The 143,221-nt window shown below is 35.1% G+C and overlaps 14 protein-coding genes and 8 pseudogenes across 18 annotated transcripts in view; 14 read left to right on the forward strand and 8 right to left on the reverse strand.

The window, feature by feature from the left end:
* Positions 1–1,052: 1,052 nt before the first annotated feature.
* On the forward strand, positions 1,053–5,280 carry LOC143574350 (protein ABIL1-like). Its single transcript, XM_077058995.1, has 9 exons — positions 1,053–1,386; positions 2,205–2,287; positions 2,739–2,889; positions 3,002–3,101; positions 3,595–3,687; positions 3,761–3,842; positions 3,987–4,039; positions 4,111–4,217; positions 4,869–5,280. The coding sequence occupies exons 1-9, from the start codon at positions 1,303–1,305 to the stop codon at positions 5,022–5,024; spliced, it is 909 nt and encodes a 302-aa protein (XP_076915110.1). The 5' UTR covers positions 1,053–1,302; the 3' UTR covers positions 5,025–5,280.
* A 1,847-nt stretch (positions 5,281–7,127) lies between these two features.
* LOC143574331 (UDP-D-xylose:L-fucose alpha-1,3-D-xylosyltransferase MGP4-like) lies at positions 7,128–10,425 on the forward strand. Of its 3 annotated transcripts, none has more exons than XM_077058980.1 (5): positions 7,128–7,665; positions 9,343–9,504; positions 9,600–9,815; positions 9,905–10,156; positions 10,305–10,425. In XM_077058980.1, the coding sequence occupies exons 1-4, from the start codon at positions 7,153–7,155 to the stop codon at positions 10,112–10,114; spliced, it is 1,101 nt and encodes a 366-aa protein (XP_076915095.1). In that variant the 5' UTR covers positions 7,128–7,152; the 3' UTR covers positions 10,115–10,156; positions 10,305–10,425. The 3 variants fall into 3 exon arrangements, with proteins under 3 accessions (XP_076915095.1, XP_076915097.1, XP_076915096.1); XM_077058982.1 differs by having other exon boundaries at positions 10,308–10,415; XM_077058981.1 differs by lacking the exon at positions 10,305–10,425 and having other exon boundaries at positions 9,905–10,284.
* A 1,690-nt stretch (positions 10,426–12,115) lies between these two features.
* On the reverse strand, positions 12,116–14,716 carry LOC143574351 (reticulon-like protein B5). Its single transcript, XM_077058996.1, has 5 exons — positions 14,427–14,716; positions 12,951–13,131; positions 12,728–12,869; positions 12,571–12,640; positions 12,116–12,475 (listed from the first exon to the last, which is right to left on the reverse strand). Exons 1-5 carry the CDS (start codon positions 14,650–14,652, stop codon positions 12,306–12,308), a joined length of 789 nt encoding a protein of 262 aa, XP_076915111.1. The 5' UTR covers positions 14,653–14,716; the 3' UTR covers positions 12,116–12,305.
* Positions 14,717–22,400: 7,684 nt separating this feature from the next.
* On the reverse strand, positions 22,401–24,271 carry LOC143574352 (putative methyltransferase At1g29790). The gene has a single exon (XM_077058997.1). The coding sequence runs from the start codon at positions 23,765–23,767 to the stop codon at positions 22,403–22,405; it is 1,365 nt and encodes a 454-aa protein (XP_076915112.1). The 5' UTR covers positions 23,768–24,271; the 3' UTR covers positions 22,401–22,402.
* Positions 24,272–25,485: 1,214 nt separating this feature from the next.
* On the reverse strand, positions 25,486–26,279 carry LOC143574353 (RING-H2 finger protein ATL67 pseudogene; annotated as a pseudogene).
* A 3,316-nt stretch (positions 26,280–29,595) lies between these two features.
* On the reverse strand, positions 29,596–35,798 carry LOC143574354 (desiccation protectant protein Lea14 homolog). Its single transcript, XM_077058998.1, has 2 exons — positions 35,533–35,798; positions 29,596–30,040 (listed from the first exon to the last, which is right to left on the reverse strand). Exons 1-2 carry the CDS (start codon positions 35,736–35,738, stop codon positions 29,791–29,793), a joined length of 456 nt encoding a protein of 151 aa, XP_076915113.1. The 5' UTR covers positions 35,739–35,798; the 3' UTR covers positions 29,596–29,790.
* Positions 35,799–37,988: 2,190 nt separating this feature from the next.
* Positions 37,989–40,233, forward strand: LOC143574342 (uncharacterized). The gene is made up of 2 exons (XM_077058992.1): positions 37,989–38,375; positions 38,424–40,233. Exon 2 carries the CDS (start codon positions 39,139–39,141, stop codon positions 40,231–40,233), a length of 1,095 nt encoding a protein of 364 aa, XP_076915107.1. The 5' UTR covers positions 37,989–38,375; positions 38,424–39,138.
* LOC143574355 (F-box/kelch-repeat protein At1g57790-like) lies at positions 40,188–41,743 on the forward strand. The gene is made up of 2 exons (XM_077058999.1): positions 40,188–41,534; positions 41,657–41,743. Exon 1 carries the CDS (start codon positions 40,389–40,391, stop codon positions 41,397–41,399), a length of 1,011 nt encoding a protein of 336 aa, XP_076915114.1. The 5' UTR covers positions 40,188–40,388; the 3' UTR covers positions 41,400–41,534; positions 41,657–41,743.
* Positions 41,744–43,299: 1,556 nt separating this feature from the next.
* On the forward strand, positions 43,300–50,978 carry LOC143574343 (uncharacterized; annotated as a pseudogene). The gene is made up of 18 exons (XR_013142576.1): positions 43,300–43,473; positions 45,397–45,475; positions 45,696–45,758; positions 45,893–45,958; positions 46,062–46,144; positions 46,272–46,323; positions 46,418–46,489; positions 46,768–46,835; positions 46,918–46,966; positions 47,067–47,151; positions 47,248–47,334; positions 47,533–47,575; positions 47,770–47,804; positions 47,909–48,042; positions 48,125–48,689; positions 49,262–49,694; positions 49,867–49,923; positions 50,176–50,978. The product of XR_013142576.1 is annotated as an uncharacterized LOC143574343 (transcript).
* A 2,311-nt stretch (positions 50,979–53,289) lies between these two features.
* LOC143574344 (F-box/kelch-repeat protein At3g23880-like) lies at positions 53,290–54,473 on the forward strand (annotated as a pseudogene).
* A 7,881-nt stretch (positions 54,474–62,354) lies between these two features.
* LOC143574333 (F-box/kelch-repeat protein At3g06240-like) lies at positions 62,355–63,808 on the forward strand (annotated as a pseudogene).
* A 1,244-nt stretch (positions 63,809–65,052) lies between these two features.
* Positions 65,053–66,352, forward strand: LOC143574332 (F-box/kelch-repeat protein At3g06240-like). Its single transcript, XM_077058983.1, has one exon. The coding sequence runs from the start codon at positions 65,150–65,152 to the stop codon at positions 66,308–66,310; it is 1,161 nt and encodes a 386-aa protein (XP_076915098.1). The 5' UTR covers positions 65,053–65,149; the 3' UTR covers positions 66,311–66,352.
* A 4,878-nt stretch (positions 66,353–71,230) lies between these two features.
* LOC143574345 (F-box/kelch-repeat protein At3g06240-like) lies at positions 71,231–72,495 on the forward strand (annotated as a pseudogene).
* Positions 72,496–73,086: 591 nt separating this feature from the next.
* On the forward strand, positions 73,087–74,128 carry LOC143574346 (F-box/kelch-repeat protein At3g06240-like; annotated as a pseudogene).
* On the forward strand, positions 74,036–79,074 carry LOC143574347 (F-box/kelch-repeat protein At3g23880-like). Its single transcript, XM_077058993.1, has 4 exons — positions 74,036–74,060; positions 76,982–77,552; positions 77,699–77,820; positions 78,445–79,074. Exons 1-4 carry the CDS (start codon positions 74,036–74,038, stop codon positions 79,017–79,019), a joined length of 1,293 nt encoding a protein of 430 aa, XP_076915108.1. The 3' UTR covers positions 79,020–79,074.
* Positions 79,075–80,047: 973 nt separating this feature from the next.
* On the reverse strand, positions 80,048–81,403 carry LOC143574356 (F-box/kelch-repeat protein At3g06240-like; annotated as a pseudogene).
* Positions 81,404–83,390: 1,987 nt separating this feature from the next.
* Positions 83,391–85,965, reverse strand: LOC143574348 (F-box/kelch-repeat protein At3g06240-like; annotated as a pseudogene). Its single transcript, XR_013142577.1, has 2 exons — positions 85,138–85,965; positions 83,391–84,042 (listed from the first exon to the last, which is right to left on the reverse strand). The product of XR_013142577.1 is annotated as an F-box/kelch-repeat protein At3g06240-like (transcript).
* A 2,039-nt stretch (positions 85,966–88,004) lies between these two features.
* LOC143574334 (uncharacterized) lies at positions 88,005–90,530 on the forward strand. The gene is made up of 2 exons (XM_077058984.1): positions 88,005–90,292; positions 90,465–90,530. The coding sequence occupies exon 1, from the start codon at positions 88,059–88,061 to the stop codon at positions 90,282–90,284; it is 2,226 nt and encodes a 741-aa protein (XP_076915099.1). The 5' UTR covers positions 88,005–88,058; the 3' UTR covers positions 90,285–90,292; positions 90,465–90,530.
* Positions 90,531–99,582: 9,052 nt separating this feature from the next.
* Positions 99,583–101,529, reverse strand: LOC143574357 (WRKY transcription factor 22-like). The gene is made up of 3 exons (XM_077059000.1): positions 100,861–101,529; positions 100,404–100,514; positions 99,583–100,006 (listed from the first exon to the last, which is right to left on the reverse strand). Exons 1-3 carry the CDS (start codon positions 101,295–101,297, stop codon positions 99,619–99,621), a joined length of 936 nt encoding a protein of 311 aa, XP_076915115.1. The 5' UTR covers positions 101,298–101,529; the 3' UTR covers positions 99,583–99,618.
* Positions 101,530–113,561: 12,032 nt separating this feature from the next.
* LOC143574335 (exocyst complex component SEC10b-like) lies at positions 113,562–125,148 on the reverse strand. Its single transcript, XM_077058985.1, has 25 exons — positions 124,990–125,148; positions 121,338–121,418; positions 121,000–121,230; positions 120,832–120,906; positions 120,396–120,497; positions 120,230–120,280; positions 120,030–120,135; positions 118,057–118,167; positions 117,670–117,761; positions 117,239–117,404; positions 117,082–117,158; positions 116,877–116,975; positions 116,684–116,774; positions 116,142–116,227; positions 115,888–116,061; positions 115,520–115,573; positions 115,294–115,422; positions 115,112–115,204; positions 114,864–115,010; positions 114,661–114,758; positions 114,499–114,583; positions 114,353–114,411; positions 114,164–114,262; positions 113,977–114,060; positions 113,562–113,874 (listed from the first exon to the last, which is right to left on the reverse strand). The coding sequence occupies exons 2-25, from the start codon at positions 121,416–121,418 to the stop codon at positions 113,799–113,801; spliced, it is 2,466 nt and encodes an 821-aa protein (XP_076915100.1). The 5' UTR covers positions 124,990–125,148; the 3' UTR covers positions 113,562–113,798.
* A 7,885-nt stretch (positions 125,149–133,033) lies between these two features.
* On the forward strand, positions 133,034–138,431 carry LOC143574337 (methylenetetrahydrofolate reductase (NADH) 1-like). The gene is made up of 11 exons (XM_077058986.1): positions 133,034–133,492; positions 134,826–134,886; positions 135,026–135,108; positions 135,232–135,405; positions 135,502–135,675; positions 135,761–135,861; positions 136,233–136,344; positions 136,429–136,509; positions 136,585–136,762; positions 136,843–137,177; positions 138,164–138,431. Exons 1-11 carry the CDS (start codon positions 133,082–133,084, stop codon positions 138,245–138,247), a joined length of 1,794 nt encoding a protein of 597 aa, XP_076915101.1. The 5' UTR covers positions 133,034–133,081; the 3' UTR covers positions 138,248–138,431.
* Positions 138,432–140,759: 2,328 nt separating this feature from the next.
* Positions 140,760–143,221, forward strand: part of LOC143574359 (uncharacterized) — a 4,277-nt gene continuing 1,815 nt past the window's right edge. Inside the window, exons 1-2 of the mRNA XM_077059002.1 lie at positions 140,760–141,001; positions 143,008–143,221. The exon at positions 143,008–143,221 is cut by the window's right edge and continues 51 nt beyond it. Coding sequence (XP_076915117.1) covers positions 140,865–141,001; positions 143,008–143,221 — 351 coding nt within the window. The 5' untranslated portion in view covers positions 140,760–140,864. The remainder of the gene's footprint in view (positions 141,002–143,007) is intronic.

Here is a 143,221-nt window from a genome sequence, read left to right on the forward strand (position 1 = left end):
GTATACTTCAAATGGTCATTTAGTCACTCATTGGTCTAAGTGGAACACCGCCCCCTCCTCCATCAATTCACTAGTGAAATGGGCAATGGCGTAGTTTAGTTGGGGTCAGGGATAGCCCCGCCCCTCTCCGTTTTTTTCTCATTAGTGTAAATGTTTCCTTTTTCGGCTGAAAATTATTATATATAGTGTAAATTTATCCGTTTTTTGACCGAAATATTAAGCTTGACATCCTCTATTTTTATGAGATTGCTTACACATATTGAGTTCAGCCACTTGACGTATATGTTCAAGCTTCACCACTGGAAATGAGGTAATGATCGTCCTCACATGGATCATTCACAGGAGAGGGGGAAATGAACCAATCACATACTTTTTTTTCTTTTTCAATTATTTAAAATATTAAATAATAGAATGGTAAAGAATGATGCAAAATGTGGAGAATGACCCATACCTCAAGTTGAATGACGAGGTTATTGTTGAAGAAAAAGCTGGTTTAATGCATACATATCGAGTGAAGGGGGAATGCGGGTAATGACCCATGCCCTTTAGCCTTATAAGAAATATTTCTTATTACATTATAATAAAATTTGCTTGAGTTTCCTTTTTTTTTTACTTTATAGTTAAAAGTTTTTCAGGATTATTATTATAACATGACATAGATAAATACACTTTAAATTAACGTATTTTTAAATAAGTATGTTTAAAACTTTTAACAATTTATTTAGTAGTAATTTGAAACGTGTCTAATACATATATTTATTTACTTGAATCAAATCAAGCTGGCTCAGTTTAAAACTGAGTCGAGCCCAAACCAAGATTTACAGTTCGGTTTTAAATTCGAGCTCGAGTCTGTCCTGACTCGACTCGTAAAAACCAGTTTATGCGATCTATTTCTGATTACATTTTAATACATTTGAGTTTTTTTTTTTTTGCCTTTTTACTTTATAGTATAAACATGTTCAATAAATATACCTTACAATAACTAACTTTTAAATAAATTAACAGTTTCTCACTTTATCCAACAGTTTATTATACTCCAAAACTTGTCATTTTCACTTGCATCAAACTCCTCCTTCCTTTGCTTCTCTTGATCAATCACCTATTTCTCTCTTCTTCCCATAATAATAATAATAATAATAATAATATTCTCTACACACCAAACCCTAATAAATCACTTCAATTCCAATCCAATCCAATCAATTCAACACCAATTTGATCAAATTTCACATTCACCCATCAAAATTAACCCCAATTCAAATGCTCAATTGTTATTATTATTAACCCCCAAATTTATTTAGGGTTATGGAAGTCGATCAATCGAATCAAGCAATGGCGTTTAATGAGCCCTCAATGGAACCCAGTATCAGCTTCGTTAAATCCCTTCAGGTTAGATCTTAGTTTTTAGCTAATTTATTATTATTATTATTATATATCAGATCTGAGTATTGTTACTGTTTGATTAGTGATTATTGATTAGTGTTGTTTGAATCTGTTGTATGGTGAAAGAGTGAGCTATTTTGACTTTTTGAGTCAAAGTGGTTGGTTTTAAAGTTAGAATTAAATTGCACATGTTAATTATTTGAAGTGAAATTGGAAACTGTATGAATCTGTATGATAATAAGTATAAATAGGATGAATTTGGGTGTTAATTGATTAAAGATTTGTACTAATTTTGCATATGAGATGTGCTATGTTTGACCTGGAATAGTCAAAGACTCAAAGATATGTTGTATTGTAGATCTATGGATGTTAATTGGATTAATGGTGTGATTTTACCGTTTAGTCCTTGCTATTGGTTTTTCGGTTATGATGATTTTGAGACTAAATAATTAGAAAATTAGAATCAGAACTGTTTTTTGCTAAACATTATTTGTTAGTTGTTACATTAAAATCGAAACATTTTTATGAAATTACTTATCTGCCCCCATTGTCATTACATCAATTATGGTTAATATGTTACATCACATATTGCATTTTTTTCATGAGGAAAATTATTAAAAGAGTCTGTTTGGTAATTTTGGATTTATTAAGTGTATCCTATTATTATTATTATTATATAATCAAGAATCAAGATGGATGATTTGACATGTCAACTTTATCCGTTGTTTGCATTGCTAAATTAGGAAACTAGCATAATTTGGTTTTTTGTGTATTTATAATTGTTAAATAATATTTAATTAGTGCTTTGCTATGTTTGTTTTTAGGAACTCAAAAATCTAAGGCCTCAACTTTACTCAGCAGCCGAATATTGTGAAAAATCTTATCTTCATAGCGAACAAAAACAAGTGTAAGTATCATTCAAACACACACACACACACACACACATCATCATCATCATCGTACTCAGTATATCCCACCAATAGCAATGCTATGGTAGGGTCTGAGGAGGGTAAGATGTAGACAGCCTTACCTCTATCCCATAGGGATAGAGAGGCTGCTTCCGGTGAGACCCCCGGCTCGATAGTAGTTTTGAATCAAGCCTTGGACATAAGACACATAACACTCAATCATCGGGACACCGGCTGATTGGTGCATGTGCCCTTGTCTTTCGGCTATCAACGCCACCACATGATGCCTGATTAACCTTCCGCCACTTTTAACGTTATTTTCACGTGATTAGTAAAATAACGTCAAAATTAGTGCAATTTTACTTTTGCCCACCCAAGGGTTCACACATATATACACACACACATGCTTAAGCTATTTCTTATAGAAATTTATGCCCTTTTTATTTGTAGGGTTCTTGATAACCTGAAAGATTATGCTGTACGGGCCCTTGTTAACGTGGTTGACCATCTTGGCACGGTTGCTTACAAGTTGACCGACCTTATAGACCAACAAACTTTAGAAATTTCAACAACAGGGTTACATGTTTCATGTTTACATCAGGTGAATATATATATATATATATATATATATATATATATATATTGTGCTTTTTTTTAATGAAATCTTTTGTTATGACATTATTGATGATTAAAATATTTTTTTTTCTTTTAAGCAACTTCTTACCTGCCAAACATATACGGATAGAGAAGCTCTCAGGCAACAACAATTGCTAGCCAATGTACCACGACATCACAAGCATTACAGTTTGCCTAGTAAGATTATTAATTTATATTTTTGAAGAAACAGGATCAAATACATTTTTTTTAACATGAAAACAGTGAGAACCAATTTGTTGTTATCATTAGGTTTATTTTTATAGGTGTTTGCTGTTATTTTTTGTTTGTATTTGCTAATTTTCGATTATGAGACGTTATAAGTATTTGTTGATTTATATTTTGTTATTATTAGATTTTTTTCTTTTGCTGTTATAAGTATTTGCTCGTATTTGTTTATTTTGTTCTTAATTTTGATTCTTTTGTTGAAAATATTAGGTTTTTTTCTTTGTTATTATAAATTAATGTTTATGTAGATTGGTATTGTAGTTGGCATTGTTTCTTACGTTATCATGTTTTTATAAATTAGTATTATTTCCTGCGTTCTCATGTTAAGATTAAAATGTACATGAACCTTCCCCTATTTTTGAAATAATTAATAACTTTTCTCCTTATAAATAATGAATTTTAATTACCTTTGCAATTAACGTAGATTCCGTGAGCAAAAAGGTCCATTTTAGCCCTCAGATTCAAGCAGGTGCAAGGCAGAGTCATTATCAGTCACGTCCTCGACAACTTGTTTCAGGTATTAAGCACATTTCATTTCAAAATCATCATTTTTCATTATTCATTATTTAACATGTTTATATTTAATTTAGGTACCCCAGCTGCAAATACTCTTTGCTGGCATCTAGCATCGGAAACCAAATCTACTTTGAAAAGGAATTCAAGCTCTATGAGGTTTACATAAACATCTTCGTTTCTTGTTTCTCATTTGTGCATATTTAGTCACTCGTTTTCTCAGTAAGAATAATGTTTAAACTCTAAAGTTCTTGTAAGTTGTAAAAGGGCTTTAAGTGTTGAGAAAGTTCTTATTATTTGCAGCATTGATGATCCCAAAACTTCAAGTTGTGCTACCGCGTCTTCTCATGTATCCAGTATGTTTTCTCTTAACTATGCTCATTATTCAGTTTCATCAAAGTTGTATTATTAATACTTGTACATTCAGATGGAAATAACCGGGTGCAAACAAAATCATCTGAATCTCATCTTCGGGTGCATAAAATGGGTCCCGCTTCAAGCACTGCTATTCAGACACTTGGCATCTCACAACAGGTAATCTCAAATGTTGAATGCAATTTAAACTTTAAACCACATCAAACAACTTTATTACATTAATAATCTTTTTTTAATAAAAAGATCTTTCTACTTTTATGCATTAAAAGTACACTTTGGGTTATCATTTATATGCTCCCTTTTTAGCTGTTTTCGCCGGACCCATTAGAAAGAAAGATAACCTGAATCGACCCATTCATAAAAAATGAACCGAAATTACCACTTGTGCAATTTGCAATAAATAAATATAATATATAAGAAAACATGTTGAACATATAACAGATGAGCCAAATCAGTGTGTACAATACAAGAGACAAAGGAACAGAACCCTTTATAACCCATTTTTTTTAATTTTATAATTTATTATTTTAGATATAATTATAAATTCTCAACAATATTCTAATCATTTTTTACCATATCAATTTAGAAGCGTACGCATTTAAATTCACTTTTTGCTACTACACGTGTCTTTTGACTCTTTGTAAGCCAGTTTTTATTTTCTTTCGTTTAACCCGTTAGAGATGGAATATAACCTAGATCGACCCATTTTAAAATTTGCCACATTTGATTTTTGTTTTGTTGACGCCATAAAAATGATGCAATAAATCACGCATATTGACAAAATGTTTTTATCTAATTTTTTTTTGACAGGATTCTGTGGAGGGTCCGAGGACGGTAATGTCATTTCGGTCATTTGATCATCCTAAGCATGAGATTGCCCAGCCTCCTATACGTAGCAAGAGTGTTTTATCGTCCTTCTTTGTCAAACAAAAGACACCAAAACTAAGGCCCGGTCTGGTTTCATGAACCAGGGAACGTTAAACCTTAAACTTGCGTAAACGATTTCAGCGTGGATACTCCTTATAACCAGAAGGTGTATATTTTCTTGTCCCCTTTTTATGTTGTTTGTGAAATTTGTGTATGTAATATGAGGTGGTCTCACAATCTAATAAAATGCTAGTGGTTAAATCATTCTAATTGTTTAGGCTTTCAAGTTTGTTTGCTTTGTGATTTATATTGCAACTTGTAATATTTTACTAAATTTTAATTTTGAGAAACCACATAAATAAGAGGCATTTAATATACTGTTTAAAGGTTTTATCATTTAAGATGTGTTTGTTAAAAATAATTATCTTATTATTATGAGAGTTAGTTATGCATATACTGTTTAAAGGTTTTATCATTTAAGATGTGTTTGTTAAAAATAATTATCTTATTATTATGAGAGTTAGTTATGCATATGGTTCATATTGTAAGCTTATATCACTACTATTTTCACTATTATCTTTAAAATATAAAATAAATAAGCCCGAACCTGACACGAAAACCTATTTGGGATGAGTATTTGAGTATGTGATTAGTTTTTACCTTTTTTTTCAAAAATATAAAATAAAAAAATTCACGGGTTTTGAACGTGTATGATATGATATCCGTCTTGATTAACTGAATCCATTTATCCATGCCGAAATTGAATATATTGATATACTACATCATAAATAATAATATAATAAATAGTATGTGGAAAGTGTTAGAAACATGATATTAATAAAATTAAAGAATTGTTAAAAATGTAATTATTAGTTGATATTTTTAAGTTGGTTTTTAAGATGAGTTTCAGGTAATGCACATTTAAATGTATAACCTTAAATCACACTAGACCATAAATGGATGCGGCCGATGTCTATGAATTCAATGAGTAACGGGTAACTTCAACTTCCCTAGATCCATGTCATACATCAGAACTGTTAATGAAAGTCTTGGTCCCCAGTAGCCTTTACCCTACCAAAGCACATTTGGATCTAACTCGATACAAGAGTTAGGTCATACCGATTCATCTCTTTGTTCTGTGTCTCGAATCATGGCCACATAGCTTCGATGACCATTTCATTCGGCCTTAGAAGTGTGAATTGTGCCCGACTTCAATCAGTGTTGGTGGGTGAATTGTTCGAACACCCACACATGACATATCTTTATTCTTTTCGAAAACACAACGAACGCTCGCACACTTACAACCATGTAACTGAACACAATTTGTGTAACCACTTACCTAAACGCGTCAAACAAACTGACACGTAGCAACCAAGTTGTAATCGTATTAATCAGGGTAGTGAGTTGCAAACGTATGGGCTAAATAAGCCATAAACAAGTCAACCCAACACGTCTACAACTTCTTTAATTTTTTTTGGACGACAATTTTCTTGTGTGTTAGGTCACCGCACTCTTCAATTTGGAAAGCCCCGTTGACCCACTCTAGTCAGACTATGTTGTTTTAACCGTGATCACGCTGGCTTCTGAGTTTGACTTGGGTGTTTCCCCAGGAAACCATACCATCCGCTAGAGGTGCACAAACCGGTTTAAAACTCAAAACCTGTTTGGGTTAAAACTGGTTCGTTTTGGTCAACAAAAGTCAAATCGGTTTATGATCGGTTTCGGTTCGGGTTTTGACCGGTTTCGGTTCGGTTAACCGGTTTTGATGGAGAAAATTACAAACTGGTTTCAAACCGACGGTTTCAATTAGTTCCAAACCGGTTTCTATATAATCGGTTTCAAACCGGTATGGTTTCGGTTCGATTAACCGGTTTACTTGCCCACCTCTACCGTCGGGTGTCGGCTGCCACTTAACAGCCGTTATACCACCAGAAGAGCATAACTCTTTGATATTACGTACGGTAACATATGGTAGCCTGGTGAGACTAAATCCTGAGCTCGAAATTCGATCCAACGTCTTATTATCACTATTATTATTATTATTATTATTATTATTATTATTATTATTATCACCGACGCAGTACCTGCGTAAAAGTTAGCTCAAGTCACCACTACCTCCCTGTTTCAGATCCAATCACAAATCCGCCATTAACACTCACATCTCACACACAGTCAAGCTTTCATACACTCACTCTTCACTAAACCAATCCACACATCATCCAATCCAATGTCATCATCATCAACACCATCACAACTCCACCAAAGACCACTCCACAAACCCTACACTCCACTCTCACCAAACTCCTCATCCAATAACCTCTCAAAACCCTATTACTTCTCACTAATATTAAACCGCACATCACTCTTCATCTTCCTAACACTAATAATCCTCTTAGGCGTATTCTCCCCATACATTAATAATAATAATAACACGTTTTTCACATCCTCTAGGGTTTCAAACGAAGCCAGATGGAGGCGTTACACGTTACCGGAAGCCGTTAGGTTTGTGGCTAACAATGAGAGTACTGGTACGGTGATTGTGTGTGCGGTCAGTCAGCCGTACTTGCCGTTTTTGAATAACTGGTTGATTAGTATTAAGAGGCAGAAGCATCATGAGAAGGTGCTTGTGATTGCGGAGGATTACGCGACGTTGTTTACGATTAATGGTAGGTGGCCGGGCCATGCCGTGCTGGCTCCGCCTGCGCCGGAAGCTCAGGTTGCGCATAAGTTTGGATCGCAGGTGATGTTTTGTGTTTAGGTGAAATGCAGGAATAGATTGTTAGGGTTTTACGGTTTTATATGTCGTAATTGAGTGAGTTTATGATCCTTTATTGATTATTTGTGAATTGTGTTATGTTCGTTCGTTTAATTAATGAACGGACACGGACGCCGGACGGCTTTAGTTTCATTGGATTTATAAGTTATATGATGCCACTATGCTTATGTTCGTTCGTTTAATTAATGAACGGACACGGACGGCTTTAGTTTCATTGGATTTATAAGTTATATGATGCCACTATGCTTATGTTCGTTCGTTTAATTAATGAACGGACACGGACGACTTTAGTTTCATTGGATTTATAAGTTATATGATGCCACTATGCTTAGATCAATCTGATAGTGTTATTGAAATTGGTTGATTTGCCATTAGTTTTATTGAAATTAGTTCTATTCATAAATCATATGATGCTACTTTTATTAGGTTAGATCTGTCTGATTTAGAAGTTTTTGAGTGAATGTATGATTCTACTATATTGATTATCTGTGAAATTGATGTAGCTAGGGCTGTAATTGAATGAACTGTTCGTGAATTGTTCGCCGGGAAGTTTGTTTATGTCCGTCCGTTTAATAAATGAACGAACATGAACAAGGCTTTTCGTTCGATTATCTAAATGAACGAACACAAACAGAGGCCATGTTCGTTCAAGTGAACTATGAATTATTAGAATTTTACAATTTTAGATGTCAAAGTTTGCTGAGCTATGATCAGTTTCATCTGATTCATAAGTCATATGATGCCATTGTGCTTCGATCTATCTGATTTAAAACTTTTTGAGTGTATGATCTGATAGGATTAAGCACACTCGAACAGTGGGATTAATCATTAACGTCGTTCAGTCAAGGTGACCTACGTCCACAGGCAGGAACTAGGATTATCTTTTGTTTCAGTGATAATCAATTACTAGTACATAGAGATCATTATATACAGACTATAATTAAGGCTAATAAGTTAGTGAACAAGAAAGCATTAAGCGGGCTAGGCCCATTGTAATTTGGCTCACAAGTTTGGCTCTCCAGGTCAGTTTGTTTGTACATTTTTAACAATTTTGATGAATCAGGGTTTGAATATTCGGATAGAAAATTGGCTGAATTAGTAGCACAATTGATGAGTTATTTATTTTTGTTATTGAAATTGGTTAATTTGCCATTAGTTTGATCCAATTCATAAACCATATGATGCCATTATTATTAGCTTAGGTCCATTTGATTTAGAACTTATTGAGTGAGTGTATGATCCAACTTTATTGATTGTTTGTCAAATTGATATAGCTAAGGTTGTAAACGAACCGAACGTTTGGCAGGAAGTTTGTTTATGTTTGTTTGTTTGATAAATGAATGAACACGAACAATCAAACATTCTCGGTTAGCCAAATTAAACAAAACATTGTGTTCATTTGTGTTCGTTCTTTTGTGTTCGTTAACAGTTCACTAGCTGCTCAACTCAATTGACTAATTGATTATTATATTTGCTTTAAGCATATTGACCATTAGTTTGTTCCTGATCTATAATGGTTCAGATTCTGCGCAATGTGTACCATTGGTAGCAACTTCTCTTATACATGTACATGAGTTCGATGATATTATAATAAATTGAACATCTTTGACATAAATTAATGATTTTGGTTCCATTTTGCAGGGATTCTTCAACTTCACTTCCAGAAGACCGCGTCATTTACTTCAAATACTAGAGCTTGGATATAATGTGATGTACAATGATGTTGATATGGTCTGGTTAGCAGATCCATTTCCTTACCTTAAAGGAAACCATGATGTGTACTTCATGGATGACATGCCTGCTGTAAGAATCATCTTTGCTTCTTAGTTTCATGTGCTATATTAATTCTGAATACACGGATCAAAATGGGTTGTAAATCATGTGCTAATTATGACCAGGTGAAACCGCTGGATCACCCTAATGTCCTGCCACCACCAGGTAAAAAAGGGCGGACTTATATTTGCAGCTGTATGATATTTATGCACCCGACACCGGGTGCAAAGTTAGTTATGAAAAAGTGGATTGAAGAGCTTCAAATTCAACCATGGTCAAAAGCAAAGAAAGCTAATGATCAGCCTGCTTTCAACTGGGCATTGAACAAAACAGCAGGGCAGGTATGTGAATCATTGATTCATTCGTGCCACGTTTTCATTAGACTGTTAATTATATGTTAAAAAAGATTAAGAAAAACAATTACTTGCAGGTTGATCTGTACCTGTTACCTCAGGCAGCATTTCCAACCGGTGGATTATACTTCAAGAACCAGACATGGGTAGATGAAACCAAGGGGAAACATGTTATTATTCACAACAATTACATTACCGGTTTTGAAAAGAAGATAAAGCGGTTTAAAGATTACAACCTTTGGTTGGTTGATGAGCACGCATCAGAATCGCCACTTGGTAAATTATAATGAAGTCATGAACCCAAGAAATGAAGTATCTCTTGTCTATAGGTACCAAATGTTCTTTATCATTTTTTTCATTAAAAGTCTGTTAAAGTTCTCATTTTGTAGCATACTCACATGTTTAAAAACCGAACCTACTAAACGATCAAGCATAATAGAATATTAATATATATATTTCCATGATATCTCCTTTCAGTAGACTGAACAAATCTTTGTCGGATAGCCATGGAACTCATGATCGTTTTAGGGAGTTACCTATTGATCAAGAGTTCCACATGCAGAAACATTGAAGTATCGAGTTGATTTCTGCATACTTGTCAGAGAGCATGAAATCTCAGGAATTTAAGCCGTCTATGTTTTGTTGTAGAAATTTATTAATTTTTGAAGTTCATGATTCTCAATCTTTGTTCGCTTTTCTTCTCTCTCCCCTTTTGAATATACTGAAATCGGTACGGGTCAGTTTGGAGTTTGGACTTGCAGTAACTATTTGTAGAAAATATGTCAAAGTTGGTTTTGAACACTTACTGTTGTTTTTTGAGTTGAGTTTCTATAAATAATTAATACATGTGATGGAATTTAAATAACTAAATTGTTAACTTACAATATCGGTAACATGAAATATTGGGCTACTTTCTAGTAGAGATGTTTGGCTCAGAGCAATCTCAAAATGAGCCGAGCTAAGATGAGCTGGCAAAATTTGTAAATGAACCGAGCCGACTGCTCGAGTCATGGCAAGTTAACTTAATGGCTCATTTGTTAGGCGTAAGTAATGCCCAATATGTATTATGTAATGGTTACAAGTTAAACTTTATATTATAACTTAATTATCAATATAAATATTAATTTCAATAAAAACAAGTTTGCGCTTTACAAGTCAAGCTCAAATTTAGATTTCTGTTCGTTGAGCCATTGCTCCAACTAAATGAGTCAACTCGTTTAACTTTTAAGCACCGGCTCCAACTAAATTTGGCTCTCCTCGGCTCGTTCATTATGCAACCCTTAAACTCAGCCATTGCTCGGCTAGGGGTTGAAACATTGGATCACTGTTGTGTCAATGATCACTGTTGTGTTTTGTTTGTAAGAATTGTAAGAATATACAGATCTAAGATTGTCGAACATAAACATTTAACAAGAACAGATTTATGTGTTTTGGTCCATTGGTTACGTATGTGTGTGTGAAGTTTTTTACTTGATAATGTGATAAATTATTATTTTTTTTAAATCTATCTATACGAATAATAAGATAAATATTGATGATGTGTCCTAACCACATTCAATCTTAACTTTAATTTCACTCATATTTTTTAATCTCCATTCTTCTTAATCCATCATGTTATCCATGAGTCATGGGTTTAATTGGTATGACCCGTCAGTCAGTTGTAACTCATATAAAAAAAGTTATTTAATATAGTTTAAATCACAATAGCTTTTACTAACCCATTACATCTAATTTTACTATTGGATATAGAAAGTTTGAACATAATTTTAAAAAAACATATAAACCGTTAAGTTTAAAATCAAACAGTGAATTATTAAATTTATAAACTATTATCATATAATAATTAGTGACTTTTTATAATATATATTTTCAAATTTAGTTAAATAAATAGTATTGAAAACTTCTTTAATATGTTTAGATACGGATAATTGTATGTCATCTTAAAACATTATTTCAATCTTAAAAAAATGTATAATTTAAATATGTAACATTTGAAGTGTGTAATTATATTAAATAATCTATAAATTCAAAAAAAATCCCTAAATTGCGTATGCTTAAATACCTAAATTTCGGTTATTTGACAAATCCCGTATAATACACAGGTTCAAAAGCTAGTAAAGAAAATAAACAAGAAACTACATATATGAACATCATTACATGAAGATATGAATAATCATCCTAATTGTGATAACTGATAAAGAGATGAATAAATTATATCAGATTAGTTATGCACTTTATATGGCTAAATATCAATAGTAGATACTACTTTTGAAAACAAACAAACACTAAGCTCATAATCCATCATTTCACATCTTATATACATATACAACCCACCAAAGCATCTAAACTCTTGAAACAAAACAACCACTAAAATATTTAATATCTTCTAAGAGAATCAACTTGAACCAAATACACAACTAACCTACCAGACAAAACAAACACCAATCTATTCTTGAATGAAACAAAAACTTACTTTTCTCAATCTTTCTTCTTATTTTTCAAGGGCCCTAATGGAATCTTACTCACAACCTTCTCATCAAACACCGCATACTGTTTCTTCAACTCGGTCATCGCTTTCTCAGCAAACGCATCGACCTGATCTTCATACTTCTCGTACAGAACAGGAACCGTGTGCAGAGCCACGAAACCTGTTTCGCCATCAAACAAAAATCACAACTTCAACAAAGTATTGTAAAACAATTTAACATACAAAGAAAACAGTCGAGAAACCGAAAGATCTTACTCATGTAGAACAAAGTCAAGAAGTTGCACCAGCTGCCAACAACAGACAACATCCATAATCCAACGACAACCTGCAAATAATACGCAACTCGTGTCAAGTTATTGTTAATATAGTTCCTCTTTTCTCAGAACCATATTTGTGAAATAATATAACATACAGCTATAAACTTCTTCGGATCTCTCCCGGCCGCAACACCACGTAACATTTGAAGAATGTTATTAATCTCAATCCTTAATGCAGAAGCAAACTGATGAATGGTGCCTTCTGAAATTTTAACTTCTGGTACACGTGGAGGTGACCTGTGGATAGATCAGTTTATAAATATACCTTGATATGGAAAACCAAGATATACTTTGGAAACTGGAAACTGGAAAGCTTACTTGTTTATGATTTTAGAGGCGCTAGACCACACGAACAGAACTGCGAACACAAGGATCAAGATGTGGCAAACCAAAGTAACGAGACGGTACTCGAGCAACTCAAATAACACCCATAATGCAGTTACTCCACCGAGTACACTTGCAGATATTTTCTTGTTCCTCCACAAGAATATATCAGCAGCTGCATGATTAACCAAATATGACAAGAATATATTAATAGAGCAACACAGTATAACAGTCATTCAAACATCAAATTAAATAAAATACTGATGAGTTGTTCTTGTATTACAGTATATAACTGAACATCTAAGAACACCTGTGGTTTATAAGATTCTTTCTCAAAGTAAGTCTCAAAAGCAAAGATAAGAACTTCATCAGATTACTATCTGCTTTGATTTTTACAACATCCAAATTCATAATCCAAAAGGTATTATATATGCCTAGGAGTGCAAACAAGCCAAGCCGCTCGCGAGCTAATTGAGATCGGATCGATAAAAAGCTCGAAATGAGTCAAGCCTGAGCTCGTTTAGTTATTGAGCCCGAGCTCGAGCCTTGTATGGGAAGCTCGTTTAGGCTCGCCCAGCCTTGCGTATTACTACGTTTTACCTCTTTTTGACTTTTGTGTATTAATTTCACACTGTTTCAAGCTTCACCTCATTTAAGGTACCACACGAGCTCGAGCCAAGCTTAACCTCATTTAAAGTTTTTCTCAAAAAATTTAAAAACAATTGAAAACGCATGTAAATTAATTAATAAACAAGAAATGAGCCGAGCCTGAGCTTTAAAAAACAACTCACGAGCCAAACTCAAGCTTTAGAAAAAAGCTCGAAATGAGCTCTCGTAAGTCAAAATGAGCCTAGTTGAGCCCGGTCTCGACTCGTTTTGCACCCCTAGTATTCATAGCTAAATGTCTTGTAGAAGAATCAAAGATATAACCACTACTTAAAGTCACCAATCTAGGAATCCTTCTGCTAATTAACAGAATCATTATTCAATACAAATTACAGAACCAAAATTTCAACCTTCTAAAAGCCCTAATTTCTATAAATATGTATCGTAAAACTAAACAATCAGCTAAATAAAACACAACCAAGCAATCAACTAAGCAAATTTCAAAATTAAACTAGAAACACAAATTAACAGATAATAATAATAATAATAATAATAGGAAAAATTAACGTACAAATGAAATTAATGTGGTAATTGTGAGAATCGAGTAGAGTAATTATATACACAAGTAGAGAGTAATTATGTAATCACATAATTAATTTATTTGTATATATAGTTACTCTGTTTGTTGATTCTCATAATTAGCACGTTAATTTCATTTTATTCACATAATTAGCACGTAAATTTCATTTGTATTTCATTTTATTCTCATAATTAGCACGTTAATTTCATTTGTATTTCATGATCTAAACACATAATAATAATAATAATACTAATAATAATAATAAAAAAACAAATATTCCTTACGTTTTCCACCGCCTAAAACCTGATGAACCGGTTTCTCCCTACCAAACAACCGGTACTTACTCTTCAACTTCTTCACATCATCATCCTCATCAAACTTCATCTTCTTCTCCGATTCAGAATCCGAATCATCCTCACGATCAATCTTATTATCATTATTATTTCTCTCGGTTATGTTTTCAACAACCGGTTCGTGTGTAGTCTCGATCTCATCGCCTTGCTCAGCCATTGTGTTTTACAAATTCGAACTGCAAATGATGATATTATTAATATTAATATTATTACTTGCAGAGTAAGTACTGTAGTCTGTTATGAGTTTGGAAAGAGGTGATGGAGATATATACGTGTCTGAATATTGTGATGTGAATTAAAGATTCTAACACGATACCCTGTGGGGACACACACTCACCACAATATTCTCAAATATAAGTTTTATAAAGCCTTTTAATTTATCAAAGTTTGAAATAAATTCAAAAATATGTATTTTGTAAAATGAAATCGTTTAAATTGGATGAAATTAAGGTATAAATTTTTTTAAAAAAAAATGCAAGCATGCAGGGTCAGTTATATTTATGGTGTGTAAAGTTGGTTCGGTTTAATTATAAAACATTGCTTAACTGTAATTATAACTGAATTGATGAAAAACATGACCCGGTTAATTGTCTTTTTTTCTCATTGTTTAAGTTAAGTTCAGTAAAACTGTCCGGTGCGGTTTCTCTTTCCACTATTCTAGTTAAAAATGGTTTGATTATGGTGTTCCAAGTAGCAGATCCGTCTCCGAGAATTGTTAATTTTTTCTGAGTTGAAGACGAAAAAAAATTGGGTATCAAGTAAAATAAGTTTTTATTGGATTTAAACAATTTAATTTTTAATTAGTTGCTTGGTTACGATTTAGGCTATATAAAAAACTTTTTGTATAAGAATGGGTTATGGTTAAACATGTCTCAAGTGAAACTAAAACCCGCAACCTTTTGGTTGAAAGTCGTACCCCTTTGCCACTAGATTAACCTAATGGTTGTATAATTGAGTTCAAACTTTAAACATTTAATATACAAATTGTTTTTCATAAAAAATATGTAAAATTTAAAAAAAACTCGAGCCTATTGGGGTGTCGGGTCGGGATCCGTCGACGACCCTGCCCTCTTTGAGAGCCAGTCCTGCCAAACAAGGGCTCAGGATAGTAACGCTACCGACCCGTACCAATACTAAAATTTTCGATTCGCGTTTAGTACCAGTAGTTCATGCAAAATTCGGGAAAATACCGGTACATAAAACTCAAACTTGGTATCGGTATCAGTACCAAATTTGCTCATCCCTCATCATACATGGTTTCATTGGGTTTTAGTTAAAGTCGGTTAACGAAGACACATTTAATTTAACAAACCGAATAGTCGGTTAACTTGATTCGCTTAACTATAACCGATTGGTTTTGATGGTTATGGTTAATTTCAGTTATATACTTCAGTTAACAGTTTGACTTTCAGTTATGTTCGGTTTTTTCCGTCCCGTCAACTTGTTATTTATGAGTTATGACCCTTGTAATTCATTAAGAGCTAGATTATTATAAAGTTTATAGCTCAGCTACGACCCACCCTAAAACTTGTTTAGACAAATGGATTACCATGATTATAGTTTGGTTTAAACAAAGCTAAGTGTGTCTAGATTAGATGTATGTCTAGATGTGTCGTTTTGGGTTTATAATATCAACCCGTCGCATGAGACAATTAACTTCTTGAATTTATGAAAAGGCATTTGGTTATTATGCAATAAAAAGTTGTCTTTTAAGGAAAACTTGTGTTTTAAGGATATATATATATATATACTAGACGGGTGCCCGCGTCATGCAGCGGGAAATGCAGACTACGTAATAAGTTTACAGGTGTTTATTATTCGGGTTGAAACCGTAAAACTGTTCATCTTTTGATTTGACGTTTGATTTTTTTTTCTTTAACTTTTGGCCAGTTGTTTTCAACTTTCAAAGGTTCTGTCTTGGTTTTCGACGACAAAAAAAACTGTTACAAAAGGTTTGGCTCACAATTTAATTTAAAACTATTAAAACTAGGCCGAAACACACATACAAAAAGTGTTTTTTTTAACTAAAAAAAAAACTATGACAATATCATACTTAAATTAAAGATAAAAATATGCTCGTTTTAATGGTATAATTTTTTTAAAAAAAATATTAACATATGAAAAAGTTATTAACGTTTAAAATATTTGGGTTAAAAGTGAAAATTAAAATATCATTTAGGTAAAAGATCAAGGGTTATTGTTGTAATTATTCATTAAATTTAATTATAATTGGGGGGTGAATATTGTAACTATATTAAATAAACGTAAGTTTTGTTTTAATGTGAGGTGAGAATGACTATTTTGCCCCACTACATGGTTGTACCATATGCAACATTACATGCAAATTCCTTAAAAAGTAGTGTCTTAATTTGCCCTTCTTTGCTATATTATATATAGTATAGATATATAGGGTAGGGTTAATGTACAAAACAATAATTTTACGAGAAACATAAGAAAAGATCTAGACCCTTGGATCTAGGATCTGACGGTTGAGATTGGTAATTTTTAAAAACCGTATAGTTTCCTATTTATATGGTATAGTTTCTTATTTAGGTGGCTTGCTTTATTTTAAAGCATTCCCACACTTCTCACAAAACAATTGTTTTTTATTTGAACCATCTTCTATATATATATATAATTGATTTCTTTTGAGAACCACTTTGAGTTTTAAGAACTCGAAAGAACTCAACGTAACAATTTTTTTTCCGAATTTTTTTTACACATGTGTAATACGTAAGTGTAAGTGATGTACAAAAAATTACGGTATTTTTTTACACACCGAATCGCCTTTTTACACATGTGTAACTAACGTTTAAACTTGTGTAATTTTCAAAAATACTTATTCTCTCTCATGCTTCATTTTTTAATTAAATTTAATCTCAACCACATATTTCATATCATAAAATTAAATATGTGGTTCAAAATTGAGTTCATAAAATTCTTAAAACTCACCATGGTTATCAAAATAAGCCTACCCTGTATATATATATATATATATATTAAAATATATTAAACGAGCAATACTTGTGGACTAAAAGCCTAAATGGTGGTCGGTTTGATGTTAAAATGATGGCTTTGGAAAAGATCATAATCAAAGTGAATTAAAGGAAAAGTCAAACCAAACTTGTGGGTTGTGGCTAAGTTTTTTAATAGTTAAGTTTTCTTTGTGGCTAAGTTTCTTCATTTAATTTTATTAGAATTGATGTAAGTTTCATATATTAAATAAAAATGATTCAATTACAATAGAGAGGTGGATAAGCGGGTAATAAGTTGCGCCGTCATTCTCTTTTGAATAACAAACACGATTCTACTGAGAACAAAATTATAGTTCTTTGGCGTCGATAATTAAGATACAAAAAGCACAAATGATATGTTGTACCAAAAGTTGATAAATATGATGATAAGTGAAGAAAACAATATCAAGAAAGGTTGCTTTTTAATTCATTCTCTAAAACAAACTATTCTTATCTCTAAATAAATAAATAAATAAAAGAGATAAATGAAACAATTTTAATTTGAACTTCGAATTCCAATACTCCCCCTCAAGCTGGAGTGTGCAGATCCCGAGCACCCAGCTTGTTTAGCAGAATCCGTAATTGTTGTCCACCCAGAGGCTTAGTGAAAATATCAGCAATCTGCTGCTTTGTACCAATATGAAAAGGAGATATATATTTGGATTCAACCCTTTCTTGAACGAAATAACAGTCCATCTTAACATGTTTCGTACGTTCATGGAAAACCAGATTATTAGCAATGTGTTTCGCTGCAAGATTATCACAATACAAAGGAGTAGGATCTGTACAGTAAACTTGAAAATCTTTCAACAACCACCTCACCCATAACACTTCACTTACCGTGCTACCCATGGCTCGGTACTCTGCTTCGGCTGAAGAACGAGAAACGACAGATTGCTTTTTAGTCTTCCATGATACCGGAGCACCTCCCATCATTAACAAATAACCTGTTCGTGACCGACGTGTATAAGGACAACCCAACCAATCAGCGTCACAATAGGCAACTAAGTTCAAATCCCCTTTTCTTGGTAAGAAAATACCCTGACCTGGTATAGACTTTAAGTATCGAAGGATACGAATAGTTGCCTCCATATGCTCTTCCCGTGGATCAGAAACAAATTGACTCAGAATATTAACTGGATAAGCTATATCGGGTCTGGTAGCTTGTAAATATAACAGTCTTCCTATTAACCTTCGATATTGCGAAGCGTCAGTTCTTTCGCTCTCATTACATTGATCAAGCCTTAAATTTTGTTCCATTGGAAACGAACTAGGACGACAACCCATTTGCCCACTGTCTTCAAGAATATCCAAAGCGTATTTTCGTTGACTTAGAACCATACCATCAGATGACCTAGCAACCTCAATACCCAAAAAATACTTTAAAGGACCTAAATCCTTGATACTGAATTGGTCATTTAAATAAGTCTTGGTCTGCTTAATTTTTTTATCATCATTTCCAGCAATAATTACGTCATCCACATAAATTAATATAGCAACGAAAGAGTTATCAGAAGTAAGGGTAAATAAAGAGTGGTCAGCCTTAGACTAATTGTATCCAAACTCAATCAAGGATATAGTAAATTTATGATACCAGTTACGAGAAGCTTGCTTTAGTCCATAAAGTGATTTACGTAACCGACAAACTCTAGTTTCTTCCTTTCTGGAGAATCCTTGAGGAATCTTCATGTATACTTCTTCCTCTAAATCTCCATGTAAAAATGCATTGTTTACATCAAGTTGATGTATCGTCCAGTCCCTCTTTACTGCAACAGTAAGAAGGATTCTTACAGTCACAAGTTTTGCAACAGGAGCAAAGGTTTCATGGAAGTCGACCCCTTCCATTTGAGTAAACCCTTTCGCCACCAGTCGCGCCTTATATCTTTCAACTTCTCCATTTGGTTTATATTTTATTTTATAAACCCACTTTGAATCAATGGCACGCTTTCCATTTGGCAAATTCTCTAAGGTCCATGTTTTTTTTTGTCTCAAGGGCTTCAATTTCCCTTTTCATAGCCTCAACCCACTTCTTATCCTTTACAGCTTGATGAAAATATTTCGGCTCATCGTTGCAAGTGATGGACGCTAAAAAAGCTTTATGTGACTTAGAAAATTTTTTATAAGACAAATAATTAGAGAGAGGATGTACCGTGGAAGAAGATCGATTGTCTGTGGAGCATGAATGGTCAATAGATGGTGGTAGCTTTATGTCAAAGCCTTCAAACCATTTCGGATGAGAAATATTTCTCTCTCCCTTGTGTGTTGAAGGGGTTCAACATTAGTTGAGCTAGAAGCTTGTTCCTTATCCAAAACATCATTGGTTTGCACATGTTCTGGGCCATGAACAGTAGGCATTGGTTCTGGGTTGTGTACAGTTGCTTGCTTATCAAGGCCTATATCATTCAGCTGATGTTCATGGGCTTCGTTGTCTAACCCAACATTTGTTTGTAGTTCATGCTGACCATTAATTGGTTGATCACTCGTTTCCTCAGTATGCCCATTTACAAGTGAAGACCAATAGTCTTCGTCAATAGCAGGTGGTTCAAATATTTCTTGAACACTTGTTCTTAACTTGATTTCTTCAAAGGGAAATTGACCCTCCACAAACCGGACATCACGAGACGTGATAACTTTTCCATTTTCTATGTCATATTTCTTTGACAAGGCGGTAGGCCTCTCCCAACGTAGGGCCTGGCTTCATTGACAAAAGGTGTGTAGGCCTCTCCCAACGTAGGGCCTGGCTTCATTGACAAAAGGTGTGTTCTTATTGTCGTAAACTCCGTGTCGAGCCCCATAAGAAACTCATAAAGTTGTTCCTTTTCCCTGAATTCCTTCATCTTCTTTCCAACATTGTGCATGAGCAGTTTCCACAATTGCAGCGGGGCGGTGGTAAAACGGTTTGGATCTCGTCCCATAAAGACCGTAATTTTGTGTAATATGTGGAAACCGATGATCCGTCTTGGCGCACCATCGTGAGGGATTGTTTGAGCTCGTAGGCGCGGGGAGCGCTCTCTTTCCCATAACGTTCTCTCAGGTCGGACCAAATTTCAAGAGCCGTGTTGGCGTATTTAACGCTCCCTCGAATATCCTTTTCCATCGCCGTGGTCAACCAACCCTTGATCATTGCATCGCAACGTAACCATGGCATGTAGGTGTCGGTGGTTGGATATGGTTTCGGAATAGAACCATCGACAAATCCCATCTTGTTCTTGGCGAATAAGAGATGATGATCTCTTGGCACCAATCGGTGTAGTTCGTGTCGTTGAGAGGATCATTTACTTGCATCTGTCGAGGATAATCGGAAGCATGAATATAGTATGGCGATGTTGGATCGATTGTTTTCTGTCCGTTCTTGCCGCCGCCGGTTTGATCTTTATCTCCGGCCATGTTGTCTTTATTTTAGAGGCTATTATTGAATCTTGAAAAACATGCTCTGTGATACCATGAAGAAAACAATATCAAGAAAGGTTGCTTTTTAATTCATTCTCTTAATTCATATAATGCATGCATACATCGTTTAAATACAAGTAGACAATTAGAATCACAATAGGAAACTAAAACAAACTATTCTTATCTCTAAATAAATAAATAAATAAGATAAATGAAACAATTTGAATTTGAACTTCGAATTCCAATAATAAGGATACATATGTGTAATTCCCTTGATAAGTCAGCTTAAGAATACGATTCTTCTTGATTTGATTGCATTCTTGGCGAGAGCTAACATTTTAACTTTTAAAGAGAACTTAAAAATATATCTATTAAAAGTTCTTTCAACAATAGACTCATATTATATTTGGGAATATTGTCTTTTAAAAATAAAAAAAAAATGAAAATAGAATGAAATAAACTTGTGAATTACCGGGTTTGAAGTTTGAACGTAACTAGAGCATTGATAGCGTTTAAAAGTTTCTACTTCACACCATAAAAACCAATTTAATGTAGTTGTTGACTGTCTAGAAGAGCTTGGGCCACAAGCGACTAGCAACTTCCTAAAAGCCCCTTTCGTTTCTATAGATTTGTCATATAATGGTTTTAAAAATTGGATCTAGGGTTTCTTTTGACGGTCAGAGGCTTAACTAAACTTCCCTATTGGTGGTGATCAGGATTTTCAAACATAAATAATATTAAATTAGATTCTTAATGAGGACAACTGCCTCTCAATCATTGTATGTGGGTACGCCTCTACATATATAGGAGTGTTTTAGGCTAAACAAATCGATTATAGTTAAACTTGGTTTAAACCAAGAGAAGGGTATTAGGGTCGCTAGTCGTGTGACCAATGGATCTAAACATGAGGAGCATAGTTGAATATTAGAAATAGAAGTGTAAACGAGTCCAGCCCGAACACTAAATAGTGTTCAAGTTCGGCTCTTTTATTGCGTGTTGATGTTTTTATTTTGTTATTTAACTTTGTGGAAATTTTTATATTCTAAATTCTAAGATTCCGTTTGAATATAAAAATCACCCCATCAGTAAATATGAGCTAGTTTAATTGACATCGGATAGAAAGTGAAGATTTGGAAGGTTGCAAGGTGTCAAGTTCGACCTCTTGGCGGTTCTACCGTAGTGGGCCTTTGAGCGGTTGGTTTTCCCTGAAACAGAAGATGGTGGGCTTGGGCTATTCAGCGCTATTTGCAATCGCGGCCGTATGGGTCGAATTTTGCCATTGGGTTACCCCGGGTAGCCGGGTTTTATTCGTTGCTCGTTAAATAAAAGTAAACAAGTAAAATAATCAATTGGTCCGGTTTCAAAACATTACAAATAAGTTAACTATATGACATATTAGCATTCGAAAATTAGTTAATCATGTTGGTGCTAGAGAAGCAATTATAATTTGAACTTGTGGACATAATAACAATACTTGTATTACAACTTGACCAAGCCTTGCCACTAAAAAGGCCTAGGGGGCTTTTCCAAAACAGCAGAAAAGAAGACCTCTTTATCATCATCTTTATCAACTTTTGGTACAACAACCCATTTATGCCTTTTGTACCTTAACATTTTAAACCCCTCCAAATAACCATCCAAATCCTCCTTTAAACAGAAAAAACTATCAATCCATAACAACCCTCCTGGCCTAAGTACCCTATCCCAATCATAAAGTACAAAATCCAACAACACATAATCGATCCAACCGTCTAGAAACCGTGTCGTGTGGATCAAATCCAAAGTGTTGTCAAAAAATGGAAGTCGTTGATTTATCGTCAAGTAAATAGGTACAAGTCCCCGAAGCGCAATCATTTCACTAAATGGGGCCCCAAGATTAATAGTAGCGGATAAAATTGTCACGTTATGTTCCCTCATCCTAGCAGCAAAAGTACCCGTCCCCACACTAAAATCCAACCCGATACGTATCTCCCCGGGCTTCAAATCAAGAATGTCGGTGATACGAAAATCAGGAGTCGAGTTTGAAGACGGGTCTGGGTAAACGGGTACGACCCATCTCGGGTTTTCATGATGAGTCAGATTGAAACAATCTGAACATTTGAAAAATCCTTTACCTGTCTTGTTGGCAGCGAGACAGGTAAAGTTTTTGCATTTGTACTGACTCCACCGCACGTTTTTATCATCTGGAAGGCTCCATATTGACTCCGGGAATGGGAGTGGCTTTGTATAAAACCGTGGGGCCCGTGAGAAGCATCTTCTTCTCGGCAAAGGGTCACACCCGTGAACCATTAACCGTTGAGCGAGTTTCCAATCGTCATCGCATATATCACCCACATCATAATTCATATACTCTTCGAGTTCTTGTTTCATTGAAAAACAAGCATGTCCTAGGCTTGTAAACGTCCCGTTTGCTCCCATGAAGTTTTGCTTTCCTAACCTATTCAGTTTTATCCGAATATATTTCCGGATTTCTTCTGTTAAAAAGAAATCCGGAGAGATATGAACCGGTTGTGACAGGTTCGACCCTGTCACAACCTCGGCATCTAGACTAGTAGAGCTTGCAGACTCGATTAGACCCAAAATGTCAGCAAGAAACGAAGCATATCTCAATGCCTCAGGTGACTCTTTTTGGGAATCTCTTATATCCGTTATTTCAAGATCTATCTTCTTGATAACAGTGTCTAATATACTTATCTGACGACGAGTGTTAACATAGAGATTAGCATTATACATGCATTTTGTATCCGAAAAGATAAAAGGCTTCAAAGAGTAGAATTTGAAATAAACAATACATACAAGTGAAAGAACACCCAATATGGATACAAACCTTGGAATTCCTCTTAACAAACTTAACTTCATCTTTCTCATCCCTCGATCACACACGTGAATGCAATAATCATACGACTACCATTCGCGCCTAAATGCTAGTAATCATCAAAACTTAAATTCCACTATACAATTGGAAGCTAAATGGTTAGCTAGAAATCGAGTAGCTTCAATGTTAGATAAAGTGTGACGAATTTAATAAATATGTAACATGTAACTTTTCGTATATTTTCAGATAAGAATCTTTTGATACTTGAATTTGTGCTTAGTTTCAAGATTTGATTTTGATTATTTTATGTATTAGTTTAACAACAAATTGGCATCCAATTCAAGGTTCTTATATTCTATTGGAGTGTTCAAATCTACTCGATATAATATTAAGTTGACAGATGGATCAAGAACAATTAAAAATGTTTTGTAATCACGTGTACCTATATTGTGAAGCTCGAAGCATAAAATGCAGCATAAGTTATGCAAAATTTAAGATGAAAATATCAATGGAGTAATGCTTAAATAAAGGAAACTCTCACCTAATGTAAGAAAAACGTGACAGGATGCAGTGGTGTACCAAAGGGAGTCAACGCCATGAAAGTTTATTTGATTTGTTTTTAACTTTTCATATGAATTAGGGTTCGATAGAGACGAGATAGGTTTTCAGAATACTGGTATCGGTACCAAACCCATACACACGGTATGTACTCGGTATTCAGTATTTTTTCGGTATTTCATGTATTTGGTTCTTACTGTAAAATATAGAGTCTCTCTTGAGTATTAAGTACCGATACCCTATATTAGGTATCAGTATGTGTACCTTGTTTTTCAAATTCAAATTGATACGGTGTCTGTGAATTGATTTTGGTTTTGACATTATAGTTTCTTGATTACCAATAAATATTATACGAATTTTGGTCTCTTAATTACAACTGAACTTGTGAATTTGATACGATTAATAGTGATAGAAAAAAATAAAAAGTGGTATCAAAGCCAGTAACGTCCCAAAATACCGTTACCGAACTAATACATATAGTATAGTATTCAGTAAGTAGTTTTTTCAAATTCAGTATAATGGTTAGGGGTGTGCAAGAAACCGAAAAAATCAAAAAATCCAAACCGAAAAATTCGCATTAAAACAAAAACCAATGTTTTGGTTTGATGTTTTTGTAAAACCGAACCGAAACAAAAACTGACGGTTTAGTTTGATGTTTTTGTAAAAACCGAACTAATGGTTCCGTTTTGGTTTTAAATGTAATAAAAACCGAAAAAACCAAACCGAACTGAATTTCAAAAATTTTGTTTTTATATTTTATATTAAGTAATTTATAAGAATTAATAAATATGTAACTCAAATATTTTTGTTTAAATGTATAATAGTCTATTAATTACAATTACCAAATTATTTATACCTAGGCTAAGTTAATTATTTATTGCAAACTTTTTTTCCGGCTTAAAATTTTCAAGCTTAAATGACGAAAAACGAAAAGAAAACCAAAACCAAAATAACCGAAACGGAACATTTTTAAAAACTCCACAAACCTAAGTTTTGGTTTTTAGCTAAAAACCTCACTAAACCACACAACGCACACCCTTAATACTGTTATCGATATCGATATTTTCGGTATCATGGTGAACGCTTAGGTTCAATCGATAGAACTGAAGATTCAATCAAAACAACAATTCAAAATCTCATAACCTAAAACAATCTTAAATCAACTAATCCAAAACACAATTTCCATATCAAATTACATGATTAACCATAACTATATCCATAACCATAACCATTCGACTCACTCGACCTTCAAACAATCACCTCCTTCGACGGCCATCAGAGTACTGCGAGAGCGGAACAACCTCCGCCAAGGGCGTAGACAACGGCGTGGGAAGTGGCGAGCTTCGACAAACCGGACACGTAGCATTAAGCCTTAACCACGCATCAACACACTTAAGATGAAAACAATGCTTACAATCCGGTAACATCCTCATCATCTCCGCCTCTTTATACTCACACAAACATATAGCACACACCGTACTACTTTCATCATATCCATTATTATTATTATTATTATTATTGTTATCATTATTATTATTATTATTATTATTATTATTATTATTATTATTATTATTATTATTATATAAAAACTTAGGGTACGAGTTGATGACAGCTTCGTCTAGTCCAACGACGCCGTTTTGTGCATCGTCGTCATCGCCATCGTTCGTTTCGTCAACGAATATTATGCTCGGGAGGATAACACCGTTATTGTTATTGTTATGGTTATTGTTAGGGTTATGGTTGCGTTGACGTTGATGACGTAAGCAAATGTAGGAGACGAGAAGTAAGGAGGATAATAAGACGAGGAAGCCTAGGGCAATGGCGATGGCGTAACCGAGGCCGATGTTGGTTAGGTAGATGTGAGTGGTGGTGGTGTTAGTGGTGGTTGGTGGTGATGACATTGGAGTGAGATTGGTGGTTGTTGGTGGTGGTGTCCATTTGGTGGAGTTAGAGAAAGAGGAGGTTGGTGGGATGGTGAGAGGGTGTAATAAATGAATTAAATAGAGGAAGGAAAAAAGGATATTAATGGCGATGGAGAGGTAATGAAGAAGGTTTGAATATGAAAAACCTCAACGCTCCCCCATCGTATTCTCTTTATTTATTACTCTGTATTTGTGTTTAGGTGGACTAGGACACATCATTTGGAATATATATATATATATATGTATATATATATATATAGTTAGTCTCCTTTAAGAACTTCATTTTCATTAAGAACTTTAGGAACCAATGATCACTCATTTTGTTTTAATTTTGAATGTTTTAAAATAAATAAGAAGGATACAATGGTAACTATGAATTTGTTTCTCTCTCCATTTTAGTAATTAGATAATTGCCTATTATTTCTCCTTGGTTAAACTTATTAATCAGGTAATTAATATTTCTTCATATTATCTAACAAAATGACGGAAGAGAACTGATAGGAAAAATACTTGTTTATGAAAATAATTTACTTTATATATAAAGTGTTAACTTAAAAACGAAAAACAAGACTATAGATATTGTTAACATATATGTAAATGACTTTCACTTCTATTTAAATGTTTCTTTAACCTAAACATATGCATTTCTACTCATCTATTTCTTTTTGGTTGATTTTCGTCATATTTTTAAAGCAATCCAAACACCCCAGTTGAATAAAAAACTTGAAACAAAAATTGTAAAAACCATAACGAATGTGAAAACAAACACCGACTAAAAAACTTAATAAAAAGGTAAAGAATGATTAATTTAAATAACTTGAAAGTTAAAACAAATTTCTTTGACTGTTAAAATAATAAATAAAAGTAAAATTAAAATTAAATTTTTTTTAATATAAGTAAACTAAAAACAATTATTGTTTATACATGGAACATTGTTTTACATATGTGTAAAGTTTACTATTTACATATATGTAATTGTTATGCACATGCGTAAATAACTATTTACGTATATGTAAATAAATACAAAAACAACAAAATTAAAGGAAGAATGAAATTTAAAATCATAAAATGTTGAGCAAATGCAATTAAAATTAAAGCTTAAATTAACTATTGGCCTGATGGTTGTGTTATGTAGTTTTAAAACTTTAAACGCGGACATCGGTTATTGCAAAGTTTGGTTAATGATTCTCTTCATGAACATTGTTTATTGTATTAGATTAAAATATAATAACTATTTAATATATTTACTCACTAAACTGCAATGACACTGTGCAACAAATAAATCTAAAATGCAGTGAAGGATTAAGTTTTTTGTTTTAAAAGTGTGTAACCGTGATTTAAGAGAGAGGGTGAGAAATTTAAGGGTTAATTAATAAAATACCACAGTACCCTTCTCTTATATAAATAATTACCTTTTAACTTTAATTTAATTGCTATAATGTCACAATTGTTTTTAACAATTGATGAGATGATCTAAGGGTTAAATGAAGTTCTTAGAGTTCTCATCAAATATATGAGTTCTTAAATGATAATAACCCTATATATATATATATTATTAAAATAATGATGTATATAAAATGTGGCATTTAATGATAGGAAGCTTGGGTTTTTCAGTGAAGATTCGAGTTTGATAATCACTTATCATTTGTGTCATTTTTGGTCAATATTGACAATGAAGAATTTGAGCTATGCCGTTGTCAGTATGGATTCCAAGTCCACCAGGGTTTTTGTCTCACTGTGTGTTACTACAAAGTCCAAAGAGTTTAGAAACCTTACAATTTTCTCTCTCTTAGAAACTATTTCAATCCAGTCATTTTTAAATTTATTTCGTTAGTTGACCCTTATATTTATTCATGTTGTGTTGGATCCACTAAAAATATGATAGCATGTTAATTTCTTGCATATATATATATAGTGTAATGCCCGTAATTTATTTTTTGGGGGGCTAATTGGAGGCGTTAATCAAATTTCATGAGGGGTGATTGGGATTTTCTGGTATAAATAATACTAAAATATAAATTATTCTGGGCAACCGCCCCCAATTTCTAATGCATAGATCCGCCCCTGGTACTAGTGAAATAATAAGAAGGAACCAACAATATTGGGTCATTTACTCTATATATCAGTTTGTTAGTTTTTTTAATGTATGAGAGCACCCAAATGCATGTTTTTAGACTTGTCCATCGCTTAGCAGGAGCTAAGATGGCAACAAACTTTAAACATGCCTCACGTTAGTGAATTTTTTTATTCAAGTGTCGTTTTTGGAGTTGAGAAAAATAAGCAATGAGAGAGGATGGGGAGTTCGGTCTCTAGGGGTTTTTGGGTTCGTTGGAACTTTTATCGAAAAATGTTGAGGTGGGTTCGTGACCTCTGATCCACTACGGATGCTCTAGTTAAGTTCGATTGTATATAGAGAGAGGGGAAAAAAAGACACTTGGAACATATCCCTACCTTTGTACTTGTACTTATACTAATACTACTTATATGATTGAATTTTTTTAAGAATAAGAAAAAGAAAAGAAAGAAAGATGAATAAATGATTATCTTAGTTAAGGGGATTCGAATTTTGAGTTGAACATCTCAATGGTGTCGATTACAAACTAATTAACAAAACCTTCCATGCAATACTCTTTTCTTTCATACTAGTCCTATTAATTAGGTAGCTTTTACTTTTTTCTTTTCGAACGTTTTGTATTTATTTATGTTTTAAGTTACATTCTTTTCGTTTACACACCATCACTGTATGAAACATTCGTAAAAGCTTTCGTATATGATATATGATCTTAAGAAACATAAAAAGTTGTAGTTTGAAGTTGCTACACTAGTTGTTTAAAACTACGGAGTTGTCATAATTGTAATAAGGTATTTGATGATTCAAGTCAGCTTTTCCATGTCAGTTTGTGATCGAGTTTCAAGTAATGAGAATCTCAATGGCTAAAAGTTACCCACATAAGTTAATAAGCAGGGATCCCAGATACACAGTGTAAATGCAAACCCCCCGTGTAATGAGTAATTTGGTATTAAGGTGTGTATGAGACCAACTATATGATCTGGTTTTATCATTTATTATTCTAAACCATTACTACTGACTATATGTCCAAATTAACACAAACATCCATTAACGAGTTTGATTAGGTATAGAAATACATTAAGCTACTTTTGACTTTTGCAAAAAATTAAAAGGAGTTTTGAGAAGTAAGTTCCCCTTACTTCTTAAAAACTCCTTTTCCTCCCTTTAAAAAGTTAAAAATAGTTGCAAAAGTCACATTCATAAAATACCAAACACCTTCCAAACTTATAAAAGTTAATAAGTAGTTTCAATAAGCAATTCCAAAACACCCCCTAAGTTTCGTATCTTAAAGTGTATAAAAGTTGCAATTATCACCATGTGACATACGTGTGAGGTCAACAAGTACGAAACATATGACGTGGTAAAATACAAAATACACATCCAATTAAAAAGTATCTGATAATGAATCTATGCGAATGTACAAATACACATTCTTCAAATTCAATACAAGACTACGGGTTAAAACATACTAGAAATAAATTATATTTGATTATCCCGATCTTATATTTAGTTCTTTTAACTCAATTTAGAAGAAGTCGCTGAGTGAAGGAAGCTTGATCTCACCCTTGCTACTGACCGGTATGCTAATGTCACCGATAAGTGGAAGGTCAACAACTAGGTTGACTTGAAGCTCGTAATCAATGTCCCAATCAACAGCAATGTCCTTCACCAAACTCACTAATACGCTGTGTGGCACCTTAATCTCAACATCTAGCAATGTGTCACCGCTCGCCTTAAGCGAGCCCGGATCTGGGATCTTTCCTGTCGCTATCTCGCTAGTTCAAAATTAACCCAAACTTAGTATTCATGTATGACACTAGAAATAATATTCTCTATAAATTTATAAATATGCTATACATGTTAATTTTTTATCAAAGTATTTTTTTTTTTTAAATGTGAAACGTTAAAATCGAAGCGTGACACATTTTACCATACGTCTAAAACGTCATAAATATTAAATTATACAAAAATGAAATGTAAAAATTACTATTAAAGGTTTTACGATTTAATTTCTTTTGTCACACACCATTTTCTATATACAGTAAAAATGTCAACGGTCAAATAAAAATAAAAAAAAAACATAAATATAATCACTAAAATTAGCATTTACTTGTTGCATAAAAGTTAGGGGTGAGAAAAAACGGTTCGGAACTGTTAGAACCGAGGAACCGGAACCGAACCGGTGCCTCAAAACCGCTAATGTGTGTACCGGTTCGGTTCTCGGTTCTCAGAATTTGTATTAAACGGTTCCTGGTTCGGTTCCGGGTAAAACCGGCGGTTCTAGACTTGGAACCGAAGAACCGGAATATTCAAAACGTTTTAAATAAATTTACCAATCCCATTTTTTATAGAGTAACTTATTAACCATCATCCATTCAAACATTTTTTAGTTCAAATCTTCTTTCTTTACGTTCAAGAACTAGCAATCATGATCAATTTTGATTTAAGCTATCGAGGTAATTTAATATAAAATGATATGATCCTCCATTAATCTATCGTTGCTAATGATTTATTTAACTTCAACACTTAGGTTTTAATAAAAAATATAACGGATGATCATGTTGTAATCTAAATTAGTTTTAACGTGAAAGAAGACATACAATTGTATAAACTTGTTTTACAATTTGCAAAGTTTGCATAACTCATTTGATAAATACATGATCGAACCGGTTCTAGCCAGAACCGATTAGCGAGAACCGGATTTAGCGGTTCTGGAACCGAGCCGGTTTATTATAATAGGTTCCAGTTCCGGTTCTATTTTTCACTAGTTATCGGTTCCGGTTCCGGTTCCGGTTCGATTCTCACTGTTCTAAACCGTTGCACAGCCCTAATAAAAGTTACTCGTTTTATATGAAATCATTAAACAATATTTGGTTAAAAACTTAAAATGGCAAGTTAATAAATATCAATAATGTATTCAAATAAAACCAATGCACTAAAAGTAGCATTTACTTGTCGCATAAAAATTACTCGTTTTATATGAAACCATTAAACATTTGCATTAAACATTTGGTGTAAATAATTTAATTTAATAAATATCAATAAAGCAGTAAATACAATGAATTATGGTGTTACAAAAATATTCTACAATGTAATAATAGTATATAATACCCATTATGACCAGATATTTATTGACAAATGAAACTAACTAATGAATCAAAAACTTTAATTTGTGATAAAAAGTTGAAAAGTCTATGTTGATCCATTAGACACCAAAAATGACTTGATAATTCATAATCCACATAAACTTACCATGTCAACAATAATCCATATACAGATTATGAATGCAAGTTGTCACATTTTAGTTCCAAAATATATATATTATTAAACATTGACCTTGTCAAAACTAGACAAAAGCATACCATAATAGGCATCTTCAAAACGGTTTGGGACTAGGAACCGGAACCGGTTCCTAACCGGTTCCTATATTCAAAACCCCCTTTTAAACCGGTTCCAGGCTCGAACCGGTTAGGGAACCGAACCGGTTCTCCCACCCTCGGACCCCTAACCTATCTAACCGGTTCTTACCGGTTCCTAACCCGGTTCCTGTACCGTAACCGGTTCCAACCGGTTACAGTGTAAATTTTTTTTTTCTTCGTTTTTCGTTTGCGATTTGGATTCTAAACTACGATTCGTATTTGTATAACATGAAAAATAAAAAAAAACAATTAACATAAAAATAAACAATTAACTGATGAAGAAAAGACAACTACTGAAGATGTTTGCCACTGAAGACAACTACTGAATGTTGCCACTGAAGACAACTACTGAAGGTTGCCACTGATGACAACCACTGAAGGTTGCCACTGATGCAAAATATGAACTCATCAGTGGGAACATTCATCAGTTGCAGAGTTTGTTGTCACTAATGCAAAATATGAATCAGTGACACATCAGTTGCAGAGTTTCATCAGTTGGAACATCATCAGTTAAATATGTAACCGTTGTACAATGTAAACTTGTTCATTGGATTTGCAATACAAGTGCATTTAGTTTTTTTTTTCGTTTTTCGTTTGTGATTTGGATTCTAAACTACGATTCGTATTTGTATAGCATGAAAAATAAACAAAACAATTAACATAAAAATAAACAATTAACTGATGAAGAAAAGACAACTACTGAAGATGTTTGCCACTGAAGACAACTACTGAAGGTTGCCACTGAAGACAACTACTGAAGCTTGCCACTGATGACAACTACTGAAGGTTGCCACTGATGAGGAATACTCATCAGTGGGAACATTCATCAGTTGCAGAGTTTGTTGTCACTGATGCAAAATATGAATCAGTGACACATCAGTTGCAGAGTTTCATCAGTTGGAACATCATCAGTTAAATATGTAACCATTGTACAATGTAAACTTGTTCATTGGATTTGTAATACAAGTGCATTTAGTTTTTTTTTTCGTTTTTCGTTTGCGATTTGGATTCTAAACTATGATTCGTATTTGTATAGCATGAAAAATAAACAAAACAATTAACATAAAATCCATTTTATTTACTTTAAGAAGTTCAAAAAAAAAAGGTTACATGTTTTAAAATCTTCAAAAACAAACTAACAAAACATTAAATTATAAATATAAAGTTGTGACATATTATTTCTAGAAAAGCCTTCTTGTTCGTCGTAATTATTGAGCGGCGACTTCTTCCTCGGAATTACTTGTAGAAATGCCTTCTTGTTCGTCGTGCACTCGAACATCAAGTGGTGTTTCATCTTCGAGAGTGGTTACGTGTTGAATACGATCGATTGAGTCCAAGTGATCCTTTAAGCAAATGCACATCTCCACCGACTCCGAATTTAGTCTTGTTCTTCTCACCGATATTACTCTGCCACTAAGAGAAAAAGCGGATTCCGAAGCTACCGTAGAAGCTTGGACGGTTAGTAAATCACGGGCCATGGTGGCAAGAACCGGAAACTCGGTTTCCTTTACCTTCCACCAAGCCAAAACATCAAAAGTGCCATATTCCTCTTCGGATAAACCGGTAGAGTAATCATTTGCACTATACCTTCCTAGTTCGCTTGAAGGGGTGTTACCCCTTTGTTTTTTAGCCGTTACGTTGCGAACGGTGTTCATAAGGCTAATCATGGGATCTCGTACTCTAGTAGCACTTGAACTTGATGAAGACCCCCCCGGCATAGGCATGTGTATGTTTGACCCATATTTATTTAAATAAAAGTCATACATAAATTTAAAATTCAAGTTAAAATCATTTTTTGCCTCTGTTGAAAAGTTTTGGTCAACTTCATGCATATCTAAGGCTGAAAAAATTTCGTCTATCACACATTCAACCCCCGTAACATTTAACATTGGGTTTAAAGCGGCGGCGCAAGTAAAAACCGGTGGCAATTCAAGAAAGTATTTTTTTAATTTAAACTTCATTGGTAATATGATGTTTGAAAACATTGGACTTTTATTTTCAAATTCTTTAAGATTGTTAACGATTAAAAATAACTCCGAAAGAACCAAGGGACTTGTCGGATAATACGTTCCCGATAGTTTCGTAGTTGATGTTTTAAAAACTTCAAGAAAAGTCGATAAGTCATTGATAATTTCCCATTTCTCATTTGAAAAGGGGATTGCCAAATCATTCTCGGTAAGACTAGAATGAAACATTTGTAAAGTTTCTCTTTGTTTCAAAGCACTTTGAAACATTATGCAAGTGGAATTCCATCGATGAGGTACATCCCAATTAGCTCCCAAAGCTTTTCTTCCCGTATCTTTACAAAATTTTCTATATTCCATTTGTCTTTTTTTACTTTTCTTAAAATTTTCATGTATCATTAGTCTAAAATCGTTTATAACCGATGTAACCTCATCCGAAGAAAGTCTGTCTTGCACGATTAAATTAATGATATGTGCAACACACCTTGAGTGAAAAAAATACACCATTGCAAATCGGCGTATATTTTAATTTTAATTTATCAACCGCCGATGTATTATTCGACGCGTTATCAAATGTCATTGAAAATATTTTATTTTCTAGTTTATAAGTTTTTATAACATAATCTAAAATTTCAAACAAATTATCTCCCGTATGTGGATACTCAAAGAGTTCGAAAGCAATGGTGCGTTTCATCATTTCCCACGATGACGGGTCTACCCAATGAGCGGTGACACAAATATAAGATTCGGGTAGACCATGTGGAGCCGACCAAACATCACTAGTTAAGTTTATTCCCGTATTTATATTTTCAAAATATGCAATTAGTACCTCTTTGGCCTTCTTCCACAATTTTAAACAATAACGTTTAAGAGTATGACGACATACGTGAGTGTATTGTGGTTGAAGCGTATCTCGAATCATGGCGGTTAAGCGAGGGTTGTCGAAGTGGCTAAACGGCAAAGCTTCTTGAATCACAAACTTCGCCATACGATCTTGAACTCGATCAATTTGGTATGTAAATATTCCGCCTTCACTATCCATTTGCGTTTGTTGCGAATCGACGTTCTTTTTCAACGCCTTGCAATACGGTTTTTCGATGTGTTTCTTCAAATTTGAATTCGAAAGTGGGTTTAAATAAATCCCACAAAACTTGCACCGAGCCTTCAATGAATGGTCACTCAATTCAACCAAATCCCAATTGCACCAAATCTCTTGATTACGATTATGAGGTACAATACGAACGAAACTTGGTTCGGCGTTGGAACCTTGACCAACCGATGATTGTGAGGCAGCCATAACAACAAATATGAATATAGAAGAAGAGAAAACAAGAGATTAGAGAACTCAAAACGTTGTAATAGCGTTTTTTTGTATTTTTTTGCGTTCGGGTTTGCGTTTTGAGTGTTGTGATGAACCCATGACACCAAATACAGTGGGGTGCTTGGGGGAGCCAAAAAACGGCTATTTTTGACCCCAACGGTCAAAAAACGGCCAAAAAACGATTTCCAACGGCTATATTCGATCCAACGGCTAGAACCGGTTAGGAACCGGTTCCGGATGGTTCGGTTCCAGAACCGGTTCCGGTTCGGTTCCGGTTCCTACCCGCCCCCACTCAGAAATGCAAGAATCGGTCACGGATCATCGGGTTGAATCAGATAGGGTCCGGTTCCTAAAAAAAACGGGTAGGAACCGGTTCGGGTCCGGTTTGGGTCCACCGGTTCGGTTCCAGGAACCGGTTTCGTTGAACATCTCTATACCATAAGTTCATCCAAACTTTACCAAAAGCATATCTAAGTTTTCTATAAAACTAATGCTTTCGGTAAACAATTCAAGTAAAATATTAACGTGTGTGAGCATGATCGATAAACTAAACGAAATGATACATGCCCGAGCTTTTGAGAACGTAACGAATCTCTCCTATTGGAATAGGTGCGCTATAAGGATTTGACACGTTGACCTTAGCGTTGTAGGTGACCGAGCCAAGGGCAATGCTTTTTAGATCAACTTCGGTCACAGTTGCCTCGGGCTTGGCCATGCTAGCCACGGTATCGGACACGAACTGCTTAGCCTGTTCCAACAATCCTGCCATGTTTTAGGTAATGATCACCAAGAGGAATTTTAGAAAGTAAGAAGTTGATTGTTATGCAAGGAGAATGAGAATATGCTTTTGCTACAATATTATGAAGATGCTATATGGTTTTATAGGGGTGGGGAGTGGGGGCCATGATCCGTGGGCTGGGCCTCAAAGAATGGGTCACACGTGAGTCATGAACTAGTTTTACAATAATATTCTATCAGATCCAAACCTTAAATAAAATACTTAAAAATATATACAAACTACAAGAAGTCAACTCATTAATATTTGTCGTTTAGTAAATGAGGTGATCGGGCATAGTGCGGCGGTTAGGTGTTTCCTCTCGGCACTCCCATGTGTTTCCTTCTATAGTCGATATCGGTCCCATGGCGATATATAAATCAGAATATCGGTTCAAAATATCGGTACCGATAATATCAACGATATTGACCTATATTTGACCGAAATTGGACTAATATTTGAACGATATATCACCGATACTCCCGATATCAGTGTTTTAAGTCTTAATTATCAACTTTTAGTGTTCAATGTTAGTGTTTAAGTCTTAATCAATTCTTACTTTGCTACGATTGTTAGTGTTTTGCAATTTGCAAAAGGTTAATTTGTTAATGGTAGGAGACTACACTGAATTATTAGTGTTAAATTGATATATATATATATATATATATATGAATTTACATGATATTAAAATTAACGATATACCACCGATATCTCACTGCGATAACCGATATCTCATATATCTGTCCTAACGCGATATCCGATATTTTTCCGCGTTAACTGCTTAGGACTTTCCTTTCCATTCTATAGGTTGAGAGTTTAAATCCTGCAAGATGTATATAAAAGAAGAGATAAATTGTTTGAGTTCTTTTAAGATGATTAATTTTAAGCTGCAAGCATTAAAAACATTTTAAGTATAACTCAGTCTCACATATAACATGTTTGAATTGTTCACGTATATACAGTTAGAATTAAATATAAACAAAACTAACGAACCTAATAGAATTTGGTTCAGTTAGTAAGATGGTCTGCTCTTCCTAGTGAAGGCGCAGGTTCGATTCTTACTTGGGATCAAGGTGAAGGGGCGAATCCGGGTTTAAATCCCAGGTTCAAACACAACAAGGGGCGATGACTTACAGATCCATCCAGTTCCCGCGCATTAGGAGAGACCACAGTTGAAAAATCGACCTTGGACAAAACCAAGAAAATGTTAGGCTTACACGCAGCCCAATCGTAGACCACCTCCGTTTATCACCTCTAGATTTGTACGATGGTAGTTGCATTTCAAAACGTTTTAAGGAGATGATAATGGAGGAGGTTGATTCACATTTCATGAAATATTTAATAGTTTTAAGAAAATGAGCTTCGGAGTTAGGAGCCTGTGTTTTATGTTCGCTCGCTTAGGAGTTAGGACCCTCAAGATTATTGAGCCGTCCCTAGCTAAGATGAAAACCATAGTAAATGAGCTTGACCCCAAGCTTCATATGGTTTTGATAAGGCTTTTAAGTATTACATAACATACAATTACGTAACAAGAAAAAAAAATATGTTAAGCATACAAATATTATCAATAATATTAAAAGGGTATGTCGGTTTCTACACTATTTGTTTTATTCTAATTCTGTTTTGTTTCGGTTTCTACGTTGCAACATGTTTTTTTTAATTTATGTTTTTATATTCAAACCCGAGCTTTAACGAACTAAACCAATTTTGCCGGAATACGAGGCAACTCTAAGCTCACCCCGCGGCAGTGCGTAGATACATATTACTAGTTTATATATAGCAACTCAAATAAGCAATAGACGAGCTAAGTCTAAAAAAGAGACCCAACTTGTAAAGTAATTCACAAGTCGTACTCTTTTAAAGTAAACAAGTCGAAATTAAACCTAGTTCAAATCAAACATATATTTTGATAATTCATATAATGACATCACTCATATAAACTAATTTTTAAATTTATTAGTTATAGATTACACAGGCCCGGCTCCGAGAAAGCAAGAAATATTTTGGGCCGGAGGCGAAATTTTTTTCGGGCCTTAGTTAAAAAGAAGTATTTTGTTGGTTTAAACAATTAAATATTTACATAGGTTTAATTGGTTATAATTTGGATTGTGTAAAATTTTTTTGTATAAAAAAAGGATTAAAAATGTCTCAAATAAGACTTAAACCTATGACCTTTTGGTTGAGAGTAATATCCTTCTGCCACTAGACCAAGCTAGTTGTCATATAATTAAGTTTAAACACTAAATATACATATTGTTTTTAATAAAAATAAATATAAGTTTTAAAAAAAAAAATCCGGCTAACGGGGTGTCGGGCCCGTGGACTTCGACCACGCCGCCACCCTTATGGGCCGGCCTTGAGATTATACAATCTTTTAATTGTGATTAAGGATTGTCTTTATATACATACAAGGTATCTTCTTCGTTATGAGAAGGACAACCTGCTGACTGCAAGGTATCTTCTTCGTCTCTGTGTTTGGCGACATAAATTGTTGGTGAGTACTTTTTGATATATGTTATCTTTTCTATAAAAATTTGCTTAATTCATTCATAACTTGAATTGTATGTTGGTCAATGTATGACTAATTCTGTGTTTGACCCAACCGGGCAAATTCATGGATGGCTCGATTATGTAAAAAAGTTAATCCGTGGGAAAAAAAATAACCAGTAAACTCGGGAGATAGGTTTTTTTTTTACTAAACTCACTCCAATTTAGTATGTGATTGTATAAAACGAAATATGCAGTGATGGATCTAAAAAGTTTTAGAGAGAGCGTAAAAAAAATTAGACCTAGGGGTATCATAATATTTGCTGTATCCCAATGCATAAAAAAAAACTAAAAATGTATTTTCACACTAGTTTTACACGGAAAAATTGAGGGCTACACTTACCATTGGCTTAGATCTTCCCCTAATCATCCTATTTTCATGTGTTAAGATTCTAAAAAATGTTTTTTTTTTATATAAAAAGGGCCCCAATATTTTTTACAATACGTTTTGGTCCTCCTAAAAAGGTTAAGCCGACCTTGCCGGCATTATGCAAATGCATGCGGATGCAGAAGATGGTAACGTGAGATTACATGTTCTTATTGTTTGTTTTTGTTTTCAAAAAAGTAGCATAGAAGATGAGCCTTTTTCTTTTACGTAATCCTTTCTGAGTTTGAAGCTTATATACCACCAAAGATTGTCCCAAATTTCTTTGTGTTCAGTTTTTGGTCTCTTGTTTAGTCTCTGATTATACAAACATTGTAATGTTTAACTCACTGATCCATTAAAAACAATTTTTAGTTGCGCGTATGTACGTTATGTAGCTTTATTTGAGAGAGTTTCTTGACGGTTTGAAATATTATGACACCAGCAGGAGATTAACTTCAACAGCGAACAAATATATCTAAGATGAATAAGAGCCAAAATTGTTGTAGTACAGTAGGTGATCGGTTGCCTCCCCTATCCGGGAAACATGTGTGGTTGGTTGCACAGATGTTGGAAGCCGATGACATGATCGGGGACCAGGTATTCTATACCGCCCATGACCCACTGTCCCAATATCAGTGTAGAGTTCCTGAGCTGCTCGGGAGACGTATCCGTGGCAGTTTCCATGGCTGGGTGATTCTTTCCAATCATCCGCACAACGTCATGTGGTCTCTTTGGAACCCGCTCACTTATAATCTCATCAGTCTCCCACCATTGGATCTTGAAGATGGAGATATTAGTGAATGTTGTTTGCCGTCCCCTCCTGATGACCCAGGTTCAATTCTTTTGTTAACCATGAAGGGAAAACCTACATTTGTTTCTTGTAGGCTTGATCGCAAAAGACAGGAGTTGAAATGGACGGAAATGTCATATGCTAAACAGCTAAAAGACATAATCGGAGAAGATGGCTTCATAGAATGCCTAACTTGTTGCAATGGTAAAGTATATGCCTTGAATGCAGGCCGTGATTGTGATCAATTTATCATAGAGATTGACACTATGGTTACATCTATAGAAGTAGTGATAAATGTATTGCCATTTGTGAAAATGCCTAGTTACAGTCATGTTGCTGGACCTAATCACTACACGGGTCCCTTTCTGAAAGGAACTTGTTTGACGCTGGTTATCGTTTATCTGTATTATAAATGGGAAGAGCTTTGTTCTATATGTTTGGTCAAACTGGACATGATCCGAAAGTTGTGGGAGGAGATGGAAGACTTTGATGACGCTGCATGTTTCTTTGAACTTGATTGTAGTAGCACTGCCATCGCCTCCAAGTCAGGGGGTGGTTATGTACACATGCTTTACGAAGAGGACAAAGTTATGTACCCATACCATGTAAAAGATAAAACTCTATCCGTATCTTCTATGCCTCATCGTCAAGGTTTACCACCACCAAGGTCACGAACAAGCTATGTCTCGATTTGGCCCATGCCTGAATGCAGGTACATGCTGCTTTTAAGTGAATCTGTGCTTGTTTATAACCATGTTATTAAGAAAGAAAAGCTTTTTATTTAATATCTTAATTTATGGTGTAGGTTGGAAGTTGATCTTAGAAAAATCAATCACAGGTTTGACTCCAAAGAAGAAGATGATAAGGTTGAAGTTGAAGTTAATAGCATGACGAATCAATCACACCTGTTTAATATGCCGTTTCATGTGTTGGAGATGTTATGGAGTTTTGTGTTGAAACGGACTACATAAACTTTCGTGCTACATGCAAGCAACTAACAGCACCAGTGACTCGATGGAGCAATGGGGCATCAATGAGAAGGTTGCGGAGATATTCATTAGTTTCACCATGGTTGATGGTCTTAGACAAGGATCACGGCATTATCACTTTTACCGATCCCATGTTTGGTGATCAGTACTCTGTAAGAACGCCTCCAGAATTGAACGGGGATTTACATATATGGTATTCAATGTATGGCTGGTTGTTGATATCTAAAGATACAGAGAGCATGATTTTGTTTAACCCGTTCACAAGTGATATCCGCAAACTTCCAAATCTAGAAGTTCTTTTCTTCGAAAGCTTTTGTTTCTCAGCACCACCTTCTTCTCCTGATTGTATGGTTGTTGGATTTGGTGGTCCGTGTGTTTTTATCCACTTTGTAGCTCGGGAACCTGCAACTTGGCATAGGTATGATCTAGAATTCGATGGTGATGCTCCATCTGAAAACATCAGTTTCTCAACATCATGCGGCCGAGATCTTTATGCCTTGAATAGGTATGGACAACTTAGTGTTTTTACAGACATTTGTGAAGAAAGTTACTCTTGGTTTGATGTAGATACAGCACCAACCAGTTGTTGCAGATCATTGGCGCAGTACTTCCTAGTCAAACGTGATCAAGATCTATTATTAGTGACACTGGATGAATTTGGAGAATCTGTTGAGTTAAATCGTCATGCTAAAAAATGGGAGAAAATACATGGATTAGGTAAGCATATGATTTATATTTGTGACACAACATGTTTGTGCATGGAAGCCAGGACACCTGTAATGGAGAACAAAATCTACTTTGCAGCGTTACATTCTAAGAATGGGAAGATAGTGTTCTACTCTGTCGAAACTTGCAGGTACCATACATTCAGTGGCAAAAGCATAGTAGAAAGTTTACGTGATTTGTTCGGAACTAAACAGCATCTTAACCCTCATGTGTGGATTGAACCAAGCTATTCCTAGACAACTTCATTACTACCAGATCCGTATTATGTTTGTTTTTCTTTTTGAACTTTATAGGTTATATTTTATAACAAAATATGCTAGTCATATTAGCTATTCTTGGTGTTTCATAAGTCAAGGTATTATAAGTTATAAGTTGATAAATCAGAATAGTATGAGTTATTAACTTTTTATTAACAGTTATAAAAAGCACTAATAAGCAATTCCAAACACCAAATGCAACAGCAATTACCTCTCTTACGGAAGTGAAGAGGTAGTTGAAAAGATATTTATTTTCTAGTAATAAGAAAGTCACATCCATATCTAAAGAATTTTTCCCAAAGTTTGAGATATTATTGTTGGGATTCTCTGTAATCCGATACAAGTAAAACGTTTTAAGGAGATGATAATGGAGGAGGTTGATTCACATTTCATGAAATATTTAATAGTTTTAAGAAAATGGTTTAATTATTTTTTTATATGTTTGTATAATTTTTTTCTTATCTAAAGTAACGAGCCCTAAAATATTCTTATATATTTATTCAATATACTTAAGGGCATATCATTTGTTAAAAAGTTATAACCAATGTTAACATTCATTCATTTCAGGAACCAAACATGTACATTTATGCAAACAATCTATATATGTCCCATTATATAATACATACATTTCTTATTATCAAACTAGGTGACTTACTTGACGGGTTGCGCCAGGCTGATAATGTTTGGGTATTTATATGCCAACGCAAATTCGATTAGCATTGGGTATGTAACCGGAACTAAGCAAAATAAAATTAACTCGTCAACACCCAAATACAACAAATTTTAAAGAAATAAAAAAAAATACACATGTCGAGGCGGAAAACTGATGTGAATATGGTATATTAGCAGCTCTCGTATAGCTTATGGTACGAAAAATAAAATATTTAAAACAACGTATATGCGATCTGTAAAACATGGAGGCCGCGACGCGAATCGACGAGAATTCGATAAGTATTGAATAGGTTCGTTACAGTATAATAAATAAACCCCAATAATAATCTTGACAAATGAACATATTTATAACAAAAACAAATAAAATAATAATAATAATAATAAAAACCAAAAATATATTCAAAGAAAGTCTCCACATGTCAAAAAAATGTTGTCAAAAAACCCGGTGAGACTTAAACTTGCACACTTCTTTTGTCAACTTTTTTTATTAAGCTCTAACAAACATATCAACAACCAACGTATCAAGTTATCACAATTGATAAAGTAACAAAATGATTTACATAAAAATAATAAAACTAAACTAATAAAATACTAAAAAAAAATTGTGACATCAAAGTTTTATTCACAGCCCAGAGGTTGTATATTTTTTGAGTAGGGTTCAGCGTGTCGTACACGGAACCTCTTCAGCTCCTATGTAACACCCTTGGCAAACACAACATCGTTCCACTCTTAGGCTATCCCATATTGGCCATGAACAAGAGAGATCCTCAGTTCATAAGTAATGTCCTGCTTTTTAACATCACCAACGCGTTTTGGACAACCAAAAACAAATCCGTGAGCTCTTCATGGGCAGAGCGGACAATATTGGTGGTGCGAGGGGCCGGAGTGTTACATCCTAGGTCCGAAAGCTCCGTTTTTAGTAATATTGGCTTTGCTATTCAAAAGGGCGTTACAGCGCAACTTGTTGCCCGTTTACCTACCACTTTATTGTAATCGCTTTGCTTAACCAATATACATGATAATTAATTGAAAAAAAAAATGTCAAAGTGATTACCAATTACCATATCTAAGCACTTCCACTTAGAATTGACCGGAAGACCATCAGTCTAATTAACTCCCAAATGTTTTCAAACTTTAACACCTTTTATGGCGGTTGTTCCATATAACCGAATAGCCGATAATAAAAACCGTCATATCCATATATCTGTCTAATGGCAGCTGTAGCGGCGGTTGCAGCTTCTAACAAACGGCGAATAGCGTCGAGTAAACAAACGGCGATGAAGAATATGGAAACGACTATAGACTTAGCTTCAGCTTTTATTTGCACCGGTGATATCGACGATTCCAATGTTTATTCCAAAACCTGCATGAAACTCGGCAGGTTTTATTATTAATCGGTTGCTTAATACTGCATTGGTGTGTATATATATATATACATACATATATACACATCTTATATATAACTTATGTAGTTATGTGAAATGAAATGATAAATGATCACGGTGTTAATTGTTAGCTTTAGATTATAAGTCTGAAATTAATTATGATTGTTTATTGTTGTTGTTGTTGTTGTTGCTGCTGCTGCTGCTGATGATTTAGGGATTTTTAAGGTGGGCAAATAAACTGGTTAACCGAACCGATTAAAAAATCGAACCGGTTTGGAACTGATTGAAACCGTAGCTTTGGAAGCAGTTTGTAATTTTCTTCACCGAAACCAGTTCCAAGCCGGTTAACCGAACCGAAACCAGCCATAACTGGGCAAAAAACTGGTCAGAACCCGAACTGAAACCGATCGTAACCTGGTCAAGAAACCGGTTTCAACCGAACCGAAACCGATCATAAACTGGTTTTGACTTCTGTTGACCAAACGAACCGGTTTCAATCCGAACCGAAACCGATTATAAACCGGGTTTGACTTCTGTTGACCAAACCGAACCGAAACTGATTATAAACCGGTTTTGAATTCTGTTGATCAAACCGAACCGGTTTCAACCCGAACCGAAACCGATCATAAACTGGTTTTGACTTATGTTGACCAAACCAAACTCGTTTTGAGTTTTAAACTGGTTTGTGTACCTCTACTCAACTGTATCTGGGGCTTTAAATTAACATAACTGTTAGGTGGAAAGTTTGTTTATGTTAGTTTGTTTTTAATTAAATGAATGGACACGAACAAGGAGTTTTGTTTGATTAACTAAGTGAATGAACATGAACATAGGCCATGTTTGTTCAATTGTGTTTGCGAACGTTCGATAGGCACCTTTTAATTGGTAATCGGTGGGTTGCCGATTAAGTTTCAGCTAATCGGAAATCGGTCAAAGCTATCAGTGCAAAATTGGTCAAAATTGAGATATTGTTTATAATTTGTGTATATATATATATAATAATAATATATTTGAAGAATTACGTATTCCAATCCGATTAATCATAGTTAATCCCTAGTCGGTATCCCACTGCCCGACTAGCACCTAGCGAGTTCTACAACACTCAATTCGTTAATTTTGTTCATAAAGGTTTTTTTAATACTTTTTAATGACTTTTCTAATGTTATCATATAGATTAAAGCGATGTTATTTAGTATTAACTATAAAGTAACAATATATATGAGTATTATGTGATTAATTTATATGTAACATTAACATATGAATATGAAATCTAAAAGAAAAAGAATTCAAATTTGGTAGCCGGACCGAACTGTCGACGCTGACCATTATGGTTAGCCAAATCAAATAAAACACTGTGTTCACGAACAAGTTCATCTCCCTGATGAACGAATACGAACAAGAAATTCCGTTCAGTTAGGCGTTTGTGAACCGTTCGCTTGTCCAATAAAAACTTAACGAACGAACATGAGCAAAACCTTGTTTGGTTTGGTTTGTTTTGTTTACAGCCCTGTATGTATCTGTTTGCACGTCTTTTGTGGTACCCAACGAGGCTCCAATGTTATACATGTTTGTTATATCATGTTCCACTGATAATATCAAAACACTGATGTATCTTTTGTATTTTGCGTCTCTGTTCTTGGGAAGTTGGAATGGTTTTCATAGAAGTGTATAGAATGGCTATACGTTACAGTTATGTAGCTTGATAAAACCATAATAACTTACTGTGTTACCACTTGCAGTAACTCCTTGATCACAGAGACCATCTAGTTTGATATACACTTTGTGATGTGATTAAATTCTACTGTTGTAAAATGCTGATATCACAGGGATATATGAACGCTAATGATGTCAACCTGTTTTAGAGGAATATATGAAACCCAATGTAACATACTTAAAAGTTCTGCTATTGTGAAATGCAGTAGTATCGATTCGGCTATTGCGATGGATGTACTTCCATCATCATTTCATCTATCCCAGATACTTTTGTTTGTTAAAGAGGTTAGTTGCTGATGTCATGTTTTTTTTCCAAATTATTAGTTTTTTTTTAAATAATAAAGTTTTTTTTTAATTATTAGTTAAATTTCTTATTCTGTATCATTGATTCATCGACAATAGTTTATGTTTGAAGCAAGACATGATTAGGATTTTCATGAAATATTGTTGGATACACTAGTTGTCAAGGTTATTTTATAAACTTCTTAATTTGCTGTAATTGTAGGTTTACAAGCGTAAAACTGAATTGCTGCAACCGTCATTGATGTTGCTCATGCTACCTATCAAGGTACACATTTCCTCAATTCACACACTTTCAATTTTCTGAATCTTGACAATCTGAGATCAAGCTAATTTATGGTATCATGCATGATTATGAATCATATGTTTATGCATCTATTTCTGTATAAATTCTTGCAACAGGCTGCTTGTCAAATTGGCTGGTTTCAAGATGTGGATAAAGCCGGTCTCCTTATGATAGCAAATGAGGTTGATTGAAGTTCTTTCTTGGCCTATTTATATAATTGTCTATATATTTTGCTATGTGATATATTTCAGTGAAGTAGTAACCCTAAATTTTAACGATTTCTAGGTAAGCTACGGGCTCTCCCATTCAGACAAAATGAATATAGAACCAAATAATGCACATTCAAGTGTGTCAAATATTGTCTCAAGGTAATTGTTTTATCACACCCTACATTTCACCCTTGAATGTATATGTATGATGTATTCTTAATATACTTTTAAAATAAATTCAGTTATCTCTCAAGTTCATTTACTTGAATTTATTTTTCACATACAGATACCATCCAACAATGAAAGTTGAGCACATACTTACTTCACTTTATGTCGAGGTAAATATATATTCACCAGTGTCCTCTTTTGTAATAAGGAACAATTATAATGTTTTATTATGTTTTTACACTGTCAAGTTTAATTGATTCACAGGCGGGATATGGAATGTTTTTAGCCGATTTTCACATCTCTCTTGGTACTACAGCTCGTAATCGTCAAAATTTGGTAAGCAAATGCATTTTTGGCATAATTTATGTTTAGGGCGTATACTTTAACTTGCTGACACAAATGGCTAAACTTTAAAAAATCACCAGTTAACCCTGGTGCAACTTTTGAATAGAAAGTTAATACGGTCAAACTTATCGACACATATGTTCAGGATGAAATGTGAATTTGTCATAAATCTTACAGATATACCATTATGTATTACCAATTTGATTTGATTATAATGGTAAATCCTGCAATAAGCAACCTTAAACTCATGATATATCTACTTCATACAGTGGCTCCTAGTAGCTCAACTGGACAACATGGAGACATCTGCCTGTATTACAAGCCAATCGAATGTGGAGTTAAGATTATTTAATAAATACTTTCTTTTGAACAGTTTTATGTTGATCTTATTATCTAACCCTGTACCTTTTTCTTCATAGTTTTCTCATAAATGGATTTGGAGTACCAAACAGGACCAAACTCGACATGGTTTGTGGAGTTCCCACCGAAATTTTGCCAAAAAACTTTACTTTGCGTATTGCATTACTTGGTTATCATGATCATCGATTTTTTGTAATATGCGTGTCAGGGAAAAGGACCACAGCTCCCGTCAAACGTTAATAAAATGACAAATTATGGAGTAAATCTGCTACACGTTTTTGGGTCTTTTGATGGTATGTGTATATTTCTACTTTTTAAACCTGTAAAACATATAATGTTAGTTTTCTTTAAAACTTATATAGTCACTGTTTTTTCTGAATTAAATTCAGGACCATGTATTATTGCCTTAGCTTTTATGAACTCGGTATCATCTCCTGATCCTTCTGAATTGCAAGATTATCTCCGCCCCATATCAGGTAAGTCAAGTAAACTGCAAGATCTTTCATACACTACATTGGCAAAATGGGGCCCATTTGACATGTCATTTTTATCTTTTTTTTTACTCATTTGACTTGAAATATACCTCAAATCAACCCGTTCATAGGAAATAGGACGACTTTGCCACCTCTAAATTAGTGACTGACTTATTTGTGCCTTTTCTTTTCTCTTTTTAGATTGTACTGTATCGTCACGAATTTCGCTTTACTGCCCTGTCAGGTAATTCAATATTGTGTACTAAATTCTACATCTGTTAGCATAATTTAGTCGCTATTTTTCTAGTTTCTCGGTTATATAGAAACTTATATCCAAACGAGAAGGAATATAAAAAATAAAACTTGATATATAATTTTGTTAGCATCTTGTTAATTCTGCAAATTTGATGGATCTATTTTCGTTTATTTAACCGACAGTCAAAATCGTATAAGAACTCCCGTGAAAGGACATCTCAGCATCATCAGGTAAAATATTGGTTTTTCACATATTTATCAAATGTCCTAAAATACCCTTTATTAATGTCACACACCCAAATCAGTATCAACCAGTTCGCTGTTATTTCATATTTGCAGTGCTTTGATTACAACCATTATATTGAAGTCAATTCAACTAAACCTATTTGGGAATGCCCTCTCTGCAACATCCCAGTCTGCAATCAAGATCTACGCCTTGACCAAGATTTTCAAAAGGTAAACAAAACATAAACACACACACTCGCACACGAACACACTCATGTCACATCTTTCATTGATTTTGATTAATTTTGTTTAGATCTTGAATGAGGTGGCGGAGGATGTTCATGATGTAATCATATCAGAAGATGGTTCATGGATGGCTGCTGACACAGAAAGGGATACAGTGAGCCACACAACTGTAACAAAACATGCAGTCTCTTGGTCAAACTCAAGTCAACGTAGGTACAACCGAGAAGGCTCAAAGTACAACTGTGCTCACGCCAACTGCAGGCTCTCTTGGTCAAACTAAAGTCAACACCTTTACAACAAATCAAGCTCAAAGTATGACCAAGATCACAACACCTGCAACTGCAACAAATCCTGCAGTCTCTCTTGGTCAAACTAAAGTCAACACCTTTACAACAAATCAAGCTCAAAGTATGACCAAGTTCAGACCACCTGCAACTGTAACAAAGCCTGCAGTCTCTCTCGGTCAAACTCACGTCAACGGCTTTACAACAAATCAACCACAAAATACAACCAAGTTCACACCACCTGCAACTGTAGCAAAGCCTGCAGTGTCTCCAGGTCAACCTCAAGTCAACGTACGTACAACCACGCAGGCACAAAGTACAACAACCGTTTTTACACCACCTGCAGCTGTAACAAAGCCTGCAGTGTCTCCAGGTCAACCTCAAGTCAAACAGAACTAGAGGGTTTATATAGACCCATAAAAACATAATCCTAAACCAATACAAACTGTTGAATTTGACTTTCAAACAAAAACAACTTTATTCAAAAACTAATAAAACAGATAAACTTAAACTTATTCTCCAAGTAAGCAAAAATACCCCTCGGACTTTTATGATCTCCTCCTTCCACCCCTTGAGATCGGACCGTACCTCCCTATCCAACATTGCTCGTTTTTAACAGCTATACCACACCTCAAGCGGCTCCAAAAATAAGCCAGGTTTCACCAACCGAGCCTCCTAAAGCAAGTGGTGATGAATGCCATCTGGAAGAATGAGGGGTAGTTTAAGAGGCGAGAAGCTTCAGGCTGCTCGACTCCAATACCTTGCACCACCACAACAGCCGGCTCGAGCCAACGAACCTGCAACTGTAACAAAGCCTGCAGTGTCTCCAGGTCAACCTCAAGTCAACGTACGTACAACAACACAGGCACAAAGTACAACAACCGTGTTCACACCACCTGCAGCTGTAACAAAGCCTGCAGTCTCCATGTCAACCTCAAGTCAACGTACATACAACTACGCAGGCACATAGTACAACAACCGTTTTCACACCACCTGCAGCTCTAACAAAGCCTGCAGTGTCTCCAGGTCAACATCAAGTCAACGCACACACAACCACACAGGCACAAAGTACAACAACCGTTTTCACACCACCTGCAGCTGTAACAAAGCCTGCAGTGTCTCTCGGTCAATCTCAAGTCAACGTACGTACAACCACACATGCACAAAATACAGCAACCGTGTTCACAACACCTGCAGCTGTAACGAAGCCTGCAGTGTCTCCAGGTCAACCTCAAGTCAACGGGTGTACAATCACTCAGGCTAAAAGTAGAACCGCGTTCACACCGCATGCATCTTTTGCTCCAGCTTCGAATGAAATCAGAAAAGGAGGCAATCAAGGCAGCTATACCACACCTCACTAATAAAAACAACTTTATTCAAAAACTAATAAAACAGATAAACTTAAACTTATTCTCCAAGTAAGCAAAAATACCCCTCGGACTTTTATGATCTCCTCCTTCCACCCCTTGAGATCGGACCGTACCTCCCTATCCAACATTGCTCGTTTTTAACAGCTATACCACACCTCAAGCGGCTCCAAAAATAAGCCAGGTTTCACCAACCGAGCCTCCTAAAGCAAGTGGTGATGAATGCCATCTGGAAGAATGAGGGGTAGTTTAAGAGGCGAGAAGCTTCAGGCTGCTCGACTCCAATACCTTGCACCACCACAACAGCCGGCTCGAGCCAACGAACCTGCAACTGTAACAAAGCCTGCAGTGTCTCCAGGTCAACCTCAAGTCAACGTACGTACAACAACACAGGCACAAAGTACAACAACCGTGTTCACACCACCTGCAGCTGTAACAAAGCCTGCAGTCTCCATGTCAACCTCAAGTCAACGTACATACAACTACGCAGGCACATAGTACAACAACCGTTTTCACACCACCTGCAGCTCTAACAAAGCCTGCAGTGTCTCCAGGTCAACATCAAGTCAACGCACACACAACCACACAGGCACAAAGTACAACAACCGTTTTCACACCACCTGCAGCTGTAACAAAGCCTGCAGTGTCTCTCGGTCAATCTCAAGTCAACGTACGTACAACCACACATGCACAAAATACAGCAACCGTGTTCACAACACCTGCAGCTGTAACGAAGCCTGCAGTGTCTCCAGGTCAACCTCAAGTCAACGGGTGTACAATCACTCAGGCTAAAAGTAGAACCGCGTTCACACCGCATGCATCTTTTGCTCCAGCTTCGAATGAAATCAGAAAAGGAGGCAATCAAGGCAGCTATACCACACCTCAACCGGCTCCAAAAATAAGCCAGGTGTCGCCATCCGAGCCTCCCAAAGCAAGTGGTGATGCAATGCCATCTGGAAGAATGAGGAGTAGTTTAAGAGGCGAGCAGCTTCAGGCTGCTCGACTCCAATACCTTGCACCACCGCAACAACCTGCTTTAGCTAACGAACCATGGCTCATGCCACCTATACCAAGTCTTCCCATGCCCTTTTTATCGACGAAAACTCCCGCCAATTCTAACAAAAATGTGAAGTTTAAGTAATTCTTGTAAGTGATCTCAGGTGCATAAGTGTTTTGGTCTTTTTTCACAAGTGTGTATGAATACTTGAGACACTGACAACAAGTGTTTTTGGTCTTTATCATGGTATATAATTAGTTGGAATATATGACAAAATCTACTTTTATGTGGTTAGCTTTTGAGTTCCATCTCATGATAGTATTAGTTTGATGGCAGTTGATTATACATGTCTAATGCCTATTGAAGATGCAGAAAACTTTAAAGTTCTTCAACATATGTATGTTGTCAGTTTTCATTTATGTGTTCTCATGATAACTTTAAAGGTCTTAGGATCGATTAACACAACGATTTAATACGTAAATAACAACAATTAACCAAGAAGGCAAGAACGATGTTGTATTATTGATTTTGTATTGAAACGGATGGTTACAAATGATGGTTGTCGGCCCTCTTTGTGGGGCCGAAGGAAACTTATTCCTCTCGTCGCGACGTTTCAACCATTAACTAATTATGCTTTACACCCTAACTTTACTAACTGAAGTTTAATTACTCTTTAATAAGCTAACTAAAGATAGTTTGATATGTATGAATCGATTTTGAAGCCGGGGGTTTCACTTGAAACAACATATTAATCCTAGGGACATGGCTGGTGTAGTAAACATTTTGAAAGAAAAAGCAATTGAATAATAACCAAATTCTATAACTTTTTAGTCTATATCCTCTCTCAGCTTCTTCTAGAAACAATTTTGAAACTTGAGTGGTTTTAGTGGCTTAAATTCATTTAATGTTTTTAATCAACTTGATGAATATGATACATATCAACTCCAAATAATACTTGGTAAATTTCTTTGCATTTGGTATAAACATTAATGATGCTTGTTAATCCTTTTATATGTTTATAGGGATCACTTTTTTCCGCATGCTATAGCATTGATTGATGTTATCTCTTGTAACACCCCCAAAAACTGTGCCAATTTTGACAATTCTGGAAGATGAGGGATCTATTGGTTATTAATGCAAAGTTAAAGTCTAGGGTCTAATATGCAATATTGGAAAAGTTTGGATAAGATGGACCGTCACATACACCTACTTTTTGAGACGGCCCTCTAAAGGCATACTTTAGCTTCAAAACCATAACCAAGCTTGGAATTGGCATACCTTAGCTTCAAAACTTTATAATTGAGTTTGAAACACAATAAATGACCCATTAATTTTAACTAACACATGTTGTGAATCAAGGCCCAAACTCAAACATGAAACACACGATATTTGTAGGTCCTGTGACCGGATCAAACAACAAACAAACTAAGTACTAGTCGTATTGGTTCAACCTCTCAACTAGTTGGCAGAAACAACTAGCTAGGACCGAGATCTCAGATCTTGTGGTGGTGTTATGTAGGCCGAAGGTAGAGGGAGGGAGAGAGAGTTTTTATGAGTTTGTAAGAAAGATAATTTGCAAAAGATTGTTTGATGTATGTGATACACACACCTTATATAGTGTGTATATTATCATACACTCTTTCTTTATAAACGGCCCAATGGGCTCTAAGTACATTAGGCCTCGGGCCCGATACATACATAAGTAAACAAACTAACAACATAAACGAAACTAGATACAAATACGAAAGACTAATACCGAAACAGACCTAACAATATTTGAATTTTGATCTTGTTCAATATTATTATAAAGAACGAAAATCACACAAAATACAATGCATTACACCTCTGTTTATATCATCATAAACTTGTTTCATACTCAGCAATTTCTTATAATACTCAAAATACATAATAAAATATACTTATACTCTATCTCTAACTCTAACAATTATCTCCTAACAATTAATTAGTTATTTTTTTATTTTAATAATAAAGTTCAACATAATTAGTTAACACAAAACGATTACAATAAAGTGACAGACAAACGGGCAACAAGTTGCGTCACAACCCTCTTTTGAATAACAAAGTCAATACTACTAAAAACAAAGCTTTGGGACCTAAGAGCTGAAAATGTTCCGTGTACGACACGTTGAACCATACTTAAAAAATTCACAGCCTCTAGGCTAGAAAACCAAATGTATTAAAAGCAAATGTGAGAAAGACATGTTGATTATCTAAACAAGTTTTCTCGTGTTTAACAAAATTGCCCGATTCAGCCTTCAACGCAGCCTGACCTACAACAAACCCACGGTCCCTGATCTCAACAAGACACTCCTGTAAGATCCACACATGTGTGTTTCCCTCATGCCCACCCGAACACAATAATATCAGCTCGTTGTAAAGTAGATCTACATTCAAGAGGATATGTGAGAATGTTAACAATTATCTGCACACACAGGTCGTAAAGTAGACCTCCCTCCAAGAAAATATTTAACAATTATCTCTTGACATATGAATGTTAACCCTAACCCCATTCATATATTAGGGTTTTGCTTGATAGATCCCACTTTGTTCCTTCCAAACAAACATGTCAAAAACACATGCAAACTCCTCCATCTTCAGCCTCCCTCAAGACATCATCTTCAACATCCTCTCTCGTCTTCCCACCAAATCACTCATTCGATTCCGATGCGTTTGCACTTCATCTCCACCGTTGATCTCACACCCTTCTTTCACCAAACTCCACCTCACCTCCACCGTGGCTGACAACAACCACCGTGCCATCGTCTACTACGAATGTTCCACCGATCACTATCACACCAACGGCTTATACTCCCTCCGGTCACCACTCAACTTTCATGAAACCCTCAAAATCCAAATACCTTTTTACCCACGTAACCATGGCACCAAACGATCTGCTGGATCCAACAAGGGTTTAATCTGCTTGTTCGATTCAAGTTTTCACTCATGCTCCGGTACCTTGCTTCTCTGGAACCCTAGTATCAACAAACACAAGATTCTCGATGGCCCTCATAAAGTTTCTAATCAGTTTTCGCTTTGTGTGTTCGGGTTTGGTTTTGTTTCCGGGACTTGAGTTTAAGGTCGTTGGAATTGTTTATGATTACGGAGTTAGGATGATAAACAATAAGCATACGGAAGGTTGTTTGTGTTGTTCGACGGGTCCGGTTATTGACAAGAATAATATTGTGTTGGTTTATTCACTTAGTACCAACTCATGGGAGGTAAAGGAAGGTGTGAGTGCACCTTGTTATTTGACTAGGGGTTGGTCTACTCCTACATTTGTGAATGGCTTTGTGAACTGGTTGGCTTTTAAAGAAGACGAATCTCGTGTTATCATGGCGTTCGACTTGGACAATGAGCGGTTTCAAGTATATGAGTTACCCAAAGACATTGTTCCGAATTATCGTGAATTAAGTATGAATTCATTTGGGGAGGAGGGCTCTTTATCTTTGTCATTGTCATTGTGTGCTCGTTATTGTGAGCCTGTTGAAAAATGGGATGTTTGGGTGATGGGAGAGTATGGGGGTAGTCGATTCTTGGAAGAAACTTTTTGTGATTACGCATGATTTCTTGTCGCTTCCACCATTGTTGATGAAAAATGAACGGGAAGTTTTGATTGTGACGGATGATGGAAGGCTTAAGTTGTTTGATGCAATCAAGAATGAGATGCAAGATCTCGAGACTCTAGGTAGCAATGATTCTTTTCAAGCTATTAGTTACACTGCTAGTCTAGCTCTGCTTAATGTTTGAAGGCTACCATAAAGGCTATAATTTCTTATCTTTTGTTTGTTTAATTATGTTTGTTACTACTTACTAGTAGTTTGATGGTTGAGGGCAATAATTTCTTAACTTTTTGTTTAATTACACTTGGGTTTTTGGCATTTGGTATGTTACGTAGTTACTTTTAATGGTTATAACATGTTTTGGTTGTTGATATTTGATATGCTTTGTTATAAATAATTTAATATGTAGTTGCGTTATATAAATGGTAAAACACAAATGCTATAGTAAATAAAAAGGTTATTAATTATAAGCAATCCCCAGGGCCGGCCCTACAAATTTAAAGGCCTAAAACTAAATAGTAATCCGAGGCCCTTTTAACCGGAACTTATTGTTACAAAATATGTTCTTTATTTCGTTCGGAAACCAACAATAATAAATTCTTTACATAAGAAATGTAGTCTTACATTAGGACACTTTGTGCTTATAATTAAAATGTCTTTTACTAACATTTATAGAAAGTGAAAAGGTTTATGTTATGGAGTGAGATTAAACAAAAACTTAGAGGGAAATTCTATTTATGTGGGAATAGTTATGTCGTTGATTTTTAGATTTATTCAAATAGGATAATTTAGGATTTAAGATTAAAAAACTAAAATCTTATGAAAAAACTTATGCTTGATTTGAGATTTGAACACAACAAATAAAAATAATGGAGCTAGAAAGAAAGTACTAGAAAGGTTCGGCAAATACTACTGATTAATATCAAATTTCTTCACATTTTAATATATATTTATACATACAAAAGTTCAAACAGGGCCTCTAAAATTGGGTGGCCTCAAGCTGGAGCTTGGGTTTATTCCTCATACAAGCCGGCACTGGCAATCCCAAAGACCTTCATCTATGGTGACTATATAACCATGGTGAATCTGCAACGATATGTATTATATAGACACTCATTAAGCTCAAGTCCACGTCACCATCTCGTTTTTCTCATCTGTTTCTCGAATCTTTGCTTTAATTTATCAGCTGGGTCGACATAATTGGGGTATGTTATTCACACATGTCCCACTATAGCTAGAACTAGAGTTATGTAAGTAGACGACGATCTAACATGCTTACAGTATATAATACGTTTTTTTATGAAAATGAGTCGGGTTTTGTTAATCCCAACGTCATCCCAATTTTAAAAAAAATTGTCTCGTACACAACCCAAAACCTGTCAAGTTTTGGGCATGTATGGTATATATACCATTTAAAAAATAAATCCCGTATACAATATAGACTTAAAATAAGAAGGGTTAGTAGGAACTAAAATATAATCGGATATTTTTCATATCGTATATACTTTAAAGTAAACAAAACAAAAGAAAGTAATGTCAGTTATATAATCACCTTCAATACCGAAATTTTATCATTTGCTACAAAATATATACTATAGCCACCTTCAAATTAAGTAGTTATTACTAGCCAGGTTCATAATTAAATAGATCAAATGTTGTAAGGATCTTAACAGGTATTTGGTATGCAAATTGTGCACCACTTCACATGTTTAAAAACAATTTAACCCCTAGTGGAACCCAGCCTATCTTAAGAAAGCTGCAAAGATTTATATCACTAGGATTAACACTCATAGCAATGATATGACAAAACTTAGGGAAAAGGTCACTATTGCTACAAAATTAGCTCAACGTCATGAAAATCATGTAGATGAACTAAACGCTAAAATTTCCAAGTTAGAAATTGAGTTAACTCAAAGGAAAATTGCCATAGAAAACTTTGAGTTGGCCTCCGAAAAGCTGAACAAACTAATTGGGTTACAAATGGAGTTAAGATTAAAGACTGGTATAGGCTATGATAGTTCTGCTGTACCACCACCGTTTAACAATAACTATACTAGCCTTCCTCACTTTGATTTTAACTCTCCTGCTGAGAAAGAAATTGTCTATGGTATTGGTCATGTACCCATATCAAAGACATTTGTTTCTGCAGCTCCCAAGATTGTATTTTCAGCTAATTCCTCAGTTAATCCTAATAGTGATTCATCTTCTGTAGCAAGTCGTGTAGAAGAAAATGGGTCTATGGAAACAAACATGGGTTATGGAGATAAAAACTTACTTGTTGATTCATTTATTAACAACCCTGTCTGTAATAATATTGTTTCCAAAAACATTTTGAACAATGATGAATCTGATGAGAGTTTTCATGTTGGCACATCTCTTGAAAATGAAAATGATGATTCTATTTCCGATAGTGATTGAAACTATTTTTGATGAAACCATTGTTGATAGAACTGTGCATGAGACGGTTTCTGTGAATACTAACCTACTCAGCTGCTCGTCAAAAGATTGTAAAGTTGAGGAGACTAAAATTAATGAAAATCATTTTGAAAAGGAAAAAAGCAAGTACATCTGGTAAATATGTGCCACCTCATAGAAACAAATTTTTATCAATCTACTAATCAATATTATCAACCTCAACTGTACAATCAATTTGATAATAGCTACTATGGTTATTATTCACAAGATTATGTTAACTCTTTCTATACGAATGTTTTTGATGATCGGAGTTATAGATCTGACAGCTTGTTTGTTCCCGTAGAACCATATCCTTATTCGCCACAACCCATGTATTATCATTTTGATGGTTTCTATAGGGAAGATAAAAGAAAACTTTGTTTTGTGTGTGGTAACGCGTCTCACCTTGCAAGACATTGCAAGAGCTGGCATAAGATGAAAAGAGAAACGAACAATAGGTTTAATCTATTTCGTTCAAGAGCTAAACCAAGCTCAAGAACAAGAAATGACCAACCTGACAGTTCTGCCAGCGAAATGGATGTGAGATCCAGAAATAAAAAGAATGATAAACCTCCTTTTTTGGATAACCAAAAAGGAGAGAGCAAAAAGGAATTCGAAGACTGAAAAGTACAAGGATTTATCAAAAAGAAAGGAGAAAAGAAATCCAAAGATTGAAAAATCTGAAGATGTTGTTTTAAAACCAAGAAGGAGACAGTCTCGAAAATATGTTAAAAACAGGAAACCTGCTCGTGCATGGAATCCTAAAGACTGTTCTTCTGATTCTGACACGTCCCACAACTTCATAAACAACAACGAGAAAAGGACATTTGACAACCTTGCGGTTGACCATACCGAGACAACTAAGTCTCGGAAACCTGTATATAATTAAACTGCTAATGTGTAGGTTCAGCCAAGACGTTATGTAAATAGTATTTGGTATTTGGATAGTGGCTGTACTCGACACATGACATGAGACGAATCCTTGTTGTTTGACATTAAACCGTTCGATGGCGGATACGTTTCTTTTGCTGGAGATATGGGTGAAAATATCACTAAACAGGGTAGAGTGTTAAATGGAGTCCTGGCGTTTGACGACGTCAATCTGGTGGAACAACTGAACCTCAACTTGCTTAGCATCTCTCAAATCTGCACCAAAAGCTTGTCACAATAGAACGGGTCGATACTGATAACGAATATGCAGACCTGTTTACTAAAACTTTTGATCTGCCAGATTTTTGTTTCTCTTTGAGTCACTTGGCATGATCTCTTTTGTACAAAATTAAGTTTTAATTTTGTTGTTGTTGTTTTATTTTTCTTTTTTTATTTTCAAATTATTTTTATTTCATTTTATTTTATTTCATTTTATTTATTTTTTACTTAAAAATTTAGTTTATCTAAGTTCTTTTTAATTTAGCTTAAATTTTTCTTTATTTTAAATTTTAAACTTTTATTTTCAAATTTATTTTTTAAGTTTTAAAATTTGAAACTTTTGTTTTATTTTTATTTTGTTTTTAATTAATTTTCATTTCATTTTATTTCTAAATTAGATTTTTTTTCTTTTATTTTATCTTAATTTCTTTTATCTTTTTGTATATAAAATTTGTAAATATTTTTCAAATATGTCACAATATTAGAGGGAGAAAATGAGTCTTAACTCACCAAAAAGATTTTACTTTTGTTACGAAAATCTAAAATTAAGTCATTTGACCTCCAAAAATATTTTATATATATTTATTTTATTTAAGAAAATCTGAAAAGTCTTAAAAGTATATTTTCTCGTTTAGAGGGAGCTTCGGTTTAGAGGGAGTCGGATAAAATTAAAATATAAGAAAATTTTGAGAAATCGATCCGACCTTTGGAAAATGATAAGAAATTGTCTTAGGTGATCCTAGCACATGAAAATAGTAGATCAAAAGACAACAAGATCATTGCTTGATGTGTAGATAGGCTTAACAAATGAGTAAATATCATAGTGATATAAACTTAATTATCTGCCTTTGCTAGTGGTTACACTCTTATGAAGCGGTAGCCAACTCCAAATAATTCATATCGATGAAGGAAAAAATGTTAATAGTCAGTCATACACGAGCCCGTTAGTGATTGGTCACAAAATGAAAACTTATTTCTTGCTTTAGTTTCGAATATTGAAAAATATCAAAAGTATTGAAAAAGGAAAAAAAAAAAGCAAAACACTCAAAAGGTATTCAAAATCAACAACAAAAATGTTGATAATTTTATCAAACAAAAAGGGGTACATTAGAACCATGTAACGTGGGTCAAACAAGTAAGTCTTAAACACTTTATATGAAGGCATAAGTCAACAAGGCTAGTAAGTCCATGGTTAACCTTTACATATTGTTTGAAAGAAAAGTTTGCAAAAAGTCTATAGAAGCTCAAAATGTTTTGATCAATCATTAGGGGGTCGGAGTCAATTCGGGGTGATACTAATGAACACAAAGTATGCCCGAGGTGTGATGGAGTATGTAACATGTTGGATTAACAGGGGGCCACACAAGTATTGCGCCTAACTATACCTTAACGTATCACGGTGAAATCAAAATACTTGTTAAGTTTATAGTTGACCAACATATCTACAATCGACTTTGGGTTCTTGGCATAATAATATCCAAATAGAAGTGTGATCTAGTACATTATAGACAATATGATTTCATGTTATGATTTTTCTCATCAAAAACAAGTTTCATAAATTTTTGTAAATTAATCAGTATAACTAATATAATATTAATTTTTATATTCATCTTATTTTTAAATTTTAGTTATTTTTAAGGTTTTTATTTCATTTTAATTTACATGCTAAAATTAGTTTAACTTGTATTTCTTTTAATTTTATTTTATCTTATTTAACATTTGATTTTATTTTCTTTGATTCTATTAATTTACTTTCAACTTTTATTTTTAACTTTATTTTTAAATTTTATCTTTACTTCTAACTTATTTGATTTTATCTTATTTTATTTTTATTTCTTAAGTTATTTTACTTTTGTTTTCATCTTTGTAATTATTTTAAAACTTCTTTTAAATTTTGTATAAATTTTATTTTTGTCCAAAAAAATTTCATTTTCTGTTAATTTAAACTTTTAAAAACTTTATTGTACTTTAAACTTATTTTATAATTTTAATTTAATTTTATTTTATTTTATTTTAAAATTTTATTTTAGTTTTTATGTATTTAGTCAAAATGGGTTTTTGTTTACAACAAGGTCCTCATTGCATTGTTTGTTAAGTATTGACCCGATAAAATATATCTTGAAAAGTGTTTGGATGGAGATGATGATGAGTCAGAAGAGAGATGACGAGGAAGAGGATGAGTATGATAGCTATGATGATACTCGTGGTGATGTGGTAGTGGAATTGGTAACGGTGAGTATCGGAAATAAGACGGCTTATGCTGAGCCGTCAAAGGAGGCTGAGAAAACGAGGGAATCGGAGGCTATGGTGAAGGCTGATCAGCTTACCTCTTTACTAAATGTTTGTTTTTTTGCAGGAACCATTCCTTTTGTTCGAGAAAGCCGTGGATGAAAATAATGATGAAAGTGATGATGACATCAATTATTCTTTCGTTCCCGACACACCAGCTAGGGAGAATGTTGAGCCAGCCGTTGATAAACATTTTGTCACTCATGTTGTTGTATCTGCTCAAAGAAACTCAATAAAAGGAACCAAATTCTATAGCGTGAGTAGGATGGGAAGCATGTGAACGAGGTCAAAGTTTCTTCACGACTTCATTGCATGGGAATTCGACAACGAATACGGCGAAGTTATCATACATTGCACTCGCAGTCATGAGCTAGCGTTCTTTGATGAGCTTGAACTAGCAGAACTTGGACTCCGGGACCTCAAGAAGCTAATAGAGTCACCCCTCTGTACAGTCGAAGATGTTCGTCGTGACAACACGGACGCTATCGTTGGAAAGTTCAACAAGTTTGCCAGATTACTTGTTTAAAAACAACCATTTGAAGAAGATCCAGACGATGTATTCGACTATGAGTCCGACTGCGAGTGGTGAGAAGGAAATAAACCAAATACAAAATACTAGAGGGAGATTGTAAGGTCCATTTCATTAGTAGTCTTTCGTATTTGTAACTAGTGTACGTTTACGTTGTTTATTCGCTTACGTTTGTATGTTTGGGCCCGAGGCCTTTGTATTTGGAGCCCATTGGGCATTATTAATGAAAGAGGTGTATGAGTAAACACACACATATATAAGGTGTGTGTGTCTCATACACCAATCTAACCTTTTCACAAACAATATTATCCAAGTATTCCATATTCTCTCTAACTCCCAACTTTTCTCTCTAACCCCTCCCCACCTCTAAGTTTCGGCTCCTTTTATACACACACAAGATCCGAGATCTCGGTCCGACTAGTTGTTTCCGCCAACTAGCTGTGAGGTTGATCCAAGAACGACTAGTACTTAGTTTGTTTTGTTGTTTGATCCGGTTTCGGGACCTACAGTATAGATATTGCAACTTTCAATAACATAGCTTGGAACATTTTAACCAATCTTGGAATCAACAATTTTCTGCTTCAAACTTTATAATTGAGCTTGAACACCATAACCGAACCAATTGAAACAAAGGAAAAAAATGTACATTAGATATATAACCTCACTTAATCGAAACCAACCCATAACCAGCGGTTAACCCGACCATTCGATTTTGGTTATGGTTAATCAATCTTCAATAATCGATCCGACTTTCTACACCAATTATTATTATTATTATTATTATTATTATTATTATTATTATTATTATTATTTTCGTTATAACGACCCAATGGGCTCAAAGTACATCCTCATACCCAAATGTTATTATATAGTGAAACAGGGCCCAATTCGGGCTGTTGAATGTTCCCCAAGATTCCTCTTCTTAAAAATATAGGGTTATGCTTCATGCTAGGGATGGCAATGAAACCCGAACCCGACGGGAAAACCCGAAACCCGACATAAATGGGACGGGTAATACCCGACCCATTAGGGTTTGGGACGAGTTTGGGATTAGTTTTGAAAATTTTCATGGGTTTAGGACGGGTTTGGGATTTGTAATATACCTGATTACCCGGCCCGATTACCCGATAACATTAACCCATTTACCCGATTATAAACCCGACTAACTCAATATAACTTTTTATGTATATTTATTAATATTTACAGTATAGTATATTGTAATATCTTATTAATCATATATTACTATCTTATTAATCAATCATTCTATATTTCTACATGGCAATAAGAAATTTGAACGTAGTGCTTCTGTTCTAATTTCAACAATTTAGTGAACTCCTACAACCTTGAAGCAATATGTAATATGTATATCATAAACAATATACGTAAGTTCCCTAAAGTCAAGTAGTTGTTTTGATGCTTCTAGTTTTTTTGAACATAGGGATATAATGGCTAATAAATGTATATAATCTATTGGTTATATTATGTCAAAACCCGATAAGAAACCCGAAACCCAATGGGTATCCCCGAAACCCGACGGGTAAATACCCGATAAATACCCGACGGGTTTGGGACGGGTTTGAGACGAGCTTTAATAATCGGGTATGAGTTTGGGATTACCTAAACCCGACCCATTGCCAACCCTACTCCATACCACTTTGTTCCTTTCAAACAAACATGTCAAAAACACATGCAGACTCCTCCATCTTCAGCCTCACTAAAGACATCATCTTCAACATCCTCTCTCGTCTTCCCACCAAATCACTCATTCAATTCCGATGCGTCTGCACCTCATCCGCACCGTTGATCTCGCACCCTTACTTCACCAAACTCCACCTCACCTCCACCTTGGCAGACGACCACCGTACCATCATCTGTCAGATTCCAGCTATGAAAGAAACGACTTCTACTCTCTCTTATCTCCACTGATCACCTTCCATGAAACCCGAAAACTCCAATTCCCTTGTAACGGTGTATACCAGGATTTGTGGGGTCTAGTAAGGGTTTAATCTGTATGCTCGATTACTCAACCTCCTATAGGAAGGTTCTCTGGAACCCTAGTATCAACAAATACAAGATTCTGGATGGCCCCCATATTTCTAATTCGTTACTTTCGCGTAACGTGTTGGGGTTTGGTTTTGTTTTGAGGACTTGTGACTTTAAGATCATTTTATTTGTTTGGGATGAAGTGTTTGTTTATTCACTTAGTACCAACTCATGGGAGAAAAAGGAAGGTGTGAGTGCACCTTATTGTTTCACGACCGGCTCTCGGGCGAAAACTACATATGTGAATGGCTTTGTGAACTGGTTGGCTTTTAAAGAGGACAAATCTCGTGTTATCGTGGCTTTCGACTTAGATCATGAGCAGTTTCGAGTTCTTGAATTACCCAAGGATGTTGTTCCAAACTATGATGGCATAAATATAGATTCATTCGGGGAGGAGAACTATCTGTCATTGTCATTGTGTGTTTGGTATCGTGATTATGGTTTTGGAAAATTGAATATTTGGGTGATGGGAGAGTATGGCGTATCGGATTCTTGGAAGAAACTTTTTGTGATTTCGCATAATTTGTTGTCGGGTATACCATTGTTGATGAAAAACGAACGGGAAATTTTGATTTTGAAGAAGGATGGAAAACTTATATTGTTTGATGCAATCAAGAATGGAAAACTTAGATCTCACTCGAGATAGACTAGGATTTTCTCATGCTATCAGATATACCGCTAGTCTAGCTTTGCTTCACGGTTGAGGGCAATAATTTCTTTAGTTTTTTGTTTAGTTATGCTTGTTGGGCTGTTGTTGCCATTTGGTATGTTACGTAGTTAAATAACACAGTTGTTATGTGAAGTTCTTAGCTATGATGGCTTATATGCTTTGGCATGATCTAGTCATATTTATTATTGTAGCTGAAAGTTAACTGACCTTGTACAATTTATGAGTTCAAACAAATTGGAATTTTTTATTACTTTTTTTAAAGTAGTAGGCTTTGCCAAATAAATGTGGTTTAGAGGTGTTTAACAAGATGAGTAATGAGTTTTAGGTGTTTTTACCTGGTGTTATCTTTCCTAGTGACATCACAAATCAAAAGTGACGTGTTAATTTAAGATTTGTGGATCCGCTAATTGAGATGGCTAGGTCCAAGCCCCCCCCCCCCCCCCCTCCTCTTCCGTCACGTGACATGTTAACATGAAACATCCATATGAGATTGAGGGATTGAATTCGATGTTTTCATTTTTGACAAACTTAAGATAGAATGACAAAGATTTGACATGCCATAGAGGTGTGAGTTGAAAATGAATGAAACCCTTCATATGTGATGGAGGGATCGAAATCTATATTTTCACTTTTGGCAGACTCATATCGAAATCGGTGACCCTTGATCCAATTGCACCAACGACTAGCAATTTTAAATTGGCGTTTTACCGGGTTGCAATTGCTAGCATTCTCTCGGTATTGAAAAAAAAGTGTCCTTAAACTTGGTCGTGTAAATTGTCACCCGACTGCACCAACGACTACCGGGTTGCAATTGCTAGCATTCTCTCTGTATAAATGGCGTTTTACTGGGTCGCAATTGCAATCACCCTCTTGGTCTTGAAAAAATTTTGTCCTCAAACCTGGTCATATTACTTGTCACCCGATTGCACCAACGGCTAGCAATTATAAACTGTGGCATTTTACACCATTCTCTCGATCTTGAGAAAAAAGTTTGTCCTCAAACTTGGTCTTATTACTTGTCCACCAGTCGGAATGATTGGATAGGATAAATAAATCCGAATTGGCAAAACCTCATTAAGTCCGTAGTCGAGAAAGCATAAATAAACAGAACCTTACACTAACATGAAATTATCCTTCACATCAATTGAGCGAATTGACATGAAACAAACAAAAGTTCCGCCGGCTAGAATGTTCCGCTTAGCCAAAGAGAATTAAGCCGGGATCCTCTCTATTTTCTCTCCAAGCTAAAATATCAAACTTTTTAGGTAGAAAATTGTTCCATTAGAAATTATATCAACCATCAATGACCGAGCTGTTCCTTGAGATATATTATCAAGGGTTATACGGGACAACAATGCCTTAATGTACCATAGGTACGCAGGACGCTCAAAGGCAAACATACTAAACGCTCAAAAACGCTCAACCAAAACTAAAACGCTCAGAAAACGCTCAAAAACGGTTATCGTGAAAAAAAGAAAAAAATTGATCGATTAACGATCAAAAATTGTTTTTTCGGTGAACCAATGATCAATTGGATATGTATTGACGATTCCGAGATGTTGGGATGTGATTTCATGGATCGATTTCGTGAAAAAGAAGGGATTCGCGTACATGTTGTACGTTAAGGTATTATTGTATTGGATCTTTTCCCATATTATCAAATTTGTTTAAACATTCTATCCAATGATCATTCTCTCTTATTATAGGGTTATGCTTCGTTCCACTAAACATGTCGAAAACACCTGCATACACCATCTTCAACCTCCCTCAAGAAATCATCTTTAACATCCTCTCTCGTCTACCAGCCGAATCACTCATTCAATTCCGATGCGTTTGCACTTCATCTCCACCGTTGATCTCACACCCTTGCTTCACCAAACTCCACCTCACCTCCACGGTGGCTGACAACAACCACCGCATCCTCATCTACAGTCGTTCCATTGATGACACCAACCACTTCTACTCTCTCCGATCACCACTCACTTTCCAAGAAACCCGAAATCTTCAACTTCCTTACAAACCTCATTACAGGGGTAAGCCACGGTTTGCGGGATCCAGCAAGGGTTTAATCTGTTTGTATGATACAAGTTATCACTCAAGCTCCGGTACGTTGGTTCTCTGGAATCCTAGTATCAACAAACACAAGATTCTCGATGGCGCTCATAATGTTATTAGTGATCACTTTTCGCTTTTTGTGTTCGGGTTTGGTTTTGTGTCGAGGATTTGTGAGTTTAAGGTCATTGGAATTGTTTATGATTACGGGGTTAACATGAACAACAATAAGCGGACTAGAGGATGTTGTTCCGTTAATACAGTTGTTGACAAGAACAATACTGTGTTGGTTTATTCACTTAGTACCAACTCATGGGAGAAAAAGAAAGGTTTGAGTGCACCATGTTATTTAAATTATGGTTGGTTTGGCACCACAATTGTGAATGGCTTTGTGAACTGGTTGGCTTTTAAAGAGGACAAATCTCGTGTTATCATGGCGTTCGACTTAGACCATGAGCGGTTTCAAGTTTATGATTTACCCAAGGATATTGTTCCAAATTATCATGATCTAGGTATAAGTTCATTTGGGGAGGACTCTTTGTCGTTGTCGTTGTGTGCTTGTTATCGAGATCATAATGTTAATAAATTGGATGTTTGGGTGATGCGAGAGTACGGGGTGGTGGATTCTTGGAAGAAAGTTTTTGTGATTTCGCACCATTTGTTGTTGCGTCCATTGGTGATGAAAAGTGACCGTGAAGTTTTGATGTTAACGATTCATGGAAAACTTGTGTTGTTTGATGCAATTAAGAATGAAACGCAAGATCTTGGGACTCGAGGTGCCCCTGCTGATTTTCATGCTCTTCGTTATACTGCTATTCTTGCTCAGCTTGATGGTTGAGGCATTGAGGGCAACAATTTATTTCTTTTTGTTTAGTTATGCTTGTTGGAATTTAGTTATTTGGTATTTTACAGTTAAAATTACAGAGTTTTTATGTGAAATTTCTGGTTATGATGGTTTATATGTTTTGGTTCTAGTCATATATATTATTGTGGCTGAAAGTTAACAAATTTTGTACAATATATAAGTTCAAACAAATTTACAATATGTATTTTTAAATCAACTGTAAATATCAACAACAAGAGGTGCAAACGAGCTAACCGTGTGTCTTACACTACACAAGCTCGGGCTCGACGCATATATAAAAATTGATAGGATCGAGATCGGCTCGGCTCAAGGTAGTTTCAGAAAAAACTTAAACGAGCCTAAGCTTGGCATGAGCTCGTGTTCGGGACCTTGAACCCAATAAGTCTCGTTACAATACCAGAGTCGTTTAACCGGCCGACAAAATCCAAATATGAAGAGCTATCAACAAGGGGTGCAAGAGCTCGGCTCAATATGCTATTAAGCTCAAGCTCGATCCAAGCTTATGTGTTTTGGGCTCGAGCTTGGCTCATATTAAGAAATTGTAGACCGAGATGGGCTCATCTCAAGCTAGTTTGAGAAAAAAATCATAAACAAGCCTAAGCTCGGGTTTAGGTCGTGTGTGGTAACATAACGATCCAAAATTCGCCGTCCAATGTGAATTTAATATATGGAAGTCAAAAAGAGTTAAAACTAAAACATACACAATGCTTGTTAAGGCTGGACGAGCCTAAACATTCTTTCTATACAAGCCTCGAGCAGGCTTAGGCTCGATAAAGCTCTGCTCTTTTTGAGCTTTTGCCAATCCGATCTCAAGTAGCACATGCGAGTTGTTGTTCGGCTAGTTTGCACCCCTATCAACAATCTTCATATGTACTGCTATAACCGACCAACAAAATTGGGATACGAAATTCAGAATTTTCATTTTTGAGATTCTTGATTAATGGATGTAAATTCAAGAAAAGAGTTTCAACATCTTCTTCCTTCTCTTTAATGATCTTAAATTTTAAATGAACAATTGTGGTGGTAATTCTAGCTAGTGTCATATATGGTCCTCACGGATACTCCTGCTAATATTTAATAAGAAAATGAATTACATATTATCATATCACAAATTGTTGGTCATATGCCAATTTTTTTTTATTATTAAACAGAGTGAGCCTGGCACGCCGAGTATCAAATGAAGATAAAAGTTTCCTCCTTTGACAGCTTCGCTTTTGTAGAGGATCGTGTATTGATGTTACACAAGCATAAAGTCAATAGGTACCGACTTTAAGCCTTTGGCATGATGATACCAAGGTAAAATGTGTCACTACCTGCGGGACGAAAAAGTGTAGATTTAAGAGTAGGTTTGACATGATTATTTCTGAGGTGTTTCAGCCTGTTATCTAAATAACAAGCTGGTTAGAGCAGCAGTTCATCACTGATCCAGTCAACCGCTAACCAGGGTTCGATCAGATGGACTAAATGCAGTGATAGTTGTGATCCATTACAATTTAGATTCAAAAGGATATCTAGTTCCTTGGCCGATGTGGGACACATGAGAGTACATTTATAACGATGGATCGACTATGTTTAATTGTTTATTTACCGCCTTTACCAACTTAACTAGGGTATCAATCTAAGGACATGAAGTAGTTTGTGGTTGGCAGTTTGGCGCCGGTTAAACATTGCGGTCAAAAAAGTGTGTCATACACGGGACTCTTTGGCTCCTAGGTCCCAAAGCTTCGTTTTTAGTAGGATTGACTTTGCTATTTAAAAGCAGGTTGCGGCGCAGTTTGTTGCTCATTTACCTGCCACTTTAGTGTAATCGTTTTGTACTTATAATATAAATTTATATTTATAACTAATCTTTTAATTAATATGTTAGTTGCAACCTCAACTATAAGTCTTCCCTCATTCTATCTCAGCATTATATTCAACAATTTTTTATACCTTTTTCTGTGGAGTTTTAATGTTTTACGATCATCGCTATCCAACAAAAACTTAACTTTAAATAAAATAAAAATGAAAGTGCTCACAAAATATAGTTCCTACCGGTTGTCCAGTTGGACAATTGTACCAAATCTCTAAGCTTAGTTCTTTTAGAAGCTACTTCTGGTGTTTGTTTAATGCCAATTACTTGTCAACTGCGGAGTTAAGCGCGCATCGGGCTGGTTACGCCCGTTACATGGTATGTGACACGCGTTTCCCTGTACGGTACGCGTAATTGGCTTTGCACGCGTGACCAACGAATCAACTGTTGTATATATTGTGTAGTCTTTAACCCAAAATCAATCAATTAAACAAATAAACAAACTTGGTAATCTTGTATGCGATTTTAGATGATGAAATTGCAACCTGGATTGTTTTCTGAATCGTGTAATCATTATTAGATAAACTTATTTGTGGGCTACAATTTATCGGATTAGACAAAGATTTCTGCTCATGGAATCTAATTTATTGTTCTGTGTATTGATGAAGAACCAGAGAAAACTGTAACAGTTTGTTCTCTGCCATGTACGTTCGATCGATTAGAATTATCCATAAGGATTATGCTCATCAATATTAAGGTTGTCCAAACCGCTCGTCGCTCGAACTCTCTTGCCGCTCGTTCGGAATTTTCTTGGAAAATGCTCGCTCTTTTTTTTCTCGATTGTAAACGAGCTGCTCCGCTCCGTTCGGTTTGTAAACGAGCCAAGCAACGAGCAAAGGTCCGCTCGATTCGGTTCAGCTTGAATATTTTAATTCATTTTATATATATTTATATACTCATAAATATATATGTTGTTTAAATAATTAACTTGAATATTGAAAAACTAAATATAAAAATATAATATCTTTTAATTATTAAATATTTTCTAGTACTTTAAATATAAAAATTAATTATATTTAGTTTTCAATATCTCAATATTAAAGATAATTATAAAAATAAGATATATATTTATGCATATATATTTCTATAAATAATTATTTTTTAATTATTGAGTGTTTAATTACATTATATCCAACTTCAAATTTCAAGTTTATCAAAAGTTATTAGATACTACTAGTTTTTCTAAAAACTACTAATTTATTTTCATGCATATCATATTCAACTTCAAACTTGTTTCTTATAAAAGAATTTCAAGGAAAAGAAAAAGAAAAAAAAGTAATGCTCCGAACTCGCTCAATACCGATCGAAAAATGCTCGGAAAAATACTCGGTTTGATTTTGAGCCGCTCGGCTCGGTTCGATTTGAAACGAGCCAAGCAACGAGCAAGCCCTCGCTCGATTCGGTTCGGCTCGTGAACAACCCTTAATTCAATATGTTTTATAGATTTCACATGGCCCAAACATTAATTAAGCCCACTTCATAAAAAACTTAAGCCCAATTGCTTAAATAATAAATCCAATGTTATTATAAAGCCCACATAACAATTAGAACTAAATCGAGCCCGCACTATCGCGCCACCTAACTCGTTTAATCTCTTAACATTATTTCCTCGGTCGACAAGTTAATCCAATAGCACTAGAATAACCAACATCAACTTATGTACGCAACCAGCAATAAACATGTGTAACTGACACCAATTACTTGTGCGGAGCACTAGGTAACCATGTCTGCACGCAACCGCCATTGGAATGTGCATAACCGATATTTATACACGCGTAAACGATGCCCGAACGTGCGTAATCGGTGCCAAAAACCTAAAGCTGAGCTAAGCTAAAATGTATAGTAATTTCACAAATCCCTTTTACAGACCGACATGTTTTGACCTGATACCTGTTCTGCCCTAACACATTCTAACCTGAACCAAGTCAACCTTGTTTTGAATTGACCTTAACCGACCCTAACCTGTAGTAATGGTTTTTACTCATGACCCGAATCCGCTATCCCGTATCTACACACACCAAAGTAAGAAACCCTTAAACCACTGGCAAAGTTTGGACTTAGTCACGGGGTGGCTGAGACTAAAAAAATTTTAGGTCGATGACTCGGGTCGGATCAAACAATATGACAAACAATATGACATCTATATGTTTAACCAACAAAGAACTAAAATATTCAGATAATGCGAGAGGAATGGTGAGTAGGATGAACAAATTCGGTATTGGTACCGGTACCGAAATCGGTACCAAAGTTTTGATTTTCGGTACCGGTACGGCGTACTGGTATTTCCCGAATTTTATCTTCAACACAGGTACCAAAAAATTGCGATTTTCAGGATCAGAATTTTTGGTACCGGTACAGCACTGATGTCATCTCTAAGGGTGAGTACCTAGACAAAGAATTGCAAAGACCTAAGATATTTATAAAAACAAATATTTTACTATTCGACTACTATTTTGTAACTTTTATTTATAAAAATTGCGATGTTTTATAAAAAAATCAAACGATGAGGTGTTATATATGTAAGGCTCATTTTGTATTAAGTCTTTCGTATTTGTATGCTATGTGTCCGTTATGTAATGTTAGCTAGTTGGACTTGTGTTTAAGTATGTTCGGGCCAAGACCATGTATTTTGAAGCCCAATGGGCCGTAATAAACAGAAAGGTGCATGAGCACACACACTATATATAGTGTGTGTATCTCATGCACAAGACAAACTTTTACCATTTCTCTATCTTATCTACAAGTTCCAAACTTTCTTCTCTCTTTCTCTTTACCCTCACGGAGTCACGGTGTAATAATAACCATACAAGATCCGAGATCTCGGTTCTCACTAGTGATTTCCGCTAACTAGTGTAAAGGTTGATCCAAGTAGACTAGTTGTTGTGTTGTTAGATCCGGTCAAGGAACCTACAATATATATAAAAAAAGTTAGTGGTGATCGTTAGCTTTTCGAAAAAAACACATTATGGTAACCGCGCTTAATATCAATAAAAATTTACCCTATTAAATTGGGCTTTGTTCTTCCTTTAGTTATTTATGAAATTGGGCTTTGTTAAGATTCCTCTAATTATTTATTATTTATATATATTATGGGTTTTGCTTGGTATGTCCTCACTTTGTTTCCTTAAATCAAACATGTCAAAAACACATGCAGACTCAATCTTTGATTTCCCTCAAGATATCATCTTCAACATACTCTCTCGTCTTCCTGTCAAATCACTCATTCAATTCAGATGCGTCTGCACCTCATCCGCACCGTTGATCTCGCACCCTTACTTCACCAAACTCCACCTCACCTCCACCGTGGCAGGCGATGACCGAACCATCATCTCTTATGATCCAAGTGATGACCACAACTTCCCCTTCCCTCCGATCTCCACTCACCTTCGAAGAAACACGTAAACTCAAATTCCCTTACGAACTCCGCTGCCACCGTACCTGGCAACGCCAATACCGACGATGTCCGGGATCAAGTAAGGGTTTAATCTGTTTTTTCAATTCTGGTTATCACTCAACCTTTGGTACCTTGATTCTCTGGAACCCTAGTATCAACAAACACAAGATTCTCGATGCCCCTCATTATGTTTCTGGTAAAAAATCTCTATTTGTCTTCGGGTTTGGTTTTGTTTCGAGGACTTGCGAGTTTAAGGTCGCTGAAATTGTTTACGATTTCGGAGCTAACACCAAGCGGACGGGTTACTTTGATCCCATTATTGACAAGAACAATACTGTGTTGGTTTATTCACTTAGTACCAACTCATGGGAGAAAAAGAAAGGTTTGAGTGCACCATGTTATTTAAATCATGATTGGTTTAGCACCACAGTTGTGAATGGCTTTGTGAACTGGTTGGCTTATAGAGAGGACGAATCTCGTGTTATCATGGCGTTCGATTTAGACCATGAACAGTTTCAAGTTTATGATTTACCGAAGGATATTGTTACAGATTATCATGAATTAAGTATGAATTCATTTGGGGAGGAAGGCTCTTTATCTTTGTCCTTGTCATTGTGTGCGCGTAATTGGGAGGTTGATGGTGAAAATTTGGATGTTTGGGTAATGGGAGAGTATGGGGTAGCGGATTCTTGGAAGAAAGTTTTTGTGGTTTCGCATGATCTCTTTCCACTTCCACCGTTGGTGATGAAAAATGAACGGGAAGTTTTGATTGTGACGAGCGATAAAAGGCTTAAGTTGTTTGATGCAATCAAGAATGAGATGCAAGATCTTGGGACTATAGGTAGGAATCGGTTTTTTCAAGCTATTAGTTATACTGCTAGTGTTGCTCAGCTTGATGGTAGAAGGCTATAATTTATTCTCTCTGTTTTTTTTTGGTTAAATTATGTATGCTGCTACTTACTAGTGACTTGATGGTTGAGGGCAATAATTTCTTAACTTTTTCTTTACTTACGTTTGTGGGGTTGTTGGCATTTGGTAGTAGTTAAACTAATTGACTTTTAATGGTTAATAGGTTTTGGTTGTTGATGTTTGATATGCAATATTGTTTATAATTATGCAGTTGTGTTATTTGTATTTGATTTAAGCCCAAAACACAAATGCTATAGCAAATAAAAGGTTCTTATAAGCAATCCTGAAGACCTTTATCTATGTTGACTATATAACCATGGTGAATCTGCGACGATATGCCTTATATAGGCACCCATTAAGCTCAAGTCAACGTCTGTAATTAATTTTCTCATCTTTTTCTCAAATCTCTGCTTTATTTCTCGAATGCCTACTTTTTTTTATTAACATGTCTTATCGTCTCTTAAGCAGATACCCAATTTCCAACCATGTTGTTGGTTTAGTTGCTGGTTTTGGGCTGTAGAGTGAACCCCAAGATTCCTTGTTTTATATTATAGGGTTCTTTCTTTCTTCATCCCCACTTTATTCCTTTCAAACATGTCAAAAACACATGCGGACTCCACCATCTTCAACCTCCCTCAAGACATCATCTTCAACATCCTTTCTCGTCTTCCCGCCAAATCACTCATTCGATTCCGATGTGTTTGCGCTTCATCTGCGCCGTTGATCTCCCACCCTTGTTTCACCAAACTCCACCTCACCTCCACCGTGGCTGACAACCAACGTACCATCATCTCATATGATTCCACCGATGAACGAAACCACTTTACGTACACCCTCTTATCTCCACTCACCTTCAAAGAAACCCGTAAACTCCAATTCCCTTCATACCCGTGATATGCAGGATCCAGCAAGGGTTTAATCTGTTTGTTCGATTCTAGTTTTCACTCAAGCACCGGTATCTTGATTCTCTGGAACCCTTGTATCAACAAATACAAGATTCTTGATGGCTCTCATAATGTTTGTGGTAAATTTTCTCTATTTGTGTTCGGGTTTGGTTTTATTTCGAGGACTTGTGAGTTTAAGGTCATTGGAATTGTTTACGATTATGAAGCAAGGTAGACAATGAGGGGTTTCAAGTTTATGGTTTACCGAAGGATATTGTCCCGGATTATCATGATCTAAGTTTGATTTCATTTGGGGTGGACTCTTTATCTTTGTCATTGTGTGCTCGTTATCAGGAGGCTAATTATGTTAATAAATATGATGTTTGGGTGATGGGAGAGTATGGGTGGTGGATTCTTGGAAGAAAGTTTTCGAGATTTCGCAGCGTTTGTTGTCGTTTCCACCAGTGTTGATGAAAAACGAACGGGAAGTTTTGATTGTGACGGTGACGGAAGGCTAAACTTGTTTGATGCAATCAAGAACGAGATGCAAGATCTTGGGACTCGAGGCGCGCCTTATAATTTTTATGCTACTAGTTATACTCCTAGTCTAGCTCTACTTGATGGTTGAGGGAGCTAGTTCCTTAACTTTTTGTTTAATTATGGTTGATGCATTGTTGGCATTTGGTATGTTACATTTCGTTAAAATAACAGAGTTTTAATGGTTAATATGTTTTGGTTGTTGATGTTTGATATGCTCAGTGTAAATATGTAGTTTTAGATAGATGGATGGTAAAACACAATTGTTATAGCAGATAAAAAGGCTCTTAATTATAAGCAATCTCAAAGACCTTAATCCATGGTGAATCTGCATATCTACCTGCCAATAGTAATTTTCAACATGAAAATCATGTGCAGTGCAGTGGCTCCTCAAACCAAGGTACCAATGGTATGTTGTTGTAAACCGCTTTCGTCCATCCTCCATCTCTGTCAGCATCTCCATCCATCCTCCACATTTGTATCTCTACAATTAAATGTCCTTAAGAAACATAATAGTCCACACTAAAATGAAAGCATTCAAATAAATAGGGTTAATCGTTTGCGAGCTGAACCGAACCGAACTGAGCCGATCAGCTCATATGCAAACCAAGCCAAACTCAAACAAGCATTTCTCGATCAAGCATCAAGCGAGGTTTCCATCATTACTTATTTCTTTTTTCACTTTAAAATTACTATAAGAAACTAGTTTGAAGTTGGATATAATGTACGTGAAAACAAATTTATGTGCTTGTGAAAACTTGAAGCGAGCAATTGAAACTATAAAATTAACGACCTGAGAGGAACTTTAAAGGGGTTTATTAATTCAAGCCAATTGAACAAACCGAACCGAGTGTACCATTGCTCGTGCTTGGCTTGTTTTCAAAACCAAACCTAGCCAATAGGCTCGTTAACAAACTGAGCAGAAATTGAACCAACATTTTTCTAGCAAACGTACAACGATTTAGACAGCCCTACTCTAAAAACAGAAAAACTCCAAAGTTATTCTTGATATTGCGGTATCTATGAACTTTTCAGTCTTTGTGTCAAACATTAAATTAGGTATACAAGTGGACTTGACCAAAAGTATACCTTGAGTAGAACTCTTAGAAAATTCATTCAACAAAATACATGGTCTCCAATCGTCTGACCCCAAGTCGGGTATTATATGTTGTTGGATCGAATGTTCGGATTTTAGTGAGAATGTGATTGTCATCTGAGTAAGTAGGGATGGCAATGGGTCGGGTTTAGTTATTCCCAAACCCATTCCCGGTTATTAAAGTCGCTACCAAACCCGTCCCAAACCCGTCGGGATTTAATCGGGTAATTACCCGTCGGGTTTCGGGTTTCCTATCGGGTTTTGATAAAATACTCGTTGGGTATACCCAGCTCAAAACCCGATGGGTTTCTACCAGTTTTGACAAAATATAACTAATCGATTACAAATATGGTTACCATAAAGATAAAATATCTCAAATAATTGACATAAACAAGTTTTGACAAATAATATATTTGGAACATAGTATACATATAATATAATAAGCTAGAAAAGAGTTCAAATAAAAAACAATTGTTTTGTTAGAAGTGTGAGAAGGCTTTAAAATAAAGCACACCACCTAAATAGGACACTATACCATGTAAATAGGAAACTATACGGTTTTTAAAAACTACTAATCTCAACCACTAGATCCTAGATTCAAGGGCTTAGATTTATTCTTATGTTTCTCACAAAACTATTGTTTATTACGTTAACCCTACCCTAATAAGCTAATATTAGGTATATAATCGGGTAAATGGGTCTATGTTATCGGGTAATCGGGTATATTAAAATTCCCAAATTCGCAAAAAATTTCAAAACTAATCCCAAACTCGTCCCAAGCCCTAAAGGGTCGGGTATTACCCGTCCCATTTATGTCGGGTTTTATTGCCATCCCTACGTGTAAGGGGATTCAAACTCGGGCAAAGAGCAATCAATGTAAAAGAAACCAACCGATCAAACTAACGCCATTAAAAATGTGTTATCAGTTTAAAGTTAAAAGATGTATAGAATGAAGATTTAAGTTTCAAAAGACGATAACTATACGAAATAAAATATTATACAGAATCTTTTCAAAATTGAATTTCCGAAATTATCTTTGTTTTGTTTTCAAAACCTCGTATATCTTATTCTCTACACATATATATCTAGATCCAGAAAAAACTGATTCGGACCGGTTTGGTTCGGTTATAAACCGGTTTTAAAGGTTAAACCGGTTTAAGACAAAAAAACTGGTTTAAAACTAGTTTGCGTGTGAAGTACCAAAACCGCTATACGAACATGCGGTTTGGTTTGGGAACCAGTTTGGCAGAAAAGAGATTCCACATCTTCTTCCTTCTCTTTGATGATCTTAAATTATAAATGAACTGTGGTCGTAAAGGTAGTGCACAATCGGATGGCATGGACTGTTACTTGGAAATGTGGCTTTCTAATCCGCTATCTGAGATGACAAATTACCTAAAAGTAATTAAAATATAGTTAACCACCTAAAAACAAATTTTTTTTTGTTAAACCACTTAATCCATCAAAAAAATCTTTTGACCTAAAACAACATTCTGACCCTAACATATTCTAACCAGAACCAAATCAACCTTGTTTTGAATTGACCTTAACCGACCCTAACCCCTAGTAACCGCCCGCTATACCCAACATTTTTCTATCGGGCCGTTTGTACGTTCTTGCTTTAGAGCATGTTTGGGATTGAGTTTGAAAAATGCTTATTGGGGTTTTGAAAAATTGTTTTTTAATCCTTTTAAAAAGCTAAAATACAAAGATTTTTGTGTTTGTCAAACACAAATTAACTTATTGGCTTTTTAAAAACAGAAATAAGCCAATAAACATTTTTCAAACACAATTCCAAATATTCTCTTAGTTTATTTATACCGGGCTTGTTTTGGGCTGTAGAATCAATCTCTTCCCTATATTAAAGTCATTTTAGGGTTCTGCTTCTAATATATGTCCCATGATCCCCTACTTTGTTTCCTTAAAACAAACATGTCAAAAACACCAGACTCCATCCTAGGTTTCCCTTAAGACATCATCTTCAACATCCTCTCTCGTCTTCCCGCCAAATCACTCATTCGATTCCAATGCGTTTGCACCTCATTCCCACCCTTGATCTCCCACCCTTGTTTCACCAAACTCCACCTCACCACCACCGTGGCTGACAACCACCGTACCATCATCTCTTATGATTCCAACAATGAGAACAACAAGCACATGTACTTCCTCCTATCTCTATCTCCACTCACTTTCCATCAAACCGCAAAACTCACATTCCCTTTCAAATCCAACAGCTACCGACAGTTTCCGGGATCCAACAAGGGTTTAATCTGCTACTTTGATTCAAATTTTCACTCAAGCTCCGGTACATTGATTATCTGGAACCCTATTATCAACAAACACAAGACTCTTGATGGCCCTCATAATGATACATTCTCATTAGGAGATCCAACCAAGGACCTATGGCATCACCGTAAGGATCAGTTTTCGCTTTTCGTGTTCGGGTTTGGTTTTGTTTCGAGGACTTGTGAGTTTAAGGTCGTTGGAATTGTTTGTGATTACGGAGTTGGTATGAAAAACATTAAGGGTCTGTTTGGTATGGGGTAATGGAATGGGCGATGGAATGGAATGAGCTTGGGAACGGAATGAACAAGGTAATGGAATGACCTCATTACCATTCCGTTGACATGTTTGGTTACCATGTGAGAATAACATAAATTATTTATTTATTATTTTTTTGTTAAGCTAGAAAAAGCCGGAATAAGATAAAAATGGTAGTGAGTGGCGATGGTGGAAGGCGAGCAAAAATTTTGGTGGTGGGTGGTGGGCGGAGATGGGCTGGAGCGATTATTGGTGGTGGCAGACTGGCAGGTGATGGGGATATTGGGTGGTGGTGGCGGTGATGGCCGGGAGAGATGGCTGGTGGGGGCGGTGGTGGGCGGCGAGCAGTAATGGTGGTAGTGGGTGGTGGTGGTGGTGGGCGGCGGTGGCGATGGGCAGGAGCGATTGTTGGTGGTGGCGGTGGTAAGCGGCGGTGGGGTGGTGGCGGGGAGCGATGGGTGATGGTGGCGGTGGTGGGTGGTGATAGCAGAGGTGGGTGGTGGTGGCGGCGGGCAGTGGAGGCGGGTGGTGGTGATGGCCGCCGGCGGAGGCGGCGGTGGTGGTGGGTGGTAACGGGCGGCGGAGGCAGTGGTGAGTGGGTGGTGGTGGTGAGGGAGCAATGGGTAGTAATGGTGGTTGGGTGGTGGAGATGATATAGTGTGAAAGATGGATGGAATGGAAAATAAACAAGGGTGGTGGATGGAATGAATTTGGGGTGTTTTAGAGGGAATGGAATAGACATGGTAATAAGTGATTCCATTCCATTGACCAACCAAACACATTTTTTTTCATTTCATGGTAATTGTCCATTCCATTCCGCCTCTCATTCATGCATACCAAATGCTACCTAAGCATACGCGAGGTTGTTTGTGTTGTTCGATGGGTCCGGTTATTGACAAGAACAATACTGTTTGGTTTATTCACTTAGTACGAACTCGTGGGAGGTAAAGGAAGGTGTGCGTGCGCCTTGTTACTTGAGTAGGCTTTGGTCTAGCACTACGGTTGTGAATGGCTTTATGAACTGGTTGGCTTATAAAGAGGACGGATCTCGTGTTATTATGGCGTTTGCTTTGGACAATGAGGGGTTTCAAGTTTATGATTTACCGAAGGATATTGTTCCAAATTATGATGATCTAGGTATGCATTCGTTTGGGGAGGAGGACTCTTTATCTTTGTCGTTGTCATTGTGTGCTCGTTATCGTGAGGTTAATGGTGAAAAATGGGATGTTTGGGTGATGGGAGAGTATGGGGTAGTCGAATCTTGGAAGAAAGTTTTTGTGATTTCACAGCCTACTCTTTCGATCCGACCATTGTTGATTAAAAATGAACGGGAAGTTTTGATTGTGATGAATGATGGAAGGCTTAAGCTATTTGATGCAATCAAGAATGAGATGCAAGATCTCGAGACTAAAGGACACGATTTTCATGGTATAAGGTATACCGCTAGTCTAGCTCTGCTTGATGGTTGAGGGAAGTTTCTTTACTTTTTATTTAATTTCGCTTATTCGGTTGTTGGCATTTGGTATGTTACTTAGTTTAAATAAAAGACTTTTAATGGTTTGGTTGTTAATGTTTGATATGCCTTGTTCAAAATATGTAGTTATTTAGATGGTGAATCTTGTTTTTGTTTTATATCATTATTATCTGGATTGATTTCAATTTAACATACAAGATGGCATCATTGGGGTAGTTGTGTAAACAGTAGTCATGAAAATAATAGCATGTATTGTGGTATTTCTTAGGCTGCTTGTTGAATTAATTGTTACCCTGTGTAACAAAGAATAAGGCTCCACCTAGGATCAAATGTACGATCCAACCAACAACCAATCTAGGTTGCTCGAACTCGAAAACATTTCCATTCTGATATAAAAAAAAAAAAAAGCGATCAAACGTTTTATTTCCTTCTGCATCCTGTAAAGATTGAATAGATTCATGCATTTGCTTCAAAAAAATAAAATTAATAAAGCATACTCGTTATGTTCAACTACACGATGAGCACGATGATGATTATTGTTTTTGAGCTCGCCTTGCACACATGGCGGACTCTCTTCATGTGTTTTTGAAATGTTTGAAGGGAATAAAGTGGGAATAAAGGAAGAAAGAACCCTATAATATAATACGAGGAATCTTGGGGTTCACTCTACAGCCCAAAACTAGTAACTAAACCAACAACAAACGGCTCGATAAATCTAGGGTTGGCAATTGGGTATCTGCTTAAGATACGATAAGACATGTTTATAATAAAAAGTAGGCATTCGATAAATAAAGCAGAGATTCGAGAAAAAGATGAGAAAATTAATTACAGATGGTGACGTTGAAGCTTGAGCTTAATGGGTGCCTATATAAGGCATATCGTCGCAGATTCACCATGGTTATATAGTCAACATAGATAAAGGTCTTTGGGATTGCTTATAATAACCATTTATTTGATAGAGCATTTGTGTTTTGGGTTTAAATCAAATACAAATAACACAACTGCATATCAAACATCAACAACCAAAACATATTAACCATTAAAAGTCAATTATTTTAACTACTTAGCATACCAAATCCCAACAAACCAACAAGCGTAATTAAACAAAAAGTTAAGAAATTATTGCCCTCAACCATCAAGCTACTAGTAAGTAGTAGCATACATAATTAAACCAAAAATAAGAAATTATAGCCTTCAACCATCAAGCAGGGCTAGACTAGCAGTATAACTAATACCTTGCAATAAATTATTCCTACCTAGAGTCCCAACATCTTGCATCTCATTCTTGATTGCATTAAACAACTTAAGCCTTCCATCTCTCGTCACAATCAAAACTTCCCGTTCATTTTTCATCACCAACGGTGGAAGTGGAAACAGATCATGCGAAACCACGGAAACTTTCTTCCAAGAATCCGCTACCCCATACTCTCCTATCACCCAAACATCCAATTTTTCGTCATTAAACTCCCAATAACGAGCACACAATGACAAGGACAAAGATAAAGAGCCTTCCTCCCCAAATGAATTCATACTTAAATCATAATATTTTGGAACAATATCCTTCGGGAAATCATAAACTTGAAACCGCTCATTGTCCAAGTCAAACGCCATGATAACACGAGATTCGTCCTCTCTATAAGCCAACCAGTTCACAAAGCCATTCACAACTGTGGTGCTAAACCAATCATAATTTAAATAACATGGTGCACTCAAACCTTTCTTTTTCTCCCATGAGTTGGTACTAAGTGAATAAACCAACACAGTATTGTTCTTGTCAATAACGGGATTAACGTAACCCGTCCGCTTTCTGTTAGCTCCGCAATTGTAAACAATTTCAACGACCTTAAACTCGCAAGTCCTCGAAACAAAACCAAACCCGAAGACAAATACAAAGAGAAATTTTACCAAAAACATAATGAGGGGCATCGAGAATATTGTGTTTGTTGATACTAGGGTTCCAGAGAATCAAGGTACCATAGCTTGAGTAATAGCCTGAATTGAAAAAACAGATTAAACCCTTACTTGATCCCAGACATCGTCGGTATTGGAATTGCCTAGTACGGAGTTCGTAAGGGAATTTGAGTTTACGTGTTTCTTCGAAGGTGAGTGGAGATCGGAGGGGGTAGTAGAGGTAGTAGTTCTCATCGAAGGGATCATAAGAGATGATGGTACGGTGGTCGTCTGCCACGCTGGAGGTGAGGTGGAGTTTGGTGAAACAAGGGTGCGAGATCAACGATCCGGATGAGGTGCAAACGCATCGGAATTGAATGAGTGATTTGACAGGAAGACGAGAGAGTATGTTGAAGATGATGTCTTGAGGGAGGTTGAAGATATGTGTTTTTGACATGATTGTTTCAAGGAAACAAAGTGAAGACATACCAAGCAAAACCCTATAATATATATATAATAAATAACTAGATGGGTGCCCGCGCGATGCAGCGAGAAACACTGACCTTGATAATCATGTAGATTTATAGGTGCTTGTTGTTTTGTTTGTAACCGTGAAACCATTTATTGTTATAAGTAGATTCATAGTTTTTATTTTAAACTCAATTTAATATCGAAGTACAAACGAAAACGGAACCTAACCGTTGTTTATGGTTTGGTTTTGTTGGTTTTCAATTTTCAACGGTCTAGTTTCAGTTTTCGGTGACAAAAAACCGTTGGCTTGACTCATAGTTTAACCATCAAAATCGGACGACAAATGCCCATACGTAAAATTTTATTTTTTTAACTGAAAAGAAACTATGACAATATCATACTCAAATTAAAGAGAATTAAATGCTCGTTTTTATTGTGCAATTTTTTTAAAAAAATATTAAAGTACGAAAAAGTTATGACCATTTAAAAATTATGGGGGTATTTGGGTTAAAAATGAAATTATAAAGAATAGATGGTTAAAATATGAAGGACCAAATTTATAACTATTTGTTATATTTATAAAAGTTTATTAAAGTTGAGAGGGAATGTTGTAAGTATTTTGAAGAGAATTGAAAAACATGTGAGATTTAATGCTATAATTACCACTTTATCCTCATTTAGGTTGTAACTTGTATTTAAACAATTGTAAATCCCTTAAAAGTTAGTGTTTTAATTTGCCCATCTTTGATGCATTATATATAGTATAGATTAGGGGAATCTTAACAAAGCCCAATTTTAAATAACTAAAGCAAAAACAAACGGCCCGATAGAAAAATCTTATTCTCAAAAACCAATAAAGAGAGGTAGGTTTGAGGGTTTCTTACTTTGGTGTGTCTAGATACGGCATAGCGGGTTAGGGTCGGTCAGGGGTGGCTCGTGGGACAGCGAAAACAAGTTAGAGCTTTAGGTCCACGCTTAATTAAGGCCCTCAAGTCTAAAAAAACATTATATATAGATATATTATAATTGGTAAATTAAACTGAAAGTAATGTATTGGTGTGGTGGTAGATTTTGTTGTTACTAAAGTATAAGTTATTAGTTCAAAACTATTCATAAGCAAAATTTAGCTTATTAACAGTTGTCATGAAAAGGCCCTAAAATCGTGTTTCGATTTAGGCCTACACATTTGTTGAGCCGGCCCTGGGTCGGTTAAGGTCAATTCAAAACAAGGTTGACTTGGTTCAGGTTAGACTGTGTTAGGGTCAAAACATGTCGGAATGTAAAAGGGATTTGTAAAATTACTATACATTTTAGCTTAACTCTGCTTCAGGTTTCACCGGTTACAAATGTTCAGACGTCAGTTTCACGTGTATAAATTTCGGTTACGCACCATCCGGTTGCATACAGAGATGGTTGAACGTAGCCCAGCCTTAACAAGCACTGTGTATGTTTTAGTTTTAACTCTTTTTGACTTCCAAATATTAAATTCACATTGGACGACCGAATTTTGGATCGTTATGTTACTGCACACGACCTAAACCTGAGCTTAGACTTGTTTATGATTTTTCTCAAACTAGCTTGAGATGAGCCGATCTCGGTCTACAATTTTCTTAATATGAGCCAAGATCGAGCCCAAAACACATAAGCTTGGATCGAGCTTGAGCTTAATAGCATAACGAGCCGAGCTCTTGCACCCCTTGTTGATAGCCCTTCATACTTGGATTTTGTTGGCCGGTTAAAAGACTCTGGTACTGTAACAAACCTTATCGAGACTGAGCCTAGCTACTCGAGACTTGTATGAAAAAATCGTTTAGGCCCACCGAGCCTTAACGAGCCATGTTTTTTTTTTAGTTTTAACTCTTTTGGACTTATGTATATTAATTTCACATTGGACAGTCGAGCTTTGGGGGCCGTTTAAGGTCCCGAACACGAGCTCATGCCAAGCTTAGGATCGTTTAAGGTTTTCTCAAACTAACTCGAGAAGTCGAGCCAAGCCGATCTCGATCCTCAATCAATTTTTGTACATGCGTCGAGCTCGAGCTTGTGTAGTGTAAGACTCGCGGTTAGCTTGTTTGCACCTCTAGTTGATTTAAAAATGCATATTGTAAATTTGTTTGAACTTATATATTATACAAAATCTGTTAACTTTCAGCTACAATAAAATATATGACTAGAACCAAAACATATAAACCATAATAACTAGAAACATCACATAAAAACTCTGTTATTTTAACTGTAAAATACCAAATAAAAAGATTCCAACAAGCATAACTAAACAAAAAGTTAATAAACTGTTGCCTTCAAGGCCTCAACCATCAAGCAGAGCAAGACTTGCAGAATAACGAAGAGCATGAAAATCAGCAGGGGCACCTCGAGTCCCAAGATCTTGCGTCTCATTCTTGATTGCATCAAACAACACAAGGTTTCCATGATTCGTGAACATCAAAACTTCACGGTCACTTTTCATCACCAATGGACTCAAACAACAAACGCTGCGAAATCACAAAAAACTTTCTTCCAATAATCCACCACCCCGTACTCTCCCATCACCCAAACATTCAATTTATTAACATTATTCTGACGATAACCAGCACACAATGACAACGACAAAGAGTCCTCCTCCCCAAAGGGATGCATACTTAGATTTAGATATTTACCTGAAGAGGTAGGTCCCAGCAGAGCCCAGTTGGACCCGCAAGACTCACCTCAAAGAGGGACGTCTGCGCAGTTGGACCCGCAAGACTCACCTTCAAGAGGGACGTCTGCGCAAAGACCAAACTCGCAAGACTCACCTCGAAGAGAGACGTCTGCGCAGAAACCAACTGGATCCACAGGACCCACCATGCTCAGAGACGTGACGTCCTTACGCGCAGTACGCAAGCTGCTCCCGCAGGAAACGCCTCCCAATGGTCGACGTACTCCGCCTGTTCCCGCAGCTACGGATACTAGCCATCAGGGAAGGCTACCCGCACAGCAAGGCTACACGCACAAGGCACTTAACTCTCAAATAATTCAGTAATGTCACTTGAAGAAGGAGTGAGCAAGCCGGGAATACTCCCGCCCAAAGCCGGGAATACTCCCGCCCAAAGCCGGGAAAACTCCCGCCCAAATGAGCCTGTCCGTACGATACTGGAGGATCTTTTGTACTGTACCTGACGAGGTATGGACAAAAGATCTGACCAAAGCTGCGACAGCTCACTGACAACAGTACCACGAGCAGCACGCTCTACTACTTAATGTCACTATCAGCCGCTGCCTACTCACCAAACTGTCGTAGCACGTGCGTAGCCTGCAGTTGGTGGAAAAGGAATAGTACACAGCCAGCCTGGTCACTATCAGCCGCTGCCTACCCACCAACCACCAGCATGGCATGTGCGTAGCCCACAGTTGGTAGAACAGGAATACTATTCAGCCGGCTGTACCTTCTTGGAAACCTACCTTCGGCTATAAATGCTCCAACACCTTGGAACTGTATTATCTCATCTGATCTTATATCTCCATATATTATCTGATATCTGCTCTAGTCATTCTCTTAATATACACTTATATTCAAGAGCAATCTAGTCTGATTCTCACGCCGGAGGGTGGTCACAAGGAGGTACCCCCCCCTTCTCAGTGACGAGCTCACGGTGTCTGTTTTGCAGGTCATCAGAAGAACCATCTTTGCCGGATCTAACCCTTCGTGGGAAACATCTATTTAACCCCCAGATTATCCGTAATCTGCCCGGGGTCACTTAGTGTTTCTTCATTACCATAATCATTTGGAATAATATCTTTAGGTAAATCAAAAACTTGAAACCGCTCATGGTCTAAGTCGAACGCCATGATAACACGAGATTCGTCCTCCTTAAAAGCCAACCAGTTCACAAAGCCATTCACAAATGTAGCGCTAAACCAATTATTATTCATATAACAAGGTGCACTCACACCTTCCTTTTTCTCCCATGAGTTGGTACTAAGTGAATAAACCGACAAGGTATTGTTCTTGTCAATAACCGGATCAGTCGAACAACACAAACAACCTCTCGTATGCTTAACGTTTTTCCTCTTAACTCCGCAATCATAAACAATTCCAACGACCTTAAACTCACAAGTCCTCGAAACAAGCCAAACCTGAACACACAAAGCGGAAACTGATCAGAACCTTTATGAGGGCCATTGAGAATCTTGTGTTTGTTGATACAAGGGTTCCAGAGAATCAAGGTGCCGGAGCTTGAGTGAAAACTTGAATCAAACAAGCAGATTAAACCTTTGTTGGATCCCGGATATCGTCGGTAGCCTCCACCTTGACGTGGGTATGAAGGAAATTGGAGTTTAAGGGTTTCCTTGAAGGTGAGTGGAGATAAGAGGGTGTAGAAGTGGTTTCTTTCATCGTAGGATTTATAAGAGATGATGGTACGGTGGTTGTCAGCCACGGTGGTGGTGAGGTGGAGTTTGGTGAAACAAGGGTGTGAGATCAACGGTGGAGATGAGGTGCATACGCATCGGAATCAAATGAGTGATTTGGTGGGAAGACGAGAGAGGATGTTGAAGATGATTTCTTTAGGGAAACCTAGGATGGTGTCTGGTGTTTTCGACATTTTTGTTTCAAGGGAACAAAGTAGGCTAAACCAAACCAAAGATTCTAAACCCTATAATAAGAGGAATTTTGGGGATCACTCTACAGAACTAAACCAAAGATTCTAAAGTAAGGTTCGCAATCGGGTACCATGTAGGTTTAAGACAAAGTACGGTATGTGATTTTTTTATTTTCTTAAATAATAAAAATTAGTAGGCTACACTTCATCATTTTTCTTTATTCGTACATTAAATTTAGATTTGTCTTATAGTCATTATATAAGGTAGCTAATGAGTCGTATTCATGATTAACGTTTGGGTTAAGCATGGCGTTTCTAACTTGTTAAACCCGTTAAGAAACGAATTGCCATCCCTGATAAAAATGTCAATTCATAACAAGGCTGATTTGGTTCATGTTAGAAGGTGTTAGCCGTTAGGGTCAGAACGGGTTTCGGGTTAAAACATGGTTTAAGAAAATGAATTTGTAAGATTAGTATACATTTTTAGCTCTGATCTAGTACACGCTTAACCCAACTCTCTGTATGAGTAATTGGCATGGTTTACATGTGTTTATTGTCCGTTATGTGCATGGAGGAATTGTTGGTTATACGTGCTCAGGTGTCCACACATGTGTAATTGCCATGTACGCATATCGAACTGAGAAACACGTGTCAAAAACCATGTAACATGCATATCCAAACACAATACGTGATTAACTGAGTGTTCAAGTGTCGGTTACACATGTGTAAATGCCATGTACGCATATCGAACTGAGTGCGTGCTTACCTCAACGCTTAAGGTGTAAGTGCGCATTAAACAAACACTAGAAGTAGCTTTTATAAAGAACTAAGCTTAATGATTATTTTAACAAGTTTTTATTCAAACAAGCCAAACGCCTCTCCTACCGAAAAGCTAGCATGGTCTCACAAAACAATAACAAACAAAATTACAAGGCCAACACTCTCCATATTATACCTAACTATAGTTTAAGTCCGTATCCCTTTTTTTAATCCGCAATAAACTTAGCACTTTGATGTCTCTAAGGATATTCTCAACCTTAACCAGCTTACTAGCGAAAATTTAATTATTCCTAGCCTTTCAAATGCACCAACAAGCATCCACAATGATAGACTAGACCATCTTCTTATATACAACATCGGAAACATGTTTGCATACTGTATTTGTAAATGACTTCATACTTAATCGTATACAACAGTTAAATTCAGCTAATTCAGTTATTCGAACAACCGAATTCAAAATTTTAAATATTTGTTATCCAATCCAAAAACCGAATTCCCTATTCATATTCGGTTACTAACCGAACCAAAAACCGAATTTGCTATCCGGATCAGTTAATTTAGTTACAGATACGATTTGGTTTCCGGTTTTTTTAGCACCCCTACTAAAAAGTAGGGCCGTCCAAACCGCTCGTCGCTCGCTCGTTTTTCGCTCGATTGTAAACGAGCCGCTTTGCTCGGTTTGGTTTGCAAACGAGCCAAGCAACGAGCAAAGGTATGCTCGGTTCGGTTCGGCTCGAATTTTTTTAATTTATTTTTATTTTATTTTTTATATAATTATATATGAACAAATATATAAATATATAGACAAAACACATAAATATAATCTTACAACTTTTTAACCCCTTTAAATTTTTTCTATTCCATCAATTTGTATAGTTTTATTAGTTCGTTTCAAGTTTTTAGAATACTAGAAGTTTGTTTATATGATCATTTTATCTTACTTCAAACTTACTTTTAATAAAAGTTTACAATCTATTACACGTTTCTCTAAAAACTACAAAATAAATTTATAAAATATATAATTTTCAACCTTCAAACTTGTTCGATCGAAAAATGCTCGATTCGATTTTCGCTCGTTTCGGTTTTTGCTTGGTTCGAATTTCAGCCGTTTAGTTTGATTCGGTTGTAAGCGAGCCAACAACGAACAAACCTTTGTCGGTTCGGCTCGGGTTCGTGAACAACACTACTAAAAATACTTTCCAAAAGCCCACTAAGCCCAACAACCCTTTAAACTTTCCGATCACCATTCTCCGATCAATCAACCTTACAAATCTTTTAATCCTTCAATCACTCACTCATTCACTTCATTTTAAACAATGAAGAAGACAACACCAATCTCTGCATCCAAACAATCCCTTCATTATCTCCTTAAACCCTACAATCATAATAACAATAACAATATTATTAATATTATTAAACCACCCACAACCACCCATCTCCGCCGCATCTCCACCGCACCGGAATCAACCCAATTCGATGAACAACTCCTCTCACTCCCACCTCAAACTCTTCTCAAAATCACCCGCCAATTCGACACATCAAATAAAGCCCTAAATTTCTTCAATTTCATCCGTCAAAGCCCATCTGTTAATCAAACCCCACCTCCATTATCTTCCATATTCCAAACAGTAATCGAACTGGCAGTCCGTGAGCAAGATTACCCTTCAATTGTTAAAATATTTAACCTTTCAAAGGAATTAAAGATACCCATTACCCCCAATTCAGCAATTAGGTTAATTAACTACTTTTCCCGCGTAAAAAAGGTTCAAGATTCGGTCTTGGTGTATGATGGATTGGATACAGATTGTAAGGACACTAATGTGAGAAACATTGTGGTTGATTTGTTGTTGAAATCGGAACGGTTTGACGATGCCTGCCACGTGCTCGATGAAATGCTTGAACCGGGTGCGAAGTTTCCGGTTAATGAAACAACGTTGCGTATCGTGTTCCCGGTGTTGCTTAAACAGGGTTGGGATAATCGGACGGACGGTTTCGTTGATTTGGTACCGAAGTTTGGGGTGCACGGTGTGTTTCCGGATAAAGTTTTGTTGACGCAGTTGGTTACGAAGATGTGTAGGAGTTATAGAAGTGATAATGCGTGGGGATTGTTGCGTGAGTTGATGAAGTTCGGGAAAGTTGAAGCTGCGCCGTGTAATGCGCTTATATCGGGGTTGGCTAAAGAGCGGGACTACAAGAAGATAAAGTTGTTGTTAAAGGAGATGAAGGAGAATGATATTAAGCCGGATATTGTGACGTATGGGATGTTGGTTAATCACTTGTGCAAGGCGCGTAGAGTAGACGAGGCGTTGGATATGGTTAAACGGATGAAAGAAGAAGATAACGAGATCTCGAGTAGCATCAAACCGGATGTGATTCTTTACAATACTCTGATTGACGGATTATGCAAAGTGGGAAGGCAAGAAGAAGGTTTAGAATTGATGAAACAAATGCAGTTGGAAGATAATTGTGTACCTACTGTTATAACATACAACTGTTTGATTGACAGTTTTTGTAAATCTGGTGAAATCGAACGGGCTCATGAACTGTTTGATCAGATGAGCAGCGGGGGCGTGGATGCAAATGTGGTTACGGTAAACACTTTGGTTGATGGGATGTGTAGGCACGGAAGAATAAGTAATGCAATGGAGTTTTTTAGGAAAATGCAAGAAGAAAAGGGTATTAAAGGAAATGCAGTAACGTATTCCATGTTAATCACCTCCTTTTGCGGTGTTAATAATATCGAAAAAGCAATGAGATTGTTTGTGGAAATGGAATCTGTCGGCTCGCCTGATGCACTTGCTTATTACAGCTTAATATCTGGTTTGACTTTAGCTGGAAGGCCCGATGATGCGAACCTTATCGCTTCTAAAATGAAAAAAGCCGGATTTCAAATGGATCTTGTAACCTACAACACGTTGATCGGAGGGTTTTGTAGAAAAAAGAAACTCGATAAAGCGGTCGAAATCTTGCAAGATATGGAGGAAAACGGAGTGAAAGCGGACGGTGTTACTTACAATACGTTAATTTCATATTTTAGTCAAAACGGGGATTTCGAAACTGCTCATAAGTTTTTAAAACAAATGACGAATGACGGAAACGCCCCTACGGTAGTCACTTATGGTACTCTGATTCACGCGTATTGCTTAGCTGGAAATCTTGACGAGGCGTTGGATATTTACGAACAAATGTTAAAACCATCGAAGGTTGCACCAAATACTGTTATATATAATACGTTACTCGAGTGTCTTTGTAAGCTTGGGAGAATAGATCATGCCGTTTCGTTAATGGATGAGATGTTACAAAAGGGTGTTAAGCCGAATACGACTACGTATAATGCGATGCTCAAGGGGCTATCGAGTAAAAACAGGTTGCAAGAAGCGCTTAAACTTATGGATCAGATGACTAGTCAAGCGTGTAATCCTGATTATGTCACGTTGGAGATATTAAACGGCTGGCTTGATGCGGTTGGTGAGATTGAGAAGTTGAAGATGTTTGTGCAAGGATATCAAGTGTCTTCTGTTGCTTCAAGTTCAACTACATAGGATTAGAGGTATGTTATGATGTTGTTGAAATTATATGTTCTTCGGTTATCAATTTATTACAAGATTCTGACACTTTTGGAACATATAGCTGGCTATGTTTTTTAGTTCTATTCATGTTTTTGAGGGTTTTTGGATGTGCGTTTTAGGAGTGATTATTGTAACTTTTAGGATGATATGCAGAAAAATAGCGCGGTTATTAAATACTTGTTAGCTTGTTAAAGTCAGGAACATGTCTTTGTTCTACAACTTGAAGTTGTATTAATCAATTTTGAGTGTTTAGTACAAAAGTGTTGTACTTCAGTTATCTGATTATTTAGGGTCAAATTGTTAGATTTGGATAATCAGATATAAGAGTTGCTGTAAGAATTGTTGTTATATGAATAAATGCAAAATTACCTGACTATCTTTAATCGTTAAACTTGATTATTCTTAAAAAATATCTTTAAAAATGAACGTCATAGCGCTGCCAACATCAAATTCATGCAAATTTAACTTATAATCATCCTCTTTTAAATGGCATGTTAATAAAAGTCTGGAAAAAAGGTAATATTTTCTGGGAACAATTTTTTTTTTTTTGGATTTTTGTAGATGTGACGGTCATTTTGAAGGATATAACTAAACTATATAACCATAATGCGATTTTGTGTTATATATCTGTTCTTTGAAGAGTATGATTATGTTTTTACACAAGCATGTACGCAGTAGAGGTGTACGAATCAGGTTTTTTAAAAAACTGGTTTCGGGTTTGGTCAACAAAGTCAACAACCGGGTCAGGTAGGAACCGGTTTTAGGCATGGCGGACACAGGAAACAATTTTGTAGGGGTTAGAAGAGGGTCGGTGTTAAAATTTCATAAGGGTCACGGTTGGGATTTTAACATACATATGCCTCTAAAAATAATTTCACAGGGTCGGCCGACCCCTACACCTTTGCTGTAGGTCCACCCTGGTTCTGGGTATGGTTGGGTTTTTTTATCGATTTTTGGCTGCGTCGGGTCCGGGTTTTTTCGGTTTTGGCCCGGGTCATGTTATAAGTTTGTGACAAGAAGTTTTATTCTGGATTTATGTAAAGGACTTTGTTAATGAGATTTTGGCATAAAGCTTCCTAAAATGCCCTTGAGTATTTTTGAGGTTTACATTGATCCATTATATTATGATGGGCCTTTTAAAACTTGCATCATTGTTTATTTGTGGCACAAAATTCTCTCTCTGTAGTTAGTGCTACAAATAGACGTGTTTTTCTTATAGAATCTTCGGTTATTCTTTTCACTTTTAATGAATAGTTTAAAGTTTTATAAAAGTGCCATGAGCATCAACATTTCTTACGGTTTAGAAGGCAGAAAAGATAAGTTCTCATAAAGAGGCTGCTTTTTCATAATTCTTGTCCACGTACGGGTGTTAACGAGCCGAGTTTAGCTTGAGTTCAGCTTGTTTCGAGCTTTGTATCTAAGCTCTGTCTTGGCTTGTCAATAGTATTTTAATCTAAAGCACGGCTTGTGTATCATTTATGATGTTTTTTTTATATTACATAGTATATATTATTTGGAAATATTTTATCGTGGGCATTTACATATTTTCCCTTCCTAACATCCTTAATTACATATTTCCCCAAAACTAAAAAAATAATTACATATTTCTCCTTCCTAACACATATAAAAAGGGGAAATATGTAATTGATTTTTGGGGTTGGGGATATATGTAATTAAGGGTATTTAGTAAGGGGAAATGTGTAAAAGTTCCTTATATATAATAATATTTCTTATGTAGTTATTTGTTTGTTATAGAAATAAAATTAGGCAAATTGAAATTTAACAATCCCATATTTTTGCACTTGGCTGATAATTATCCTACCTCAGAAAACAGTTGTCACTAGTCTCACTTTTCACGCTAATTGTTTCATTGGACCTCCGTTAAAAAAAGCTTAACTTCGTTAAGTTTTTTAAAATTTCAAACTGATATTTTAGGGCTTTTGATCGAATTGAGGATGCGAGTCGATAGATGTAAAACTTACCTTGAAATTGTGCTCCAGATAATGAAACGATGTTTCAATTCGGGTGTCTAAACTTCCGATAAATAAAAATTAAGCCGTTTGAGCACAGTTTCGAGGTAATTTTTACATCAATCGATTCGTTTTCTACTTCCAATTAAAAGCCCATTGGTTTGAAATACTGTTAAGTTTTCTTAACGAATGTCCAATGAAAAACAATTAGGCTAAGGGTAGTGGGGCTTGGCTGAGCCCCAAGTGATCCAATATATTTGCGCCACGTAGGCGTTGATGTGGCACAGGATCAAGCCCCTCAACTAAGCCCCAGAAGGTGTAGTGGTCCAGGTGATACGGAGCTTGATCAGGGGCTTGATTGATTTTTTTTTATTATATTTTTTTGGTATACACACAAATATAAATTAAAATACTTCATTAAAACATAAATAAAATGGAAAATAAAAACATAAATTTAAAATACATAAAAATAGCGTTTTTTTTTTCTGCCAATTTCTTTGGAATATAATCTTTTTCTTCCTCCATTATCGCTTGATCAGATAGCGGTAGGTGGCTAAAGTCTTTAGCTAAAAATGTCAAACTCTTTAACCGATTTTTTGTATGCCAAGCTTCACTAATCGAGAGGAGGGTACTTGACAATTCGTTAAATTTTATCTCGAGCTTCACCAATCCCGCTTCTCCGGTTTTCTTCTCCTTACCTTTTTGGGATTGTTCTGCGGGTTTAGCCAGCTCCGGTTGTGTGTTGATATTACCGTAATCCGAGCCCGACATGGTTGAGAAACTTAGAGAGGTTTTTAAACTATTAGAGAGAAATGTAGAGAGAATTGTGTGTTATTGTTATAAAATGGGTAGTTATTTATAGTGGGTTTGAATTAAAAAAAATAAAAATAAAAATCACATTTAATAGCCTCCAACGGCTATTTTTAAAAAACCAAAACCTCCCCGGCTATTTAGCCCCGCGGTCACAACCACGCCGGCCAACCGCGCCCCCAACCACCTGAGGGGTGTAGCGGTGTTCGCGAGCCACATAGGCGGCCGCGCCCCCGCTCACCCTCCACTACCCTCAGTCTTAGTGTGAAAGGTGTGACCGGTGGCAGCTATTTTCAGAGTTATGACTATTATCGGCCAATTGCAAAAATGTTGGATTATTATGTTGGTATAAATAAGATGCTACTTTATTAAATCAATGTGCTTCAATATACTTCAGCTTTGACTTGAGCTCATTTAACATCAATTTGATTCAAGCTTTTAACTAGTTTCAACTACTTCACAAGTGGCTCAGATCGTTCACATCCGTAAATCAAAGAAGTCAAGCAAAAAGGGTGTGCAGTTTATATGCTAATTGGCTCAGTTTGTTAGGTTTGGGATATCTGGCTTTTCAAATAAAGTTTATAAAATTTTGTTTATTCTTTTTTTACAAAATATTCCATGTAGCATAATTCCCATTGTTTTTTGCTACCAGCTTCTTAATGTTGCCATTCTCTTGCTTTTGACATCCATCATCATTGGCTTTAAGAATAAATAAAGACAAGAGCCTAGATACCCATTTCTCCAACCATTGAGAATATATTATTTTTATCTCATTTTTGTTTTTTTATTAATAATAAATAAACATATGGATACCTTGGACTTATAGCACTAGCAAAGTAGCAAGGTTCACATGTACCTCCATGTTCCCCATTACAGGGATGGGGTGCAATTATTTATCCCACCATAGCCATATAGTCATTTATTTTAGAGAAAAAAAAATAGGTTCGCTAGAATGATTTCGTTAAGTACAACCATCAGCTGGTCTAGTGGTAAATGTTTGTGCCTTATAACTAAATGATTGTGGGTTGAGACATCGGACAGTGTTGAAAAGTTTAGTTGTTCGAAAAAAAAATCCGTTAAGTTTCAAATAAATTTTTACCATAGTGATATAAAAGAAACTCACATGGGGTAATTTTTTACACGACGTTAAAGTGATTTGCTTTTGGATTAGATAGTATAACTTGTTCATTAAACATGACAATTCGAAACTGGTCCGTTCGATAAATGGGTTGACCTGCAAGGCCGTTTAAGGGTTTTGAATAAAAGTTCACATTTAGATAATTAGATTTTCAAGGAGTTTTTTTAAAAATGCTAACATTTAAAGTCTGATAATTTAATTTTAAAATTTTTTTTCTAGCTACTTATTTTTGAAATGAAATTAGTTTTTTTTTTCCTCTCTTTTGACCTCTTACCAAATCTTGATTTTCAACAACTTATTAAGTGTTACTGGCATATGTAAATGAATATTAAGCGGGTTTACTCCAAAAAAAAACAAAAGTTAAGTGTGAGGGTTGATAGCTTTGACACAAGTATACGTGTCAAGTGTGGGTTCACCGTTCACCGTTTGAATTTCTCATCCTGCCAATCCGATTACCCGAAATCATTCAACCCCTTACCCAACACACTTGACACCCTAGTTTAAGTGCGAGAATTGACACCTTTGACACAAGTTTATGTGTCAAGTTTGGATTCACCGTTCACCTATTCTACGACTCATACTGCTAACCTGAAATCATTCAACCCCTAACCCGACACATTTGACACCCAACGTGATAAGTGGACATATTTACATACAAACAAATGTTAAATGTACAAACTTTTTTATCTACCTTATTTTCATAAAGTGAGTTTGCTTCACTCCAAGACATTTTTTAAAGATACAAGAACATAAAGAGGATAAGTAAAACTGTTTGGGTCATGTATTTCTTGATAATAGAGGTAAACTATTCTCTGATACGGTTTAAATATATTTAAAATGATTATTTTTTTTTTCATGATATTCCTAGTAGTTCATATAGTAGGTAATTAGGTATTGATATAACTATTTAAGGAGGCTAAAAAGTGATTGTTTAGCAAAGAAGCAAGCTTCTAATGCCTTTGTAATTGAAAATATCACAAATGAATAACAATATATCCGATTTCGAATAAAAGTTTCATCCTATTAAGGCGCACACAATTTTGCGAAGACCCGTGTTTAAACTTAGGCAACGCGACTTAATAAAAAAGGATGTGTATTTAGCTCTTAAAAAAGAAAGGCACACACTTAAAACGATTAAAATGGTTATATAATAAAACTGTCTGGATTTTAATATTTTATTATAAATCTGAAATCTATATGAAGATTTGAGTTATATTTTACCAATCTTGTTTGTTAAAATCACATGCTTCATCCATGATTAAAAGAAAAGTTTATTAGATGATAGCTTTTTTTTGTTTGCCCTACCATGAGGGTAGTTTAAACGTCATTCATATTCGACTTTATTTTAATTCAGGTTTAATCAAAAAGATTTCAAAACAAATAGTCAAATAGGAAATAATTTGGTATGTGGTTTCATATAGAATTATACAACAAATATATACATTCAAAGTACTAAGAGAGTGTGGGGTGCTTATGGTTCGATTAGACCTGCTTTGACAAAAAGTCTATGTCAGGCTGTTAATTACGGTTTAGAAAACAACAAACAAACGACTATGCTAGAATGTTAATCTTTACCTCAATTACTCTTTTACATTTTACAAACTCATATAATATGATGCAGCATCCATTGGTGATGTGATATGCTTGTTTAGTGTGCTATTTGATACATGTATTGTGTTAGAGTCTATCAGTGACATTGGGATCGCAGAATCAATATGGTGCCCCGGTATTGCAAGTTGGGTAGAAAATATCAAAATATTTATTTTTTCTTTTATTTTGATTCATCTTTTATTATGTTATTGTTATGTTTATCTTGTTTTCATTTATTTAGTATGAATGTCAATTTTTTTTTATATTAACCAATGTGTATGGAATTCGTCAATTTTGTATGTTTTTAATGATATTTAACATTACCGGTTAAAAATGTAAATAATCAATGATTTCATATCTATTTTTAACATAATGAAACGTTTTTTTTATTATTCGAAAGGTAATAATGAAACTTTTATCAACCACAAACACCTGTATCAACCAATACACATGCAAACACTTGAGAGGCAATCATAAATATTCATCTTCCATTTTATAGTTATCATCACTTCAAATTCCTATTTGAAACTTTACACTATTCTTATATTATTTTTTGACGGCAGCTTTTGTTAAACCAATAGCAAGAAACTGGAGGTACAAACAGTGAAAAACAAAAGTTATAACAAAAACTTACACTAGTCCTTTCATAAAACACTTTTCCAAAAATATCTTTTTTTATTCCATGTGTCTCAAAGTTTTTATGTCTCCAACTGTCTTGGAGATAATCCGCTCGTCTATGTGAGAAGGTAACCTCGTTTCTAGAATTCCAAATATACCAACAAATCGTGATGATAATTTCGTGAATCACCTTTTTTATTTTTATGACCAAGGTTGCTAGTAACATGGTACTGAAGTAGATCCCGAACACAAAACATGTATATAGACAGAATATGACACCAATTGCTTATAAATTGTGTATATTTATCATAGAAAAATGACAAGATGTAAGCAAACGGTCGCTTGTCTCTTCATACTCTCCACGCAACCTACAAACCGTAGATCCCATGTCCACCTTTCTTACGTAAAGAGCCGGTAATGTAGAGAGTCTATCATTTTCACCTTTCAAGTGAAAACGCTAATCTTTTTTTGGATCCAATTATTCTACTTCTTGACAAACGGGACTTACACATTAGATGTTTCAAACAAAATGGCTTTCATGGAAGCAACCTAGAAAACACCCAATGAAACGAATCTTTTATCCAAATCGATCTATCCGATTCAAAAGTCAAAAAAGGCTTGATTCAATAGATTAAAGTACATGTAATATTTTGTCCAAATTCATCGATCCATTTATACCACTTTATTATTGTGAGATATAACTATAGAAAAGTTGCATGTAATTTTTTGAACATCAAAAGTTAGGGGTGAGCAATAACCGAAACCGAATCGAAGTAACCAAAATTTACCGAAACGCACCAAACTCTTCATTTTTATCATATTTTCAGCCCTTTTTCATCTATTTCATGTATTATACGAATTAAAAGTTTAGTACTATCAATTTTCATGTATTTATATCTTCATTCCATATACTAATATCTCAATTTCATACATTTATACATTCATTTCATGTAGTTATACCTTCATTCATGTATACAAGCATTCATTTCATGTATTTTAAGCAAAATTTTAGCTCATGTTTGATATAGGTTATTTAACCAAAATTAACCGAACCGATAACCAATCGTTCGGTTTGGTTAATGCTAATAACCGAATCATGCACACCCATATTTGTCTCTAATTAAATAAAGTAAAGTTCACTCGCAAATAACACTTTCTTTTCAAAAGTGACATTCATAGTCTACCAAAGATCGTACTGGATGGGGCAATGGTACAACTAAGAAGAAATATATTTAGCATTTTGGCATCACCGAATCGATTGTATAAGTTGCACTACAGATTGATTGTCAATCGTTATCAATAAATAGATTTGAACCGTGTTCTAAATCTTTTATATTCGTTACAAATCACTAAAGCACGCGGAAGGTATCTAGATGTGACAATATCTAGAGACGTCGACCTTTCATGCACATTAATTCGAAATCTTCACAAAAACAACCATATGGCGGTCCTTCAATATGTCACCATTGTTATTTTTCTATTTTATATTTTTATCATGTCGTTTCTAAGACACAACAAATAAAAAAAATACAACAAAACAAAAATATAAAAAGACTGCTATACTTTAAATACATAATATCATATACAATCTTATAACAAAAATAAAAGTATTTATTTTTTATTGTACAAACCAAATAATTTAATTGAGCAAGTTAAAGTGTAATTTAAATTGGCTTTAAATTACCTACGTATTATAAAAACTTGTGACATACATTTTGGACTTGAACCAAAGGTAATGTAACTATACTTTAAAGATATGATTTTTTAATCAAAATAGTGTGAGATATTCGTATATGCATTAGGAGGTGTTTAGAGTCGTTTGTTTAGATTTTTTGTGTTTTAAAGCATATACGTAACTCCAAAGCTGTTAATATACATTTATTTGCTTATTTAAGCATATATAAACATTTAAAGTAAGGTTTGGGTATCATATGATGCATATATACCAAAAGGTCTTGGCCTAATGGAGTAATGATGCCATACTGCTAATGTGTTGGATAAAATTTTGTTTTTTTAAAAAATAAGGGTAAAAACAGTGTAACTTAGAATTAAGCTACATTTGTCAATAATAAAACAAATTATGATTCATCTATAAGCCCTTCATTAGTAGGTGTATTTTTTTTTTTTTGAATCGTGTCGTGTGTTTTTTTTTATATTCTAGCCTTGTTACATGCTTTTGTGGGTGTCTTGTAATGCCTCTTTTTGTGTGTGTTGGATCATGTTTTGGATCATGTTTTGTCATCTCTAGTTGCTTATTTGTTAAGGTTTTTTTAATATAGTTAGGCTATTTGTAGTGGGGCGATTTTATGGGGTGACAAGGGCGATTTTGGAGAATAACACCGCCCTCGGACGAGGGGGGGTGAGTATTTGTCGCCACTCAAGTTGTTTCGGAAATTATTATTATATTCAAATGCGTGTGTGATATATATACACATGCATATAAGGGCTACAATACCACTACACTTTTAAAACAAAAATCCATTATTTATTGACTGGACGTCATAATATACAAAACGCTCTGTTTTATAGTCTCTCCCCTACATATAACCTTATTGCAGTAAGTTACATAATAAAACACTAAAGATACTATGATACATAAATAATCACTAATTTAATTTATATTATACTATTATTACAACATTTCTCAAACAAAAGAATCAATCAAAATCCTTTTTCTTCATTATGAAAGATTTATACTCTCCTACCATATACAAAAGTTATTTGTAACTAGACAATATTCTTCAACCCACAAAAGGGTTTGATACCCATTAACCTAAAAACAACAAAACACACTTGCCAACCCAATGTACACCCCCTCAATGCACATGGTACAACCCATCTATGCTTCCAAAATCACCTTTCCAAAAAGTCTATTTCTACTCCCCCTCTCTAAAAACAAAAAGAAACCCCAATCATGCACACGTCACCAACCCAAAAGTCAACTACCTCATGGCACCGTTGACAATATAGACTGAAAAATCCCGAACAGTCGTCGATTAGTCCCGATTAGTCCCAGTTAATCGCTACTCCCTACCTTGCTGACTTATGTCAGCTTGATCCCCATTTGTTTAAAATCGGTAAAATTGAAAATTTTATACATATGAAATTTGAAAATTTTTATATATTCAATCCGATTAATCGTTAGTCCATACTCCACCACCCGACTAGCGCCTAGCGATTTTTACAAAATTGGGTACGACTGCACTGTCATTCCCGCCGGAATAACAAGCTCATCCAATCCTTCGAAAAAGTCATCATCCATCGACACATCAAAATTGTCGTCGGTGTCGTTATCGACATCGTTCTCGTCGGTCTTTCCGGTCGCCGGAGACTGGCCGGCCGGAGAATATTCCGGCGTCGGTGAAATGGGTTTGTTTTGAATTGTGTCTTCTTCACCGGAGTTGGTGGGTTTGGTTCGGGTACTTCCGGCTAATGAATTCCGGTGAGTCGAAACCGGGTGGCTGTGTTCACCGGTGTAGGTGATTATGAACATATCCGGGTCGGATCTGTTTCGCTCCACTTGTTTTCGGGCTAAACAACCTTTTGATGTACTGCATCTATAATATCCTCTGTTCATCAAAATTATAAAAATAAAAGTCAATTTTTAATAATAATTAAATAAAAATATTCCAAAATATTGTACCAAAAAAACTAATTCCAAAAGATTTTGGACTTTTGTTCTACTTTTCTGTTTTAAAAAAAATATTATTTAAAAAAAATAGTTGGAGAAATTCAGAATAAATTCTGTAAACAAATACAAATAATATTAAATAACCATTATTCTTTTTCATTATTTTTTATTTCAAATTTCAAAATGCAAAAATAAATGAACAAAAACTTAGATTGAATGAACCCTTTTTTTGTGTTTAATAAATAAAAATTAAACATATTTAAATTTAATTAATTAATAAATACTTGATTAAATTTAAATAAAAATAAACAAAAAATGAGAAATTAATTACAAACCTTGGATATGGAGAACCTTTAATTGGTTTTTGCCCATATTTCCTCCAAGACCACACATCAGAAGATAATCCCTCAGCAGGCACTTGACATACCCTTTTCATCTGATTTTTCCTGTAAAATAATTAATTTTAATTAATTTTAATTAATAAAATTAAAAAATAAATATTTTATAAAGAAAATCAATACAAAGAAACCCAAAGCTAGTACAAAAAAATTATTTTTATTTATTTATCAAATAAATGAAAAAACAAAGTTTACTGCATGTGGGTATGAGGGTATCCCCTAAAATCTTGTATATATCTATCAAGATATCATATTCATAAAATAAACTTTTTTTAAAAAAAAAGAAAAAAAAATGTAATAAATGAAAATTAACTTTTTTTCAAAGTGGGTTTTAATCCAAATTTAACAAAAACCAAAAAGAACATAACATGTAAATAAAATGTTTTGTCTTTACCTTTTCTTGGACCTTGTACTTTGTGCATTAGAACTTGTACATCTAGATATCCCAAAAGGTTGAGGTTGTGGTTGTGGCTTCTGTTCTTGCTGGTGGTGGTGGTGATGGTGGTGGTTAAGTAGTGGTGGATCTTGTAACCCACCAATAACAGAAAGTGGTGAGATAGGCAAACTCTGAGGAGACTGAGGTGGTTTTTGTACTTTTGGAAACTCAAGGGGTATTTTAAGACTATTTAGAAACTTCTCAATACTATTGTCATTTGTAGCTTGAAATAAATTTTCATTTTGAAAATTTATATTTTGTTGGGTGTAAGATTCTATAGGCCAAGAAAAAGATTTTCCGGCGGTGGTGACGGTGGTGGCGGCGGTGGTGGAGGTGGTGGAGGCGGTGGAGCAGTAGGCTCTGACCACCGCATGCAAGTCCCAATCAACTTCCATTATGACTTTTTAGAGAGAGAGAGAGAAGCCAAGGCGCTGACTTTTTTGGAGAGAGAGAATAATATGAGAGAGAATAATAATAAGAGAGAGATTGGATATTGGAGGTTGAAATGTTAAAGGGGTTCAATTTATAAATGTTTTTTTAGAGAGAGAGGAAAAGTACGGGCAGGAGAGAGAGGGATACGGTCAGGAGAGAGAAAAGGGGGCAGCTGGCTTTCACAAGAATTTTGTAGAGAGAGAGAGAGAGAGAGAGAAATAATGTATCCAAAGGTCTAATCTTTTTTGCTTTATTTATTTGTTGGAATTGTATTTTGGTACAATAGTTTCAATCTTAATGCAAAGTAAGGACAATAAGTTTTGTATTTGACAAGTATTGTTAAATATATTTACAACATTAACTCATCTATATTCATTCATTCATACATGAAATGATGAAAGTATTTCCTGATCTCATGAAGTTTTTGTTTGTTTTAACTAGATAGTATAGATCTTACTGGAGTATCTTCCTTTGTCGGATTTAGGGATATCGGGTTTGTTGTTAGACAGGCTGTGTTGAAAGCGGAATCAGGAAAAATTGCTAAGCATGAGAAAGCATGTGTCAAAAATCAATATGTCTCCACTCCTTTTGCTTTTGATATATTTTGGTCTATTGCCTCTGAAGCTATTACGTTTCTGAAAGAGTTCGACGGGTCGTACACAGTAACTTATCGACGCCAGAGAACTATAACTTTGTTTTTAGTAGAATCGGGTTTGCCATTCAAAAGGGGGTGGTAACGCAACTTGTTGTCCGCTTACCCACCTCTATATTGTAGTTGAATCATTTTATTCAATATAAGAATCACTATATAGTGGATACCATTAAGGAGTTGGTTTGGAATGTATATATCATTTGATTATTTAGTTGTTGTGTTGTAAATTACAAAATATTCGTTTAAAAGAGTTTGAACACCTCCTATAATTCAGTTGTGTGCCACTGGTTGAATGATAGTTTTGTGTGAGCGGAATCATATTTGTGAAATTGTGAACATAGTTCTTAAGTTCTTGAACTGATTTCGTTTAACAAAAACATGTCGATAGTATATAAGATTTTGACAAGTATCAAGTATGAGATCCTACTTGCTAGTTGCTATGATAATCTTGACAACTCTGGAAGTGATATAATCTTTGATTTATTTTGTTTTAAGTTATCACATTTACATGAGATAAGCCATTTCAATACGTAAATTACATTAAAAAGGTTATACAAGTATGTTCTAACATCAACTTAAAATAAACATTTTTTTGTTAAACCTTGTTTTATATTAAGACGACGAGAACATAAAAACCAAGACTATAAAAATTAATAATAACATGACCGGTAATCATAAAAAATATAACCGTTGCTCTTCTTATAACTTATTACTCTTGTTAAAAACTTTCTACAATAGTTTTCTTTTTTTATTTATACATTTCCTGTATTGATTTCTTTATATATATAATCTCTCATATATAAGAATCAAAACTTTGTTTTTAGTCGGATTGGGTTTGCTATCCAAAAGGGGGTTGCGGCGCAGCTTGTTGCCCGCTTACCTGTCACTTCATTGTAAATCGTTTGGATGTTTCTATGAAATATAAAATTTGTTTACAAAAAAAAAAAAAAAAAAAAAATCTCTCATCCATAGTTTTGAATTTTCGATGTATATTGCAAAATTGCAATACAAGTTGATATTACAAATTTTACAGACATTTGAGGTTTATTTGAAAAATCTGAAAGGCCATGAACTAAAATATAAGAAACTAAATAACATGAAGACCTTAAATGTAAAATATTGAGATTTTTCTCTTCAAAAGGGTAGTGTGTTTTTTGTTTTGACTTATTAAAATGTCAAAGGGGTGTCGGGTACAAAACGTCTAATAAAAATCAAATAAAGAAAAGGTCAACACGTTATGTACGGCATAATCTTTTTACAACTAATTTCAGTTAATACACGGTTCGCCTAATATAAAAAATGTATGCTACTATTAATTATTTTCCTTTTAACTAACGAGCACTCACACGTCATTGATATTCTCGTCCAATGATATGAGGATAATGGTTAAGCCTTTAGATCTCTTAGGGGGTGTTTGGTAGAGGGAATTGAGGGGTGAGAAATGGAATTGGAAAGAATTCTCTTGTTTGTTTATGAAAGAAAGAGGTGAGAAATGGAAATAAACCATTTCCATTTCTCTGATTTTGTTTCTCTAAAAAAAGAGGAGAATTGGATTTCTCTGATTTCATTTCTCAGCCTCACGTCCTCTTAAGCGCAAGTCACCAGGACACCACGAAGAACCCTGGAACCTAACCAAGTGCCAAAAACCCACTCACAAATTCATCGTCCGCCTCGAGATTTCCTCGCCGGACTCCTTCTCCGTCAAGCCATTGCCCGTCGACGGCTACTCGTTTCCCGGTGAAGCCGATTGCTTCCAGAAGTTAACCCACTGCCTCCCTATTGTATGTTTTATTATTTATTAATTAATCCTCCTTACATTCTATTCTATTGATTATTATTGCCCTAATTCACCAGGTGGTTCCATCGCATTACACACAAACTCATGTCGGTGGAGAGGCATGCGTGTTCCATTTGAAAGATTATGACGCTGTTGTCAAGGCGTTAAAGACTGAGCGCATTGAGTATGAAGATATCCCTTACGTGACGCGCAGAGCTGTAAGCGTATTATCACGTGCTTATGTTGAGGGAAGATGGGAGCCCTGCAGGCCTGAACACTTGTCCGAACAGAAAGTAGACGAGTTAATGGGAGGACTTTCAAAGTCTCTCTTGGAGGTGATGCTTCCCTTCCAAATTGAAGGTGTCAAGTTTGGATTGCGTAGGGGCGGTAGGTGTCTCATTGCTGATGAAATGGGCCTCGGAAAAACACTTCAGGTAATAATAATTGTAATCAGATGATAACTAATATACATTGACTTAGTTGTTTGCTTGATTTTAGGCCATTGCAATTGCAAGTTGTTTCATGAATGAAGGCCCAATTCTAGTCGAGTGCCCGGCTATTTTGAGATATACATGGGCAGAAGAGTTGGAGCATTGGCTTCCATCTTGTTTGCCTTCTGATATTCATCTAGGTATCTTTCTCAACTAGGGGTTATCCTGTTATTTTATTTTAATTAATAGCGTTGCAGTTGAAACTAGCATACAGATGATGAAATATTTTAAATTCGACTGTGAGCTGTTTTTTTTTTAAGTTAACCGTGATGTTCGGTATCGAGGAATGCATCATGAGAGGCGCAACTGGTTCGAAGTGTACTTGCTCCTCCTTACACTATGTATAATAGTACCTGAGTCTTGATGATCTAAGAAAGTGACAAATAATATATGGAAATAGGGTATATAACTAGTTTTTGGATTGTATATTGATGATGATTTTGTTGGTTGGTTTTTCTTGTCTTAATGTAAGTGTCTGTTCTTTAGGAGTTTAGGGTAATACTATCTCTTCAACATGTGCATGTTTTACCTGATGCAAATACACATTTTATTTGTCATCTCAGCTTGTTTCAAATAGTATCATTGGCATAAATTACAATTGGTAAATGTAAGAACTATATCTTTTTGAGCAACTTATAATAGCTGATGCTTTGTTTCTGTAATTGCATTGTCTTCCAGTTTTTGGTAATGTAAATAATCCTGAAAACTTAGCAAGGTCTCCAAAAGTCGTTGTCATATCTTATACAATGCTGCATCATTTGAAGAAGAGCATTTTAAAGCAAAAGTGGGCTGTATTGATTGTTGATGAATCACATCACGTGCGCTGTACGAAACGAAAATCATCTGAAGCAGGAGAGGTATAGTGTGTAATTATATTGGGAATTCACTTAACCTTAATTTTTTTAATATATTTGTATACTTGTTGACTCCCTATTTGACGTCTGAGCTGCATATTTGTCTATGTACCAAACAAGAGAAATGATTCTCAGCTATATTTCTCTACTGAAATCTCTGTACTACCAAACAGAACAGTCAATTCTCATTCTCCAGACCAATTCCCTTTCTCTGCAATTCCATTTCTCTATTCCATTTCTCTACAATTCCATTCTCTGTACCAAACACCCCCTTATTTCCTATTAGAAGTGCACAAACTGGTTTAAAACTTAAAACCGGTTTGGGTTAAAACCGGTTCGGTTTGGTAAACAAAAGTCAAAACCGGTTTATGATCGGTTACGGTTCAGGTTGAAACCGGTTTCTTACCATGTAACGATCGGTTTCGGTTTGGGTTTTGACCGGTTTTTGCCCGGTTTTGGCCGGTTTCGGATCGGTTAACTGGTTCTGATGGAAAAATTACAAAGCGGTTCCAAATCAACGGTTTCAATCGGTTCCAAACCGGTTTCTACATAATCGGTTTCAAACCGGTTCGGTTTTCATGTCGGTTCGATTAACCGGTTTATTTGCCCACCTCTATTTCCCATGGTAATTGGTTTCCTTGTTGATGGTGTTTTTGGATGATTCAAGTCTGGAATGTCAAAATTGTATAGACAGTTAATATCTCGTCTCATGAAAGCTCACTCGGGTATTGAAATAGTTTCACACGTTAGAAAATAATAAGAAAAAATAACTAACTAGCACACGCTTTTCACTCCTAAAAACACGAAACCTATACTCCCCAACCTATACTCCCCAGGATTTGAACCATCAACTGTTTGGTTGACAAACACACCACTTTATCATCAAAATGTCTCCTTACACACCAACACATATATACTACTAATTTATTAAAGTAATAACTTAATTATTTTTAAACATACAATTACATTGTGTAGTGTGTACCCATTACGAAAATGTACATGCCAAAATTAGATCAACACTTTGATAACGGATTTAAAATAGGTAAATTTTTTAAAAAATCATCTCCGTGCTTACACTATACACACATACATATGCATATTAGAAAAATGTGCGAAGATGCAACACGTGTATCTCAAATCATCTTTAACGGATAGGTTTGTGGTGTCATAACTACAATGTGCAACACCGCGTATAATATATGTAGGCATAGACTATATGGTGTTTAATAATGTTTTTTTGAGTTTGTGTGTGCAAGTACAAGTACGTATGTATACTTGCTAATGGTTTTTTAAAGTTTTTACGTTCTTACACGTGTGTTATCAGTGACATCGATATATATTTTAACCTATACATATATATTTATACGGATACCAGTAAATTTTAGACGTTTTAGATATATGCACATGTACATATAGTCATTTACTGTTAATAGTGTATTTAAAACTTTGTACCTATTGTTACATGTGAATTATTAATAAACACAACATATTTTTTCAACCTATATATACGTATTTTCATATAATATGTTTACCGTTAACATGTATATGTATACGTAATAAAAACAGAATACATACGTATGTTTGAACACATAAATCTAACACACTACCTGTATATGTCTAGATTATGATCATCACAATTTTTATTTGATTACTTTATAAAATAAAAAATAAAAAAACTTGATTACTTTTTTATTAAGTTTTTTTAAAACAAGTAAAAAGTGAGTAGCTTTTTTTGACTTATGATCATATCACATTTTTTTATATAACATATTTTTATATGTCATATTTTTTTACCCAACAACCGCTGCAGAAGTTGCAGAATTATTCAATCTTATGGACGCTATTTATGAGTTCGAATGGAAAGGTGGTATAGATAAATGGAAATGGAAAGCTTGTTCAATCGGTGAGATCTCTGTCTCCAGCGTTAAAAAGCTGCTCGATGCTGCCCCTAGTCCTATCAGTCAGGTTAAGATGCATTGGAAGGTTTGGACTCCTATGAAATGTAAGCTGTTGGTGTGGAGATCTATTATTAATCGGTTGCCGACCAAAGATGAGTTGTCTAAACGTGGGGTGATCTTGCAAAACCATTTATGCGAGCTGTGTGATATGGATGTTGAAACGAATACGCACTTATTCACAGGGTGCTTTTTTACCGCTGAAGTTTGGAACCGGGTGGAGGCTTGGTGTCGTTTGCAACCTCTGGTTATCTTTGATGTTGCTGATTTGTTGCAGATCACAAGCTCTCAGCCTTTCTCTAAAACAGCCAAATATATTCTTCGTGGCATTATCTATGCTATTATGTGGGCCATTTGGATTGAGAGTAACGGTCGTATTTTCAAAGGCAAACGGCAGCGGCCGATTGAAGTGGTTGAGAGTATCAAGATGCATCGTATTTTTGGTTTAAACATAGATCTAAGTTGAAAAGTTTACTTTGGGTTGATTGGTGTAAATATCCGTTAGACATGGTGTAATTTTCGGTTTGTGGCCCGGGGGTCCTTTCCTTGAGGACGCTCGTGGTTGTTTTTAATGAAATTTACCTTGAAAAAAAAAACTTTACTAAAAAGCTATGGCTTATACAAATCTATGTTGGTGTCATGTTAAATTTTTCTCGTCCAATTTACTAAATAATTTGTTAAATATAAAAATAACATTCGGTTGACGTATTTAGGATGAAAGTTAAATTATTGGCATGTCAACCTGCTTGAAATAAAAATAATATGCATCTTCAGAGTTTAACCCGGCAATCTATTAACACTTTTACTTTATTTTATATTTACAACATGTCAACATGTTTCAGGTTGTTATAATTATTGTACTCATTAGACCAATTTAGATAAAGAAAGTGCCAGTTAAGTTTTTTTAACTTAACTTACACGATTTTGAATATATGTATGGGGTTTAGATCAAATACAAATAACTTTTATCATAAGAAGTATACAAATAACTAGAGTAATTATGTTAACATTAGAGTGATTATTATTACTTCATAACTTTTGAAATAGAATATTTGAAAAGGGTTAAAATAAAAATAGATAGTTTCCTAAGAGTGATAAGAAGAACATAAGATATGAAGTTAGTAAACTATATAGCCTAAATCCTAAATCTTAGGAAACTATTTGGTATTTTAGAAACCAACAATCTCAATCACTAGATCTTAAATCCAATGGCCTAGATTTATTCTTACTCTTCTTATAAAACTATCTTTTTTTATTTTAACCTACCCCTAGAATATTTATTATTACATTATTGTAATTTTTATAACATAATTACTCTAGTTCATAACTATAATTACTTTAGTTATTTGTATGTTTAGTATGTTAATTTTATTTGTATCCGATCCTATTCCTATATGTATTTATTGGATTTGATATTTTTAACACTAACTATATAATCCATGTTCTAAATCATCAATTTCCACTTAATAAATAAAAGTCGTTTTCGTCATCATAGTTTTTAAAAGTTGTCGGTTTAAAGGCTAGTGAATTAGATGGGAAAGACAACTTTTGAAAACCATGATGACGGAAATGACAAAAATAAAATGTATGGAATTGCCACAAATAAACGAAAATAACAGTTTACTCTTTCTTAAATCCACCATTCCAGCCTGATATTTGAAACCAAATGAGTTTACTTTTAATTAATATCCTACGTAAAATAAAACAACTATATTTTGCCTGACTCCATGTCACGATTTCGTCATTTTTATATGTTCATATCTTACTCTTATTTTATTAATTAGTTATCAAGTTTTATATATGCTTACTTTTTATGAATCATTTGTTTTGCCATTAAATTTTTTTTTGAACGATCAAGAATAGAAGCCCAGCTATCCCGAGTAACCTAATAGCAAAAAACGATCTCATGTGTCCGCGATCACGAACAATGTTGGGTAGCCGAAGTTCGTCATCTTCATCTTTTGCTTCGGTGAAAATTCGTCACCCGAAAGTCAACTACAGTACAACCTGGTTAAGATTAGACTCGCACTTAGACCCATTCAAATTATTTTTTAATAATAAGTATAAGTTTTCATTAAATATTGTGTGCAGGTTATATTAATAAGGCCCGTTTTATCTGGGCTCTATGTGTTTACACGTTCCCACCTTGGCCTTCACGTCACAAACAATTCTTAATTCTTTTATTTTTTGTGTGTGTGCATATTTTTTTAAATATAATCTCATATCACACATAACTAAATAAATAAATAAAACACTTATTAAAATATTGGCACGTAATGGTGGCCCAAACTTAATATTAATATATAAGACTATTTGTAGTGGATGACTATAAAATGGAGACGATTTTCGACACGTGACGCAACGTTAACAGATAGACAACTTTTGTTTTAAGGGTGTAGTAATGTTATGGCATCATCACGTCACACATTTTGGGGGACATATCGCGCCACTACACTTACACTCATACGGCTAAAAGAGTGAGAAGTTAAATTAAAAACATATCAACGGGATAAACTGTCATTAAATTTTAAAAACTCTTATTTAGCTATATTCAACACATATAATTAGAGTAAGTTTGTCACGGATAAACTTTTTAATTAACGTTATCACAATGACTAAACAATCAAAAGGTTATGAGTTCAAGTTCTCATCAGGGAAATAAGTATACTAAAACATGTATGCGTGGTTTTGCCTTTAAAAAAGAGGTATATCTGTCATATATAAATTTTAAAAGATATATGACTTACCATTCGACAATATCGTATACATGTATTTATTTATTACATTCGTATAAAGAACAAGCTATAACAATTTTTACACATTGGATTATGTGATTTTTTTTGAACGCCCAGTTTTTATTAGAAACCAAAAAAAGGAACAAGACTAGCAAGATACTAGTCAAAAAACAACACACCAAAGTACATATACGCCTGATTACACTACATACTCAAAAGCTAAACGAACACCACGTTCCCCATTCAACCCCTTCTATTTGCCCCCTATATTTACCCAATGAAAGCTATATCTTCTTATATCCTCCTTTAGTCTATTAATTGAGACTCGTTTATTGTTGAAGAGGGCCTAATTTCTAGTTCTCCATATGCACCAACATGTCGTAAGTATTACAACTTGAATTGCCTTTTGTTTCATGTTATGGACTCCAGCAACTCGATGAGAATTTAGGAGATCTCGCACCTCAAACGCGTACACCGGAGGAATACCGCACCACTCGCTAACAAATTGCCATATCACCGAAGCTACATAACATGATACCAAGATATGTTCGGCCGATTCTAATTGATCTTCACATAGCGAACACCGTTTGATCTCCTCAACAATTTGCTCTTTTAAATCGACGTTACGATGCACAAGGGCCTCATCAAATATTATTATTATTATTATTCCATACACCAGTGATAATACTCTTGAACGGCTCGTTAAAATGAATACCGGTTACAACCCTCCTCCAAAGTCTTCCGTTTTGTATCGCCACCACCATTTAGCTAATAAACTTAAATTTGTATCCCTCAACCCCCTTGTTTTTTATCCGCCACCACTCTCTCCCAATTAACCCAGTGAATTTTTCTTTTTTTCCGATGTACTTCCCCATATGAAGTCCTGTCTTATTCTCTCCAATCGTTCAATCACAGTAATTGGTGCTTTCGGCAATGCATCTAAAACCGGCTTCACGAGTACTAACCTCCCACCCAATGACAATCTGGTAGCTTTTTTTCAAAAATATCTATCACCGGCTTCCAACTGTTGATTAAATTCATATTTTCTCCTACTCAGAAGGCCGAGATAGGAGCATGGAAGGTTACCGATACTACAATGTAACCGAGCTGCCATGTTTCCGACCACCGGATCTGGTACCTTCACTCCAAACAGATTACACTTGTTTAAGTTAATTCTCAACCCAGAAACTAAATGGAAGCATCGTAGTATGCGGGCCATATTCATGATCGTTTGTTCCGACCAAGAGCCCATAATAACCGCATCATCTGCAAAAAGAAGGTGGGACAAACTCGGTCCCCCATTAGAAACAATAACAGGTTCGAACAGATACAGCCTTGTTAATAAAACTTTCGGATAGAATTTTAGAATAAATTAGACATATATGATGAATTAATAGATACACATATACACAAAACAATGTTAAGCATGACCATGTTTCTTAAATTTGATCTATTCAAGTCACACCAAGTCAAATAGTTGAGTAAAAACTTAATAAACATGAAGCATGTTAAATGCTTGAATAAAAATATATCAAATTAAAACTTTTGCTAAAATAATAAATATTTTCATTACCATAAAAATTTAAAAACATCAATACATTAGAGGTGATCCACTCTGTTAACAATAAATGTACTCAACACGTTGATGGTGAGGCTATGCACTCACAAATTTGGCCCCAAATACCAAACCCATTTCTTTTTATTTTTTTCCCAACTTTTCCATTTTTATTTCTTTTATAATAGGCATGCACCATTTTCTAGAACTCGCAATTCGCTAGTCTGACGGTATGGTAGGGACTGACGATTAATCGGATTGGAATTGATATTTAATTTTGTAGGCATACATATATATGCGCACGCGCACACACTAAGTTTTACATGTAAAATTTTCAATTTTAACCAAGTAACAATTAATCGACGACTAGTCGATGCAGTACAAACTAGTGATTAATCGGGCGCGTAGACGTGATTTTTACAACCATAGGTATGCATATATTGAACTCATTATCTATTTATCTGTTTCTTTGTTTTCCATTTATTTACAGTTCTCTAACAAACCATATTTATATAGCCAAAAATGCACATAAGCTTATAGTCATTTTCACCCAAAAGTAATTCCACCAATAGGGTGAAATTGTGAAAGTGACAAGTGCAACCAATGCTCTAACCCACCATGAGGGGTCTTGTGTTATTTGCTAGTCCATTTATTTCTTTTTTGTCGAAAGTACATATTATCATTACATGTCCAAACTTTTTCACATGACAACATATAATTACGGCCTCTAATAAAACACCGCTTGTCTTCCATCCAACTCGTTTACCTTAACGCGTTTCCTACATAAAAAACTTTTCCTTTTAAAATCTTATAATGTAGATGTGACGTTGAAGAGATCTGATATTTTTATCTGACACGCTAGTATAGTAAACGAGTTAATCTTTATGTCCTGCCATGTCTTGCCCAATGACAAATCGGACTTTTTTTTATCTTCGATACACGAAACATCATGTCCACTCGAAGTTTGGTCTTAACATGGTCTAGTTGTGGGATTAACATGTGATACATTATACATATAATCTTTGTTGACTCTTTACTTTAATTGGATTATTTCTTTTCCATAAATGAAGTTTAATTAACATCTTCTAATTGATTGATCCTTAAACACAAAAAAGAAAATAAGGTAATCAAATACTTACAATTTAATCATATTTTTTTTATATCGATATACAACCAAAGAAACTCTGTATAGCTCGAGCAGGCTTTCAGCGTAACTTGGGTTGAAAAGCACACACCGTGGTCCTTGGTATGCTTGGGCCGGCCCAATCCCATCTACAAAGGAGAAGTCTAGAAACCTACCAAGTTACCATTGATGGTTAGGGTTGTTCGAGTCGAGCCAAACCAAGCGAAGGCTTACTCGTTGCTTGGATCGTTTACAACTGAACCTAACCAAACGGCTAAAATTTGAACCGAGCGAAAAACGAAACGAGCCAAAATCGAATCGAGCATTTTCGATCGAACATCGAGCGATTTCAAGTATTTTTTTTTTTTTTTTTCACTTTAAAATTTTCAATAAGAAACAAGTTTAAAGACTGTAGATAATATATTTTGTAAAAAATTAGTAGTTTTTAGACAAACGTATATGTTGAAAATTTTTAGGAGAAAGAAGTTTGAAGTGAGATATAGTGAACATGTAAACAAACTTTTGTATTCTGAAAACTTGAATCGAACTAATAAAACTATAAAATGGGCGGAATAGGAAAATTTTGAAAGGGTTTAAAAGAGTAAATACTTATATTTTATGTTTATTGTCTATATACTTATATATTTGTTCATATATAATTATATATAAAATAAGTTAAAAATATTCAAGCCGAACCGAGCAGACTTACTCGTTGCTTGGCTCGGTTACAAATCGAAGCGAGCAGAGCGACTCGTTTACAATCGAGCAAAAAAACGAGCAAGCATTTTCCGAGCGAGCGACGAGTTCAAGCGACGAACGGATTGGACGGCCTGATTGAGATTTGAGAATTTGAGATTTTGGATTGGAAAAAATAATTTCTTACTAGTTTATATCCAAGTCAAGATTTGTGCTTTTCTTGATACTGCCAGATGTAAAAAACCAACAATAACATAATTTCTTAGACAAGTAATCATCTTCTATAAGCAAATAGTGCAAGTGTGCAACTATTAAAAAAAATAATTAGGAAGTTTGATGATCTTGCAATATTATTCAAACAAGCAAGAAACCCAAAGTTTAAAAGGAGAGGCAAATTAAACTAAAATCCATAACGATTACAATAACATACATGTTTTAAGAGTGCATGAACACATAATAAAACACGCGAGCGAGACCCATAGCATCTAAAGTCATATTATATAAACAACAGACTGGAAACTAGTGCACAAAATCTGCTTGTTTCGAAAGGAAAACAAAAAAAATAAAGAAATGGATAGAATATAACATCCGGAGAAACCTCCGATGGTAAAAGTTTTTTTCTGCTTTTAAGAGCTTGGCCAAAGAGAGCTGAGTTTGGCTGCAAGTTTTTCACTTTTATAATCCTCTCTAAGCTGAATAAACCTGTTCAACACGGAAAGACAGATCGTTAGAACATGAAATATAGGTCATCAATATCAAAGAGTCCCGCCGATTTCTTTTTGTGTTGTAGAATTCATTAGTTACCTTTGGGCGTCTTTCAGTATGCTTGGTGTGCCTTCAAACAGACTCGACAAGCTTTCAGGAGCCACAATAAAGACATTGGCCAAGCTGAAGATTAAAAAACAAAATGCCACAGATTAAATTCATTTTACACTAACGAATAGAGAACGAACATAAATAAAATATATAAAAAGAAACGGTTGCAACTTACATGCTTAATGATTCAAATTTCTCATCAACCGTAGGAGCATTAAAGCTTCGCACAAAATCTCCATATTCAGTGATATCACGTTTCAGCCTTAGCCCTCCACTACAAAAAAGAGAGTTCAGAGTTCTTGACCAAATCGTTTCAACGCCGATGACTTTAAATGTAGGAAAACTTAAAAAAATACGAGGTTACCTAGGATTAAAAGTGTACTTCTGCCAGTGATTACTTAGCCCTTTGTGCAAGCGGTTTCCCTGTATTATGTATTTCATTAATCATCTTAACATGTAATGGTAAATTAAACAGGTAACGAATAATTATATATAGGAAATGTGCAGTACCAATTCAGTTAGGAAAGCTTGCTTGTTGAGACCTTCTAGTGCAGTGAATGCTGCCTCAAGCACACGAGAGAGATATGCTACAACTCTGGCAAATAAACAAATTATTTAATATTAAAAATAAATATACGAACTCTGACTTTCCAGATAAGAGCAAAAGACAACCTTATGCACGCATTTGTAGGGCGGTGATCAGGAACAACGCCGTCATCCGGTGACTTGTAGTCGGTAGCTTTTTGCTCGGCTGAAAGCAACCGTTCCACCTGCACAAAAAAGGGAAACACACCAGATTGTTAACAAATATGAACGTCGATACCATAATATATAGAAGACTGTTATTTCGATAATAATAATAGTTGATCACAAACCTCAGCCATAACTGTCTCAATGCATTGTTGGAGACCTTTATAGGCAGCACCCTCTGCACTGGACATAGCTGTTCCCATTTCTTCACAAGAAGCGGCATGTGCACCATCCACAGGTAACAGAAGCCTTGAAATAGAGTTGGCAAAGTACTGACAATTGGCAAAAGCAAACATAATCAAACAAGAATTCAGATTCGTCGCACTAGTAAATAAGAAAATGAGAAGATATAACTAGATGTAGCGAGACATACTTGTTGAACTATAGCTACACTACTTCCACACCGTTGTACAGCAACCATAAAAGATCTGAAACTGCTTTCACCAGCAGCAGCAGTAGCTTCTGCCTACACGTCAAGATTAGATTATCATGACCGGTTAGATAAGTGTGATCGCCTTTGTAATAAACTATTTTTTTAAGATAAAGAGTTTTTACAGCAGAAGCGGCTGCAGCAGCAACTCTTCGACTGACACTTGTACCCAGCACAAACCTCTCCCTCAATGCTGCAGCTTCTGTGAGGCCATCTCTAGCTCTTTCAAGGCCTTCTGTTGTATATTGACTCACCTGCAGTATAAAATAGATACATGAGTAAACCAAGAGTGAAGAATGAATATACATGCAAATGATGAAGCTATAAAAGTTTCTTAGATTCATAACTTACTTGGTCTAGAAGGCAAGTGAACACAGTTTTGACATTGGCTGCAAGACTAGCGGGCTGCTTAAAGACAAACAGGTAAAACATAAGAACCTTTCATAAGCATACAAAAGCATACGGCATGCATGAAGGGCTTGTCGAGATGTGGCTATTTCGTGCAGAATTATTATAATTTCAACAGACCGGATTCTATTTGCTATTGATTAACATGATAGTAGTATAGAATATTAGAATATACAGATGATTGATAAGCTGGAAGGAAACAGTTCATGAAAACTTCTTGGTAACTTAATTTTAGTTAGAGAAGCACAAAAGATAATATACCAAAGCTGCTATGGACTATAATCACTTGATGATATTTAGAATTATTTTACCTGAGGTGAAAACAAAGTGCATCTTGAAATTGCTTCTTCGTTCCAACGCGCAAACTCTGTGACCACTGTAACAGATATTTGTTGGTGGGAAGATGATATTGAAGCCCCTTTTGACCGCCCAATTGACCCTGTTGACTCTCCCGACAGCTGGCTCTCAGAAAGCAGTTCCTCCATCTGCATGTCAAAATCTAATAAGTATAGAAGGGTGTGTGCGTGTATGTGGGGAGAGAGGGGGGGGGGGGGGTTGAAGAAACCTTTGCTTTGTAGAGTTGTCTTAAAGAAGCTTGCTCATATTCAATGTACATATCTTTGTGATCAATAAATAGAGACTCTGTTAGGCCTGCACAAACAGCAAAATGTATGTCTAATATTGAATAATCAATCCATACGTGACACGTGTTTCAACTAACACTATGATTCAATGTAAAAGTTACATCACATTTGAAAATTAGTTTTTCATCCTACAAGTAGTATTGCTATTTGCTAGCGTGAAATTGTTTTACCTTATTTTGTAATCTAAGCCCCCTATATATTATAGTTTGTATAATCAGCCAAACAAAAAACAAAGCAAATTGAGCCAAATTTCATTTCTATAATGACATGTTTGGCTTAGTTAAGTTCTACAAGAATAATAGTTTTTACGCCATCCACGATTAAGGTCCGCTTCTGTTACTGATGACTAAAACCAGTAAACACTCACATTTCGTATATTATGTTTACAATGCAAAACTAACTTCTACCCTTAAGTCATGATCTCATTTAATGAAGATATCAATGATTTTATAAAATATTGTACCTTCAATATCCAAGTCACCGCATCCCACACTGCGTAGATCTTTGGCTAGTTCCTGTGTCTTCTCATAGCTCACTGCTAGCATTCTGAGGCACTGAAACCACGTACAAGTACAAAAGAAAATTTAACTTAAATAGTTAAAATCAAACAGATAACAGTTTATATAGAAACAAATGCACCCTGTCACTGAACTTACTAGCAACAGACCACCTTCACCCATTGGAGGCGGATGTACTAAAGATGGTTTCACCAATAACTTTTCTAAAAGTTTAGGAACTCGGTCTTCCATTACTCTCTGTCGCAGAAACATCATAAACCGGGTTATAACTGTAAATTTCCATAATATATAAGTAAGAAAAACTCATAAAATGCCTAGAAACAATGTGGTTTCCTTAAAATACCTGTACTAAAATCGACATGACATCATTTGGAGAAGGAAATACAGCCATGATGGTAGCCGCTTCTTTTCTGACAGTATCTACAAGTCATTTAAAAGAAGTATATTATATATCAAGAAAACACTAGTTTGGTCTTCAAAAATGTTGGAAACCTTCATACCTGTTATTTCTTTGTACAAAGAAGAGAGGGCACGGGCAACATTACTGGGACTAGGTAAGGAATCTTGGTCACCAAGAACCAATCTGGAGTCGGCATTCATAACCTCCACATCAAACATTGGTCTTAAACCCACGTAGTGTTGCATGGCACTAGTACCTCTGTTAAACTGCATACCAAAAGCCATATCGTAAACTGCATATCACTAGTACATTATGCTTTTAATAGGTTACCATGTGCATAATAGCAGGTTGACAATTAAAAAAAAGCGAGCTTGTCATATTGGGACAATAGTTAAGTACATTAATAGTCAATAGAGTTTGCCCTTTGATTAAACATTACATTATAATTTGTAACTCGGTAGTTTCTGTTGAACATATTAATTAGCAAATACTTTCCAGCTAATAAGGCAAAGAAAGAAAGTGCAACAGTACCTGAGATAATATTTTTGCACACTCTGCCATGGTAGACAGTTCTCTTTTCTGAGATGCAGCATCAAACCGAGACAACAATCTGTTCTCCAGTTCTGTAAAAACATTATAGTCAAGTGTCAAATCAGTAAACTGATTTCACTTCAAACTTAAATGAAATTTCTTTGGTTTTAGATTTAAATCACATGTTACCTTATATTATAACTGTGTATATAATAATTTTTTAATGTCAATTATATAAAAAGATGGGTATGTCCGGGTTTTGAAAATTTAATGTGTTTTAAATGGAGCAAATAAGTTCTTTTGTAGTTGCTCATGTGAGGAAAGATTGTGGTCCCTGTTCCCATAATTAAACACAAACTAAAAATCAAGAACTTAATTATAACCTACCATTGCAGTATTCTTGAAGGTTGCCAACTGCAACCTCCAATCCTCTACTAGCAGTTGCATTCCCTTGCATAGTGACACCTTGTCTTCCAACATCTTCCTCTGCAAATGAACCTGATAGAAACAACAAAAGAGAAAAAAGTTACTTTATATAAAATGTGTATCCTTAAAAGAATCACATCAAAGGGTGTAATATTTGTGCAGGACAAAATGAACCGGGTCGGGTCAGCTTTGATCGTACCCACTTTTGTCTTATATAAATTCATTAATAATTAATGTGATGAATATAAGAACATAAAAGCATAAACTATGTTATCACAGTAATGACTTGGTTTTATAAGGTTTTATTCGCTTGACAGTCACTTGGGTGAGTTTCACCCTGTTCAACTCATTTGAACCATATTCATTTTATCTAACTTTTTATGTTACCCATTTGACCTGTTTGAGGTATGACAAAAAAGTCAAATTGCCCCCACATAAGCTGATAGAAACCCAAAACTTAAACAAGAAATTAAAGGATAGTTGGCCCGATTCGAGATGGGCTATTCTCCAATTAATCCTATTCGAGAAGGATTAGATCTCCATTACAAGGATTTAACCAAGTAAATTCATAAACATAAACTTTGACTCCCCCTAAACCTAGAACAAAAGATATAAATAAGCATCAACAAAATAATAACTGGCCCTAAAATTAAGCTAATAGAATAATAACCAGCCCTAATCTTCAACATCTCATTTATTCACTTTCCCCCTTTTCAATAGCATCTTTGACCAAGATCTAGGATCTTATCAATACTTCCGACCCGGAGACATGACTTGTCCTCAAGTCGAAAAGAGAGGAATTGTTGTGCCAAGCGATCAACCATTCAATTATAGGCTGACCCTTTTCATATATCCATCCATAAGCTAGAGCATATTGTGAAGGCCATGCGATTTCCTTGTCTTTTGCATATACACCCGACCTTGATGACCGCTTGATTTCAACGGTTTCCTTCTTATCATTGGTGTCCCCTGTAATTGTAATTGCAGTTGGCTGTTCAGAGTCAGTATTCTTTTCCTCTTCCCCTGAGCCCAACAATTTGCATGCTAGAAATCGCCCGTGCTTCACGGAATCAAATACGTGTGGAAGGAATTGTAGGAGTGGATTGTGATGACTGAGTAACAACCGATAAGTTCGGTTTGAAGGCAGGTGTTGCTACTAGGTTTTTGTTGGGCTCTATATGGCCAACTTTGGACTCAGATTCAAGGTCCAAACTCATGGCATTAGGTTCATCAGATTTAATTTTCAAAATCTGATGATGAGTTTTCTGGTTATAAGAGTTAACCATCTCGCCTCTTTTGTCTGCCATTAAACTGTCCTCCGTTTCCATGTTCTTTCGAACCTTATCTGCCTTTTCACAATAGTTGCCATCTCTTATCATCTGGGACTTGATTTCTGCAACATCACCCCTCAACCGTGAGAGTATGGTGTCGAGCTTGGCGGCGATGGCTGCCAATTGAGCGGCGATTTGATCGGGCGCAAGACTGCTACCACCGCTACCCCCGGTTTGCACCATCGTTCCTTTAATGTTTCCCGGCAATGGAACCAAATGATAGAAACCCAAAACTTAAACAAGAAATTAAAGGATAGTTGGCCTGATTCGAGATGGGCTATTCTCCAATTAATCCTATTCGAGAAGGATTAGATCTCCATTACAAGGATTTAACCAAGTAAATTCATAAACATAAACTTTGACTCCCCCTAAACCTAGAACAAAAGATATAAATAAGCATCAACAAAATAATAACTGGCCCTAAAACTAAGCTAATAGAATAATAACCGGCCCTAATCTTCAGCATCTCATTTATTCACTTTCCCCCTTTTCAATAGCATCTTTGACCAAGATCTAGGATCTTATCATAAGCATAAATACAAGTTACCCATTTTGAAACAAGCACAAATACACAAGTAAAGTGTTTATAAGCAGTATATATACGCAATTTCTGTGCAATAGAAGCAGCCTCAGCAACACGGCTGTCATCAGAAAAAAGAGGGGATAATTCCATCAGGTCGCCAGGGCTACTGTTAAATTCCATCAGGTACTACATGGTAGAACAAGTAGTGAGGTGTTATGCATTTCAATTTGCAAGACACTTCAAAAAATAAAAAGATATTAGTTGCATCTACTTATGGTACCTTTATGAGCTCCATAGTCTGGCTAGCGGTTTCTCTCTGTGAATCTGCACTCTGGCATTAAAAACATACAGATTGAAACAGACCATTACAAGTAAACAATCACTCGATAACTTCCAAGAATTATAAGCAATAAAACTTATTCGTTAAGGTGCTAGTCAAACTTTACCTGCAAATGATCCCCAATTTTAGCAGCGGTCTGACCAACACTAGATATACGTGAATCCAGTCTTGCAAAACTATCAAACAAGCCATCTACACCTTTTTCTAGCTGAGAATAGATACTAGTTAAAATCTTAATGATGGAGCGTCAAACTCGAAGCTTGATATAGGATGCATATAATTTCAAAATTCTGACAAACTAAATAACTAATAATGCTTATGTGCAGATAGATAAGTATCAAAATGTCTCCATACTCATGGCATGGGCAGGTTGTATTAAATCAGACCTCAAAAGTGGTTTCCAGATTAGTAAGGCCAGGATATTGAATGAAAAAACTTCTTGCTCATCATAAAAACTTATTTGGTCACTCAAAAAAAACCTTTTTAACTTACAAACGCATAATATTGAAAATAACCTTCAAAAAACGAAGTTAGTGATTTACCTCACCAAGTGTCTTCCTATGTTTAGAGTCTTGTGCCGCAACATCTTTTTTAAGATTATATAGTTTTCCATCAATCTTCAACAAGTATACAGATATGAGGTTTAGCAACAATATTGTTCAGTAAATAGATGCAAAACAGGTGCATGACCATTATGTAATAACATGTACCTGTGTCTGGAGTTCGACCAACTGTGAACATGAACTCTTAAACATTGATAATAAAGAGTCAACTTCTGGAAATAGCGGGCTTGATTGTGCTTGTGTTGACCTTCCATTTGACAAAGCATCATTCCCATTGATATTACCATTTCCTTCTAATGTGTCAGCATCTTCTTCTTGAAAAGCTGGCAGAAGCTCATTTACTAAGTTTCCAAATAAAGCATCGAATGAAAAGTCCCCCTTCATAAAAAAAATAGGACAAACAGCAATAGCATTGAGTACATTAAACCACAAACGCACACCTCCAGAATCACATACAACCAAAAGATAAGGCTATTAAGCTTTACCTTAAAGTCTTCTATGTCTAAAACAAGTGGTTCAGAACTTGATATCTTGTTACTTTTTACTCCATCTCTAATTTCTTTCATCTGAAAAACAAAATTGTAAAAACGCCATTAAACCTTTTGTAACTTCTTGTGGCAGATGATATAAATATAAAGTTTTCAAGTGATTATCAGTAGTATGAAACCATAAAGTCGCAAGAAATAGTAGACTAACATCAAAAACGTGGCAATCAATTGAAACATGAGACATTAAGTAAAATGGTATCTAAATTTAACTCAGAACTTGATCTCGGTCACACACACACACATGTAATTAACAGATAAAAATTGGCCGACTGAAGTTTAGTTTGCACTTTTTTAGAATCCAATCCTGCATATCTGCCCCAGCTAAAACATTAAGTTGCCATACTCCTCAAGTTCAATCAAGTAAACTTACATTATAGCAAATCGTAAACAATAATCATTTTCATGCTTCTTATTGCCATATTCATCCACATGCATCAAATATACTTTCAATATCCAAGAACTGAAATGGAGCTGCTCAACGAGCGAACACACATGCAAATAAGCACACCCACGTCATACACATGCTTACACATTATTGCCTTAGAAATTGAATTTTAAGCTGAACGCAATTGAAATCTTTAGACTGAAATTCAATGGGAAACTTATCACTCAATGCAACTCTTTTTCGATAACAAAGTTACAATTTCTCATCTTGTTAAAAATCATTGGTCATGAAGCTTCTTTTCCCTTTTAAATTCAAGGTAGATAGAATCGTTGTGGGCCTATAAGACTATAAGCCCGGGCGGAATTTCTAAAACCTAAAGACAGCTGAATTCTTTAATTTTTCTAAATAGATACATATAAGAGATAAATGATAACCCACAAAATACCATACTAGTAAAAAGTTATGTAACTACCAAAACTGAATATTGTCATATTTTGAAAATGGAACCCAAAAGGATATAGTCACCCAATTTCCCTCAATTCAACCATTTACAATTTTGCTTCTCCATAAATATCAAGTGTATCAAAGCCATTTCTCCACTTCCAGATCCAAAAATTGAACTGGATCTTGTTCGTGAGCGAACACACACGCACTTGAACAGTATTGCCGAAACCTTAAATCCCATAATATAGAGCTTTGACCAGATCATTCTAAATAACAGTAAAACCCTATACGAGTAAATAAGTTCATGTAATCTTCAAAATTGTACAAGTACGTAACTCGAATTCATAGATAAATTATCGCCCAATTCACCTCCAGTTTATCAATAAGTTAAATTTTTTCAGCATAGCATACCTCATTCGTCATTAACTATTCCCTAGGTTCAAATTCAAACAATATACAATCATTGCATACTCTAACCAAAAATCAAATGGCAGATCTATAAACTGAATTCAAATAGCTGATCTTCAAACTTATAACAGTTGAATCCTTAACATCAAACGAGTGGATCTGCTCAACCACTACACACACAGCATCTACTTGACTAATTTAGAGGTTAAACTGAACCTAATTGAAAGCTTGAATAAGATCATCCTATATAATTAGCGAAGGTTCAGTAACTTTCAACACATTATAAAAAGCCCTAGCTCAAAGCTGAAATGAAATAGGAAATTATCGCCTAATCAATCATAAAGTTACGGCTTCTAATCGTAACAGATCTCATTGTTCACAGAGTTAGTTATCCACTACAAAGTACAGATTCAAACTAAATATAATTCATTACCAATTTAACTCTCAACACCAAACGAGTAGAGCAAGTAACAACGGATCTGCTCAACACACACAGCATCTAATTTAGAAGTTGAATTGAGCCTGATTGAAAACTTAAATCAGATCACCCTAGATAATCACAGAATATCATATCAGAAGCTGAAATGAAATCGGAAACTATCGCCTAATCAATCACAAACTTATAGTTTCTCATCATACCAGATCTCATTGTTCACAAAGTCAGTTATCCACTACAAATTAAAACTAAATACAATAATACTTAATAATTAGCATACAAACCCTAGCAGAAACTTAAAAACTGGAAACAATTGAACTCTCAACATCAAACAAGTACAACAACGGATCGGCTCAACACACACAGCATCTAAATTAGAAGTTGAATTGAACCGAATTGAAAGCTTGTATCAGATCATCCAATACAATCCTAAAAACTCATACTCGAAGCTGAAATGAAATCGGAAACTATTGCCTAATCAATCATACTAGATCTCATTGATCACTAAGTTAGTTATCCACTTCAAATTCAAACTATAAACAATCATTACCAAATAATTAACATAAAAACCCTATCACAAACTATAAAACTGAAAAAAATTGCACTCTTAACATCAAACAAGTAGAAGTAGAACAACGGATCGGCTCAACACACACAGCATCTAAATTAGAAGTTGAACTGAACCTAATTGAAAGCCCTAATCATCAGATCATCCTAGATAATCGTAATTCTAAATAACCGCAAAATATCATACTCGAAGTGAAATGAAATCGAAAACTATCACCTAATCAGTTTATACTAGATCTCATTGGTCACGAAGTTAGTTATCCACTACAAATTCAAACTATAAACAATCATTACCTAATAATTAGCATACAAACCCTAACAGACACTTAAAAACTGAAAACAATTGAACTCTCAACATCAATCGAGTAGAAATCGGATCTGCTCGACCACACCACACACACACACACACACGTCATCTAATTGACTAACTTTGAAGTTAAACTGAACCTAACTGAAAGCGTGTATCAGATCATCCTATACAATCCTAAAATATCATACTCGAAGCTGAAATGAACTCGGAAATTATCACCTAATCAATTTATACTAGATCTCAGTGGTCACGAAGTTAGTTATCAACTTCAAAATTCATATTATACACAATCATTTCAGCTTTTAATTAGGTTCAATTCAGCTTATCCGTGTTGTATCAGATCATCCTACATAACCGTAAAATATCATACTCGAAGATGAAATGAAATCAGAATTTATCACCTAATCGGTTTATACTAGATCTCATTGGTCACGAAGTTAGTTATCAACTTCAAATTCATATTATACACAGTCATTACCTAATAACTAACATACAAACCCTAGCAGAAACTTAAAAACTAAAAACAATTGAACTCTTAACATCAAACAAGTGAAAGTAGAACATCCGATCTGCTCAACACACAGGGCATCTAAATTAGAAGTTAAACTGAACCAAATTGAAAGCTTGTATCAGATAATCCTATACAATCCTAAAATCCCGTACTCGAAGCTGAAATGAAATCGGAAACTATCGCCTAATCATACTAGATCTCATTGATCACGAAGTTAGTTATCCACTTCAAATTGAAACTAAATACAATCATTAGCAAATAATTAGCAAGCACTAGCTCGAAGCTGAAATGAAATCGGAAACTATCGCCTAATCAATCACAAACTTACAGTTTCTCATCATACCAGATCTCATTGATCACGAAGTTAGTTATCCACTTCAAATACATATTATACACAATCATTACCTAATAATTACAAATAATTAACATACAAACCCTAGCGGAAACTTATTAACTGAAATAATTGAAATTATAACATGAAACGAGTAAATTAGTGTTCGAAATAGAGATTTAGTGAATATTGTTAACCTCTATGGCGATCAAGTAGAGTACAGGTTACGAAATTGAGTTGAGTTGAGAGCAATTGGTTTGTTGAGTTGAGAAATGAGATCGGAGAGAGGTTAGAGAAGAAGACGGAGCCTGACCGCGAAGACTACAAGGAAGAATGAGGTGACCGGAATGACTTTATTGCCCGGACTGTTTGGACCATCATATGACCCGGGTCAAGTACTTGATATTTGTTTTTCGTTTTTTTTAACGGCCAATGAATCCTACGAACAGGCTACTGGTTAAACTAATCACGTCGGGATACACTCGCTTTTTTATTCGGGAAAAATCCTCACCTAAGGACAACGTCCGTGAACACTCACCCAAAGGAACGAAGTGTGGTAGGATAAATCACCTTCGGTTCAACGATCCAACCAGTGAACATCACATATTCGCCTAGTCTTTTATCGTTACCTGGTGCCGCATAAACTAAATGACGGGGCAGGAATCAAACTTGGGTCACATCACTTACATTTAGGGGAGGCTCGGAGGGTGTGCGAGTCGCACCATCGGCCTGGGCACATCGGGGGCACAAACTTTTTTATACATATTACATATATATGTTTTTTTGTGTTAGAATAAGGTTATTTACAATGGTTTATGAGATAATTACATGCTCAAAATGGGTTATGCTCATAAAAATTGGTCGATAAAAGTTTTATCCATGTACATTAGCGAATAAAAAAATTCGTTAAGGCCTACGGGCCTTTTTATTTTGTCTCGTCCGAGGTATTTAAATTCTCGGAGACGGCTCTGAGTTACATTAAACACCAAGTCTCCCATTTACCACTCTACCACCAGCTCATTGACTTTTTCTTTTCAATTAAGCACTCATTTTCACTATATTGCCAACGTAAATATTGGTTTAATGAAGAGCTACTAATTGACTTGTTAATTAAACGGTTTATATAATTTGGTTAAATAAAAACTTTATTAAGCATGTTAGATATGACATAATAAAACTTGTTTATTATTTAGTTGTGTTGCATGTAAGGTCATAAATTATCAGTTTGACGACTTCAAAAATTAATAATAAAACTAACGGAATCTAACCTCGTTAGTTAAAAGCTCATTGTCGGTCAATAGTCTGAAACTTGAGACTGTTGTGATATATTCTTAAAGTTTGACTTAGTGTCGGTCAATGGAGCAAAATATAGATTATTAAAATATAATATTTGTGTAGTTGTGTTGTACGTAAGGTTATAATTTATCGGTTTAATAAGGTTATAATTTATCGGTTTAATGACTTAAAAGAAGTAATAACAAACCTTTTTGCATGTATTCATTCACTCTAATATATTAGTTCATATAGCATCAGGCTAAAAGGCTAAAACTATAAACTAATATGCTACAAATTAGTTTTTTTCCTAGGCTAAAAGGTTATTTAGCCTAAAATTACTTGGTATGCTTAATTTACCTTATGGCAAGGTTATGGATATGATGGTTATTGATTCAAAAGAAAAGTGGTCACCACGTATGGATGGAAATGAGAAATCAAATATGAAACACTCGTTTACCAAAGACGTTGTAAGTCTCACCGAATGAGTAAGCCTCTTCTAACCAACCTCGTACATAAGAATAAGTATGGCCATTTTCAAGGAAAGCCTTAGCACCTAAAGCGAAGATGTGAAGAGACGATGCGTTTCTTTCTCTTTTGTCGTAGGTTGGGGGTTCGTTAAAAGCATGTTTTATTGTTGCGGTGACCTTAGTCTCATGACAACTTCCTAATGAGTGTTAGGCCTTGTCTTTTGCATAAGGTTTGGTCTATCGGAGTAGTATTTTGTCCTTCCCCAAAGTTTGTGACTTAGTGGTTGAGTTAGAAGCAAGCGAGGCAAAACATTAATCTTGTCTTTTCCTTTGATGCTAGCAATCATGTTGATCCCTTCCCCGTGTTACGAAGGCGTTTATTTGTTCGTTGCATGACGGTAAGGTGTCTTGCGATAAGCTTAGATGACGTGCTGTATGACAAGGTGTCGTGTGATGCGATAAGGTGTCATATGGTGTGATAAAGTGTGATACAATGTCTTAAAGTATCTCATGGTATTGTAAAGTGTCATACAATGCGGTAAGAAGTCGTGTGATGCTGTAAAGTGTCCAACGACATGGTAAGGAGTCGTATGATGGTTATTTAATCGTTGTCATAAGGTAAAGGTGTCTCTCTTTACTCTCTTGATCATTTCTATATGTTTTGTGGGGATGAAAAATTGAATTCGAAAACAATCATTAAATAGTAGGAATTATAAATATTAAATATGTTTAATCTAATGTTTTGTTCTTGGTTAATTTTGAAATGTATTAGCTCTCTTAAATCTTAACTATATGTTGTTTTTCTCTCACATACAATGATGATAACTAAATTGACTTGCTTATCACTTCCTTATTCGATTATATCATTTTAATAATTCATCTTTATCATTGCAATAGACACCTTTTGATAATTGTTATTGTTGCGTGCTATATTCATCTATCATAGCTTTACATTGGGGTTTAAGAAAATAATGATTGATAACTAATTATATTCATACATTGTAAAGATTAAAAAACCATTATTTATAAACTAATAATGTAATGGATCATTTGGTTCGCGAAATTTTTTAATGACTAAGCACTGAATTTTGAAATAATCAAATCTAATTCAAATGAAAACTTGTATGGTGTTTTGTTTGTAAGTTTACAAAAGGAATTAAAACTAAAAAAAATTAGAGGAAATTACCTACCCGTCATATCAAATTCACATTAATTTTTATTATAATATATTTCTCTCTCTTTTTCCATTGTATAATACTACAATCTCATGATCCTCCTTCATCAAAATCAAGTGTTGTTAAGTTGCCACCGCTAAATTTATTACCAACTTTAATATCATCGGTAACTTTGAATAGTTCTTGACAATAACTTACGAAAAAATGTTCACATTTGAATAAGAAATTAGTATTACATATAAATAAATTTGTCTATAATTCTATAAACCAACTTATTACTTTTAATAATTTAATATAAAACTATGATTCCGGTCTATAATTTTTGGGAGATTCAATAGAATCAAGCCTTAAAACATTCGTGTTGGTTTTTTATTATTATTTGTTTGGTTGGGACTTGGGTGGAGGAGGTAGAGGTGTTCAAAAAAACCGGTTATAGAACCGGTTTGGTCGGTTTAACCGAAAACCGGTTAATAGAAAAACCGGTTATTAAAAAACCGGTTAGACCGGTTATTGAACCGCCGGTTAGTACTTCGGTTACTCATTCGTGGACAAAAACCGGTTATTGAACCGGTTAGTAAAAAAACCGGTTAAATTTAAAAACCGGTTAACCTAAAAACCGGTTAACCGGTTAACGGTCAAAAACCGGTTAACCTGGTTTTTAGGTTAACCGGTTTTTGACCGTTATAAAACGGCCATATGACCGTTTGGGTCCTTTTTTGCCCGTTTTTTCTTGATTTCTAGCCGTTTTTTTAACATTTTACCCCCACAAACAACTATATATAGTTTAGGTTGGGTAGGTTAGCTCACACTCGATTATACAACTCTACTAGCTCTAAACGTTTATTTCATACGCGATTATTTTGTTATCTCACACTCAATTATACCACATTACCACTCCATACGCTCTTATTTCGTAGTCGTTTATTTCATACTCGTACTCGTTTATTTCATACTCGATTATACGCTCTTATTATCATGGCCTCCCAAAGTGCTGCTTCATCCGTCAACATGGGTGCCTCGAACACAGACATAACGGTCGTTCGGATCATCCCCACGAAACGAAACCAAGATGTGTGGCAACATTTCGACCTATGCGAACTGTCTAACGGTCGCCAAAAAGCTCGATGCAAGCACTGTTTGAAGTTCTATGCCAAATATGCAAACTCCACTTTAAAAGCGCATATACAACAGCGCTTTTGCAAGGCCTTGAAGGACGAAGCGGGAAGTAGTTCGCAGCCGGAGATGACGAATCAAGGAGGGGTGTTTACGTACAACGTTGAAGCGGTACGTCAACAGTTTTCAAACTTTGTGATTCAACAAACACTTCCTTTCAACCACTTCGACAACCCTCAATTCACGGAGATGATGCAAAACTATGTTCAACCACGCTACCAACACGTAAGTCGTTCGGAGTCTGCCTTTTCTGTTTCTGGCAGGGTTATATCGATTAGGAGGACTCGACTCACTGCACCAGCTATAGAGATGTCGATTTGCTACAAGGATTACTTGGACTCTTTAGATAGGGCACAACATCAACGCTCACTCGAGGGGGAAATGGAGTATGAAGCGGGCTTGTATGAAGACGAGGTAAATGAAGGACACACTCAACCAATGACCGATGAAGAAGCCGCGTACGACGATTACCTAAGAAATAGCTCGGGATCGGGTAGCGAAGAAAATTAGTTAAAGAAACAGCAAACATGGAGGCAAATCATGAGTAAGAAACAGCAAGTTGTTCATGTAATCGTGTCTAAGCATTCTTTTTCCTAATATGTGCTCTTATTTACTTGTTGATTTGGATTTTTCTAATTTAGTTAAAGAAACAGCAAACATGGAGGCAAATCATGAACAAACTGCGATTGGGAACAACAGGAGCATCTGCTAGTTCACGATTTAATGTTTGTATTTTTGAGTTAAATCATGAACAACAGTTCTTGGCAGAGATTTCTTCAGTGTTAATGATTTAATGTTTGTATTTTTGAGTTACGAATATGCGATAACGATTTAATGTTTGTATTTTTAATGTAAAAATTATAAATGAAAGTTATGTGTTTTTAATCTTTGGTTTGTTGAAAACACATTCACCAACACACACTCATACTCATCTTCCAAGCAAAGAACCCTAACAACGAAAGCAAAGAATGGCTTCGGTCAGTCCGTTTTGCCTTGTAGTTACCGGTTTGCCTTGTAGTTACCGGTTTGTTTATACTATGAAAAAATAATGGTCTTCATTAAGTACAAAATATAAAAAACAAATATTCGTATTTGAAACCGCGAAATTTAAAAAAAAAAAAAAACCGGTTAATAAAAAAACCGGTTTATTAACCGGTTTCTAAACCGGTCCTAACCGGTTAGACCGGTTAGGGTTTTGACAGAAAAAAACCGGTTATTAACCGGTCCGGTTATTAACCGAACCGGTTTTTTTCCGGGCCAAAAAAAACCGGTCCGGTTAATAACCGAACCGGTTTTTTTAAAAAAACCGGTTTGTGCACCTCTAGGAGGAGGCGTGGTTGGTGAAAACTTAATTTCAATTTGGTCCCTAAACTATTCGTAATATACAACCAATTTCACATACATGTTGAAAATGATACCTTCTCATTTTTTAAATAGTAACGGTGACGTTTTTGATGTTAGATATACACTTTAGATCATGACCTTAATGAAGAACATTTTGATGAAATCAAGTAGTTATTTATTTATTTTATAAATTAAAATGGGCTGCAATCATAATTTACTTCTATTAACCACTCATGTATATATCTTGTCGGATTTAAACTCTTTGTATTTTAAATAGAAGAGAGACATTTTAGCACTGTGATATTTATCATAAACAACGTAAGGAGTTGTTAGTTACTACTTTATTTACTATTTATTCTATTTACATATAAACCTCAATGAGTGTATTTTGTAAAGTTTTTAACCATGCACATGTATATAAGGCGATCAGCCACTTTATATATGTTCATTTACCTATCATAATTAATAATAAAGGTCACTCGCAAATAGTTTTGTTTAATATATGTAACTATTAGTTTATATATTAATGAACATACCATTGAAAAAAATATATGATTCTCTTAACATGGATCTTTAGGGTCTCTCTGGAAGCCACCTCTTTATCCATGTGGATAGAGGTACGGTGTGCCTACATCTCACCCTCCCCAGACCCTACTTATAGCTATGCTATTGGTGGGACTTTACTGGGTATGATTAATTGATTGATTGATTAACATGGATGTTTGTATTCATGATACAGTCTGTGTAACCAGATTAACATGTTATCGGTTTGATTTGCTGGCGTTTTTTATTCTTTAGTCCAGTGTTTTTTATCTCCATACCTTATGGGACATTCTTGTTAGTAGAAGTTACCTCTTGGTGCACAATTTTCTATTTAATATAATGTTTCTCTAATAACCTATGCATGTCAAGTGCATGTTATGATGTTAGACGGTCTTAATAGTTTAAGGTTAATCAACTTGTACCAAAAGCTAAATGTGTTTTGGATCAAGTAGTTACATAACCCGCTTCTCTTTATATAATCATGTATATATTTTTTATGTTTGGTTAGTTATTTTTTTCTAACCATCATCGTGTTTTGTTTAATAAATCATTCGTCGTTCTAAAGTACACGTAAACCACCCTAACACCATAATTCACCCTCTCTTTGTTTTCGACTAATTCAAATGCACATGGCTGTCTAGTGGTCTACTTTATGGTTAATTGTGTTTCAAATATATTTATTTTTACTTGAATTCATTTTGTTAACCATAAATGCACCGTAAAAGAATATTAGTATTATAGGAGTAATCTTCGTAAGAGCGTTAACTACCAATTCACAAAGACAGAAATACAAATTTTGTCTTTTAAACATATCTGATAAAACACCATATGCTATGTTTACTTTTAGGCGGTGTCAATTACATGTTAGTTTTTATTTGATTTTCACCATTTAAGCTAACTGTCATACAATTCATTCGTTAAGTTGATGCGTGTGAGTAACATGTGAGGGCTTTTTGATCTTTTAACATGTCAATTATCCCTCCTTACTCGTTTAAAGGGACAACTATATAGAATAGTAACTAAGTTTTAAAATTATTCAAATCAAGTCACTCATAACATATTTTGTTACAATCTGGTCACTAAAGTTTCATTTATGTTCTAATTATAGATATTTTACCTAAATAGCAGGTTATGTAGTTTTTTTTTCTAAATAGTTTGACATTGAAAAACACGTGTTAAAAAATTGAAAAAATAATTTTTAAATGGCGAAAAAAATCTGAAAAATTTCAAATTTTATTTATTTTACAGTTCAATTTTTACTAATTTTGTCATTTTTTTGTAAAAAATTCAGTGTCAAACTATTTAGAAAATAAACCTACATAACATGCTATCCAAGTAAAATATATATGATTAAAACACTTTTACACACTTTAGTTACCCGATTGGAACCAGATATTTTATAAGTGATCTGATTGAAACAATTTAAAATTTTATTACTATTTTATAAAGTAATTCCTCTTTTAAACCATGAAAAACACCATATCAATAACACCCAAATCAAATTCTGAACACCCTAGTTAAATATAACAAATCACCAATACACCTTGAAAACATATACATAAAAGATGAGACCGTCAGCAGATAATTCATTACTTAGATTATGTAGCGATCAAAAAATAATAGTTGGAATTAATAAAAACCAATACACCTTCATTTTATTATATGTCGTCAAATATTCAACAAGACAAGGATATTGCACCTTCATTTTTTCTTTTAGCTTTGCTATTGGTGGGACTTCACCAGGTATGATTGATTGATTGATTGAAATATTCAACAAGAGCGGCGGAAGTGAAATTGCACTAATTTTGATGTTATTTTACCAATCTCGTGATAACGTTAAGAGTGGCGGCATCATGTGGTGGCGTTGATAGCCAAAAGACAAGGTTACATGCACCAATCGGCCGGTGTCCCGATGGTTGAGTGTTATGTGCCTTATGTCCAAGGCTTGATGCAAAACTATTATCGAGCCCGGGGTCTCACTGGAAACAACATCTCTTTTATTACTGGGTAGAGGTAAGGCTGTTTGCATTTTACTCTCCTTAAACCCTATCATAACTTTACTATTAGTAAGATTTACTGAGTACGATGATGAAATATTCAACAAGACAAATACTAATTCAGGCCTTCAGTGTTAATTATAACAGACTACCAACCTTTAAGACCCATTTGCAATTACATCAAAACCCAAAGGGGTCTAACAGTATCATCCCACCATTATAAATAAGCCACACACCCATTCATCTCCTTGTACCACCCCTCAACTGTTAAGCCCCATCACACCAACCACAAACCTTCAGATCTAAACAACAACAATGAAGGTGATCGACAAGATCCTGGAGTCCACAGCCGCCGGGTCCTCGGGCAAACCCGTATTCTCCTTCGAATTCTTCCCACCAAAGACCGAAGACGGAGTCGAAAACCTCTTCGAGCGAATGGAGCGAATGGTGGCCCACGACCCGACGTTTTGCGACATTACTTGGGGTGCTGGCGGGTCAACGGCGGAGTTGACTTTGGAGATTGCGAGGCGGATGCAGAATTTGGTGTGTGTGGAGACTATGATGCATCTGACGTGTACGAATATGCCTGTGGAGAAGATAGATCACGCGCTTGAGAGTATTAAGAAGGATGGGATCCAGAATGTGTTGGCTCTTAGAGGTGATCCGCCACGTGGACAGGATAAGTTTGTCCAGATCCAAGGTGGCTTTGCCTGTGCTCTTGATCTGGTATGTGATTGATCATTAGTTAGGTAGTTATATAAAACCGAACTTATCCCGTAGCTGCCGACACTATATTGATGATTAAAATGTTAGATGTTTCAGTGTAATTGGAACTGGTGCGGGTGCGGGTGCGCGTTTGTTTGAGTTGATTTGATTTTATTTGAATTTGGGAATTTAGGTTTTAATTGATCATGAGTTACCGTTATTAATTGATCATTGAGTTATTGATATTAGGTAGTTAGTTAGTTAGTTATAACTTTATGCGGTAGCTGCCGACACGAGTTTGGTGATTGAAATGCTTGGACATATTACATTTTGTACTACGATATTGGTGATTAGTAGTTGTTTGATTTGGATTTGTGGATTTAGGTTTTAATTGATCATTAAGTTAGTGACGTTCGTTAGTTATAACTTTTAGTTAGTTATAACTTTATTTATGATGAGCTGGTGACACGACTTTGGTGATTAAATTGGCTGAACATATTACATTGTACTACGAAATCGGTGATTACTTGTGGTTTGGTTAGTTGGTTTGATTTGGATTTGTGGATTTAGGTTTTAGTTGATGATTGAGTTACTGACATTAGGTAGTTATAACTTTATGCTGTAGCTGCTGACACGATTTTGATGATTGAAATGCTTGAACATATTACATTTGTACTTTGGTGATTAATAGTTGTTTGATTTGGATATGTCGATTTATGTTTTAGTTGATCATTGAGTTACCGACATTCGTTAACTTTTAGTTAGTTAAAACTTAATGCCCTAGCTGCCAACACCGCTTAGACGATTAAAATGTTTCAATATATTGCATTTGTACTACAATGTTAGTGGTTACTTGTGGTTTGATTAGTTTGTTTTGGATTTGTGCATTTAGGTTTTAGTTGATCATTGAAATATAGACATTAGGTAGTTATAACTTTATGCCATAGCTGCTGACACAATTTTGGTGATTAAAATGCCTGCCTAGATTAGTTTTTTTTTCCAACACTGAGTCTGGTATAGTAATGTAGTTGCTTTAAGATGATTTTGGATTTTAAAGAACTTTAAAACATGTTAGTCTCATTGGATTTGAGTTTGCGAATTTGTATTCTCATTGATCATCGAGTCGCGCGCATTTATGCACTAACTCTTGGATTAGCTCTGTATCACAATGCTGCATAGGTGAATTCAGGTTTTGAGATGAATTTAGGTTTTGAGATGTGTGAATAAGATGATTTAGTCATGAAGAACTTTATGAAAACCTTACTCATGTCAAGTTACCTGATTAAGCTGTATGAGAATGACTGTAATAATCTTGTATAATCAATAGTTTTGAATGTTCGTTGAACTTTTGCAGGTGGAGCATATCCGTAAGCAATATGGTGACTATTTTGGCATAGCTGTTGCTGGTTATCCAGGTTTCCATCTCAAATCCTTTTGTCTTTATTTACAGACAGCCGAATTTCATATACATTGTATTGATATTATTTGTATATGTTATCCTATTTGCTATTTTGTAACTCTATATTAATTAAATCCAAAAGTTTTGTTTCTCAGAGGCACATCCTGAAGTCATTGAAAGCAATGGTCTTGCTACACCTGAAGCATACGCAAAGGATCTTGCTTACCTTAAGAGAAAGGTACACTCTATTCCCAAAATTTAGGTGCTTTGATGTTGCAGACATAAGTAACATATTAACATATTAAAGCTTGAGTTGACTGTTTGACTGTGCTTAACCAATGAATGGTATTTCATGTTGCAGGTTGATGCTGGAGCAGAAGTGATCGTCACTCAGCTTTTCTACGATGTGGACAACTTTCTCAAATTTGTGAACGATTGTCGCCAAATTGGAATAACTTGTCCCATTGTTCCCGGTATCATGCCCATCAACAACTATAATGGCTTCATTCGCATGACTGGTTTCTGCAAAACTATGGTATGCTGGTGTTCTTATATTTCATTGCTATTTTAAATTGGTCCAAAGTTTGCATTTTTTAACCATAATCATGTAATTAACTAATTACTACTACAGATTCCATCTGAAATCACTGTTGCTTTGGAGCCAATCAAGGATAACGAGGAAGCTGTTAGAGCCTATGGAGTTCACCTTGGAACTGAAATGTGCAAGAAAATTATGGCTAGTGGAATCAAGACGTTGCATCTTTATACACTCAACATGGAGAAGTCTGCACTGGGAATTTTAACTGTAACAAATTCCTCCTTCGGTATTTTATAAATAACAGCGTCATTTGTATTATTAAATGTAAGCTTACATTAAATTTTCAATGCAGAATCTTGGATTGATTGAAGAAACCAAGATTTCAAGGCCACTCCCATGGAGGAGACCTACCAATCTTTTCCGCCTTAAAGAAGACGTTAGGCCTATATTCTGGTATGCAACACAAACATGAACTTATAAACCATTTCTTATATATATATATGTGTGTGTGTGTAATTGTGTGTATATATAGATACATATACATATATATATATATATATATATATATATATATATATATATTGGATCAAATACAAATGAAATTAACATGCTAAACGTGAGAATCAAGTAGAGTAATTATATATACAAGTAGAGTAATATGTAATTAAATCATAGAGTAATTACGTAACATAATTACTCTACTTGTATATATAATTACTCTACTTGATTCTCACGTTTAGCACATTAATTTCATTTGTACGTTAGCTTTCCCCTATATGTATATATAAAATAAATACTTCATAAGTTTTCTTCTATGTTGATAGGGCCAATCGCCCAAAGAGTTACATAACAAGGACTACTGGTTGGGAGCAATATCCACATGGTCGTTGGGGCGATGCTTCTAATGCTTCATATGGAGCATTAACCGACCATCAGGTACATACATACACTTATTAACTTTTGTGCACTCTTCTAGTAATTTGGTCAATTTCTGATTGCTTACCGTAATGTTTATTTTAGTTTATGCGACCACGTGCACGCAACAAGAAAATTCAAGAAGAGTGGGTGACTCCTTTGAAAAAGTTTGAGGATATTTCCGAGGTATTGTGTCAGTCTTTGAAGCTTAATGTCAATATTTTGTGTGACAAAAGAGGCTAATAAACAATTTTATATCAGAAATTTATGAAATACTGTCTTGGACAACTGAAAACCAGTCCCTGGTCTGAACTAGACGCACTTCAGCCAGAAACTAAGATTATTGATGAACAACTAGCTGCGATTAACCTCAAGGGCTTCTTGACCATCAACAGCCAACCACCCGTTAATGGAGCCAAATCTGACCTCCCAACCGTTGGTAAGATTTATTTAAGCATAATTTGGTCAACTGTCATGAAAATGCCGACTTAAAGCGATATCACTGTTTTGGTTTTGAAGGATGGGGCCCAGCAGGCGGGTATGTTTACCAGAAAGCATATGTGGAGTTTTTCTGCTCCGGTGAAAAGTTAAACGCTCTGGTGGAGAAATCGAAGGCGCACCCTTCAGTGACATACATAGCGGTGAACAAAGACGGGAGTTTGGTGTCGAACGTGGGGAAGAATGATGTGAATGCAGTTACATGGGGAGTGTTTCCTGCTAAAGAGATCATTCAACCAACCGTTGTTGACCCTGCAAGCTTCGTAATATGGAAGGATGAAGCTTTCGAAATCTGGTCAAGAGGGTGGGCCCAGTTGTATCCTGAAGATGATTCTTCTAAATCACTTCTTCAAGAGGTTTGTTTGTTTCTTACTTTCTTTATTATAACCCAATTATAGGGGTGTAAACGAGCCGAGCCGAGCCCGAGCTCGACTAGGCTTGAGCTTGGCTCATTATTTACTTACGAGAATCATTTCAAGCTCGTCTTCTAAAGCTCGAGCTTGGCTTGTGAGTTGTTTTTTCTAGCTCAGGATCGGCTCGTTTACTATTTGTTAACTAATTTATGAATGTTTTTAGTTATTTTTATATATTTTGTGAAAAACCTCAAACAACCCAAAGTTCGGCTAGAGCTCGGTTGTGCATTGTGAAATTAATACAAATAAGTTCAAAAGAGGTAAAGCTTAAAAATACACAAGGGTCGAGCTTGGCTCGTTACGAGCTTTTTATCAGTCCGAGCTCGAGTAGCTCGCAAGCAACTCGGCTCATTTACATTACACCCCTACCCAATTATAAATCATTGTTATCAAAACCGATCAAAATAATATTCGTTACATGGTTACTTATAAATCCTAGAGTCTTAAGATTTTTTGACTTACGAGAATCATTTCGAGCTCTTCTTCTAAAGATCGAGCTCAGCTCGTGAGTTGTTTTTTTCTAGCTCGGGATCGGATTGTTTACTATATATTAATTACTTATATACGTTTTTAATTATTTTTAATTTCTATATATTTTAAGAAAAACTTTAAACGAGCCTAAGCTCGGCTGGAGCTCGTGTAGTACCTTAAAACGACCCAAAGCGCAGCTCGAGCTTGGTTGTGCACTGTGAAATTAATACCTATTAGTTCAAAGAGATAAAACTTATAAAATACACAAGGGTCAAGCTCGGCTTCTTTCGAGCTTTTTATCGGTCCGAGCTCAAGTAGCTCGCGAGCAACTTGGCTCGTTTGCACCTCTACCCAAATATAAACCATTGTTATTATTAAGACTGATCAAAATAATATTTTTACATGGTTACTTATATCTTATGGAGTCTTATATGATTATTGTGGCAATGGGATTACAGGTACAGAACAATTACTACTTGGTCAGCTTGGTGGATAATGACTACATCAACAGCAACTTGTTCAATGTTTTCAAGGACATCTAAACTTGATCACCAAATCAAAATCTCTATAGAGAAAATGAATGTAACACTCTGTTTTTTCAAGGCTTTCTTGTATTGTAAGCAACTATTCGTTTAAAGGAGGAGCGTACGAGCTCACGATTACTTGGTGTGGTACGAGAAACAATGCATAGTGTACTATCATATCACTGCTTACAACAGTGTAATATCTTTATCACTTTATGTATTATCATTGTTTGGGCTTTTGTTACATAGAAATTTGCAATTTTTATTACTGGGCTTTTGCAGTATTGCAGTTTGTTTAACATGAAAATTCTCATTTTATTAAATATGCAATTGTTATGAATTAAGTCATTAACACCAAGAATAGATGAAATTTTACGAATCGATCAGTTATTTCTATCGACTATGAAATGAAAACGATTACAAGTGAAATTAAGAAATGAACAGTAATCTTTACAATTCAATCTACGCGCTATGTATAGGCCTTAAACCCCCGAATTGACCATTAACATGTGTTAACAAATTATTTTACAGTTTCAGCTTCAAGTCACATTCTACACGAGAACATGTCGTGTATGAGTGAACTGCCAATGTACGAGTAAACTAATGTACGAATGAACTAGTCACAGCTATGAGTCACCATTTATGACTTTAACATAACAATAACCGGCTTTTAAATGATCGTGACAATCAATTATTCTTATTATTTTATTAGGATTAATTGATGTGTTCAATACTTCAATACAATCGCCATACGGAAGAATATATATAAAATGCTTATGCTTTTGTGTTCATCGCGATCTTCTTTCCCTCGAACCCATATGAAACTCACACCACTAACCAATCAAAAAGTGACTAAATTAGATGTAAATACGAAATATATTTAATGTAACTTGATAAGTCTTAAATTGACTAAAATCAGATGGTTTAATTATTTCTTGCTTAACGAACGTTGAACTCAAAAAAACTTTGATCCCGTAACAAATAATTATCCTAAAATTTATTAAAAATACTTACACGGGCTACATTGTAAAGAAGTTTAGAAACTTTATTATATTAAAACCAGGTTGGGATTTTACGTATGTTTTAAGTTTAGAAGTTTAAAATTACAAAATACAAATAATGCTCAACTAGAGAGTATGTTAGACATGCTAGTCTCTCATCATGATATTTACCCAAATTATAATACCATGGATAACTGGATAGATATAATGTGGACTTATATTCCAACATAGTCGTTATGCTGACCCGCTATACTAACTCGTACACAATGCATTAAAAGTTGCAATAACATAACATATCAAAATGGTACTGACATTAAAACCTATTGTACGTTATTCATCAGGACTTGGTACATTCTTATAGGAATTCTAAAATGTCAACTTGACAAAAAAGTAAAAAAAAAAAGAAAAAACAAGAAGAGAATCTCCAATTAAAAAATCTAGAAATGTCTTATGATCGGTTCCTCGCATTCTCTCTATTTATATAGGTCGTATCATATTATTTTCAACCAATTACAAGACACCACATGAAAATTATTTTAAAATTTTGTAAAGTTCTAATCACATTAATATCGGTCTTGGCTCACAAAAGAATGTCGCTAGGCACACATAAACTGAGTCGAGACTTACAAAAAGTATCAACAATTTTCACCAAAAATATCGTGAGTTTTCATACAAATTTTCTCAAAATTCACAAGTTGTTTGATCGGATCATACAAGAATCTGGTCAGATCACACAAAAATTGGTCGGAACTTAAAAAAATTATCTTTGGTTTTTTAAGAAACTGATCGGATTGACCAAATATTTTTCACGTGGCACCATGTAATTGCTCGAACACCGTCACTTAACATGAACAAACAGGTCCGGCCCGACGATATTTAGATGGCCATTTTCGTCTTTTCGAAACTATTCTATATTTCTTCTTGTTTTTTTTGAAAGACAAACAAATATCATTAATACTAGCCAGAGGCTAAAACCAATACAAACAACACAACACCTACAATAAAATTCACCAGTAAAACCAACCATCAGCAACGAATAAAAATAAAAACACATACAAAACCCAACCCCCACCACCTGGATATTTAGATTCTAAATGCCTTCCAGTCTTCCCACAAAACGTTAGGCATCCTTGATCTATTTCTCACCCATAGGAAGCTAACCACCTTAATCTCTTCCACCAAGTCCGTTAACCGAATCATCACGCTTTCATGTACAGCCGCGTTACGGGCCTTCCACAAGCTCCAAATTGTAATTAAGATGATTGCGTAAAAAAAATTTGCCTTCTTTTTTGGCAAACCAACATATTTATACAACTCAGTTAAATCACGTACTCTAAAGACGTAAATTATGTATTAAACTATTCTATATTTATATAACTCAATTAAAAAATTTTTGCCTTCTTTTTCGACAAACCAGCATATGTATACAACTCATTATATTTATTCTTAAAACAATTTCTTTTTGTTTTAATATTTTCCTGCTCATTATTTAGCGCCTCCTTTCTTCTTCCCGCTTAACCAAATTCCATCAGTTTTAAACTTTTAATCCACACGTGCCACTCACACACACACACACACACACACACACATATAACCACTTCAATGCTAATTCAAACTTAGGGTTTCATACAACAATGATAGATACCTGCAATGACTCATCAACACAGCCATTCGCAAAGACTATTTGTTCAATCTGTTTTGAAGATCTGAAGCCAACTGTTGAAGACCTTCAAGCTATTTCAGTTTGCGGTCACGTGTTCCATGAATTCTGGTTCGTATCAAATTAATAAAATAATTTATCATTTTAGTTACGCTTTATGTTTAGATAATAATATATATATGTATATATAATAATATGTGATGTTAATGAATTTGTAAAACCCTAGCCTCTAGTCGATGAAATTGAAATCCAGTTTCTCTACACATTACTTGTAGTTTTGGTGTAATGTTTATGCACATTGTATATTTGCCCTAGGTTTATTCAGATATATGATATATTTACCACTAGGATGTATCTATTGGAGTTTAGGGGGTGTTTGGCCTGGCTTTTATTTTTTTGCTTATGCTTATGTTTTATAGTAGCTTATAGCTTATTTTTTATTATTTGATAAGCTATTTTTAAGTGTTTGGATTAGCTTATATTCTACAAATTAATTATGCGTCTTAATAAGCTGTTAGCCGACCATTCTTTAATTTGTTAATAAGTTGATTTAATAATTACTAATCCACCACCATTTGAGGACAAATGAGTAACTTACACCCTTACACAAATAAGCTTCTTCAAATAAGCTAAAAAACCATCTTCAAATTAGCTTATATAAGCTAATATGCATAAGCTTAAAAAGCTAAACCAAACACCAAGTTAAGCTTATTTTGTAAAAACAGCTATAAGCTTTGTTAAAAAAGCTAGGCCAAACACCCCCTTAGATAGGGGTGTAAACGAGCTGAATCAAGTCTGAGCTCGGCTCAAGCAAAGGCTTGGTTTGTTTATTATTTATTAAATAATTTGTCTACTTTTTTAAATTGATTTTATATATTTTGAGAAATATCTTAAGTCAGGAGCTAGGTTGTGGAGTGTGAAATTAATACATAGTCACATAGAAGTTCAAAAGAGGTGAACCAAAAATTACACAAGGCTTGACAAGCTTAGAGTAGATTCCCTTACAACATTTGAGCTCGTAAAAGCTCGATTCGTTTCGAGCTTTTTATCGATCCTATCTCGAGTAGCTTGTGATTGGCTCGGCTTGTTTGCATCTTTAGTGAAATCCAGTTTTCTCTACACATTACTTGGATTTTTGGTGTAATATATATATATATACATCGTATCTTTACCCTAGGTTTACTTAGATATATATCTTTGACACTAGGGTTTTTGACGAATGATACTAGTGAATGTTAAAAATTTATCTTTGAGGAAATCGGTTACAATCTTGAATGGAAGGGTTTCCCTTTTTTACTCAAGTGATGGTGACAATATTTGTGTTTTCTGAACTGCAGTTGTGGTTTATGCATTATTTTCTCTATTTTTGTTATCAAGAATCTGGAGTCAATATTTTCAAATTACTTCTCCTTTACTCAGTTTGTCTAAATTTGTAAAATGTGCAATAGAAATTTTATAAAACATTAGTTGTCATTCAGTGATTTTTATATCTGAAGATGTGTAGTTTTTATGTATCCTGCATCTTTTTAATATGTTATTTGGATAATTGGATGGATTTCTATATACTTGGCACTGGTTGTTGTTTACCCAAGCCGTGACATCGTTGTTGTGTTTATGGTTTAGAAGTGTGTGGATATATAATTTATGTATTTCAGTGTTAGTTTTAGAGTTTAATCAAATATATGTCATTGATGCGTTCTGATGATTCATCCCTTTTATTCAATTTAGTAACATTTTTTTACTTTACATAACATGTATGATGTAATATATGTTGTAACTGAAATTAACAAACTTGTGAACCCCACACGTCTATTTGTGAATCTCAATGTTTCCATACATGTAATTCGAATGTGTGGTGTAATATGTACAATGTGTCCGTGTCATATATCATTATATGATATATTTATTAAAAGTAAAATAAAATTATGTAATGCAAGAGGGTTTTGCATTCGGAATATAACTGATTATGCTACACTGTGAATTATACTAATACTTGCACATGATGAGTTGTTGACTGTGAATTACCTATATGCTGAAGACTACATTAAGACATCATTTTGAGTTATCATTATACATTATTTTAATAATATGTTTGTTTCTGATGGTGAAATATCTAGCATACAACAATGGTTCGAGTACTGCTCAAAAGGGAAGAAAAATTGTCCAATTTGCAAGCAAACATGTACAGCATCTAATGTGAGCCGGCTCTATTTCCAGTCAGTAGGTGATTCAGATGGCTCTAATTACTCTCAAAAGCCGCAAACTTACAATCATGACCCAGAGGAACTTAAGTTAGAAGTTAGGAGACTTGAGGTGAAGATTAGCGGGCTC

Source organism: Bidens hawaiensis, unplaced genomic scaffold (assembly GCF_021521415.1).
Source record: "Bidens hawaiensis isolate Kalapana, Puna unplaced genomic scaffold, B.hawaiensis_p1.1 tig00026900_1, whole genome shotgun sequence".
In the NCBI taxonomy this organism is placed as follows: Eukaryota; Viridiplantae; Streptophyta; class Magnoliopsida; order Asterales; family Asteraceae; genus Bidens; species Bidens hawaiensis.

Excerpts from the sequence above, each read along its gene's own strand:
- LOC143574350 (XM_077058995.1), top strand. The coding sequence starts at position 1,303 with ATGGAAGTCGATCAATCGAATCAAGCAATGGCGTTTAATGAGCCCTCA. Across the intron at positions 3,688-3,760 it reads TCCTCGACAACTTGTTTCAG|GTACCCCAGCTGCAAATACT; the intron begins GTATTAAGCACA and ends TATTTAATTTAG. Across the intron at positions 4,218-4,868 it reads CACTTGGCATCTCACAACAG|GATTCTGTGGAGGGTCCGAG; the intron begins GTAATCTCAAAT and ends TTTTTTTGACAG.
- LOC143574331 (XM_077058980.1), top strand. The coding sequence starts at position 7,153 with ATGTCATCATCATCAACACCATCACAACTCCACCAAAGACCACTCCAC. Across the intron at positions 9,505-9,599 it reads TCATGGATGACATGCCTGCT|GTGAAACCGCTGGATCACCC; the intron begins GTAAGAATCATC and ends AATTATGACCAG. Across the intron at positions 9,816-9,904 it reads TGAACAAAACAGCAGGGCAG|GTTGATCTGTACCTGTTACC; the intron begins GTATGTGAATCA and ends AATTACTTGCAG.
- LOC143574351 (XM_077058996.1), bottom strand. The coding sequence starts at position 14,652 with ATGGCTGAGCAAGGCGATGAGATCGAGACTACACACGAACCGGTTGTT. Across the intron at positions 12,641-12,727 it reads ATCCGAAGAAGTTTATAGCT|GTTGTCGTTGGATTATGGAT; the intron begins GTATGTTATATT and ends TATTATTTGCAG. Across the intron at positions 12,476-12,570 it reads CTTGACTTTGTTCTACATGA|GTTTCGTGGCTCTGCACACG; the intron begins GTAAGATCTTTC and ends ATGGCGAAACAG.
- LOC143574352 (XM_077058997.1), bottom strand. The coding sequence starts at position 23,767 with ATGAGAAAGATGAAGTTAAGTTTGTTAAGAGGAATTCCAAGGTTTGTA.
- LOC143574354 (XM_077058998.1), bottom strand. The coding sequence starts at position 35,738 with ATGGCAGGATTGTTGGAACAGGCTAAGCAGTTCGTGTCCGATACCGTG. Across the intron at positions 30,041-35,532 it reads GTTCTCAAAAGCTCGGGCAT|CGAGATAGCGACAGGAAAGA; the intron begins GTATCATTTCGT and ends ATTTTGAACTAG.
- LOC143574342 (XM_077058992.1), top strand. The coding sequence starts at position 39,139 with ATGAATAAGAGCCAAAATTGTTGTAGTACAGTAGGTGATCGGTTGCCT.
- LOC143574355 (XM_077058999.1), top strand. The coding sequence starts at position 40,389 with ATGGAGTTTTGTGTTGAAACGGACTACATAAACTTTCGTGCTACATGC.
- LOC143574332 (XM_077058983.1), top strand. The coding sequence starts at position 65,150 with ATGTCGAAAACACCTGCATACACCATCTTCAACCTCCCTCAAGAAATC.
- LOC143574347 (XM_077058993.1), top strand. The coding sequence starts at position 74,036 with ATGGTTGATGCATTGTTGGCATTTG. Across the intron at positions 74,061-76,981 it reads TGATGCATTGTTGGCATTTG|ACATCATCTTCAACATCCTC; the intron begins GTATGTTACATT and ends GTTTCCCTTAAG. Across the intron at positions 77,553-77,698 it reads AAGGGTCTGTTTGGTATGGG|AAAAAGCCGGAATAAGATAA; the intron begins GTAATGGAATGG and ends TTGTTAAGCTAG.
- LOC143574334 (XM_077058984.1), top strand. The coding sequence starts at position 88,059 with ATGAAGAAGACAACACCAATCTCTGCATCCAAACAATCCCTTCATTAT.
- LOC143574357 (XM_077059000.1), bottom strand. The coding sequence starts at position 101,297 with ATGGAAGTTGATTGGGACTTGCATGCGGTGGTCAGAGCCTACTGCTCC. Across the intron at positions 100,515-100,860 it reads AGTACAAGGTCCAAGAAAAG|GAAAAATCAGATGAAAAGGG; the intron begins GTAAAGACAAAA and ends ATTATTTTACAG. Across the intron at positions 100,007-100,403 it reads AAAGGTTCTCCATATCCAAG|AGGATATTATAGATGCAGTA; the intron begins GTTTGTAATTAA and ends TTTGATGAACAG.
- LOC143574335 (XM_077058985.1), bottom strand. The coding sequence starts at position 121,418 with ATGAAAGAAATTAGAGATGGAGTAAAAAGTAACAAGATATCAAGTTCT. Across the intron at positions 120,136-120,229 it reads AGACTATGGAGCTCATAAAG|TACCTGATGGAATTTAACAG; the intron begins GTACCATAAGTA and ends TCTACCATGTAG. Across the intron at positions 114,263-114,352 it reads AAGTACACTTTTAATCCTAG|TGGAGGGCTAAGGCTGAAAC; the intron begins GTAACCTCGTAT and ends TCTTTTTTGTAG.
- LOC143574337 (XM_077058986.1), top strand. The coding sequence starts at position 133,082 with ATGAAGGTGATCGACAAGATCCTGGAGTCCACAGCCGCCGGGTCCTCG. Across the intron at positions 135,406-135,501 it reads CTGGTTTCTGCAAAACTATG|ATTCCATCTGAAATCACTGT; the intron begins GTATGCTGGTGT and ends TTACTACTACAG. Across the intron at positions 136,510-136,584 it reads AGTTTGAGGATATTTCCGAG|AAATTTATGAAATACTGTCT; the intron begins GTATTGTGTCAG and ends ATTTTATATCAG.